Source organism: Lactuca serriola, chromosome 6 (genome assembly GCF_051521515.1).
Source record: "Lactuca serriola cultivar US96UC23 chromosome 6, Lser_US96UC23_V15, whole genome shotgun sequence".
Taxonomy (NCBI): Eukaryota; Viridiplantae; Streptophyta; class Magnoliopsida; order Asterales; family Asteraceae; genus Lactuca; species Lactuca serriola.
In genome coordinates, this window is record NC_136413.1 from 181,540,124 (window position 1) to 181,684,302 (window position 144,179).

Below are 144,179 nucleotides of genomic sequence, written 5' to 3' on the forward strand. Positions count from 1 at the left end.
TATTTGATCCCCAATGTTTTGAAATAGGTTTCAAAACTTGCCCTCAAGTTTTGGAATTTAAATTGTGATTAAAAGTTTAATTTTGGTGTATATTTAAATTCTAAACCTAATGTTTTGAAATGTTTCAAAACTTGCCCTCAAGTTTTGGAATTTAAAAGTTGATTAAAAGTTTAATTTAGGAATGTTAAATTCTAAAACCCTAGTATTGTTTTGAAAAGTTCAAATCACACCCTTATGGTTTTATTAATTAATTAAGGTGTATAATTAAAAGAGGTTTAATAAATCCATAAAAGTTTTGGTTTACAATTTAAATGAATTAAAAGTATAATTGTTAAATTTGACAACCTAGTATTTTAAAAGTGTAAAATACACCCTATACTATATATAACATTAAAAGTCTAACATTATATATGTATGAGTAAAGTCAGTATTACCGTTAGTAGGCCTCATTCACGAAGCTGGTCTATAAGGGGTGTTTAAGGAAATTGCCTATAAAATGGCGATTGAATGGGTATCCACTCTTACCCACCGCACTCTTGACTAGTGGAGGGTCGTTAGCCGAACGGGTAGGATAGGAAAAAACCTCCATTATAAGTATAATGAAGTACAAAAGTAACTAAATGTTTTATAAATTCTCAATCTTAGTTACTTAGGCAAAAGTGAATTGATGCAATTCCATGAAATTACACTTTGTGCCCTTGCGAAGACATTAGTGGAGCGTGTGTGGTTTACCGGCACACTAAATGGTTCTAAACAAAGGTGGCAAAGGGTGACTCAATGTTTGTCATAGTTCGGTGGAGCGTGTGTGGTTTACCGGCACATCGAATAGGTGACCGTAACATGTGAGGGCACCATGTAAGTTTGATGGTTATTCATACCTGCTTTGTGCTCCTCGGCATCCCAGTCACAAACAAGAGGGGCATATCGAGATTTAAACATGCCATTGAAATGTTCAATGAATCTCAAAGGATCTAGGAATTTTCATATATTTAAAACTTAAATTTCTTTTTCGTTTTTCGTGGTGGAAATTAGTGAATCGTCATTTAGTTACCTTCAAATATTCTGCAACTAGATTACAACATCCCTTTTCTAGGTTGTACCGTATTGTGTTGGGTCCTAGCCTTAGTATCTCATTTGGGTGATTTACTAAGGACTCAATCAATCAACTAACTTGAATTCGTTTTCTCCCGTTTTGTAGATGTCAAAGTTCGACAACTATGGTCTTCCCAAATCCCGTGGAACAAGCTTTCCACATGAAGATGATATTCCACGATTTGATCGAGGAACAAGAAATCATGCTTCACTTCCTCCACCTCCTCCAATTATTCTCCCTAACCCACAAGTTCGACGGCTTGAAAAGTTCAAGCTCACTCAAGCCCTTTTGGCAAGTAAACGTGAAGAAGGAAAGTCGGTGTGTGCACACGTCCTAGGGATGAAGTCACACATTGATAGGTTAAGAATGTTGGGATCCGTTGTCTGTGAGGAGATGGTTGTTGATTGGGTTCTTCAGTCACTTCCTAACTTGTATAGTGAGTTCGTAAGAGAGTACTATATGATGAACTGCAACGTGACCCTTATAGATCTCACCTATATGCTTTTTGCTGCTGAATCAGCAATGGTTTGGCGCAATAGAAAAGCAAAGTTGATTGGTGAATCTGCCTTCAAGACCTCTATGGATATAGAAAATGGCAACGAAAGACATGCTATGATCGAAAAGTTTGATCATAAGAGAAAGGCAATGTCTGAAGTAGTTCCATGTCCTATTCCAAAAGAGTCAATTTGCTTTTATTGCCAAGAGAAGGGGCATTGGAGACGAAGCTGCCCTATTTACCTAAGAGATCTAAGAGATGGGAGAGTCAAAACGTATGGCTCTGCTTTAGGTAAAATCCATGGACTAACTCTTTTAAGCTCCTTTTCTAGATTCTTAATACATAATGTGATAAGATTACAATTGATGTTTTGTAGGATCGAAGAAAAGAGAGGAAGCTTAAGGGAAGAAGTGAGCAGAATCTAACCGTGAAGAAATGGATTTCGATCGCATTACTTGAAGATTAGATTTTTTGAGCTACTACTTAGAGTTAGAATTAGATTGCTAAGAAATATGTATTAGCATAGTTTTTCAATGAATTGCATTGTAAGGACAAATTTTTTCCGCAATAAAATAAATTTTGATTTTATATTATTTATTTATCCTTGCAATGGCATATATGAAAAATTGATGTTTGAATGTTTCTATTATTAGCAATAATGAATTTGATTCTTAATTATATTATTTGTGGAAATGTCGAGAATTTACCAAATAGGGAGAGTTTCTCATCGCCCAAGTTTCAATTGGACAGAAACTTGGAATCATGCAACTTGGTTGCACGATGAATGAGAAATTTCATATTTGGAAATAAGACTAATTCATTGACAAAGTGTCAAGTGAAGGACTAAGAGGTCGAGTACACAAAGTTGTGTGTTGATCAAGTCCACCACAAAAGTAACAAAGACATTCGTCATGATTTACTAAAGGTTTAGTAAATATGATTATACTTATAAGATTAAGTGTAATTTTGAATTGGTTGAAAATGTTTAACTCATTAGCAGAACGAATAAGAAGAATCAAGTAGGCAGAATGATAAAAGTTTCTCCATTCTAAGAAGAAGGGAGAGTACCTTTTATGCTTTATGATAGGTCTTAATGATTAAGAACCATATCTCAATTGATCCTCTAAGTGAGTCTTAGTACAATTGTATGTCTAAGAAGAGGAATCAAGAATTGAAGAAATGGTTAAATCAAGAAGTCAATCATACTTCGTTCCAAAACAAATCTTATAGTTAAGATTGTGACATTGAGTAATAAGTATTAAGAAGGTTTATAACATTCATCAAATGTGGAAAGTTGTGATGTCTTGGATAAGACAAAGACCAACTAGGACCAATTTATGAAGTGTTTTGATAAAAACTACACTAACTCTTGAATATTTGTTTGTCAAGAAATGTTTATTGACAAGAGAATCTTATATGTCAAGGAGTCAGTGGGAGTCTTAATGGTCTTGAAAGGTTTCAAGAAAAAATCAAAATAAACCTTATCAATCATCACTAGCACACGAGTTGAGGTTTACAACCTATCGTGTTGACACTATTTTGTTTCTGTGCCGTTCCAATTAAGTTAATTATGCATGTGAGCCCTATGAGTTCTCATTTAAATGCATAAAAGGAAAGGACCTTGATCAATGAAAAGTACATTGATAGGAAAAGGTGAGCTACTTAACTACTTGGAAAACATGGTGGGCAGCTGTGCTAACATAAGGCAAGAAATCAAGATTAATGAAGTTCGGTCCATATGAGTTTGAATTTGTCGCAAACTTTGGTTTTGACAAATTCACATGGATAGGAACACATACACCATTAAAATCTAAGTGTCATAAGATTCCCTCCTTCATTAAAGTGACTGTGAGGAAATGCTTTCACTAAGAAAGGTTTTAAGAAGATAGTGATTGAGAAATTGAAATTCTCGAATTCGATTATGGTTATAGTATCCCTTTCCATGATTCGAATTGTGAGATTTGGCAATTAGTCTTAATTGTTTAAGACACATATGAGCTATCTTGGATAAAGGTGTATGAGATTAAGAAGCCTTGATAAAGGATTATCAAAGCATTAAGTATTAGAAACATGAACTTAAGAAATTCAACAAGTATTGTTTTTCTGGAAGTTAAGCTGGTTTCTGAATACATGTCAAAGCTAGTGGGAGCATAAGTGTTATGTTTTATAATAATAATCATGATAGTAGGAGCATAAATGTTATGATTGTATGATTATTATGGAAAGTATTGCAAGTTAGCAATATTAATTATAGAAAACAAGAGTTATACTTTGCAGAGTCACAATAGTTGAAAAGTTGTTTTGCTATAATTAAGGGAGAGAATATTATGCTTCATCTCAAATCTAAAGGATTAGGTTGTGGAATGTTAATATTTTAGTCAAGGAAACATAGTGTGTTCACAAATTTCGATTATGATTACGGCATTCCTCTTCATAGTTCGAATTTTGAGAACGTAGCACATAAAATATTATGGCAGAAGATTGATAAAGTATCAAATCTTTATGTAAGACGTTATGCATCGTGTCCCATACGCTTCGGGTATAGGATCGATTGCAAATGCTATAATATTTGACCATTCTAAAATTTTCCAAATGTCTAGCGCATTTAGAGGGAAAAAGGACAAGAATCGGTTTTAACTAAGATAATTAAACAACTATCAAAGGACAATCCAAAGTTCGCCTAGGATTGGTCGTTTGTGAGTAGTTGGAAGTATAGTATTCGATGGACCATATCGACATTATTATGAATAGAAAAGATTCTATTAGGAATAAGTTGTCATATGGAAAATATGGAAACGTGTCCATATTGGGAATTGAATATTGAAAATCTTTGTCTAGATTAGAAATTTTATGCAAAAGGATGTTCAAAGAAATGTACTTTGAGTGAGAGACATCACATCTAAGGAATTGTCTTGTAACAATCTCCGATAGAGGACTTTTTAATATCGTTGGCAATAGTCTTTGTGACTTTTTGTGCTATGACATTACAAAAGGATCATTGCATAAAATGTTAGAATCTAGCATATTCCATAAGTGGCAAGAATTTGATATTCTTTCACTTATGAAAAAGGATTTGGAGTTGTGAAATGAGTATGGTTGGAAATGTGTTCATTTGATCTATTTCACAAAGTAAGAACCATAGGTAAACATTGTGTGCATGCTAAGAGCATGGGACAAGTGTAATAATTCAAGTAAAAAGTTGATTACCCGAAACAACAAATAATGAGTAATCGATATGGTGATAAATAAAAGGTGTTTTATTTATGCTCAAAGGTTTGAGGCCATATGGGATTAGTATTATTCTTGTGTTTCACTTTGCATCTTTTGACTTCTTGAATAATTTAATTGGTTTAGAACAGTCAAATTATTCGAACGGGACACAGTTGTTCACATGTTGGAAGTAGGTATGAATAAAGACTGTCATGAATTGGTGTGTGGATTTTCTAAAGTGTATTAGACATAAGCAAATGTTTGCTGCAACGTTCATGAGTGCTTATGAATATGATTTGAGCATTGGATTAAACCCACGCTCACTTGGATCACTCCATGAATTGTATCACGAGTGATTGGTGAGACGATAACATCTTATATTCTTGAAACCGAGATGTGTGAGTTGTATCTTGCAAATCGGTTGCACATTGATAATATGTAAACGCACCAGTAACTTGGTGTTATAAAACATATTGTTGTGTGTGATTCGGTGAGTAAGTGCAAGCGAACATTGAATCAAAGTTTATCCGTTCCTTTTATCCAAAGTAGGATAAAAGCGATATCTTTGGGCCCCTCGATGATTTAGTGATGACAAACGTAAATGCTCGGCCGGGCTAGGGCTAATTTGATTTGTTCAGTTAGTCAGTCGTCATAAATCGGAAGTCGAGAAATAGTACATAAAGAATGATTTGAAATCATGTCTTATACGATATCTAGAATGGAGGAATATATGATCCCTTATCTAAAGGACACGCGTATCTGATAGGATCAGAGTTGACAGCGGCTTTGGAAAGCTACGATTTTAGATCAGGATCTGAAGTCATACGCATAATAGTTATTAGACTTATCCAAGTGGGAGATTGTTGGATTAGTGTCTAAGTCCATAACTATTTTGGTATGTACTTGACCCGATGGTGCATGGTCCTTTTGGGTTGCCTTCACCAAAGCAACTTGATAGGATGAATTATGGAGAGAAAGGATTAAATATGATTTATTAATATATTATGGGAATAATATATTAAAGGAGAAATCATATTGTTTAATTAATATTAGTCAAGAATTAATAAGAATTAAGTTTGTGACTAAAAGAGATTAATTAAACTTAAGGGACTGGATTTGTAATTATAAGATAATTGCAATTGGGCTATGGATTGCCTTATATTAAGGAGTGGACGAATTCTATGGGGAAACCCATTAGAAATCGTCCAAGGCCTTAAGGAAAGGAGTCCATGGGTTGCTTAGGGCTTAAGCATCCAAATTAGGGTTTCCTTATTTGATAACCCAAATAGCCTCAGTATATATAGTACCCTTATGCTTCAAAAACGTGGACAAGCTTCCTTCTAGGGTTTCAACACAGTTTTGAGAGCCTCCTTCTCTTCTCTTCTTCATCCTCTTGCTCTTGGTGTTTGTGAACCATTAGAGGAGTGACATTTGTGACTCTAAGCTTTCTAAAGTCAATACAAGAAGGAATTGGGATTGTTATTGCTACATAACAATCAAGGTAATATCTTAAACCCATTCTTATGTTAATATGATTACTTGTATGCTAGAATTAGGGTTTATAGTCTTGGATAAATTGCATGTACAATAGAGAAACCTAGATCCAAGCATTAGGGTTTGTATGAGCACATAGGATGTTCTTATGGCCACAAACCATCATTATCATGGGGTTTAAACCTCAGATCTGGACCTTGTGAGGTCCCTAGAGCCCAAAGGTCCCAACTTTATTCATCCACATGTGGGCTATTGTGCTTAACACCTTGTAAGAGCATGTTTTGGTATATTGGAGCAAAAATTACCATACATGAACATTAAGATCGAAGCTTTACGTGACAACCGAGTCTGGAGATGAAAGATCTAGTGTTTGGAGTGGTAGATCTGTTTTGAATCGCCTAAATAAGGAATGAGTTTGAATGGACTCGCCGTGTCGATGTGCCGACTCGACGAGTCGGTGAGGGTTTGTCCCAATGAGCTTGATCATGCGATAACTCGGAAAGTTGGGGGTTACTCGACAAGCTGAGCTGGACCTTCATGAGACTTCTATGGAAAACGTGTGTACTCGAAGAGCCACAATGGTACACTCGGTGAGTCGGGTCAAACATGGGTTGTTGGCTTAAGTTTGACTTCTGTTGACTTTAGGGTTGGGGCAAACATGAGTAATGGAGATCATGGAGGGGTAAAATGGTCTTTTATCCACTCCAAGAGTTAGAGAGAGAAAGAATAGCCTTCGAGTATTAGATTCGTGAAAAGAGTATTAATTAGAGATATTCATCCTTTGTGTTAGGCGGAGGTTAGTTCGAGATTTGAGTACGAGGTTATTTGCTTGCTTGCTGGCGAAGTGAGTCTTCTCAGTATACTTATCGTGAGTCGTATCTTTATGTGACTGAGATTTCTTATGTTTTTATATTGAGTACTAAGATATTCTGCATTATGTCTATATGATTTATGCTGTGTATTATTCTCTGCTTACTGAGTTAGGACCGGAGGGTCCGCCCGAGTTATGGGACCAGAGGGTCCCGCTGAGACACATTAACTGGAGGGTATTACTGTGTTATAGCCTCGACTGGCTAATGAGGCGTGTGTGGTATTTTGGGGAACTCACTAAGCTTCGTGCTTATCGTGTTATGTGTAATGTGTTTCAGATTTTTCTCAGGATCACGGGAAGGCACCGGCTTGATTGTACACACGAGTGAACGAGTTATGTTTTGAGGATCCTTGATTTTAATCAAACAATTATGGAGTTGCGAGTTGTAAATTAAATAAATGAGATTTTTGTGAAATGTGTTATAAGAATTATGTGATTTTAAATGAAAATTGTGTTTGAAAATTTTTGGTGTTACAAGTTGGTATCAGAGCCTTGGTTTGAGGGATTCGGATACACCTTCGGGTATGTCTGGAATCAAACTGGGGATTTGAGAAGAATCTTCAAAAGTAATGATTTTTCTAAAACGAGAAAGAGTTTCTAAGAGAAACGAAGAAGGAGAAATGTGTACAATCAGCCAGAGCCCGAACGGTGATTTCCCAAAATACCCTTACTTATTTGTGTTATGAGTTATTATTGAGATGTTAGTGATGCATGCTAGGAGATAAGCTAGGTGTTTCAGATTTAAGGCTAGAGTTGCCTGATTTGTGATGCCTTAGCCTAGGAATTTTCTATCTGTGATGTGCTTTGAGTATGGGCGAAGTAAGAGTATCCGGCAAGAATATTTCAGAGATAGAGTTTTGAGTAGAGGAGTAATCTAGGAAAGATACCTAGATGAGCATTGGAGGAGCTTACTGAGAGAGTAGTTAGATACCCGCGTGGGGTATAGTTGCTTGAGTTCGGTGACACCTTTTGAGTGTGAGTAGAGCAAATAGATTTGTAACCTAGAGCGGTTTTACGTGTTGGTGGAGATTATTCGATGCATGAATGCTGCTTGCTTTGTGATTTGTGGAACTCTCGATGATGGGAGTCAACTACTAAGTGAACATGACGATATTCAGGAGGTAGATGGCTGGCATCATAAGGCGTTCTTTAGCAGCTGATGGCAGAGAAGTGTCAGAACATAGGAAGAGCCTAGGGAGTGGCCTTAGTCAGATGAGTACGCTGATAGAGGAGAGTATTCGCTGGGGAGCGACCAGGTTTAACGGGATTAGTGATCGAGAAGGTTGACCAGCTACTTCGAAAATCTGGGACGATCCGTGTGGAAAGTATGGGTAGATGTGGTAGGTAGTATGGGCCCATACCACTGAAAGCAGAGGACCCGTACTCGAAACAGGGAGAATTCCAAAGGTTCTAAGTAGCAAATTGAGAAGAGATAACATGGTTCAGGTACCATGATTCGTGGCAGATTGAGAGGAGATAACATGGTTCGGGAACCATGATTCGTAGCAGATTGAGAGGTGATAACATGGTTCGGGAACCATGATTCATAGCAGATTGATAGGAGATAACATGGTTTGGGTACCATGATTCGTGGCAGATTGAGAGGAAATAACATGGTTCGGGTACCATGATTCGTAGCAGATTTAGAGGACATAACTGTTGGAATAGTGTCTAAGGCTATAACTATATTAGGCAAGTATTTGACCCGATTGTGCATGGTCCTTTTGGGTTGCCTTCACCATAGCAACTTGACAAGATGATTTATTATGAGAGAATAAATATTATTAATATATTATGAGAATAATATAAGGAATAATAATATTGTTATTTGATTAATATAAGTCATAAAATTAATTAGAATTAATTTGGTGACTTAAAGAGATTAATTAAATAAGAGGGTATAAACTGTCAATTGTTTGATAGTTACACTTTGGGCTGTAAATCCTTCATGGATAGGGTTGGACGATTTCTAGGGTTTGGGATAAGCCACAAATCGTCCAAGGGCTTATCTTGGAAAGGATTACTTTGAGTAAAAGTTATCCAATTAGGGTTTAAGGGTGAAACCCTAGGAGCCTTACAAGTATAAATAGACCCTTGGGGCAAGGGAAATCGGCACCTCTGCTAAAGCAAAGAAACCCTGGCCGATTTCTTCCCTCTCCTCTCTCTCAAATCATCCTCTTGCTAGTTGGTGTTTGTAAGCCATTAGAGGAGTGACATTTGTGACTCTAAAGCTCCAAGAACAAGAAGAATCAAACAAGTGTTTCAAGGTAAGCTTCTAACTCTGATTTTATATTATTCTTATACTCTATTAGCTATTAGAAGTCTTGGATCCAATGCATGTTTAATTAGAGAAACCTAGATCCAAGCATTAGGGTTTGTATGTGCACATAGGAATGTTCATATGGCCAAAACCCATCAATAACATGGTTCGGGTACCATGATTCGTAGCAGATTGAGAGGAGATAACCTGGTTCAGGTACAATGATTCATAGCAGATTGAGAGGAGATAACATGGTTTGAGTACCATGATTCGTAACAGATCGAGAGGTGATCACATGGTTTGAGTACCATGATTCGTGGTTGTTAGTGCTTCTGGTTTTCCTAGTTATCCCACAGTGTTTATTAGACTGAGATCATATGTGATAGAGTGTGGGGCCCGAGGGACCTATCGAACGAGTTTCAATGGAGCATACCTTGAGAAGGAAATCGAGTTAGTTTCCGATAGATTTTTTTAGTGAGATGCCAGTTGGAGTCGCATGACTTAGGGATGAGTAGAGATGATGCCTATTAGGGGATCGCGGTCTGAGTTGAGCAATCGACCGGTAGATGAGACATCACCTTCTGTGACAAGAGTTGTGTTGTCCTCGTTTCTGGGAGAAGCGAAGGAGATAACGAGTTTCCGGTTTCAAAGTTTATAGGTAAACTCCGTGGGGTAGCATAGAGTTGCAACCTTTTCGCCAGAGTATTTAGGTAGTATGTTTGCTGCGAGGTATTTTCATACCATGAGATAGTCATGAGTAGGACTAAGATGGAAGAGAACAAGGAGGTGCCTTATTGAGGGAGGCATACTTTTAGCAGCAGTTCCAAGTGATCAAGAGGAGTATATCGGGGCGGTGGTCCTCGTTGTCTACATTGTGTATCGACTATGAGAGTGAGGTCTCTTGCTTTTATGATGATTCCCACGGTGGGAGGCCGGTCGAGGAATTAATGACGAGGAGTGTGATAGTTTATTATTTTGAGATTGAGAGTCGGGTCTATTCGAAACAGTTGGGGTATCCGGTGGTGTGTCGGTCTGAGGCTTCGAGATGACTAGAGGCAGTCACGTTGGGAAGATTTCGAGATTTTTGTCTGAGTTGCGGGATATTTGGAGTTGGTTGGTTTCCATTGGGAAGATCATTGAGTGATTACGTGGTAAGTTCTAAGAGTCAAGTGTGATGTACCTGGTAAAACAATTTGGAGTAGATTGTTGGTATGCCAATTGGTAATGGTTCGAACCCTGAGTGGGGGAGAACTGAGTATCCTATTGGGAGGATCAGCGATCCATTCAAGTACGAGTAGAGAACTAGTTAAGAGTCGTCGGAGTCGGACTATCTAAGGGTGTATCTGTGCTGAGAAAAGTGCCTTTCCTTCGAGAATTTACATCATGGAGTGGTGGTGCATAATCTGGGTTGGTGTAAGCACCTATCTAGGTTGAGCTGCGGAGCATGAGTTGGTGAACTCAGTGTAGTGATGTCTTGATGATGAGATTATGGGGTGTTAAGAGAGCAAGTGGATCCGGGTGGGAGTAGTCTCTTGGGATTATCAGGAGAAACCATGGAGTGAGCCCATGGTGAGTCAGTGGGAAAGGGTATCGTGGTACTACGGGATCCATAGTATTCGCTAGTCATCGAGAGAGTTTCGTGATACTACGGGGAACCATAGTACTCACTAGTCAGCGAGAGAGTGTCGTGATACTACGGGGGAGCTGTAGTATTCACTAGTTAATGGGAGAGTGTTGTGATACTGCAGGGAGCCGTAGTACTCACTAGTTAGTGAGGGGGTGGCGTAAGCCTACGGGAGGAACCGTAGCACTCAGTAGTTGATAAGAGTGAATACTGTTCTGCAGGGAGATGTAGTATTCACTAATCACAGTATGACGCAAAGGAGTTCTTAGGCTTAGGTAGCCTTACCACTTGAGTCTTCTGGAACCTGGTTGCCGCACCAGGGGCGAGACTGGGGTCTCCGTGTCGGACGAGGATTGTTGTATCCCGGGTTGAGGAGGGATTATCGTAATCGGAAGGAATTGGAGAGATGGTGTGTGCATAAGTTCATGAATCGCGGATATGGGTTGAGTATCAGATTGGAAATGAGTGGCTCCAATTCTGCTGTGAAATCAGACTCTCGAGTTGAATTTGGGACAATTCGTGTATTGAGCAGGCGAGATGAGGTTCCAGATTCACAGATGGGTTCCATTTTGTAGGGTATTGTGTGTCATCTTATGTCTTAGACCTAAGTGGGTCGGTTCGTCTGTATGGGAAGGACCACGAGACGTATGGAACTAATGAGTAGTAGACGACAGAGGTTGAGGGTGAGATGATTTCAGTTGGGGTTGTAGTATTCGCTTGGGGTAAAGTGAACTTCATGATTTGTATGTCACACTGGACCGAGATAGTTAGTGTGAGAAGGAATTCTATGAGACGTTTTGAGGTATGCAACGGGTAACCTTTGGAGGTTCAATTGTTTGGTCGGGAGTTGACCTGGTGCTCAGTATTGAAAGGGATATTTGAGAAGGGAGCTGGGGCTTATGATTGTTAAATGTCAGAGGATACTTCTGATCAAGCATGATCATTTTCATGTGTCTGAGGACAGGATGTTGAGAGTTCATTGTTCAGATGGGTTTTGATTGCAGTAAAGTGGATGGGTCCCTGTTGTGATGTGACCCTTTCATTCCTTGGAGTATGATCTAAATCGTTTAGTATGTCTGGTATGAGTGATTGGTAGCTAATTTTTAGGCATTGACTTGTTTCTATCAGACACAACAAGAGAATCAGAGGGGCAGTAAGTTATCAGGGTTTGTTATTCGAGGGACGAATAACATGGTGATATCTTGAGAGGGCGGTCTGACAGTAAGACATGCCACTAGAGTCTCCAGGTTCTAGAGAGATGACTGGGTATCATAGCGGCAAAGGGGTCTGTCCTTCTCCGGGTTTGGGAGTTCCTGTTTGGATTTAGGTGTCTATGGAGGAAGATAGTTGTGTGGTATGAGATCCTTTCGGTGGTGCTTTTCGGGTTATTGGGTTCGATCTATATGTTGTTAAGGAGCGACTTCAAGGGCAAAATCTAATTTAAGTGGGGGAGAATTGTAACATCCGGACTCCCAGGTATATTATTGTGTGTTTAATTATTGAGATTTATTGAGTGACTCGACAAGTTGTGCGTCCAACTCGTCGAGTAAAATCAAGTTTACCAGGTGGAATTAATGAATGGACTCGACGAGTCAGAGAGCCGACTCGCCGAGTTGGTGTTGTGTTGTGAAACCCTAATTTCCCTGGGTTGGGTCCTATATAAAGGAACTTATGCCCCCATTTCTGTCTCACCGGCTGCCTAACCTTCCTGTGTAAAACCCTAAACGTGTGTAGTGAGCTAAAAGAGTCTTATAAGCTAAACTTGGAGTAACCTAGTGCATCTTTTGAAGAGAAGAGGAGATTATCCAACAAGGAAGCAAGAGAATCGGTTGGATCTAGAGTATCTTCATGCTAGGGCTTCAATGGGAGGTAAAAGTTTGCACCTTTCTCGTTTATTTGCCTAGATCTCATTATATTGGAATATTAGGGTTTCTTCCACCTTTTGTTGGGACTTCGAGCATATAGAGTTATCATGGGGTTTAAACCTCATATCTGGACCTTGTGAGGTCCCTGGAGTCCAAAGGTCCCAACTTTATTCATCTACATGAGGGCTATTGGGCTTAACACTTGTGAGAGCATGTTTTGGTATATTAGAGCAAAAATTACCATACATGAACGTAAAGATCGAAGCTTTACGTGATAACCGAGTCTTGAGATGCTAGATCTAGTGTTTGGAGTGGTAGATCTGTTTTGAATCGTTTGAATAAGGAATGAGTTTGAATGGACTCGCCGAGTCGATGATCCGACTCGACGAGTCAGTGAGGGTTTGTCCCAATGACCTTGATCATGCGATAACTCGGCGAGTTGGGGGTCAACTCGACGAGCTGAGCTAGACCTTCATGAGACTTCTGAGGAAAAGTGTGGACTCAACGAGTCACATGGGTGCACTCGGCGAGTCGGGTCAAACATGGGCTATTGACTTGAGTTTGACTTTTGTTGACTTTAGGGTTGGGACAAACATGAGTAATGTAGATCATGGATGGGTAAAATGGTCTTTTATCCACTTCAAGAGTTAGAGAGAGAAATAATAGCCTTCGGGTATTAGAGTCTTGAAAAGAGTATTAATTAGAGATATTCATCCTTTGTGTTAGGCGGAGGTTAGTTCGATATTCGAGTACGAGGTTATTTGCTTGCTTGCTTGCGAAGTGAGTCTTCTCGCTATACTTACCATGAGTGGTATCTTTGTGTGACTGAGATGTCTTATGTTTTTATATTGAGTACTGAGATATCCTGCATTATGTCTATGTGATTTATAATGTGTATTATTTTGTGCTTACTGAGTTAGGACCGGAGGGTCCACCCGAGTTATGGGACCGGAGGGTCCCACTAAGACACATTAACCAGAGGGTCTTACTGTGTTATAGCCTCGAGTGGCTAATGAGTTGTGTGTGGTATTTTGGGGAACTCACTAAGCTTTGTGCTTACCGTGTTATGTGTTATGTGTTTTAGGTTTCTCTCGGGATCACGGGAAGGCACCGGCTTGATTGTACACACCAGTGAAAGAGTTATGTTTTGAGGATCCTGGATTTTAATCAAACAATTATGGAGTTGCGAGTTGTAAATTATATAAATGAGATTTTTGTGAAATGTGTTATGTGAATTATGTGATTTTAAAGGAAAATTTTGTTTGAAAATTTTCGGTGTTACATATAATTTCATGTTATTTTTAACTATTATTATATTTATTGTATTTAGTAATTTCCTTTCAAATATTTTAAAAAACATACGTTGGATTTTCATATATTACTTTAGTTTTTAAACTTTACACTATATTTTTATGTTTGTTTGATACTAGACCTTCAAATAAGTCTTCAATTTATGATTACGTTTATAACTAACAACATATTTAAGTTAATAAATTAAATATATTATATGGAAATATGAAGAGTTAGGAGTTTTAAAATGATGTGGTAAAAGAAAAATTGTTCCCTAAATTATTTAAATTATCAACCACTATTTGTAATGTAACATAATTTAATTTACAACTTTATGTTGTATTAATTATTATTATTATAAATTAACTTAAAATCAACTTAATTGACTTTTCGTTATTATAAAAAATAGTTTTTGGACATCTTTTAGGTAATTCGACTTTAGATTTAAGATTTTTATATTTATCGTGTTTAATATTTTCCTTTTAACTATTTTAAAAAAAATACGTTGGATTTTTAAAACTTTATTTGATATTTTAGTTTAGGTTTTAATTTTTACACTACGTTTTTAAGTGTATTTAATATATTAATTTAAGTTCTGTATTGAACACTATATTGAAGTCAAAAAATTTAGTATATTATATTGATAATTCAAGAAGTCTTTCATTTATGATAATGTTTAAGACTAACAACATATTTAAGTTATTAAATTAAATAAATTAGATGGAAATATGAAGAGTTGAGAGTTTCAAATTGATGTGGTGAAAGGTAAAATGTTTCCTTAATAGTATAGTACTAGACGAATTTACACGCTTTGTGCGGCGCAGGTTAAAAATATATTGTTAGAATATTGAAAAATATATATTTTATAATGGTTATGTTATTAAAATTAACTTTGACATAATATGATTACACTATTATATATATATATATATATATATATATATATATATATATATATATATATAATTATATATAAAATCTCGACTATTTTGAATAATAATATTCATTAACATCAACCCACCTTTCTCATTAATAGAATTAAATATAATTATCTATTTAGTATTATTTTTAACAATTGTTATAATTGATTAATTTATATTTTTACTTTTGAAATTATTTTCTGATTTTATTATTGATGTTCATTTAAAATACATTTATTTGTAGCTAACATTATGTAAAATTTAATTTGATGTAATTATCATTTAAAATTATTGTTCATTAATTTTAAACCACTTATTATTATTAAGTTAAAGAAGACTTTTAAGAAACACTTAATATTATTATTTAAATATGAAATATATACTAAATAATAAAATGATAAGATTGACAATTTGTATTTCAAAAGAGACTTGCATGGATAATATGACATATCCATGATTTTTATAGTTTGATTTTATTATTTATAACTATTGTTCGTTAATTTTAAAGCCATTTATTATTATGAATAAGTAAAAAAAAAAACTTTAAAAAAACACTATTATTATACTTAAAATGTTAAACATATACTAAAATATAAAGTGATAAGATAAACACTTTGTATTTTAAAAAAGACTTACATGGATAATATGGATAATATGACATATCCATGATTTTTAATTAATTATTGCTTTGAAGCAACACAAATATACATAAATATATACAATATTTAATTAAATATTATCTATATCAAATTCCATAACATATGATCGATAACATGAATCTAATCTAATTTACATTAAAATTTCAACCACAACATACAATGATTGTCTTACAATAATACTTAAGCCAAGAAAAATAAAATAAAAAAAGAATTAGTATATAAAAAACTTACAAATTAAAAACTTTAACATAATAACATGACTCAAAACATGGTCCAAAGCCCTCAAACCAACACAAAAACCTATAACTTATTTCTTTGTGAATTTTGTATGTGATTGGTATTTGTGTCTACTCAAAAAGATTGGCTTTTTATAGTAGACTATCCATTAACTATAAAATAATAATTATTACATTTAGTCTATATAAAATTATAATTAATTTGAACAATAGATAAAATAATGTTTATTAAAATTAAATCATTTAATGGTCTACTTATATTTTAGGTGTGTATAATATTAGTTATATTTGTCAACAATTTTAATTTACTACTATTATGATTTATTAATTTTAAAAAAAAAAATTGACGGTGTTTTAATTTCATCATGATGATTATTTAAATTATCAACAATTGTTTGTAATCTAACATAGTTTAATTTCTATGTTTATATTATTTTTAACTATTGTCATTATAAATTAATTTAAAAACAACTTAATTGAATTTTATTTATTATAAAATATAGTTTTCAGACACCTTTTAGTTAATGCGATTCATAGATTTAGGTTCTTTTATATTTATTATATTAAATGTTTTCCTTTTAACTATTTTTAAAACATTATTTGATATTTTACTTTAGGTTTCAAATTTTACACTAAATTTTTAAGCTTATTTGATATATTAATGTAGATTATTTATTTAACAATATATTGAAGCTAACAAATTAAATATATCATATTGATAAGTCATGAAGTCTTCCATTTATGATAATGTTTCCAACTAAAAACATATTTAAGTTAATAAATTAAGTATATTATATGGAAATATGAAGAGTTTGGAGTATCAAATGAATGTGGTGAAAGAAAAAATGTTTCTTTTATAATATAGTACTAGGCGAATACCCATGCATTGCACAGAATACAACAATATATTTGAAATTCTTTTACAAATATATGTTTTTTAAATATATCAATGACATTATTATTGGATTTTATATAATAAATCTTATAATAAGTTGATATAAACATTGTTTATTTTGAATTATATGATAATGTATATATCTTTTAAAACTGTATAATCCTAAGTGTCTTAATGACGTCTACCTGCGGGTTACTTATGAATAAAATTAAATATAATATATGATTTAATGATATTTATAGTTGTTGTTATGATTAATTAATTTTAAAAAATATATTTGCTAAAGATTTTAATTTCTATGATTGTAATTATTTAAAACATCAAACATTATTTTTATTTTTAAAGACAACAATATAATTTTTGTATATAATTTTATTTTTAACTATTATTGTTGTAAGTTATATAAAATAACGTATTTCAAAACTCTTAATTATTTTAATTTGGTTTCAGAAATTTAATGTTTTTAAAATTTATTTGATGAATATTTTTAGTTTCTATGATTGTAGTTATTTAAAACAAAAAACATTGTTTTTGTTTTTAAAGAAAATATTATAGTTTTTTTATATAATATTACTTTGAACTATTCGTATTGTAAGTTATTTTTAAGCTATTTATTTGAAAATTGTTAATGATTATAAAAAATAGTTTCATAGTTTTTTTTTCTTTTTGTTAATTTAGGATTACAATTTAGGTTTAACACTATAATTTATAATCTTTAACTATTTATAAAATAGTCTCTCGATTTTTTTCAAGTTTAACTGAAATTTGATTTAAGTTAATTGTTTAATATTATATTAAAATTAATAATTTAGCTATTTTGCATCAACTCATACATTATACAAATTTTGTGACTTTAAAATGATAATTGCTCACATACGACAACATATTTAAATTAATAAGTTAACTATAATAAGTTAAAACGTTAAAGTCATAGTTTTGTAAATAGAAATATAATATGAGATTTTAATATTGTAGTTTAGTCAATCGTTTGAATGACTTCTACCCGCGAGTTACAAATAAATAAAATTAAATATAATATGTGGTTTAGTGTTACTTATAGTTGTTTTTATTGTTAATGTTTTTTTTTTAAATTTATTTGCTTAATGTTTTAATTTCTATTATTATTATTTTTTACAACATCAAACATTGTTTTTTTATTTTAAAAGTAACAATATAATAATTTATATAAAGTTATTTTTAACTATTTTCATTGTAATTTATTTTAAGTTACTTATTTGAAAACTTTTAACAATTATAAAAATATCTTTAGGAAATATTTTAGTTAAATTGATATTACAATTTAGTTTTTGCATTTATCACTACAATTTATCACTTTAACTATTTACAAAATATTCTTTGGTTTTTTAAGTGAAACTGAAATTTATATTTAAGTTGATACTGTAATATTATATTTAAATTAATAATTTAAGTATTTTGTCCAAATTGTTCAAAAGTTGTAGTCTTAAATTGATAATGGTTTACGTACAACAACATTTTAAATCTAATAAATTAAGTATAATATATTAAAAGTTAAAGACATAACTTTATAAGCAGAAGTAAAGATATTATTTTAAAATTGAAATTTAGTTTATTTATGATTACAGATTAGGTTTGATATTTATTTAACTTTATTAACCAACTTATAATCATTATTAGAAAGACACTATAATTTATCACTTTTAACTATTTACAAAATATTTTTTGGGTTGTTTAAGTTAAACTAAAATTTATATTTAAGTTGACCTTATAATATTATATTTAAATTAATAATTTAAGTATTTTATACAAATTGTTCCATAATTGTATCTTTTAAATGATAATGGTTTACATCCAATACTATATTAAAACTAATAAATTAAGTATAATATCTTAAAAGTTAAAAAAAAAAAACACAACTTTATAAGTAGAAGTAAATATATTATTTTAATATTGAAATTTAGTTTATATATGATTACACTTTAGGTTTGATATTTCTTTAATATTATTAAGCAACTTATAATTATTATTAGAAAGAAATTGAAAAGTCATGGGAGTTTCAAATGAATGTGGTGAAAGGAAAAATGCATGGGAGTTTCAAATGAATATGGTGAAAAGAAAATGCTTCCTTTATAATATAGTATGATATGATATGATATGATATGATATGATGGGATGAGATTAGGAGATTAAAATTAATACATACAATGGTATATTAATATATATAATGGCATGCAACCTATAGTATTTACGATAAATATAACTATTAATACTCAAATTTCTAGAAATAATCAAATTAGTATATATCTAACATTGAATATATTGTTCATACGTGAAAGGCTTTTGTTTCTTGCATATCTCAATTTTACATAATAATGACGTTATGAAACATACATTTATTTTGTATTTTTGTCTGTCATTGTTCCTAAATAAACTAAACATGTAATTTCAAATACTAATATGTTGGAATTATCATTAATACATATAATCACAAAATTAAGTTGCCCATTAACTAATGAAATTTCAACTTTCTCACCTAAAGATGCTCAAGTTATATTATCTTTTAATTGCAATTTATCAAACAGATTGGAACATGACAAATAATAACAAATCATCTAAAAGACATTTTCTAGTGATACAATTTATTACTATTTTTTTTAAAAAAACATACATTAGTATTTGATATTATAGCCTTTTAATCATATATAATACTAATTATTCATAAAACTCATAAAAATTATTGGCTAGCATTTACAGGTTTCAACTGCTTGTGAATTGATAACTATAAAGTAAGGTTAACTTACTATATTGGTGAATACACTTCTTTATCATGATTTTCTCATTTGATCATCCAATTATGTTTTATAGCATAAAACCTTTTCCCTTTGCTATCTATTGTCAAGATGCTCTATACAGTTTTGAATATACCTGCTACAATTGACAAATCCCCAAAAAAGACCATTATACCCTTGGTTCTTCTTATTGCACCAGATCATCTCACCTATATTGTTCTTCCTTCCAAGAAAACTAAAAGCCATCAATTTATGACAAAGGCTAAAGATACTACAATTATAGTTCAACACCGAAACAAACAAATAATTCATCAAGAACTATAACGTCTTTTTTTGTCCTAGTCATGGAGGTTCTCAGTCCATAAAGGTGTTTCCTTTATTGGTTGGCAACTTGTGTTTGGTGCAACACCTGCATTTTGGTGCATTGTTCTTTCTTTCCTTGGTCTTTCGTTCCATCATATTCCTAATAACTTATCAAATGACAATGAATTAACCGCAAATCACCTTTTTAGAAAAAGTAAGTTCCTTCCCGGGTAAAGTCCTCTTAAATGGATTACTAGTTCCTTCCTTCCCAATCAATGCTAACTCTATCTTCCTCTCTTGTAATTTAGGAGATTTCCCCAGCCCATAAAGAACTGTAGTTACATAAAACTCTCAAAAGATTAAAAAAAAAAAGAAAAAAAAGAAAGAGATATGACTTCAAGTAAGAAAGTGAAAGTTCAATCCTCACCGCCAAAAAGAAGACAACAACAATCCGTACTACTTCTCTCAGTAAATAACCTAATATGTAATCTCTCAAATAATTATGTCTCAAAAAAATCTTAGTTGAGTTCCTTTTGGATCATCTCAATTTACTCATTTCACATCAAAAAGAAATAAATATTACAATCATCTGGGTTGTTAAAGGAATTGGGTATTGAATACATCAACACCGGCTATTAAAAAAATATTGAATAGGGAGTGTAAACATTAAGGATTTATAAAAGAAACGAGCCCGGATGTCAACAAAATTAGGTATTGGATCAACAATTCGAGATAAAGACAACCCAAAAATCTCTTTCTTAATGTATAACTATGAAATTTTTGATGAACTTAACGATGCATTTTCTTTTCAACTTTACATCCTTCCAAAGAAGCCAAAATACAAAATGCATAATCGATGGCCAAAGGAAGAATCATATATAAAAACCTTAAACTTACACCAATGTAGACATGAAATTTTCATTTGCAACTCCGCTTGAACCTTCGAGGAAGTTTTTTTTTTAATTTCTTGATTTGAACTCATGATGTAATAATCGAACATGTGAGAAATAATATAAACAATAATGAATACACAATAGATCATAAAAATGAAATAATCCTCAAGCCTAAAAAGCATAAATGTTAGCCCTAGAAAGATCAATTTTCAGTACTGATATTGGATGAAAAAAATCATAAAATAAACTTCACTTACGGGAATGAGAAAGTTGGGCACATCGGTTTTTAGATAACTTAACAAGATTTCGAAAATAATCTTGTTATCGGTGTAACATCAAGAACATTAAAAATCAAAATCCATAAAATTTGAAATCTCACCGATGTTAGTGATATAGAGAACAAAAAGGTGTTTTTACAGATTTGTCCTCAAGGCGCTCGACGAGATGCTTTATGGTTTCAGGTGAAATGGATGATAAATCCATAGACGTTGCATCTCAAATTATTGCAACCACTTGTTTGCGTATACTTCCATGAGCATCCAAAAACCGGTCACTTAGAGAACTAACATGTTCAACCAAATCAATATATAGTGTTAAATGTGAAACATAGAAAATCAGTTAGAAAATGATAACATATGTAAGATCTATCTCCATCTCAGAAACTGAGTTTGTAAATACGATTGGAGAACAAAACATATGAATACAACTCAAAATCATTTAGGAAAGAAATATTGCATCAAAATCTACTTGCAAAATCAAAACCCTTCTTGGTGACCTAATATCGTTATGAAATTCAATTTTTTTTATGTCATTGAGTCTGATTCTCAAAAAATAAACTCAAAATAATGAAAAATACAAAGATGGAGAGAAAGGCGGGGAAGTAAAGAGGAGAAACAGAAAATCATATCAAGATATGTATTTCATTTATTAATATTCAATCAAAAAACCTAAATAAGCCCACCTACAAATGTCAAGATGGGGGAGACGGTGCCATGACTTCAAGAAAAGAAGAATAATGATTACCATAAACCATTGATTGGATCGATGATTCAAATGGGACAATTATTGAATGAGATGTTTATGACAGAAGCCTTAGTCCGCCGATTTCAGTTTTACATAGGATTACATTCCTGATTTGCAAAGAAAAAATCATTGTGATTTCAAAAGAGATTAAATGGAATTCAAGAAATGTTGAATCCAAAAAATCAGGTATCGGAATATGAAATAGGGTAAACAATTAGGAAGAAAATCAAGAACCGAGGATATGCATAACACTAATTTATTGATTAATAAATGATAAGTGACAAAATTCTTTTTATTGATTAGGGGATATCAACTAAATTAATACTTTGAAGCATTAATTATTGAGTTTATAGACATTTAGTTTGACCTACTCAACCTAGAGTCAATTAGCATCAATACTAGGTTAGATTTTCTTTATGGCTTGGTAGTGTTTATATAGTATTATGGTTTGGTGTTGTTTATATACGACATCAACATTTGGTTAGTTTTTACGATAACAAAATACATTCATGTTTTGGTGCGTTCTCAAACACACCTAAAGTTTAGACCAATATGTCAACATAATATAAAGCATGCATATAAAAGTATTCATGATATATTGATATCTATAGAGTTTAATGATTGTTACATAATTATTCCAGTTTTCATATAATTTTATTAATTTTCTCTTATAATGTCTTGAACTCCATAAAATTTCAATAAAAACAATGATTTTTTAAACCTTTTATTTGCTAATCATTTTATAATGAAAAAGTTTCATATTCCCTGTTAGGTGTGTCAAACCCAACAAATAATAGGAGTACAATATACTCCAAATACACTGCTTTAATGCACTAAAAAGTAGTACAAGGCAAGCAGGGTCAAACCACAGAGACACGGGACAAAAGTCTATACCTTTTTGCACAAGGTACTTTAGTCACAAATGGGGGTTTTGTTTGCAAAATTCATATAATAAAATAACAATCTACTTTAAAAACATGCACAAAATAAAATAGATTTGTAAACAAGTTGTAAAAGTGTTTCCAGTTCTAGTTCTCAATGTTGTTGTTTAACTTGATTGACTTGATGTAATTTATGATTGCTATTCTAAGTTGGTACTGAAAGATATTAACACGCTCTAATACCTCTCGCTTGCCAAATTATCTAACCAAAACACGCTCTTTGACTAGACCTAGCTTTACTAATTCAACCTAAACACGCTCTTAGATTGTATTGAAAAACTGCATTAAGTTTTGTACAAGCTTCCCAACAATGTTCATTTCTTCTCATACGCTTGGAAGTGTGAAAACATGTGATATATGTTTTACAATAAGAAAACTTATTGCTTGTTACCAATTATTAACTTAATAGAACGATTAGGTGCCCTAAAAGTTAATTAATTGCACAAAAAATCAATTCATGAAAGTGGCCAATCAAACACAAATCAAATTTAAGGGTTCTAGTTTAAACAAAAACATAATCACTATAATAGAATCACAAATCAAACATCAAATCATATGCTTCAAGTCAAGCAATCAACATGTTTTGAACAAGAACTAGAAACTAGGGTTTCTTAGCCACACATGGCTAAGAACAAATCATACAAGAATAAAGATAGAATTGGAATGTTTAATCCTTACAAAAATGAAATCCAAATGTTTGCAATGATTAAGTCTTCTCAAAAGCTCCAAGAATTCTCCTAAAATTGCCCTAGATCGCCATAAACTGCTCCTAAAACTGTTCTCTCTTCAAATGACGTTCTTCTGTTCTTTCAATTAAAGTTCACGTGCATACCATGAGGCCATGCGTTTTTGGCATGGCCATGCCTTTTGCCCATGTGTTTTTGGCATGGCCCATGCTTTTTGCTAAAATTCCAAAAAGTCTTCACTATTGACTCCATCTTCAATCTAGCTTCACCACGAGTCATGTTGCTCAAATATGAGATGATAAAGGACAAACACAGTCCGTGTCAGTGTGACATGAACCGCATTTCAAACGCAGTCCTTTGCTATGATGATAATGCAACAATGAATTGGGTTATGTCTTCATGCTTTCCTCCATGGAATGACCGATTCATCTTCTCTGCATGCTCCAAAGCTCCAAGAATCTAAGCTCCATGCATCCATACATCCAAGCTCCACGTTCCATGCTCCATAATGCCTGCAAAATAAATCAAAAATAGTGAAGTACCAGGCATTCTTAAGGAAATATGCAATTGCCCTAATAATCAACTAAATGTAAGAATTATGAAGTAGAATGCTATAAAAAGACGGAAATAAACATGCAAAATAGGTGCGTAAAATGCACCTATCAAACCTCCCAAGCTTAGACCTTTCTTGTCCTCAAGAAAGAACAAAATTGAGAATTTACCTAGAGATGACGATAGGTGACTAAAAAGAAACTAAGATGAAAAGAGTGGAAGGAACGAAAAGGACTAAATGGAATTAAGAGTGCATGCATGCAATAAAAGAAGAACTAATGAAAATAACATATGTACAAAAAGATTTTTTTTCAAGCATTAATGCAATAAACAAAACAAAACGAACATATTCAATCCAATTAACCTCATTATGTCATTAAGTTGAAGGTATACCTATCGGGCCTTGAGATAACTTGACATTAACCCCATAGAGATATATAACATGTAAAACAAGGTTTTTAGCCATTCCCTAACACAACTCAACAAAATCAAAAGTTACAGTACTTGTTCACTTTTACAGGTATTGGGTTAGCACATGGAACAAATTATGGTCTTACTCTCGTGAAAACATGTGATGAAAAATATGCTCATTTTCATTTTTCAAATCATGACAATGACCGACTCCAGCTATTTGTTGACTAACAACAATCTTTTTCTAAAAAATATTTTCTAAAAATTCCCTAATATTTACCCAGATTGGTTACATGTTTCAAACCACTTACACTAGTCAAAGTAGTTGACACTCAGTCCCAATGTTTACAGCCAAACATTTTTTTCAAGCACATTATTCGATTAAACTATAAACATAAATACATACAAACTATCTAATTGTATTTCTCTACAAATAAAGCTCATGACTTTCTTTGAAATCCATGTAACGGGCTTCCAACCAACACATCCAAATCAGATGACCTTAGTGTGCTAGATTTAAAGGGATCCCTTGGGTTTACTTGCCCGAACCTCAAAGGCCACATATTAGCTTTATTTGTTATTATTAAGTTCATGACTTTCTATGGAACCCGTGTAGCGAACTTTCAACCCAATCAGTCCCAAACAAGTTTGTTTTAGGCAATTAGGTGTAGAACACCCCTCGGGGTTTACTTATTTGAGTCCCAAAGGTCACAGATTAACTTAATAAAAAAATTATTTTTTTTTATTTTTGTTTGCTAGGTTTATTTCCATATATTTTCGTCTTGACTCTTTTAGGGGGACAGATGTAAACGCGCAAAGACCCGTAAGTATAGTTGGAAACAATGTCCCCAAGCAGGGTATTTAGAAGGGAATAGGTAGAAAAAACTTTTTAGAGCGCTGGAGAATTCGAGTCACTGAAATTTTATATTCATTTTATGGCTCTTTTGAATTTGAAGTTTGGATATGAGTGAGCACTTACTACTCATAAGATCGGTCGTGTGTTCCAAGGGCTAACCTATACCTGTCCTTATGCTTCGGTGTTGATAACCTTATCATTTTTTGTTTTGCACGAGTAGCTTCGGGAGACGTGTTCGTGTGAGATTAGTTTGCTTCAAGATTTTTAATGAAAAATGAACAAGTTCTAATCTCAAGCCACGACTAATTTACCACTTCAACTTATTCAAGAAGATTATGTTTCTTTAGATTGAATGTTTTTTTTGTTTTTTTGTTTTTTTTTTTTTTGTGCTGTATGCTTTGAAATGAATGCATGAAAAAATGAAAATAAGAAAACCATTTTTTTGGATTTTTTTGATGAAATGCATGTGGAAACTAGAGGCTAATGTACAAAGACCCCTCCCCAAGCTTAAGATTAAGCATCGTCCGCGATGCTCGGAGAGGGTAGGGCAACCTACTTACCATGAATGTATAGCTATATAGAGCATATGAACGAATTCTCAACAATTCTAGTCAAATAATCTTAGGATTCATGCATCAAACTTGAGATATGGAAGGAATGTACCATTCAAATGCTTGAATTTGTAATGTGTGCTTGACTTTTTTTTCACTTCATCTTCAACCTCAAGAAAAGTTGAGCTCTTCAATGGTGGAATGCACAAACGGAGGTAAAAGCTTCCCTTCTTCTTTACAAAATACTTCCCTAAGCTTGCTCTTGAAACCCTACAAAAGAATTTTGAAACCTAATACAAGAATCAAGTCAAAATTTACAAAGAAAAAAAACTAGGGTTTTATGCAAGATTCGATTTTGTACACTTTCATGGAGGGAATTCTACCTAGATGAAGAAGAAGATGGAGTTAGGAACTTAAAACAACAAACCTTTGAGCTTTAATGTTGGATTGATTGATGAAAGTCAAAAGTTTATGAGTGTTTAGGAGGAGAGAGTGCACGGTCATGAGTTGTGAGGAGGAAGAATGACACAAAACACATGGTCCAAGCCAGGCCGTGTGTTTTCAGTCCAACCCATGCGTTTTTAACATAGCCACTGAGTTTTTGCATTAGGCCGTGAGTTTCAGCCCATGCGTTTTTGTCCTTGCCCGTGCATTTTTTAGCATGGCCCATGCGGAATTTTTTTTTTCTTTTGAAATCCTCGTCGTCACACATGGTCAAAAAATTAGGCCATGTGTTTTTGAGTCTTGCCCATGCCAATTTCACATGTCCATGCTTTTCTTTTCTGTTAACCTCAAAAATTCACGTTTTTTTTTTACTGTTAAGCTCACACAAACGTTTTTTTTTCAACACATGACTCCCTCTCAATCTTTTAGATAGTTTTTTTTGGAACTCTAAAAAGACTAAAAAAACATTGCAACACAATAAAATAAAGTAAATAAAAGAAGAATGGAAAGAAAATACTCCCCGAGTTGCCTCTCGATTAGCCGCCCTTGTTTCAAGTCTTTGGCTCGACTTGGCCTTTGGAATATGTTATTCTTTGAATATTGGGGCTTTCCAACTCAGAAAACTTCTTACTACTTCCTCAAATTGGACACTTATCTTGTATCTGACTTTCTTTTTGCTTAGGAACCATACTGGACTTAGACCCTTGATGACAACAATCATCCAACTGAGCCCTTTCATGTACTTGTCCAGTAAAGTAATCGACTCTTCTTTCTTTGATACGGTGGTTGAGTTGATGACTGATTGGGTGTCGTCCTTCTCAGGATATGTATCCTTTAAATGGTCCAACAAATTTATCGTTTCCGACTCCCGTGGTTGGTCTACCAGTGAAAGGAGTTTCTCATTGGTAGTGAGTAGCTCAACCTCTCTTTCGTCAACCTCCAACACCTCCTCTATAGCTTCCATGACAACCTTATCAATTTCTACTTCTTCTTTGACAAAATTCTCCACTTCTACTTCCCCCTCCTCTTCCCCGTCTTCAAATTGCAATCTTGGGTCATCAAAAAAATTTCCATCATTCAAGGTCATGGCAAAAATAGTATGCATTGGGTGGTTTGCGATGGTAATTTGCCTTGATTTTCCAATATACTCACAGATTGAGCAAGTTGTGCAATTTTTTGCTCTAAGCTTTTGAGGCTAGCTTTGGTTGTCTCCTGGGAGATTTGGGTAGTAGTGGCAATACTTTTCACAATGTCTTCCAAGGACATGCTCGGAATTTTAACTTGTTGGGGAGGAGCAGAATATGGTGGTTGGAACTGTGGAATTGGTTGTTATTGGTCGTTTGCCCAAGCTTGGTATGGGTTTTGGCATTGGTTGTTTCCCCAAGCTTGGTTGTTATCCCACCATTGATCATGTTGAGGTTTATCATAACTCCATTGATTTGGCCAGTAGTAGCTTCCCCTTTCTTGCACTTCCTCCCATTCCCTTTGTAAATATGGACACATGTTGGTGTCATGTCCATTTTGAGTGCAAAAATCACAAGGAATAGGTGTGGGCTGCATACTTTGGTCATTTCCAATCATCATAACAATATGGGCTAGCTCAGAGATTTGGTCTTTAATGTAAGGAGTGTTCATCTCCAAGCCACACTTTTTGTTATTTTTTTTTTGTTATTTTTGTTTTTTTTTTTTTGTTATTTTTTTTATAGAGATGTACCTGCTCACAAAAATCTTGGTATAAACAATTAGTAACACCGTGTCCCCGGCAACGGCGCCAATTTGTTAGGTGTGTCAAACCCAGTAAATAACAGGAGTATAATATACTCCAAATACACTGCTTTAATGCACTAAAAAGTAGTACAAGGCAAGCAGGGTCGAATCATAGAGACACGGGACAAAAGTCTATACCTTTTTTCACAAGGTACTTTAGTCACAAATGGGGGTTTTGTTTGCAAAATTCATATAATAAAATAACAATCTACTTTATTAACATGCACAAAATAAAATAGATTTGTAAACAAGTTGTAAAAGTGTTTCCAGTTCTAGTTCTCAATGTTGTTGTTTAACTTGATTGACTTGATGTAATTTATGATTGCTATTCTAAGTTGGTACTGAAAGATATTAACTTGCCAAATTATCTAACCAAAACACGCTCTTTGACTAGACCTAGCTTTACCAAAACACGCTCTTAGATTGTATTGAAAAACTGCATTAAGTTTTGTACAAGCTTCCCAACAATGTTCATTTCTTCTCATACGCTCGGAAGTGTGAAAACATGTGATATATGTTTTACAATAAGAAAACTTATTGCTTGTTACCAATTATTAACTTAATAGAATGATTAGGTGCCCTAAAAGTTAATTAACTGCACAAAAAATCAATTCATGAAAGTGACCAATCAAACACAAATCAAATTTAAGGGTTCTAGTTTAAACAAAAACATAATCACTATAATAGAATCACAAATCAAACATCAAATCATATGCTTCAAGTCAAGCAATCAACATGTTTTGAACAAGAACTAGAAACTAGGGTTTCTTAGCCACACATGGCTAAGAACAAATCATACAAGAATAAAGATGGAATTGGAATGTTTAATCCTTACAAAAATGAAATCCAAATGTTTGCAATGATTAAGTCTTCTCAAAAGCTCCAAAAATTCTCCCAAAATTGCCCTAGATCGCCAGAAACTGCTCCCAAAACCGTTCTCTCTTCAAATGATGTTCTTCTGCTCTTTTAATTAAAGTTAACGTGCATACCATGAGGCCATGCTTTTTTGGCATGGCCATGCCTTTTGCCCATGTGTTTTTGGCATGGCCATTTGTCTTGACCATGTGTTTTTGGCATGGCCCATGCTTTTTGCTAAAATTCCAAAAAGTCTTCACTGTTGACTCCATTTTCAATCTAGTTTCACCACGAGTCATGTTGCTCAAATATGAGATGATAAAGGACAAACACGATCCGTGTCAGTGTGACAAGAACCGCATTTCAAACGCAGTCCTTTGCTATGATGATAATGCAACAATGACTCGGGTTATGTCTTCATGCTTTCCTCCATGGAATGACCGGTTCATCTTCTCTGCATGCTCCAAAGCTCCAAGAATCTAAGCTCCATGCATCCATGCTTCCAAGCTCCACGTTCCATGCTCCATAATGCCTGCAAAATAAATCAAAAATAGTGAAGTACCAGACATTCTTAAGGAAATATGCAATTACCCTAATAATCAACTAAATGCAAGAATTATGAAGTAGAATGTTATAAAAAGACGGAAATAAACGTGCAAAATAGGTGCGTAAAATGCACCTATCATTCCCTGTTGTAATATTTAATATTTATTGAATGCTATTAGTGCTATCCTACCATACATACTTATAAAGATAACATTTTTTTCTTGAATCTCATGCATTTGAAACCCCCTTTTTTAACTTCCTCAAACCACATTCATTTGAAACATCTTTTTTTAACTAATGCAACTCAAAAGTTTTCTTAATTATGATTTAACACTCAAAAGTTTTATAACTTATATTATGTTTAATTACATTTAGTGAAAAATTTACTATAAAAGGCCAATCTTTTGGGAATACATGCATACAAATTATATACAAATTTCAGAAAGAAAACAAACTTAAAAGTTTTTGTGTTGGGTTGAGGTCTTATGACCACTTTTGGAGATATGTTATTATATTAGCGTTTTTAATTTGTAAGTTTGTTATACTAATTCGTTTTTTGGATTATTGTAACACAGTCGTTGTATATTGTGGTTTAATCGTTAACATATTAATCGTATGTTCTTGTAACATACACGTTTTGAAATCGTGTTTTAAGTAAATAATATTATGAAATATTATGTGAATTTGAATGTTGAGTTCTAACAGATAGTTTTTACTAGAATTGAAGTAAAACTATGCTTAGAGTCATTCAGAAAGTATTGGAAGTCTTATGAGATTCCAATTAAAAGCCAAATAATGAAATATAGCGAAAATATAAAATTTGGAATAAGTAAAATTTTATTATTGAAAGTTATAGATAATCTTGTTAGAAACATTTAGGCGAAAACCTCATCGAAATCCGAGTTATAACGAAGAAGTTATGACTAAACGAAGATCCGTGATAAATCCGGAAAATACTTTGTCGCGTAAAAATTTAGTTTTCGATAAACTAATTTTTAGCCTTAGTGATGTAAATGAAAGTTGTAGAACTCGTGAAAATAATCAACTTTCATATAAAGACTGTTTGAATCTGACTTCGTATGAGGAAGTTATGATTTTTCGAAGTTTCAGCTTAGCAGTAGACAGCTAAAAACTCGAATTTTAGATCGAGTGATTTTTAGCCGACACAACCAAACGAGAATTGAAGGTCTCGTCATTAGTAGTGCAACGGTAAAAAGTCTGACGAAAACGGACGTCGGATGAAGAAGTTATGAATTTTTAACGAATTTTCCTGTCCCGGTCTGTTAAAAATAATAATATTAAAATTAAAGTCAAAATTAACCGACGAAGTCTAAAAGAAAGTTGTAGAGCATAATTCTAGTTTCGCGTGCGTATAAAGAACGTAAAAAACGGAGCTCGTATGTGAAAGTTATGGATTTTAGAAGTTTTTGCACATTTTTCGAGAAAATTCGCATGAATAGTGAAATGCCACGTCACTCTCGCTCGGAGTTGGCCACGTATCCGAAGCTGCTGTGTGGCAATGCCCGAGAAGCGACGCGTGTCGCACAGGAGTCCGAAGTCGTCACGTGGTTCTCGCATGCCTGCCTCGTGCCCTACTCGCGTGTCGCATGCTGATTCGACCGAGGGTGCGGTCCAATGGCTATCCGACGCGCCTCGCATTGATCACCCTCGCATGCGCAACCCACGTGCGAGCCACCTGCTGTCCGAGCCGAAGACCCAGCCGATGACGCGCCTGAAGCTGATGACTCCTCGCATCCGAGCCTCGCTGGAGCCCTGCGAAGCTGCCATCTGGTCCGAACCTCACAGCCACCTGTCTCCTTCCCTTTGCTTCGGATCCGAAGCTCAGCCCTATGTAAGGGGTGCGAGCCCTCTCGGCTAGTTTTAGAAATTTGGCATTTTCACCCCCTCTTTCAATATTTTTACGATCCCGACATCCCCCAAAGCCCCGGTACTGATTCTAAAGCCCGAAACACGCCCCGAGACTCCCGAGAATCCCGAAAAATTTAACTTTTCGGTTTCGAAGCTCTACCTTCGCAGAGCCCGGTTTTCAACGACGAAAGTCATATTTAGAGCCGAAGTACTGCCCAAATTAATATTTTAGCCCCCGGTTAATTACGGTGAGTTGAATATATAGAAATAATGGTATGTTATGTGTTATATGTGCTACGTGCTTTTCAGTGTTATTATTCCGGGTTATTTTCCCGAGTTATTTTTTACTGCTATTTTATATAGCAAAGAAATACCTTTGACCATGTGATCAGTGAAAGGACTTAGATTCACATTGGTACTGGTATGTAGCCTCTGGCCATGTGGAACATGTCTCCGTAAGAGAATGAATTCTATTCTATGGTAGTGGCAGAAGGTTAGACAGGACTATAAGCCTGAAATCTACCGAAATGTTAATCCGAAGTTGTATATCTTCTGTGCCGTTTGGGCCAAAGTTTATTTGATGTATATCAAGCATGGAAATTGTTATGTCTCATTGATTGTACATCTTTAAATCAAATCAATGATTGATATGGAATGTTTGTCACATGATTCACATATGCCCTTGTTGTTCCTTGTTCCTCTTTGCTTCTGCCCTATTAAAGTATATATATATATATATATATATATATATATATATATATATATATATATATATATATATATATATGGCATAACGTTATATTGTATCTATTATTGAACTCACTAAGCGTGTCCGCTTACCCTCTCGATGTTTAACAAATTGTAGGAGATAGACATCCAGTATAGTTATATACTGGTAGAAGATTTTTGAATAGTTTGAAACTATTGTATCGATAGAAGCTTATGAATAGTTTGAAACTATTGTATTTTGCACTCCCATATGTATAAAACTATAGAATCTTGGGAAGTTATGTAATATATAACACTTTAAAATAGTTGGTTGTATCCAGTAGTTTGTAATCTCTTTATCAATGTAAAATATTTTTTTTATGAATATTCAAGTAGCATGTTTTGGAGTAACTATATTGTCGAGTATGAAAGTTTGGGTCTTTCATAAATACGAAAGTTAGGGTCTTTCAGTTATATAGGGTGATGTCGAAAATATTTAATTAAATATTTTAAATATGTTTTTTTTTGTTTTGCAATTGTACCGTTTCAAAAAGATAATTAATTAAAACTCATACATATGTTATATTTTCCGTCTCTTTCTTTCTCTCTCTCTCTCTCTCTCTCTCTCTCTCTATATATATATATATATATATATATATATATATATATATATATATATATATATATATATATATATAAGTTTAGGTTCTATGGACAAAAAAAACCCTAAAAAAACCTTAGAAATCATAAAAATGCATAAAAAATACTTAGAGATCACAAATTTTTTTATATATTTTTTTATCAAAAAATCGCAGGTTTTTAAATAAATTTGCTGATTTTTTTTTGATTTTCTTAATTTTGATTTTTGATTTTTTTTTCAGCGAATTTATTTAAAACCTGCGATTTTTTTATAAAAAACTTTTGTAATGTCTGAGTATTTTTTTTATGTATTTTTAAGGTTTTTTTGTTTTCCAAATAACCATTCCCTATATATATATATATATATATATATATATATATATATATATATATATATATATATATATATATAGACACACACACACATATATATATATATAATAATAATAATAATAATAATAATAATAGAGGTCAAAACACTTTAACAAAACTTCATTTAAAATCTAATATTTCAAATGCTTTTTAATAATGATTTTTAAAATTTCAACATGTGTTACTTAATTGATTGATTAATAAAAATATTAATGTTTTGAAGCTCCTAACTCTTAAACTTATATTATTTAATTTGTTAGTTAACCAAAATATTTTTCCTACATAAAGATAACATTTTTATGTTTGGTTACTCATATTTGTTTATGTAATTATAAAAACAATGTGAACATAGAATGACTACATCAATTATTCAATTTCACATAGAAATCGATACCACTAAAGAGGTATGTTGTCTTTAACCGATGGTAGGAGATCCACATACCCTTTTTAATTATTTATATTGATGTTTAGTAATATCTATTTTATATTTCTATTCACCTTAATTTTTTAGGTACAAATTAAGGAAGAAGATTTTCGGCGTACCAACATAAAGTCAAACGTACGCCTTGCAAAATATGTAATTAAAATTAAATATCATATTACTAATCGATTTATTTTAAAACTCTTGATGACATTTATGTATATTAATATATTTTGTATGACTTTATTTTTAATTTCAATGTTTAATATTTGAACGTTCATATATGAAACCTTGGATGTTTTGGTGTAATATAAATAGTGTAATACAAAGTTTATTAGTTCATTATTGTTATTAATAGCTCATTCAAAACAACTTATTTCTTATTCTATCCAAAAATATTATCGGACATAAGAAAAGTAAATTATATTAATATTATACAAAAACTTATAATATATATTGATTGGATATTATAAAAATAATAGTAAACTTTATAAGGTATTCTGGTGCAACACGCGAGACGCCTAGTTATGTTATAATTGAATGTTAACCGGTAATTCCATACAATTTAATAATTATATTACACTATTCGCTATATATAATCATCCATGTACAGATGTACTTTGTTGTAAAACTGCCAGCCATCCCTCCCTAGTCTTTTAATGCAAAATCACCTAAATTTCATAAACTGAAACTTAGATTGAACTGTAATACGGAGTAGTTTTTGTTTTTTGTTCTTCTTTTCAACTTTCATCGTCAATAATTAGTATTTAATGATTTTTTTATTAATAATATACTTTGGTAATAATATGCAATACAAAAAAAAAAAAAAATAAAATAAAAAAAACCTTAAAAAAGGTGTGACCGAACTCGATTCTTTTGACTTGTATATAAAAAGGTATATATTCGACATATTAATATCATTTTAAAATGTATTCATTTAAAAGAGCTGATCTAAAATACATTGATATGACAATATGCAACCAAACAAAACAATATAAAAATTTGATGAATATTTAATCTTTAGGATGAGTATGATAATTGGAAGGTGTGAAGGAGTTGTAAAGGGGCCCATTTATTGGATAATCTTGCAAACTATGATATAAAACATTGAGGCGTGGAAGTAACCTAATGGTTTTTATATCAATATTAATTATTAAACATATTTCATGAATAAGTGAAGTTTGAATTTTCTAAAACATGACAAAAAAAAAACATTTAGAATATAAAATATTGCTTAGTGAAAATGGAAATTGAGTAATAATTTGTATGGTTATAATTTTAATTCTATAAAATTATAATCGTTGATTTAGATAAATATATGATCTTATAATCTGTATTAATTTTATTTTAAATTTTATTATAATGTTATTAATTTAATATAATTACAATGAAAAATTTAAAATGGATAATCAATAGGTTGACAAGTGACATAACATTAATTAGGAGACCTAAGAGGATGACACATGGTAAAAATAGAATAAACCTTTTCTTTTATTATTATTATTATTATTATTATTATTATTATTATTATATATATATATATATATATATATATATATATATATATAAAAGGAAAGGTTATTAAGAGTGGCAATGTATATGAATAAGCATATACATATGCAACCATGATAGTGGCAACCATGATGTATATGAATAAGCACATATATATATATATATATATATATATATATATATATATATATATATATATATATATGAATAAGCATATACATATGCAACCATGATAGTGGCAATGTTATTAAGAGTAATGTAGGAGAAGGGTTTAATAGGTCAAAAGCAGTAGCAACAACGAGGATGAAGAAGGTTAAAAATGGAACAACACTTGGATTTCATATATTTTTTTTATTTTTTTGTAAATCTTCAGAAATATTCCTTAAATTTCATAATTAATATTTGAAAAAAGAATTTTTCAAAATAAATGCATTTTAATGCATATTTTTAGTGAGTACCTTGAATGGAATGTAGACTATGTTTACTATGGTTGTTGGATAGGAATTTCTGTTTTTTTCTAATTCAACTTTGAAATAGAAGATAATAGTGTGTGTATGTTCCGTTGAAACCGAAGAACTTGAATTTTAATTGGTCAACTTGGCTTCTAATTTCTCAAGGGTGAATGATGAATCAATACAAATTTTGCAAACCATGTTTTAGAACATATATTATTGACAAAAATACTATTGACTATACTTTTTTTACATGATTTTGTAGATAGTAGATGTACATTAAAATCAAAGACAAAGAGAAAGTTACAAATTTGGTTTCTGTGGTGTACCTATTTTTTTTCAAGTTTTTATGGTTAAAATGGTCATTTTAAAAGACAAAATGATCTTGATCATTATAAAATAATAGCACTTGAATTTCATTAGATTAAAGACAAATACCACAAAACCAGTCATAAATAAATAACAGTTGATTCATCGAGATTCTGCACATATTTTATTTGTTAGAATGGATCATGTTTGTATGATATTTATTTGTTTGTTAATTCAGTGATGTAACAAGATAGACTTTTTATTATTTTTTCATTTTTTCCAAATTTAATTGAATAAAAAAATAGTGACCTACCATTTTCTTGATACACAAAATACTTGTATCATAATCTAAAATGACAAAGGAAACGACAACATTTACTCTGTTCTCGAAGTATCTTTTAATTTCCAGTAAGCAAAAGCTCATTCAAGATCTGATTGAAGGTAAAATTTCTTGGGATAAAACCTCTATCCACCATTTCTATCAACAGTTTCCCTGCCACCATTAAATCATTTGATATCTTCCTCACAAACATTGAACTGATCAGAATATTGTATGTATCCAAATTGGGAAAATATTCGCCACTACCTATTCTTTCAAAAACTTCCAAACCCATTTCAATTTCACCTTCATCACAGTAATACCCAACGATCACATTGAAAATTTGAACATTTGGTTCACATTCATCCTATTTCATTCTATCCAGATACTTCATTGCCTTTTCCATCTTTCCAACGTGACACAATCCTCTGATGAGTACACTGTATGTTGTTGATTTAGGTGAATTACCCTTCTTCAACATCTCCTCGAACACTACAATGGAGTTTTATATAGTGTATTTCATGCATAGAACTTGAATGAACGTGGTGTAAGTGGCAACAAAGGGAAGCATCCTTGTTTCAAGCATTTCATCAAATACCTGGCGTGCCTTTTGGATCTCACCTGAAACTCCAAAGCCATGGACCATTGTTTTGTAGGTAACAACATCTATCACACATTTTTTCCATTTTATCTCCACGAAGAACTGACAATTGTGAGCATTTCGGGTGCATTTTCACTATACACGATGACTTTGAAAGTTTTTTCATCAAGGGCCAATGAGCATCCAAAAGGTTGAATTAGTTTACCATTTTGAATGTGGTGGTAGGTAGTGGTTACCTTGTTAGAAAGAGGACGTTTGCCGCTAGACACGGTGCTGGTGACAGACAAAAGTTGAGTAGTCAAATGAGTCGTCGGATTCTTCAAAATCAGCATGGAACTTCGCATCTAATGTTTTTTGATGAATGATTCTTGCACTGTTCTTTGATCTTGTGGAACTGGTGGAAAGATTGATCATTTGTCCTTGAGGTAGACAGTGTTATCAGATCTGTGTATAGAACAGAGGAATTAATATCAAGTCACATGGCTTTTGGCCATGAAATAAAAATCACTAAGATGAAATATAAGTGTATTTTTCTTGAAATAACAAAGAAATGAATACAATGCATATTTATAACAACACTCCACCGCCTATAGTCAATATGACATGGTGTGAGTGAAGCCAATGTGAGTGAAGTGAACCATTTTTTTTGAGCTTACAAGATCTGGTTCTTCAAAAATGTTTATTTTATTTTATTTTTATTCTTTTTTTTATGGTATGCATCTTGTAGATGCACAGTTCGTTGTTTCACTCCTTAAAACAGAGTTCACTTTTGATTAAGAAGCTGCACAATAATATTGTGCACCATTATATATTGAATATAAGAAAATAGTATATTAGAAATTATGCATTTTCAAATTCATTAATCCAATTATATTCTTTATTTTATCTCAGTTTCCTTAAATCAAGGGATTACAATACCATAACAATTATCGGTTACAAGAATCGAACACCAATCTTGCTTTCTTAATCGCATCCCTCTTTTATCTAACTACTGAAAATCTTCAATTGAAACCTTAAATTTGATTTTCGGCACCATTTTTCTTTGATAAAAAATTTGAATGAAATGCTTCTCAGCAACAACTGTTTGATGGAGGTAGATTGTAGGGTGGTTCTAGTTAAGCGACGACGATAGCCAAGTAGATAGTGATGTAGAGGATCGATGTTGGTTGATATAACACTAGTGGCCGACAACCAAAATGGGGAGGATTCTGTGAGAGGATGACGGGGCACCGCTAATCTGTCTCTATCATGTCACTCCTTAACCTGATGAAGTTCAATACTCTACTCTGGCGACCGGTAGCGTCGGAATAAGGTATCTCAAAGCATTATTTTCTCAACTTCTTCTTCTTTCTCAGCCACGAAATTGACTCTACTTCTTATCTATTGTCAACGAAGACAACAAGGTACCTTAAATTGGTTGCCCTAATTTCAGTTTCTATAATGTTATGTCGTGAATTTGAAGACATATGTGATTTTGGATGATTTTTCCGTAGCTCCTATTTCTTTTTTAATTTGAGATGATTTCTTTGTAAAAAAATTTATGGATCATATCTCCCCCTTCGGTTCGTATATCTTCATTGGCCACCAATTACTTATTCTTTTTGATTGATTTTAATCAGATCCTTAATCTTATTAAATAGAAAAAGTATTGTCTTTAACTTGTTGGTATTGGTATCAAATCATTTTATGGTGAATATTTGTTGTTTTGGTTGTTTAGATAAATGGAAACAATATGCTCTCTTAACATTTTCGATTTCAAAGGGGAAGAAAAGGAGAGGTTGGTCATCATCTCTCTACATATTTGATGTATCTGCAATGTTTCTAACATTTAACATCTTTTTTTTCTTTCAGATGCATGGAGTTTGAAAAGGCAGAACAATAACTCCAAGTTACACCCGAACTACACAAAATATGTATTGAATATTGTTCATCCATGAGCATATATGTTCATAGATAAACATATGTTCATAGATGAATACATGTTCATGGATGCACATTATATGTTCATAACTAATTTTGGGGATTTTGAAAACAATTTTCATCAATAAACATATATTCACAATTGAATACGTATTGAATTTTAAGTAATATAGTCATTTTACATCATACATATTTCTCTATTTTAATCTTCTTATAGATAAATAAGTCATGAAGAAAGTACATTTTAAATTAAAAAGGCAAGAGGAGTTTTGTGGAACTTTCTCGGTTGAAAGCTAGATTCATTCATGAACATAGACACATCTAAGTTTTTGTACAAATATTTAGTTATGAACATGTATGAACATATGTGTGACATCCCCAAAATTACGGCCAGAAAAGACCGGTTTCATTTATGCTTTTAAAATAGTTTCAGAGTAAATCCATTGATTTAAAAGAGTTGCGGAATTTGTTCCCGAAACAAAATATGATAAAATAAAGTTTATCAAAGCATTTCATCAAGAGATGCATTTTCATCAAAAGATCTTGATAAGTCATCCAACTTATGCTCTCGTGCCACTACCTGTAATACAACAAAACAAAGTGGGTCAGACTTGGGAGCCTGGTGAGCATATAGAGTTTTCAACCCACAATAAATAATTATATTTACTTTCACCAACCAACAATAACCTGATTATCCATTCCCGTTATCTTCACTTTACGTCCCTAAAACAACATCTATTATAAGGGACCTAATCTAGGAATTTTATCGGGATGGACTTTACCGCGAGGGGTTTCCTCAGCAATAAAAGTCCTAAGGCAACCATGAGGGGGATAGAGTACACCGGTGAACACATCGTTCACAAAACCTACAGGTTATGAGCCTGCTAGCGTTCCACGGGACTGTCTAGAAAGAGTCTGTGGTCGGTATCCATACTCCGCTGAATAACTAGATCAACAACAACAACATCGAGACCTCTCATCTGTTTATCACATATCAACTATCTACCCATATTCTACCCAGCATATTAGTAGATAAAAATATATATTTTTATACATAGTTTAAAACCTGTATAGCATTCTCATTCAATACATATTGCAAACAACAGATGAGACACATACACATAACATGTATTTCATAGAGAATAAATCATATTTATGAGATAGAGGAAACTGAACATACATTCACACATATAACAACAAAATATACACATAACACGTATTTCATATAAAATACTTCATAATTATGCATTAGAAGAAAGTAACTACATACTCACTTGATCAGAAGATGATCGGACAACACTACGGCTTGTAGAATAGTATTCTTCGGTAGATCTGGAAGATCTTCACAAAAATTGGCTTCTCGCGGGCAGAGTTTCGGCTTGGGAATTGCACTTCTCGGGATCTTCGGGCTTCGGGACTTGCTTCGGGGCTCGGGATTAATACCAGGGCTTTGGGATATTTCTTGCACGAAAAACGAGGTAAAACGGGAGAGAGAGAGAGAGAAGAGAAAATGAGCAGAGGAATCGGCTTCCCTCGCAAGGTATTTATAGGGCTGAACCCTCGCATTACGTTGGGCGTAATGCTTAGCTACGCAGGGTGTAGTGTGGATCAGATAGGTGACTCCTTCGGATATACATCCGAATTAAAGATTATATATATATATATATATATATATATATATATATATATATATATATATATATATATATATATATATATAATTATTTATAAAACTTCAGAAATTCATATCTTCCTCATACGAACTCTGTTTTCGACGTTCTTTATATCCACGCGTAGATGAGACTAAGCTCTACAACTTTTATTTAGACTCCGTCAGCTGATTTGGACTTTATTTTTATTATATTATTTTTAGTAGGCCGGGACAGGAAAACTTCGTTATAAATTCATAACTTCTTTATTTGACGTCCATTTTCGTCTATCTTTTTAACATTGCACCACTATCAATGAGTTCTTCGATTCTCGTTTAGATTGTTTCGACCAACAATCACTCGATCTCAAATTCGAGTTTCGGGCTGCATACTGCTAAGCTGAAACTTAGAAAAATCATAACTTCCTCATACGAAGTCAGATTTGGGCATTCTTTTTATGCACGCTCTCCGTTTAACGAACTCTACGACTTTCGTTTAGATCATTAAGGCTAGATATCGCTCTAACGTAAATTATTTTTACGTCATTCTGCGTCGTGCCGGTTCTGTTGCGAAATTTCGACAGATCATAACTTCTTCGTTATAACTCGGATTCCGACATTCTTTATATATTCGGAAACCTCGTTTCAACTACTAAAACATTATCCATATATATCGGCTTTATCTAATATTTCATTTCGACACTTATTTTCATACTTAATTCAATTAAGTCACACAATTAAGCACAAACATATAATACTCAAATAATACACTTCTATTATTTCAAAACAGGTTACAAAGGTTAATCTAGACTATTACATCAACATTAATGACAAGCCCAGAAACATAGACGTTACAATTTGAAAATAAACACATTTGAGTTCTTGTATAAATGTTTAGTTATGGTTATAATTTTAATACATGTTCACCTATGAACATATATAAACATGATTAATTTTTCAAAGTTTTTTTAACAGAGGTTCATTTTGAATAAATGTTCATTGAATAAATCTTATGAATATTAATAGTAATAAGAATTTTTTGATGTTTGAAGTTTAAATTTTTCATTCCGATTTTATTGGGATTAATTTTAAATAATGTTATAATTTAGGAACATAATTAATAATTTATTATTTCCCATTTTAAAATAAAATAGTCCTATGGTTCTATTAATGAAGTTGGTTCTATGTTGAACTCATCCATATATATATATATATATATATATATATATATATATATATATATATATATATAGAGAGAGAGAGAGAGAGAGAGAGAGAGAGAGAGAGTAGCCGTTTAGGTGCGAATAGTTTTTTCAAAAACTAGTTTATAGAGGTGAGATTAGTTTTTTTGCGCAAACAAAAACCCTACACACATAGTTGACATTTTACATAAAAGTCCAACCTATTTGTTTAAAAATGAAATAATGCTAAATGTAATAATTGGCAATACACTTTAGTTTAATTTGGATGTATAGCATCCTACTTTCACATAGAGATACACAATTGTAACCGTCCAAAAATAACCGTACATCTTTTTTGTAACCATTTTTTAAACCGGTTCAACTGAAATCGAACTAACAATTAAATATAAGCTTTTCTTTTTAAATTGATTTTTTTTCTCGGGTTTTTGTTGATTTTTATAAGTAAACTAACTGGACCAATTTTTAAACTTAAAAAAATGTTCTTTTTTTTTTTAAAAAAAAAATAAAATTTCACTTCTAAGAAATCGAAAAACTGAACCGATTATAACTAAAACTAGTTTAAAAAATGGTTTTTTTAAATGAAAGCGAAAACCTGTGTTTGTGAACCTCTACTTTCACACACACATTATAATTCTATGTGGCCAAAAGAAATAGTAGCATTTCTAAAAATGTATATTAAATTACAAGAACCTAACTTGTAAATGTAATTCAACTATCGGCAAATTTTCACTTGTTGCAAAAAAAAAAAAAACCAAATAGTTTTTTCTTCATATTCATTTAGGATTTCTATATTTCAGTCAATTGCTTGTGAATGGACTTATCCAGAACATCACAATAGTTGTAGCAAAACATGGGAAAATTGCCTTTAATTTTTTTTTTCTTATAATGACAATTTAAAGTGTATTATTGTTGTATATATAGTGCCACATATTGACAAAAATGAAAATATATTACTATTCCACACAAAGTAAAGATAAAAGTACATTTCTATCAGGTTTATACACGATTAACATATCAAGACTATATTTATTTTAACTTGATACTTAATCAAGATTAATACATCGGGGTTTTAAATGATTTTAAGAGTACATGATTGAACTTAAACGTTAGAAAAACTTTATTAAGAGGTCCAATGTTGATCTTGTTGTTGTCTTCCATATTTTCATTATAGCGGATCATGCAACATCAAACCAAATGTATTTAAAATCATATAAAACTTAATCAAAATAAAATCATATTTTCAGTCATATAAAGCATACTACAAATAAGAAAAAGTTTACAGCTAAAATCTATAACTTTTCTTAGCAAGATACTTGTATTTTTTATATAGTTTAAAACATATTATTTGGGTAAATTCATAAAATAAAATTTTGATTTTGTATATTTACTCATATATTTTTTAATAAGCTCAATAGGTTAAGTAATATACCTAGACAGATATACTTGAATATTTCTTTTTTTACTTAATTGGGATAGACCGATTTAAAGTGTTGAGACAAAAAAAAAACTTGGCTTAATGGAATCAGACACCCATCCAATACCTTGTTTGCATTTTTTTTTCCCTCCAACTATTCTCATTGTGACAATGGATATTTAAAACATTCAACCTGTTTCCTCTCGTTGTTGAAGACACTTCATAGAGTAATAACACAATAAAGTAAATTAAACGCAAGGATACAGTAGCAGAGTCGGTCACCTAGTGAAATGATCAATGGATACATTATATTTAGAGCTTCATCTACCAATATAATTTATAATTGTAAAAAAGTATCATAGCACCAAAATTTTTAAGCATAATAGTGCTTCCAACTACTTCAATGGTGTTGTCATGACAACCCAAGAAGATCCCAGTAAGCACTTCTTCATTTGACTCTCTTCATACTGAAATGCTCAACTTAGAGGCTCTATAAGAAGTTTTTGACAATTTTGACTCACACATTCCTTGTCTGAAATTTCACACATTCCTTGTGTAAAAATTTCAGGTTACAAGCAACAAAGCGAGTTTTCCATGTTTGAACAACCTGCATCGAGCCTGGCAATGCACTATTCCATTACCAAATATCTATATTTTTTTTGGAATCCCAATGAAACTAATGACAATTTATTTCATTTTAGCAATATCAACAACTACTTATCTTTTAAAAATCTCATCAGAACTTTTCACTCTTGATAAAAAGGAGAGACAAGCACATTCATGCTCCATGCAAGAACATGGAAAAATCTCTTGAAATCATCTTGGAAAGCATTTTTCCATATTATAGTATAATAAATTGGCCAAAATATCGCTCTTGAAACATTTTTCTCTAGGAAGTATAAGCAATAGAGTAAGTATAAGATTACCAAAATACCCGTCTTAGAGCTTTTCTAACCAAAAGGAACATCTTGTATTAAGGTACGTACCAAATTAAAGTGTGGATGGTCATTGATTTTGAACCTAATCTCACTCCTGCTGCAGGGTACCCAAAAAAAGCAATCAAACTGACATAAATAGGTTTTAATTTTTTGGTTATGGGTTCAACCATATTGGTGTTAGGTCTTCTTATAGTTTTTCCTTTATGTTGTTTATTTATTTATTTATTTTTTTCTTTTATGGTTTTTTGGGTTGCATAAATAAAAAGATAGAAATATGATACATTACCTAGTTTAAACAAAATACATGAAAGCATAAAGAAGATATTTTTTGAACATTGAATGTACTTTCCATTTCTTCTTTGTAATAACAATGTACTAACCTCCTCAAATCATCTTCATTGCATTTTTTTATAGGTTCCAAAGCACCAAATTATAACACTAACAATATTTTTATAAAATCCAAAGATTATAAAGACCATAAAAACTCTGGGGAAAACACAATAATGATGAATGATGCTTACAACTTATTGTGTGCATTTAACCCTAAAATTGTATAAAATCACACATCTCATCAACCTGGGCCCCTAGAGTAGAAAACATTACCCTTAGAACCCCATTTTTACATAGCTTAAAATTCCAAAAGACTCCATACAAAATTTCCTTTCTGCATAAATTAAATCAAATTGTGTCTTTACAGAATCTTATTGTTGTAGGGATTAATCAAAAATAAAAGAAAGAAAAGGTTACTACATGACACCAATTTCAATCTATACAACCAAAATAGAAACAATTGAAAAAACCTTACCCAGAACATCACGTTATGTAAATGGTTGTTTGTTGAACATTAAACACCCATTCTTGGTCCCTGCACTATTTGGTTTTGAACATTAAAGTGTTTTGGCCTCAAAGCAATACCTCATTTGCAAATTCCTAGCTATCAGTGTTGACTCTATTAAATAATACGCCTCTTCCCATCAATCCATGGTAATCAACTAATGACCTTTATAAATTTCATTCAAATTACCTAAAAAGATAATAATAACAAAATATTAATAATTTTATAACATGAGGACACTACTTACCATCCCTCATCACCAAACTTCTACCACTCATGTTTATACCACTATGTAGTCATTTTGCATTGAAGACCACCATCAGACTTCACTGAACCAAAATAAAAAATGAAAACAAGCACAAAGTTAGAGTTAAACACATACAAACACAAAGATACACAAAATTGGATAGTTTATCAAACATAAAGTAAAAACATACACATATACATAGTTGAAGAGGCGGTTTAGACCGAAAAGACAAAGATGAGTGAAAAAAGAAAAAGTAACGGATAGCGATTATAATTCTTTAGATTGCATTTTATGGTTCGTTGTTGGAGAGTGCAGTTCCCTACCATTCCAAGCATCACCACTTCTATAAGAAGCTAAAAAAATCAAATTTGTTTGAAATCAAATCACATATAGGTCAAAAATGTTACCTGAAAGTGAAAATGAAAACTCTTCTAACAAAGTACTACTAAATGTCAATGAGAGATGCAGACGTTATGAGTTTAGGATTTTTAAAAACAGGATGAATAATAGCGATTGGGAGAGAAATAAAAAGTCACAATCCATCAACCATGGTTATATATGGTGTACTTGAGAGGGAAATAATAATTTGAGAAGCCACATCAAAGAATTCTTGCCCTTCCCCTATTTTAGAGAGAGACTACAGATGATGGGCTGAAGAATTAAGAGGAGGCTGATGAAATTTGAAATGGGTGTGTAACGTCCCATTGATAATGACATAAAAATTCCGTTTATCAAATAAATAAATCGTTAATACATATCATTTTCATAAAACCATGGTAATCAAGATTTAGCAAAAATTATCAAATCAGAGTAAATCACAGAATGCGAAAACATATGGTGTGTGCCCTGCAACCATCCCGAGCTCTTCCATTTGAAAACCGAAATAGCTGAAAGATAAACTGAAAACCGTAAGCACAAAGCTTAGTGAGTTCCCCAAGATACCTCATACCATACATGACTTATCACATAACAGGCCTCGCCCACACTAACGGGACTGCCCACACTCGCATAAGGGGTCCCGCCCACTAAACATATAACCATATAATCATATTAAATTAAAACACATGCGAAAATCACAAAGATAGTGGCTTACTGCACAATCATCGGGCCCCGCCCACATACAAATCATATGTGTATAACCCGATACTAGCATACAAAATAACCATTGGGCCCCGCCCAGTAAGCATATAAACACATACACATGCAAGAGTCACACAGACATCTAGCACTCTACATAGCAAACCATGGGCCGACAATGGTGCTTTCAACCCACTAAACATAGTGAGGAAACTCACCTCGCACTGTCGAATCATTCAGATAATTCATGGTTGTTGGCTTGACAGATCCCCGTGCTATCAATCACAAGTTAAACATCCATCAATAATCGGATCCGACCCACACTAAGTGTCCAAACCAGGGTTAAAGACCTTCTTACCCTTTTCATATCTTGGCCCAAAACCAATGACGCATTCAACAATCTAAAAGCCCAATTCCAAATAAACACATGGGGCCAAAATATCCCATGGTCAACCCTGGTCAAAGTCAAGGTCAACAGTCCATGTTGACCAAACACGCCGTGTTGACTTGCAAACATGTCGTGTTCTTCCATCATCAAGATAATCGGGAAAACCCCTGCTAACACGCTGTGTTTGCCCAAGTTTTCACAGCTTAATACATTAAGCTACTATCTCCGATTCCAAGAGCTCCAAAGCTTATATCTGGACCAAAATGAGACTTAGAAGGGTAAAGTTTCCATCTTTACCCATAGGGGACTACCAAAAGGTCCAAAAACCTAACCCATAAAGCTTGATTATGCAATGGCTTAACTAATAAGCACTTGGTCCTTGAAGACATAACCCCAAAACATAGATCTGACTTCCTTAAGATGGAAAACCACGTAAAGTTGCCAAATTTACATTTATGCATGCCTAAATGAAGCTCTTAAGCTTAAAAGGGACTTAATAATTGACTTAATGCATACATGACACCTAAAATCTCATAAAGCTTGCACCTTTGTGCTCAAAGGGACCAAAACAAACTCAGATCTGGAATAATAAGCCCTTAAAACATCTTCACTCTCTCCTCAACCCAAAAAGAGGACCAAAAGCACAACAAGGAACAAAAGAAGAGATCTAAACATATACAAGACAAGATGCAAACTTGATAACTCAGAAAGCTTCCTCACAAGATGATGATTCTGGATCTAAAGTCTTTTCCCCAAACAAAGCGACTTCAAGATATCCTCTTCCTTCACAAAGACCAACAATGAGCACCAAGAACTTCTTACTAGCTCAAGAACACCAACAAGAGACTTAAAGATCAATTTAGGGTTTTAGTTTCAGTGGAGGCTAGTAAGGTGACCGGCCCTTAGGGCTTAAAGAGATTATAAAGGGTGCAACATCCTAAAAATTAGGGTTCCTTCCCAGCTTCTAACACGTCGTGTTTAGACACCAACACGCCGTGTTGACCTTAATAAGAACCACACTTTTCCTCAACTAGACACGTTTTGTTGGTTTCTCCAACATGTTGTGTCCAGTCCTCCAAAATGGGATTCATTACTTATAATTGCTCCTTAAGATTCCAGGTGTTACAGGGTGTTAGGGAATTTAGAGAGACTCTTGAGAAGAGCTCAATACAAATTTTAAATGAATGAGGGGAGATGAAACAAAGATTGACAAGATATATGAAACTATTGGAAACGTTCAGAGCCGGTTTTGTGGTGGTGTCAACTAATACGACAAAAACGATTAGCTCACCTATGATACTTGTACTCACATTTCACACATTCATCTATGTAATTAACATTTTCAATCAATAAAATCATCAAGTCAGGTGATCATTGTCACCTACCAAGGTTTTATGCCGCAGATCCTAGCAAGGATCAAGGGTTTTCCTTGTAAAACACTTGTGTCGCTTTGATCATCATTGTGTACTTGTTTATTCTAAACATCACAACCTCTCATACAGTTTGGTTGAGCTTCACTTGTGTAATTTTTAACCAAAAATAAAACTACATCCATTCTCCATTTCATGAACAGCTAATGGGAGATGATAAGATGTAAAGGTTCTGCTAGTTGATAAAGGATGTTACTATGCCTTTGACATGCATCACATCTTTGTGTGTGTAAGAAGGAATATTTCTTCATCATTGGCTAGTAGTACCCTGTTGTTAACACTCTGGGGCATAAGGAACTGCCCCTAACATGATTACCATATATTGTTTATAGGGATCCTCATTTCTGTCGGGATCCTGAGGGAAGATCCTAGGTTGGTCAATGCATATGAATCAACCTTTTCTTCTCTGGGGACTTCACTTAGGCTAAAACCTTCAAATTGGGAGGCTAATTTGTTGAGGATATGGAGGTATAGTGCTAGTATTTCTCCTTTTATTGCATAGGATCCGTTAAAAAGATTAGTTAATAATAAAGAATAAAAAAAATACCCGAAGATCCTTGATTTGAAGATCCCATGAGCAGTACTTCGTATTAAACCTTGTTGTTAGTTGCTTCGAATTCACAACTGACTGCCTAGGGTAGGATGTCCCCTTGTGGCGATTTTTGTATGATCCTAAGGCCGATTCCTTTTTGTTTGGACTCCCAGTCTATAACGAATCCATCTTCCCATGATTTCTTCTTTTTGGAATTCCTTGCTTTCTAATTCTACTTCAGGTTGTAGAACATCACTGAAATTAACCACAAAGTCTGCTAGTGCTTATGATTTTATTGTTGATCTTGGTTCATATTTGATGTCATATGTGCCTAGCTTCACATACCACTTTTCCATCCTTCCCAACTCTTTGTTTTTCTCATAACATTCTTAATGGGGTAATTAGTTCTTACATATATAGTATGTGTTTCAAATTTAGTGACTTAATTTCATGGAAGCGGTTACCAATGCAAGTATCGGTTTTTCAAGGTGGGAGTACCTGGTCTCAGGATCCCAAGGCTTTTACTTACATAGTAGATGGGATGTTGGTCCCCGTTAAGATCCTTGGCTAACACTACACTTACATCATTAGAGGATACTGAAAGGTAGAGAAGGAGAGGTTCCCTATCTAATGGTTTTACCAACAAAGCTGTTAAACTTAAATAATTTTTAAGTTCCTAAAAATCATTTTCGTGCTCTTCGGTACATTCAAACATTTTGTTCTTCTTCAAGATGTCATCGAAAGGTTTATACCTCTCTGAGTATCTTGAGATGAATCTGTTTAGGGTTGCTACTCTTCCTGTTAGCCTTTGAATATACTTTGTCGAGGATGGGGATCTTAAATCAATGATGGCCTTTATTTTATACATACTTGATTCTCTTCCTTTTTTAGTTACCATGTATCCAAGGAACTTGCCAGCTCTAATTCCAAAATGACATTTGGAAGGATTCCGCTTCATATTGTATTCGTCCAATATGTTGAAAGCTTCTTCAAGATCCTTGCGTTGATCTTCAGCTTTCTTTGACTTGACTACCATGTCATCGATTTAGACTTACATAGTGTCCCCCAGTTTTTCCTTAAAAATCCAATTAACTAGCCTTTAGTATGTTGCACCTACATTTTAAGACCAAAGGGCATATTAGTATAGCAATATACACCTATTGGGGGTAATGAATCCATTAACCTCTTGGTCATATGGTTCCATTTGAATTTTTTCGAACCCTGTTGATGCATCCATGAATGTTAATAAATCAAGGCCAACCGTAGCATCTATTAAGGAATCCATGTGTAGAAGGGGAAAGGATCCTTAAGGTAAGCCTTGTTAAGATTTGTATAGCCCACACATACTCTCCATTTGCTATTCTTCTTCTGTACGATGACCACGTTGGCCAACCACCTTGGGAACTTGACCTCCTTGATCTTCCATGTCTTAAGAAGTCTTTCCACTTCTTCTTGGATGATCTGATTCCTCTCGGGTGCAAACTTCCTTCCTTTTTCATGTATAGGTCTGAAAGAAGGATCAACGTTAAGTTTGTTAGTTTTAATATTTTTGTTTATACCTTTCATGTCTTGATATTTCCATGCAAAGGTTTTCCTTCTTTCTTGTAGAAGCTTTATTATGTCTTCTTCTTTGTTTTCTGGCATTGAGGATCCTATGAGTACTTTCATATCGGGATCCTTAAGGTCTAGGGGCACTTCTTTTTTATCTTGTTCTTCGGATTATAGTACATGTTGTTCCATTTTCTTTAATTTAATGCCTGTCGTGTGACTATGGAAGTCTTCATCAAGGTCTTGTAGCATTCCTTGGATTCTTGTTGATCACATGTGATCTTCACTGCCCACTTTGAGTGGGCATTTTCACACATTAATGGTATATTGATGGGACTGCCTTCATGTCATGGATGCACGGTCTACCAAATATAACATTATAGGAGGATAATGTATCAACTACACAAAACTGTTGTATAGAGTTTACCCCCTCTATGTACATAGGTTGCTTTATTTTGTCGACTGTGTGTTTTCTTTCACCACTAAATCCTATTAGCACTAAGGATCTTTTGACTATTTCTTACTCTGGGATGTTCATTCTTTTTAAAGCATTCATGAGTATAATGTTGACTAAGGTTCCTCCATCGACAAGGATCCTTTTGACAAAATGGTTGGCGATATAGAGAGTGATCACCAATCCATTGTGGTGGGGATCCTAGATGTCTGTTTTATCTATTTCGTCAAAGGTAATCACCTTCTCATTCTTGATTGACGTGTTCTTCCACGGTCTTTCTTCTTTTTCTGTTTTTGACACTTTGGCATGCCTTTTTGCTGCAGAATAAGAGGTACTACGAATGGCAGAACCTCCAGAGATACCATTGATTACATTGGCATTTATAGGAGGGGATCCTAGTTTTTCTAGTATCTTAGGAGTATCCTAATCCATTTCTTTGGATCTTTCTTTTCTTCTCCAAAGGGTCTATTTGAGATATCCCTTTCCTAGGAGGTAACATATCTCCTTCTTGAGGGATTTTCAATATTCTGTAACTTGACCAAAGTATTTGTGGTATGCACACCACTTTGACTTATCTTTCCATTCGGTGGACTTCTCTCCCTTTCTTGGTCATCTTGCTTTGTCACCAAGATCCTGCATAGAAAATATTAAACCTGAAACATCCATAGAAATGAAACAGTGGTGATTTTGGGAAATTATTCTTCCTCTTCTTCATCTTCAAGGGCATTAACCCTATAATGATTAGGTTTGCAATATGGTTTCTAATTATAGGATCTTTGGGCCGAGGAGTCGGCCTTCCTATTGGGGTTATCGTACGAGTTTGGTGGGTTGCTCCTCTTTTGGATCTCCTTGTCTTCTTCGAGCCTTATAAATGTTAGTACTCTATTCCTTACTTCATCCATTCTTTTGTAGGGAGTAATTACAAGGTCTTTGTAGAAAGGATAGTCCTTACTTAATCCCATTTTGAAGGCTTCTACAACAATTTACATATCAATGTTCGGGACACTTAGGGCCTCCCTACCAAACCTGTTCACAAAATCCCTAAGGGATCCCTTCGGATCCTGAGCTACCCAGTCAAGATCACTAGTGATATTTTCGAATGTTTTGCTACAAGAAAATTGATTGTTAAAAAGATTAACTATGTGAGAAAATGAAGTAATAGAGTAAGGAGGAACGTTAAGAAGGAATTTTAAGGTTGATCTTGTAAGGTTCGAATCGAAACCCTTGCATAGACAAGCTTCCTTCAAATGTGTGGGCATGGGGATGATCTGCATTCTTTCCCTGTATGCCACATGTTCTTCAGGATTAGTAGTTCCATTATAAGGCTTCATCTTGGTAGTTTGTAAGTGCTTTTGGGACTTCAGTAGCAGCTATCCCAGAAGCAAACCTTGAGATCCTGTGGCTCGTGGGGGATACTTATGGTATCGGTTGGACCACTTCGGGCACACTTGAGATCATCTTCCTTAACTACTAAAGTTCCCTGGCCATGACTGGGCTCATTGCTACATCAAGGTCCATAGAGTTAGTATTAAAAGATTTATTATTCACGAAGTTACCATGATGCTTATTATTGGGAGTGATTATGGTTTTTTCGGGATCCTGGATCATATGGGCCCGCTCGTTTGGAGCTGCACCCCAAGTGGGAGCAGGTGGTTGTGTTTAGGATCCTATCTCCCAACGGTTTCTATAGGATCCTATGTTGTCAAATTTTAGGATCTTGGGCTACAAGATTGTGGGTGTTGCTTCTTAGGGATTCTGTATCTCCGCCCCTATTCTCTTCATTTCTTTCAACACATTCTTGTTGTCTTCCTGCTACTAAGTAGCTTATCTTTCGAGTCTCTTCATTATAGAAAAGAGCTCATTGTTGGAAATCACTACAGGAGGATACTGAAATCCTTGGGTAGTGTTCGGAGAGGTGTTTTTCTTTGGTGCCTTAGGGGTCTTTTTAGGAGCTCCACCCGGAGGTGGTGGAAGGTTTTTAGAGGAAATGAGAAGAATATAGGAAGAGGATAAGGTTGTTTGGGTAGACTATTGGGGTCAAACATTTGTAGTGTGGTGTCGAAAGTAATCAAAGTCTGTAAGGTGTTGAAAGCATTATTATTTCGACACTCTATCTATTTAACAAGGCATGTTAGTTTCGACACTATAATGTTTAGTCCTTGTTATTTATTGTGTGAGACTATTGTACCCTAAATATGGTAAGTACATAGATTAGAGTAACAATCGAACACAACTTGAATCTCACTTGTACTCTCATTTTCTCTTGTACTCATTCATACTTAATCGATCCAAACAAATCTTGTTTAGATCATGTGTCAATTTACAGCTTTTATTGTTTCATACATGTTTTAAATCAATCTCTAACTCTCATCAGTTAGTATCAGAGCATGATTCTCTCAATTGATTTAAGTTTCTCATAAATTTTCATTTTTTAATCGCTCTTTCCGATTCAAAATCTTCCGCAAACTAAATTAGGAAACTGGTGTCAGTTGGTTGTATTGAATTGATTATGCACTATGTGTGTTAGATCGATTGATTTCTGATCAATCTACAATTGATTTCTTTCCTAGATTTTCATTTGAATCACTAATTCTCTTTCTTTGAAATTCGTACAGCAATGGATAATTTCAGTTTGAATAGAATGTCTAATTTCTATCACTTGCTCAGATCATGAACAAAGACTCCGATGTTGATTCTGGAATATTATGAACAATGAGTTGATAGGATGGATTTCTATCTGAATGGGATTGATGAAGATATGATGAGATCCATCAAAAGAGGAGAATATTGTCAGGCGATGTTAGTCGATGTTGGTACTTCTGCAAGTTCTGAAGACATGATCACAAGAGGATCTAGGATGAACGAAATGATAAGAATTGTATGCGTGAATTTTGTGGCGCTCTTCCACTAGTAGTCTACAATTATGTTCGTGTTGAGTATTTTACTGTTGCGTCTTTTGGGCCTTTTGCTTAGTGTTTTGTGTATCTAGGTTGGGCCTGTCCACCCATGTATAATGATTAGGGTTTTACTATTTAAGGCGCATGCATGCATCGTGTATTGTTTAATCGTGTCATTGTAAACCCTACACACCTCTACAGTAGCACTTCTTTATCGAGCTCTTATGAGGTTGTGATTTATAATCATTCGACACATTCTTGATTCATATTTTGTTTTTGATTGCTTTTACTTGTTTGAATCTAATCGATCATTAGAGTTTTCAGCTCATCAATTGGTATCAGAGCAGGAGACTGTGTAATCTATACACATCTCTTCTGTTGAAAGAGTTTTTAGGGTTTCCGCAATTATTGGATCTGGTTCAGCCGTCGTCAATATTATCGACACTGATCTTTGATCTTGATATTACCCAAAAACCATTTAGTTTACACATCTGATTCATACAGGTTTTATTGATCTCTAAACTTGACAGACAATTCTCACGTTAACTCAATAAATCTTTCAAGCAACATTGGATCTACAACCAGAATTCCCATTCTTTTTCCCAATGATTATGAAGTGTGGGCGTTGCATTTTGAAGACTACGTACTTGGGCTTGAAGACAATGGCTATTTGATTTGGGAAGCCATTATTGTCTAGATGTTTACTCATACAGGAACAAGAAGAGAAATCAAAACTCAAGTAGAATATAACAAGCTTCTTCTTGATGTTAAAGACATATCATAAGACGAGAAGGATAGGCTGATAAAAAACGTCAAACTGATGAGATTCATTAGGTTTGCTTTACCACCAGACATTTTTCGTTTGGTTAGTTCATACGACACAACAAAAGCCATTTGGGATAGGCTTAAAGAACTGTATTCAACTGATGCTGATCTTGAGCATTCCACTCAGACTTTACTGCTTTCAGAGTTTGGAGCGTTTGTACAAAAGCCAAAAGAGATTTTGGATCAAACTTTCTATCACTATAATCATATTCTCAGTAGGATGATGAAGCACAAGACTGAACGTGAACTAATTGAGAAAAAGGTCACGTTCATGAACGGGCTGAGATCTGAATGGAAGGTTGTCATTTCGACTGTAAAAGTGCATGAACAGTTTAAGAACTACACGTTGGCAAAGCTAGTTGGAATACTAAGGTCACATGAAGATGAAGTGATGAAAGAAGAGAAGATAGTTTCTGGGATGGGGTCACTAGCCCTTTTTGCGAAGGGTAAAAAGGTTGTAGACGGTGATCATTCAGAGTTTGATCTCTCTGATTGTGAAATTTCTAAGGAGTAATTCGCTTTAATGGTATCTAATCCAAAGAGATATGCAAAGAGGAACTTTGGTCATAACAAGAACCAAAGCTGACAGGGTAGTTACAACTTTGAAAAGGTAAAGGAGGAGAGTGCGAATAACTCTCAGAAAGAATAAGCGAAGAAGGATAAAAAGCTTATGGGGGACTCTGGATATGATTGTAATTACTGTGATGGCAAAAGCCATCTGGCCAAGGAGTGCATGCTGAGAAGATTAAATGAGAAGAAGGCGGGAGAGGATGATGAAGATTATTATCTACGTAAGATGGAAGAGATCAAAAAGAAGAAGAACGTTCATAACACCATGCCTGCTTTGATTGTGCAGGAAAACGAAGCTGAAGATGAGTTTGGCAGAGTCGAGGTCTGGTCGACTGACTCTGAAGATGAAGAGGTTCGCAGACCTACTCATGGAAGGAGCTTCGTAGCGAAGGATGAAGGTTTGCAGCTCCATGGAAGGTGTTTGATGGTTACAAGTGAGGTGTCAGAGATGAGAGGCTATGCAACAGATGGTGGGCGTGGCGTCGATAGCTGTTTCGCTGCGAAACCTATTCCTGAGCAAATAAGCGAGTGCGAGCAGGTGATCAACAAGGTAAACTCCATTCTCGAATCTTTGAATATAACTGTGTCTAGATATGAAACTGAATTGAAAGACTTAAAATACACATTTTCAAGTTTTAGTGATATCTTAAAACAAACTCGCTTAACAAACTCTAACTTAATCGATCAACTCGGTAGGGTTTCATCAAAGAGTGAAGAGAGACGCATGTGGATTGAAAAGTTGGAGTCTGATTTATCTAAGTCTAGGGATGAGTCTATTTATTTGCAGATAGATAATTTATGTCTTTTAAAATAGCGTAATATTTTCAGTTTGATTGCCAAAAGACTTTATTTTAATATTACTTAGTTGCATTTAAATTTTGAGATTGGAAAGAAAATTCGCAAGATGATTTTGCCCTTTCTTGAGTTGAAAGAGGATGAAATTAACTCAAAGTGTTATAGGTGCGAATCCATCGTCTAATCAGACGAAAGTTCAAATGCATACAGAGTAGCATTGGACAAAATTGAATCTTTCATAAAGTCCAAAGATCACAACAACATGCTTAAACAACTTTTAGATGAAAAGGACAAAGAGCAAATTAAATCTAAAACTGTACAGAAGTTTGACCCATTAAAAACCAAGTTAAATTCAGAAAATAAACTTGATGTTGAAAACGTTTCAGAATTCGACGATGAAAGTGATATGAGTGAAATCTCTGTGGAGGATGAGGTTGATTGCTCTAAGTTTGTTAAAAACGAACATGTACTTGAGAACATCCTAATTTCTTAAAATTCAGTTGAGTTTGCACATGTTTCTGAAAACAAATCTAAAGTTTTAAAATCCAAAGCAACCGTTTTCCCAAAAGTTCAAAATATTCCTAACCAAGTTGTTACAACTAAAGGACTGAACAAAAATCAAATAGTTGAATTAACATCCATGGTCGATGATGATAACAAATATGGCTGTGATAAGTTCTTTTGGTATGCTCTAATCGACAATGTAGACGAAACCAAAGGTCTATCTGAAATGACCTCTTGGAAAACGAAGAGCCGATACGTAGCAAAACCCCTAAAAAGAGTCAATTTAAGCTATGAAAAGGGTAGTACAATTGGGACTAAGAACGTTCCAAGTGACACATCGTCAGTTCGGACCGAAACCCCTACCAAAAAACCAAAACCTAGGGCTAGTATTCACAAATTCTCTGAGCAGTTCGTAGCTCAAAAATGCCAAAGGAATGCAGGATACAAAAAAAATCTCAAGGAAAGTAAGTAGTTCTGGCAGTTTAAGAATCCCAACTTCGTTCATAGAGAAAAAGTGAATCCAAATGTGAAAGTCTCTTCTTTTGCGAAACCTAAGAATTTTCAACAAAATCATGCTCTATAGGTCTCGAATAAAAAAGTTTTTCAAAAACCATATTTTCCAAATCGTGCGAAACTTGAGCAGAAAACCAAATCTCACTTCTCTCCTAATAAGAATGTTTCACATTCTACCAAGACTTCACATGATGTCAAAGGCAAAGGAAAGATAGTTTCGGAGCCTAAAATTCCTCTTAAAAGATCCTAAGCTAATCCTAAGACAGTTGAGAAAAAGATTGTTAAACAACAAATCCAAAATAAATAAAATAATCTATCCTCCATGGATAAGAACTCAAAAGACAATAGGATTATTGTTTCTCAAATCACAAAGAAAGATAAGACAACCTTAATAAAACGAACTTATCTGGTTGATCCTTCTATTTCTTTTCTTGGGAAAAACTCACGAGGGCCCAAACAACTTTGGGTTCCTAAATCCACTTAACTTTCACAGGTAATACGTGACGAGTAGTTTGACTCTGAATGGTACATCGACATTGGCTGCTCGCATCACTTGACAGGTAGGAAGGAGGAACTGTGAGAGTTCAGAGTAGTAAAGGATGGAGGTAGTGTGAAATTCGGCAACAATTCACTTGGTGAAATCAAAGGTTATTGGATGATAACCAACATAGAGTTTTCAATTCGCAAGGTCGCGTACGTGGAAGGACTGCAACACAACCTCATTAGTGCTTCGCAGTTGGTGGTGGGGACAAGACTGAAAGTTTCATTTGACGACAAAGGATCAGAGATAATCGAAAAGAAGTCCAAAACTGTGCTCCTGAAATCAAAACGCAAAGGCGGCATGTATCCGTTGAATCTGAATCCCATCAAAGGGAAGCCGACAATTTGCTTACTTACGAAAGCTTCCACTGATGATAGCTGGGTATGGCACACGAGATTCTCGCATCTCAATTTTAACGATATCAACAAGCTTGTTCTTGGTGATCATGTGTGAGGATTACCACTCCTGAAATTTGACAAAGAACATCTTTGTGAAGCCTGTAAAATGGGAAAACAGTGCAGGAAGAGTCATCCAATGATTGTGAGCACGAAAGTCATTGAACCACTTGAACTCTTGCATATAGACCTTTGTGGTCCTTCTGCAATTGAAAGCATTGGTGGTAATAGATATATTCTCGTAATTGTTGATGATTTTTCCAGATTCACTTGGGTGCATTTTCTTAAACAGAAATCAGAAGCCACTCCTAAGCTCAAGGACTTCATAAAGCAGATAGAGCTTCAACTGCGAAAGCTGGTTCATAACGTTTGTAGTGACAACGGTCTGGAATTTAAAAACCTAGCGTTTGAAGAATTCATGACTGTGAAAGGAGTAACTCACAATTTTTTAGCTCGTTATACTCCTCAACAAAATTGTGTAGTCGAAAGACGAAACCATTCATTGTGCGAATCTGCGAGAACCATGCTGTCATTCACAAGTCTGCCATGTCACTTCTGGGCGGATGCGATTTGAACTACTTGCTTTACCCAAACCTGATCCATCCTCAATAAGCAATTCTCTATCACCCAATATGAAATTATAAACAATCAAAAACCTAATTTCAAGTTTTTCTATGTTTTTAGTTCCTGGTGCTTTATCTTCAACTCATAGGAACAATGGAACAAAGGAACAAATTTGATGTGAAAGTTGACGAAGGTATCTTCCTGGGGTGTTCTTTAATTTCCAAAGCATACCGCATTCTCAACAAAAGATCCAAAAGGATTGAAGAAACCTACTATGTTATGTTCGATGATAATTACATGAAGAAGTTTCAAAAGAATGACAGTCCAACACATGAGATCTTTCCTAAATCGAATCCTGCTACCATCCCACTCTCCAACCTTTACGAGGAGTTCGGATGAGCCATAAAAGGAAATCTCCTCAGAGTCCTAAGCAAACAACAACAAGGAAGACGAATTGATGAATATCGTTGACGACGCTGCAAAAGATATGGAACAGGAAAGCACCACTACGAAAGATCTTGAAGTTCTAGTTCAACCTAAAAATACGAATGTTACATCGTAGGGGGAGGGTTCTACTTCAACCTCCTCATCTGATACACCTGCTCAGGAGGATAACAAAACCCCTGAATTCATCTTAGAGCCACCTTTCCAGGGGGAGAATCCGAATTCAGAAGATGATATTCATACATCATTCGAGGGGGAGAATGGAAATGCGAATGATGATTCGGATGTACAATTAGAGTTTGATGAAGTGAATGCAGAATTGGATCCAACATATGATCCCAGTTACCCTCCATTGGCTAAATGGACCAAAGGTCATCCGGAAACTCAAGTCATAGGAGATTCGTCTTCAGGTGTTTTTACGAGAGCTCAACAAAAGGCGAAGCAAACTGCACTATTCTCTAAAGTGGAATTTTGCATGTTCAATTTGTTTATCTCCAAAATTGAACCTAAAAATGTTCAAATTGCTCTTGATCGCTCTGATTGGGTACAAGAAATGTAGAAGGAGCTTTATGAATTCGAACGAAACAAGGTCTGGAGACTTATTTCCACTCCAAAGGATGCATCCGTTGCTGGTCTTAAATGGGTATTTTGCAACAAGATGGATAAGGAAGGCAATGTGATAAGAAATAAGGCACGACTCATAGTAAAGGGATATTGTCAGTAAGAAGGCATCGACTATGAATAAACCTTGACACCCATTGTAAGGTAAGAATTTGTTCGCATCTTTCTGGCATACGCAACACACAAGAACTTTGAAGTGTATCAGATGGATGTCTAGTGTGCATTCCTAAATGGGGAACTCTAAGAAACAGTTTATGTGGAACAACCAGCAGGGTTCATAAATGAAAAGTATCCGAACCACTGTTACATTGTAGACAAGGCAGTTTATAGTCTTAAGCAAGCTCCAAGGGCCTGGTGCGAAACTCTAACTTGTTTTCTAATACAGGCTAAATTTAAGCACGGATCAGTCGACCCAACCTTCTTTTGCAAGAAAGATTGGTGACCATTTGATAATCGTCCAAATATATGTTGATGACATCATCTTCGGATCAACTAACCCCAACTTAACAACTGAGTTCCGAAAGTTGATGGAAACGAAATTTGAGATGAGCTCCATGGGTCCGATTAACTTTTTTTAGGCTTGAATATAAGACATATTCCAGAAGGGATCTTTATCAATCAGGAGGCTTATATAAAGACTTTACTCTCCAAGTTTGGAATGGTGGGAGATTCAAAAGTGAAGGTTCCAATGGCATTTAGAACGAAACTAACACCATCTTTAGATAAACCAGCTGCTGATATGACTCTTTATTGTTAGATGATAGGGTCATTGATGTATCTAACTACTAGTCATCCATATATCATGTTTTCTGTTTGCTATTGTGCTAGGTTTCAAGCTAATCCTTGTGAACCTCACATGACAGCTGTTAAGAACATCTTTAGTTATCTCAAGAGAACATCCTCATTGGGAATATGGTACCCCTCTGGTTTGGGTTTCTTTGTGCAAGAATTTTCGGATGCTGATCTTGGAGGTTGCGAGCTGGATAGAAAAAGTACAACGGGAGGATGCCAATTTATTGATGGCAAACTTGTGAGTTGGCAATCTAAAAAGCAAACTTGTGTCTCCCTATCGATTGTTGAAGCAGAGTACATAGTCGCTGCATCTTGCACTTCACAAGTTATTTGGATTCAGAGTCAACTTCGTGACTATGGCACCAACATGAAACGAATTCCCTTATATTGCGATTTTGAAAGCTCCATTCACATTTGTCACAACCTAGTGCAACATTCAAAGATGAAACACATCGCACTGAGGTATTACTTCATCAAAGATCATGTGGAAGATGGAAATGTCGAGATAAACTTTGTTAGATCCACTAATTAGTTAGCCGACATCTTCACGAAAGCCTTATCTAAAAAATCATTCAATCGCATTCTTCGAAGCTTAGGAATGATTAAGGCTGAATCTGTTCCGAAACCACTTTAGTAGTCATAAGTTTCGATTGGCATACGAATTGGTGCGAATGCTCGCAGTGACTCGCAGTCATCTTTTGTCCTATGAATTGGTGTTAATGCTCTTAGTGACTCGCAATCATCTTTCTGTCCTCCGAATCGGTGAGAACGCTCGCAGTAACTCGCAACCAACTGTTCACACTGTGAATTGGTGTGAATGCTTGCAGTGTCTCGTAGTTCACTGTTCATTCGTGGTTTGGAACTATTCGTATCCTTTGTACATTTTCTTTATTTCTTTTTGTTTTTAGTTATTTTCATAAATATCAAAAATCCAAAAATATTTTATTTCTTTCTGTTTTTATTTTTTTTTCAGAAAAAAAATACAAAAATATTTTCTTTATCTTTATCATAAAATTATAAAATACCAAAAATATTAGCTAATTGAGCAGGTTTTAAGGCAAACATCCTGGTGATCTCAATTACAATGACGGAGCAAGTATAAATTCCGAAACTTTGCACTAGTTCAGTGTCTCTAGAAACATGTTGTTGCATGTCGACTAAAGCCTCAAAAACTTTCTATGTAGAAGCCTTAATGATTCGATAACATCAATCGTTTCTTCCCAATAAGGCTATTTATTCACATAAGTCAAGAGCTACCTAACTCTTCTCACATCGAGTTAAGAGTTACCTGCTTTGTCACTTTCGCATAGCAGAGGTGCATTCTTTATTTAAAACCACCTCATACCATTTATCTATCAACTTTTGCATTCACAAATATAATCGTTGAGACTCTCAAAAGTTACCACTGAGGTTTATGGTTACAACCAATTTTGTGTTCATGATCTTAAATTCGTAATAACTACGAATTGAGTGAAACCCAAAATCCAACACAAGCATACGCATTGATGGTGAACAATATACATGTTCTAGATATTTCACCTTGGAATTAACGAATGTCCACTTTCGTGGTAAGTCCCAGGAAATCTCTTTTTCTTTTTGTGTGATCTTAATGAGACGTTATAGACCTAAGACGTTTCTTCCCAATACATCCAGTTTTTATTTTTTCTTGACATTTCTATACTTATCCTGGCCAGTTAAAATAATTCCAAAGCATACTTGTTTTTATGGCTACACCGGTCAAACAAGTACTTCATCAAACGTTCGGACTTATATCAAGTTTCATAGTTTGGTTGAAGATCAAACCACACTTAAAGCCTAATCAAAAGATGCCTTTCATAGTTTCTGTAACGCCCGTAGATCAGGGCTGGTCAATTTAGAGACGATAAGCGTCAAAAATGACTTTTTGATAGAATATTATTTAGGATGAATAATCCTAACTAAGTTGTAGTATATGTTACAAGGTTTCCATGGATATAAAGAACGCCAAAATCCGAGTTATAACGAAGAAGTTATGACTTGTTGAAGTTTCGCGACAGAACCGGCACAACGCTGAATGACGTAAAAAGTGAATTTACGTTAGAGTGATATTTAGCCTTAGGGATCTAAACGAGAATCGAAGATCTCGTTGTTAGTAGTGAAACGGCGAAAAGTTAGGCAAGAACGGACGTCAAACGAAGAAGTTATGAATTTATAACGAAATTTTCTGTCCCGGCCTATTAAAAATAAATAATAAAAGTAAAATTCAAAATTAGCCGACGGAGTCTAAACGAAAGTCGTAGAGCGTAGTCTCACCTACGCGTGGATATAAAGAACGTCGAAAACGGAGTTCGTATGAAGAAGATATGAATTTTCGAAGTTTATTAAATAATTAATAATTAAATTTAATTATTAAATCCGGCATTATCCGAAAGAAGTCATCGGACTCATCCGAAGTACGCCCAGCGTACAGCGAAGCATGACACGCCTCGCACTCGAGTTCTTCGGATACGTAAGCAATGACGATTTCGGACAAGTACGCCCCGCGTACTCCGAGGCTCCAGCCTCCTATAAATAGGATGCGAGGGCAGCCAGCTTATTTGCTCTTTTTCTCTCTTCTCTCTCCCGTTTTGCATCGTTTTGCGTGCCCGAGGTGTCCCGAAGCCCCGGTCTCAATCTCGAGTACCGAAGCAAGATCCGAAGCCCCAAGAATCCCGAAGAGCGTGATTCCCAAGCCGAAGCTCTGCCCGCGAGAAGTTCAATTTTTGTGAAGATCTTCTAGATCTGCGGAGATATACTACTTCTGCAAGCCGTAGTGCTGTCGGATCATCTTCTGATCATGTGAGTGTATACTACCTTTCATAAACACGATAATAATACAAGTATGGTTTGAGTGTATTAAGTATATTGTTGTTTACATGTGTGAGGGTGTAGTTACTTTCTTCTAACACCTAAATATGAAGTATTTGCTATGAAATACGTGCTACGTGTTTATGCATTATTTGTCTATTTGAGATGGGCGTGGAGTTGATGTTTTATACAAGTGTTAAATGATTTAAACTGTGTAAGTATTTATATCTACGAAAATGTTGGGTAGATTTTGGGTAGATGGGATAGTTGGTGACTATGGAGTTAGTGCCTATTGTATAAACCTTGGCGACAATGTGACTTCGTGCCTATTTGATGAACCTTGGCGACTATGGAGTTAGCGCTTGTTGAGTAAACCTTGGCGACTATGGAGTTAGCGCTTGTTGAGTAAACCTTGGCGACTATGGAGTTAGCGCTTGTTAAGTGAACCTTGGTGACTATGGAGTTAGCGCCTGATAACTATGGATTTAGTACTTGATAAATAAACTTTGGCAGCAATGGAATTCGTGCCAATTCCTTACGAATAAATGAATGAAGGATAGTTGGCTCTTAGGGTGAAACCTTAAGAAGATAATGGGGATGGGTAATTGGGTTGATTGTTTGCTGATTACATATAATAATCATATTATTGTGGGTTGAAAACCCTATATGCTCACCAGGCTCCCAAGCCTGACCCACTCAGTTTTCTTTTCATTACAGGTAATGGCACAAGGGTATAAGTTGGCGGACTTGACGAGAGATTTTGGATTATAGATCAGTAGTTATAAATAACTATTGTAAGATTTATTTTATATTGTTTATTCTTTTGGTCTGTATCGAACATGACATCCCAAGGTTTTATTATTTAATGAAAATACATTCTCTTTGAGAAATGTTTGGATAAATGGTTATCATATTTTCGTTTTTGGGAACAAATTCCGCAACTGTTTTCTTTAAACGATTACTCTGATTTTAAAAACAAAGCATAAACAAATCGGTCTTTTCTGGCCGTGAAATTGGGGATGTCACAGTTGGTATCAGAGCATTAGTTTAAGCGAACTAGGAATATGGATTTATTTCTAGACTTAAACTTAGAATGCTAAACAATGATTGTGACTTGAGTGTGTCCATTATATTTTAGGTAGTACACCTAAATTGACACAGGCACTAGTTTATTTTAGGAAAATTGCCTAAAATACTATTATGTGCTAATTGTTATATGTTTGCCATATATGATGTTAATTGTTCGGATTTATTGTCTGTTGCCGACCGGATCTGGAAACCTTATGTGTTTAGGATTCTAAGCGTGCGTCTACGATATTAGAACTAGCATGTAAACGTTTCGGAGTGATAAGGATGATTTGAATATCTATCGTGAATAAGGATCTAATTTCACCTTATTCGGTGTATAGATCAAAAATGGTGAGAACGAGGAGTAGAGTTGGAAATGCTGATGAAAACAGGAATCAAATACCAGTGATTGAACAAATACCTGTTGTAGCAGCAGCGCCTGAACCAATGACAATGGCCGGAGTTCAAGTGATGATCCAGGCAATGTTGAATAATCAGATGGAAGAAACCAGGCGTCTGATCAGGCAGAATCGCGAAGAATTGTCAATTCAAGTTGAAGAGCCCAAAGTAAATGGAGGGCAGTCTGAAGGAGGAAACTACAGTGGGACCGTTGGTCAAGCCAACCCACCAATAGTTCGCCAAAACAACCAGGATGGAGGAAATGGCGGACGTGGATGCAAGTACAAGGATTTCATGGCATCCAAACCACCATGTCTTTCTGGGAGCCCAACACCGGTGCAAGTCATGGACTGGATCTCCGAAATGGAGACAATGTTTGAAAGTTGCGAGTGTAGCAACAGACAGAAGACCGCTCTTGCAATCCCTCTGTTAAAATCTGGAGTACTGAGCTGGTGGAAGTTACTGGCCGGTTCGATGCCCAAGGGGGAAGCTAGCAAGATGTCTTGGGAAGAGTTCGTGGTGCAACTGAAAATGCAATACTGCTCTGAGCAAGATCTTCTGGAAATCAACAATGAGTTCCAGAATCTGAAGAAAGGAAAATTGAGCGTCACTGAATACGCTACGAGCTTTACGGAGAAGATGAAGCTTATTCCATACCTAATTCCAACTGAACTTTCCAAGGTCAACAAGTTTGCCAATGGATTACCAGCGGACTTTGGTCCGATAGTCAAGCAAGCAACCACTCTAAAAGCCGCCATCTGGGCAGCCAAGAATGTTGAGAGCCAAATAAAAGAAAAGGGTCTGGAAAGAGCTAAACTTGGAGAGAAAAGGAAGCGTGAAGGATCTTCAATACTCGACAAAGAAAGCAAATTCTCGAAATCTGGGGGAAGAGATGAAGCTAAGTGGTGTGAGAAGTGTAAGAAGAAACACTTCGGGAAATGTAGCGAGGAGATGACTTGCTACAAATGTGGGAAGACAGGGCACTACGCCAACAAGTGCGCACCCATTAAGAAGGTGTGTTATAGGTGTAACGAAGAAGGGCATATTTCTAAAGACTGCCCAAATAAAGACACACCTCCACAGCCAAGGGCATTCAACATGTTCCTCAACGAAGCAGAAAAGGATGGGAGGATTAAAAGATGAAAGCTTCATATTAATATATAAAGTCTGTATCAGGAAGCATAGCCTGTTAGAGGCATAGTATAGGGTGAACTTGAACTTTTGTGTAATAGTTTCAAGAATTAATATAAACCCTGGTTTTATTATTTGATGTGTTGAATGATTATATGATTTATGTATGGTGACTTGGTTAACTGCGAGACAATGCTTGGGACGAGTATGAGTAGGTGTGAATGGTAGTAGAGATCTATACTACCGGAAGCACAGGACTCGCACTTGGATCAAGGAAAGTCGCAAGGTTACCAAGAAGCTAGAAATTGTTTCCGTTTTATTCAAGCATGTCATTACCATTGTTTCGGTAATGACTAGTAGGATGATGGTTATTCCGACCCTAGTGGTCATATTAAATTGAGTCCGACTACGATGAGAGGTCATCAGGACACAACCCATCGGTTAGTTACAATAGATAAACGAATGTATTTATCTTAAGAAGAAGAAGGAGTCCACAATAAGGATTTATTTTGTAACTTGAAGGTTACGATTTAAAGTCCAACATAACAAGAAGAGAAGATGCAGGATTGAGCATCAAGGTTATTACTTCGGATGGAGAGATAACTTATGGAGTCAGTATACGAATCCTATTTCATTGATGATTCCGGGACCTAATCATCCTAAGGGGGAGATAATTGTAACGTCCGTAGATCAGGGCTGGTCAATTTAGAGACGATAAGCGTCAAAAATAAATTTTTGATAGAAGATTATTTAGGATGAATAATCCTAACTAAGTTGTAGTATATGTTACAAGGTTTCCGTGCATATAAAGAACGCCAAAATCCGAGTTATAATGAAGAAGTTATGACTTGTTGAAGTTTCGCGACAGAACCGACACAACGCTGAATGACGTAAAAAGTGAATTTACGTTAGAGTGATATTTAGCCTTAGGGATCTAAACGAGAATCGAAGATCTCGTTGTTAGTAGCGAAACGACAAAAAGTTAGGCAAGAACGGACGTCAAACGAAGAAGTTATGAATTTATAACGAAATTTTCTGTCCCGGCCTATTAAAAATAAATAATAAAAGTAAAATTCAAAATTAGCCGACGGAGTCTAAACGAAAGACGTAGAACGTAGTCTCACCTACGCGTGGATATAAAGAACGTCGAAAACGGAGTTCGTATGAAGAAGATATGAATTTTCGAAGTTTATTAAATAATTAATAATTAAATTTAATTATTAAATCCGGCATTATCCGAAGAGGAGTCATCAGACTCATCCGAAGTACGCCCAGCGTACGAGCGTACGCCCCGCGTACAGCGAAGCATGACACGCCTCACACTCGAGTTCTTTGGATACGTAAGCAATGACGATTTCGGACAAGTACGCCCCGCGTACTCCGAGGCTCCAGCCTCCTATAAATAGGATGCGAGGGCAGCCGACTTATTTGCTCTTTTTCTCTCTTCTCTCTCCCGTTTTGCATCGTTTTGCGTGCCCAAAGTGTCCCGAAGCCCCGGTCTCAATCCCGAGTCCCGAAGCAAGATCCGAAGCCCCGAGAATCCCGAAGAGCGTGATTCCCGAGCCGAAGCTCTGCCCGCGAGAAGTTCAATTTTTGTGAAGATCTTCCAGATCTGCGGAGATATACTACTTCTGCAAGCCGTAGTGCTGTCGGATCATCTTCTGATCATGTGAGTGTATACTACCTTTCATAAACACGATAATAATACATGTATGGTTTGAGTGTATTAAGTATATTGTTGTTTATATGTGTGAGGGTGTAGTTACTTTCTTCTAACACCTAAATATGAAGTATTTGCTATGCAATACGTGCTATGTGTTTATGCATTATTTGTATATTTGAGATGGGCGTGGAGTTGATGTTTTATACAAGTGTTAAATGATTTAAACTGTGTAAGTATTTATATCTACGAAAATGGTGGGTAGATTTTGGGTAGATGGGATAGTTGGTGACTATGGAGTTAGCGCCTATTGTATAAACCTTGGCGACGATGTGACTTCGTGCCTATTTGATGAACCTTGGCGACTATGGAGTTAGCGCTTGTTGAGTAAACCTTGGCGACTATGGAGTTAGCGCTTGTTGAGTAAACCTTGGCGACTATGGACTTAGCGCTTGTTAAGTGAACCTTGGTGACTATGGAGTTAGCGCCTGATAACTATGGATTTAGTACTTGATAAATAAACTTTGGCAGCAATGGAATTCGTGCCAATTCCTTACGAATAAATGAATGAAGGATAGTTGGTTCTTAGGGTGAAACCCTAAGAAGATAATGGAGATGGGTAATTGGGTTGATTGTTTGCTGATTACATATAATAATTATATTATTGTGGGTTGAAAACCCTATATGCTCACCAGGCTCCCAAGCCTGACCCACTCAGTTTTCTTTTCATTACAGGTAATGGCACAAGGGTATAAGTTGGCGGACTTGACGAGAGATTTTGGATTATAGATCAGTAGTTATAAATAACTATTGTAAGATTTATTTTATATTGTTTATGCTTTTGGTTTGTATCGAACATGACATCCCAAGGTTTTATTATTTAATGAAAATACATTCTCTTTGAGAAATGTTTGGATAAATGGTTATCATATTTTCGTTTTTGGGAACAAATTCCGCAACTGTTTTCTTTAAACGATTACTATGATTTTAAAAACAAAGCATAAACAAATCGGTCTTTTCTGGCCGTGAAATTGGGGATGTCACAGTTGGTATCAGAGCATTAGTTTAAGCGAACTAGGAATATGGATTTATTTCTAGACTTAAACTTAGAATGCTCAACAATGATTATGAGTTGAGTGTGTCCATTATATTTTAGGTAGTACACCTAAATTGACACAGGCACTAGTTTATTTTAGGAAAATTGCCTAAAATACTATTATGTGCTAATGTTTATATGTTTGCCATATATGATGTTAATTGTTCGGATTTATGGTCTGTTGCCGACCGGATCTGGAAACCTTATGTGTTTAGGATTCTAAGCGTGCGTCTACGATATTAGAACTAGCATGTAAACGTTTCGGAGTGATAAGGATGATTTGAATATCTATCGTGAATAAGGATCTAATTTCACCTTATTCGGTGTATAGATAAAAAATGGTGAGAACGAGGAGTGGAGTTGGAAATGCTGATGAAAACAGGAATCAAATACCAGTGATTGAACAAATACCTGTTGTAGCAGCAGCGCCTGAACCAATGACAATGGCCGAAGTTCAAGTGATGATCCATGCAATGTTGAATAATCAGATGGAAGAAACCAGGCGTCTGATCAGGCAGAATCGCGAAGAATTGTCAATTCAAGTTGAAGAGCCCGAAGTAAATGGAGGGCAGTCTGAAGGAGGAAACTACAGTGGGACCGTTAGTCAAGCCAACCCACCAATAGTTCGCCAAAACAACCAGGATGGAGGAAATGGCGGACGTGGATGCAAGTACAAGGATTTCATGGCATCCAAACCACCATGTCTTTTTGGGAGCCCAACACCGGTGCAAGTCATGGACTGGATCTCCGAAATGGAGACAATGTTTGAAAGTTGCGAGTGTAGCAACAGACAGAAGACCGCTCTTGCAATCCCTCTGTTAAAATCTGGAGTACTGAGCTGGTGGAAGTTACTGGCCGGTTCGATGCCCAAGGGGGAAGCTAGCAAGATGTCTTGGGAAGAGTTCGTGGTGCAACTGAAAATGCAATACTGCTCTGAGCAAGATCTTCTGGAAATCAACAATGAGTTCCAGAATCTGAAGAAAGGAAAATTGAGCGTCACTGAATATGCTACGAGCTTTACGAAGAAGATGAAGCTTATTCCATACCTAATTCCAACTGAACTTTCCAAGGTCAACAAGTTTGCCAATGGATTACCAGCGGACTTTGGTCCGATAGTCAAGCAAGCAACCACTCTAAAAGCCGCCATCTGGGCAGCCAAGAATGTTGAGAGCCAAATAAAAGAAAAGGGTCTGGAAAGAGCTAAACTTGGAGAGAAAAGGAAGCGTGAAGGATCTTCAATACTCGACAAAGAAAGCAAATTCTCGAAATCTGGGGGAAGAGATGAAGCTAAGTGGTGTGAGAAGTGTAAGAAGAAACACTTCGGGAAATGTAGCGAGGAGATGACTTGCTACAAATGTGGGAAGACAGGGCACTACGCCAACAAGTGCGCACCCATTAAGAAGGTGTGCTATAGGTGTAACGAAGAAGGGCATATTTCTAAAGACTGCCCAAATAAAGACACACCTCCACAGCCAAGGGCATTCAACATGTTCCTCAACGAAGCAGAAAAGGATGGGAGGATTAAAAGATGAAAGCTTCATATTAATATATAAAGTCTGTATCAGGAAGCATAGCCTGTTAGAGGCATAGTATAGGGTGAAATTGAACTTTTGTGTAATAGTTTCAAGAATTAATATAAACCCTGGTTTTATTATCTGATGTGTTGAATGATTATATGATTTATGTATGGTGACTTGGTTAACTGCGAGACAATGCTTGGGACGAGTATGAGTAGGTATGAATGGTAGTAGAGATCTATACTACCGGAAGCACACGACTCGCACTTGGATCAAGGAAAGTCGCAAGGTTACCAAGAAGCTAGAAATTGTTTCCGTTTTATTCAAGCATGTCATTACCATTGTTTCGGTAATGACTAGTAGGATGATGGTTATTCCGACCCTAGTGGTCATATTAAATTGAGTCCGACTACGATGAGAGGTCATCAGGACACAACCCATCGGTTAGTTACAATAGATAAACGAATGTATTTATCTTAAGAAGAAGAAGGAGTCCACAATAAGGATTTATTTTGTAACTTGAAGGTTACGATTTAAAGTCCAACATAACAAGAAGAGAAGATGCAGGATTGAGCATCAAGGTTATTACTTAGGATGGAGAGATAACTTATGGAGTCAGTATACGAATCCTATTTCATTGATGATTCCGGGACCTAATCATCCTAAGGGGGAGATAATTGTAACGTCCGTAGATCAGGGCTGGTCAATTTAGAGACAATAAGCGTCAAAAATAAATTTTTGATAGAAGATTATTTAGGATGAATAATCCTAACTAAGTTGTAGTATATGTTACAAGGTTTCCGTGCATATAAAGAACGCCAAAATCCGAGTTATAATGAAGAAGTTATGACTTGTTGAAGTTTCGCGACAGAACCGACACAACGCTGAATGACGTAAAAAGTGAATTTACGTTAGAGTGATATTTAGCCTTAGGGATCTAAACGAGAATCGAAGATCTCGTTGTTAGTAGCGAAACGACAAAAAGTTAGGCAAGAACGGACGTCAAACGAAGAAGTTATGAATTTATAACGAAATTTTCTGTCCCGGCCTATTAAAAATAAATAATAAAAGTAAAATTCAAAATTAGCCGACGGAGTCTAAACGAAAGACGTAGAACGTAGTCTCACCTACGCGTGGATATAAAGAACGTCGAAAACGGAGTTCGTATGAAGAAGATATGAATTTTCGAAGTTTATTAAATAATTAATAATTAAATTTAATTATTAAATCCGACATTATCCGAAGAGGAGTCATCAGACTCATCCGAAGTACGCCCAGCGTACGAGCGTACGCCCCGCGTACAGCGAAGCATGACACGCCTCACACTCGAGTTCTTTGGATACGTAAGCAATGACGATTTCGGACAAGTACGCCCCGCGTACTCCGAGGCTCCAGCCTCCTATAAATAGGATGCGAGGGCAGCCGACTTATTTGCTCTTTTTCTCTCTTCTCTCTCCCGTTTTGCATCGTTTTGCGTGCCCAAAGTGTCCCGAAGCCCCGGTCTCAATCCCGAGTCCCGAAGCAAGATCCGAAGCCCCGAGAATCCCGAAGAGCGTGATTCCCGAGCCGAAGCTCTGCCCGCGAGAAGTTCAATTTTTGTGAAGATCTTCCAGATCTGCGGAGATATACTACTTCTGCAAGCCGTAGTGCTGTCGGATCATCTTCTGATCATGTGAGTGTATACTACCTTTCATAAACACGATAATAATACATGTATGGTTTGAGTGTATTAAGTATATTGTTGTTTATATGTGTGAGGGTGTAGTTACTTTCTTCTAACACCTAAATATGAAGTATTTGCTATGCAATACGTGCTATGTGTTTATGCATTATTTGTATATTTGAGATGGGCGTGGAGTTGATGTTTTATACAAGTGTTAAATGATTTAAACTGTGTAAGTATTTATATCTACGAAAATGTTGGGTAGATTTTGGGTAGATGGGATAGTTGGTGACTATGGAGTTAGCGCCTATTGTATAAACCTTGGCGACGATGTGACTTCGTGCCTATTTGATGAACCTTGGCGACTATGGAGTTAGCGCTTGTTGAGTAAACCTTGGCGACTATGGAGTTAGCGCTTGTTGAGTAAACCTTGGCGACTATGGACTTAGCGCTTGTTAAGTGAACCTTGGTGACTATGGAGTTAGCGCCTGATAACTATGGATTTAGTACTTGATAAATAAACTTTGGCAGCAATGGAATTCGTGCCAATTCCTTACGAATAAATGAATGAAGGATAGTTGGTTCTTAGGGTGAAACCCTAAGAAGATAATGGAGATGGGTAATTGGGTTGATTGTTTGCTGATTACATATAATAATTATATTATTGTGGGTTGAAAACCCTATATGCTCACCAGGCTCCCAAGCCTGACCCACTCAGTTTTCTTTTCATTACAGGTAATGGCACAAGGGTATAAGTTGGCGGAATTTATGAGAGATTTTGGATTATAGATCAGTAGTTATAAATAACTATTGTAAGATTTATTTTATATTGTTTATGCTTTTGGTTTGTATCGAACATGACATCCCAAGGTTTTATTATTTAATGAAAATACATTCTCTTTGAGAAATGTTTGGATAAATGGATATCATATTTTCGTTTTTGGGAACAAATTCCGCAACAGTTTTCTTTAAACGATTACTCTGATTTTAAAAACAAAGCATAAACAAATCGGTCTTTTCTGGCCGTGAAATTGGGGATGTCACAGTTGGTATCAGAGCATTAGTTTAAGCGAACTAGGAATATGGATTTATTTCTAGACTTAAACTTAGAATGCTAAACAATGATTGTGACTTGAGTGTGTCCATTATATTTTAGGTAGTACACCTATATTGAAACAGGCACTAGTTTATTTTAGGAAAATTGCCTAAAATACTATTATGTGCTAATTGTTATATGTTTGCCATATATGATGTTAATTGTTCGGATTTATGGTCTGTTGCCGACCGGATCTGGAAACCTTATGTGTTTAGGATTCTAAGCGTGCGTCTACGATATTAGAACTTGCATGTAAACGTTTCGGAGTGATAAGGATAATTTGAATATCTATCGTGAATAAGGATCTAATTTCACCTTATTCGGTGTATAGATCAAAAATGGTGAGAACGAGGAGTGGAGTTGGAAATGCTGATGAAAACAGGAATCAAGTACCAGTGATTGAACAAATACCTGTTGTAGCAGCAGCGCCTGAACCAATGACAATGGCTGGAGTTTAATTGATGATCCAGGCAATGTTGAATAATCAGATGGAAGAAACCAGGCGTCTGATCAGGCAGAATCGCGAAGAATTGTCAATTCAAGTTGAAGAGCCCGAAGTAAATGGAGGGCAATCTGAAGGAGGAAACTACAGTGGGACCGTTGGTCAAGCCAACCCACCAATAGTTCGCCAAAACAACCAGGATGGAGGAAATGGCGGATGTGGATGCAAGTACAAGGATTTCATGGCATCCAAAACACCATGTCTTTCTTGGAGGCCAACACCGGTGCAAGTCATGGACTGGATCTCCGAAATAGAGACAATGTTTGAAAGTTGCGAGTGTAGCAACAGACAGATGACCGCTCTTGCAATCCCTCTGTTAAAATCTGGAGTACTGAGCTGGTGGAAGTTACTGGCCGGTTCGATGCCCAAGGGGGAAGCTAGCAAGATGTCTTGGGAAGAGTTCGTGGTGCAACTGAAAATGCAATACTGCTCTGAGCAAGATCTTCTGGAAATCAACAATGAGTTCCAGAATCTGAAGAAAGGAAAATTGAGCGTCACTGAATACGCTACGAGCTTTACGGAGAAGATGAAGCTTATTCCATACCTAATTCCAACTGAACTTTCCAAGGTCAACAAGTTTGCCAATGGATTACCAGCGGACTTTGGTCCGATAGTCAAGCAAGCAACCACTCTAAAAGCCGCCATCTGGGCAGCCAAGAATGTTGAGAGCCAAATAAAAGAAAAGGGTCTGGAAAGAGCTAAACTTGGAGAGAAAAGGAAGCGTGAAGGATCTTCACTACTCGACAAAGAAAGCAAATTCTCGAAATCTGGGGGAAGAGATGAAGCTAAGTGGTGTGAGAAGTGTAAGAAGAAACACTTCGGGAAATGTAGCGAGGAGATGACTTGCTACAAATGTGGGAAGACAGGGCACTACGCCAACAAGTGCGCACCCATTAAGAAGGTGTGCTATAGGTGTAACGAAGAAGGGCATATTTCTAAAGACTGCCCAAATAAAGACACACCTCCACAGCCAAGGGCATTCAACATGTTCCTCAACGAAGCAGAAAAGGATGGGAGGATTAAAAGATGAAAGCTTCATATTAATATATAAAGTCTGTATCAGGAAGCATAGCCTGTTAGAGGCATAGTATAGGGTGAAATTGAACTTTTGTGTAATAGTTTCAAGAATTAATATAAACCCTGGTTTTATTATCTGATGTGTTGAATGATTATATGATTTATGTATGGTGACTTGGTTAACTGCGAGACAATGCTTGGGACGAGTATGAGTAGGTATGAATGGTAGTAGAGATCTATACTACCGGAAGCACACGACTCGCACTTGGATCAAGGAAAGTCGCAAGGTTACCAAGAAGCTAGAAATTGTTTCCGTTTTATTCAAGCATGTCATTACCATTGTTTCGGTAATGACTAGTAGGATGATGGTTATTCCGACCCTAGTGGTCATATTAAATTGAGTCCGACTACGATGAGAGGTCATCAGGACACAACCCATCGGTTAGTTACAATAGATAAACGAATGTATTTATCTTAAGAAGAAGAAGGAGTCCACAATAAGGATTTATTTTGTAACTTGAAGGTTACGATTTAAAGTCCAACATAACAAGAAGAGAAGATGCAGGATTGAGCATCAAGGTTATTACTTAGGATGGAGAGATAACTTATGGAGTCAGTATACGAATCCTATTTTGTTGATGATTCCGGGACCTAATCATCCTAAAGGGGAGATAATTGTAACGCCCGTAGATCAGGGCTGGTCAATTTAGAGACGATGAGCGTCAAAAATGACTTTTTGATAGAAGATTATTTAGGATGAATAATCCTAACTAAGTTGTAGTATATGTTACAAGGTTTCCGTGCATATAAAGAACGCCAAAATACGAGTTATAATGAAGAAGTTATGACTTGTTGAAGTTTCGCGACAGAACCGGCACAACGCTGAATGACGTAAAAAGTGAATTTACGTTAGAGTGATATTTAGCCTTAGGGATCTAAACGAGAATCGAAGATCTCGTTGTTAGTAGTCAAAATTAGCCGACGGAGTCTAAACGAAAGACGTAGAACGTAGTCTCACCTACGCGTGGATATAAAGAACGTCGAAAACGGAGTTCGTATGAAGAAGATATGAATTTTCGAAGTTTATTAAATAATTAATAATTAAATTTAATTATTAAATCCGACATTATCCGAAGAGAAGTCATCAGACTCATCCGAAGTACGCCCAGCGTACGAGCGTACGCCCCGCATACAACGAAGCATGAGACGCCTCGCACTCGAGTTCTTCAGATACGTAAGCAATGACGATTTTGGACAAGTACGCCCCACGTACTCCGAGGCTCCAGCCTCCTATAAATAGGATGCGAGGGCAGTCGGCTTATTTGCTCTTTTTCTCTCTTCTCTCTCCCGTTTTGCATCGTTTTGCGTGCCCGAAGTGTCCCGAAGCCCCGGTCTCAATCCCGAGTCCCGAAGCCGAAGCTCTGCCCGCGAGAAGTTCAATTTTTGTGAAGATCTTCCAGATCTGCGGAGATATACTACTTCTGCAAGCCGTAGTGCTGTCAGATCATCTTCTGATCATGTGAGTGTATACTACCTTTCATAAACATGATAATAATACAAGTATGGTTTGACTGTATTAAGTATATTGTTGTTTATATGTGTGAGGGTGTAGTTACTTTCTTCTAACACCTAAATATGAAGTATTTGCTATGAAATACGTGCTATGTGTTTATGCATTATTTGTCTATTTGAGATGGGCGTGGAGTTGATGTTTTATACAAGTGTTAAATGATTTAAACTGTGTAAGTATTTATATCTACGAAAATGTTGGGTAGATTTTGGGTAGATGGGATAGTTGGTGACTATGGAGTTAGCGCCTATTGTATAAACCTTGGCGACGATGTGACTTCGTGCCTATTTGATGAACCTTGGCGACTATGGAGTTAGCGCTTGTTGAGTAAACCTTGGCGACAATGGAGTTAGCGCTTGTTGAGTAAACCTTGGCGACTATGGAGTTAGCGCCATTTAAGTGAACCTTGGTGACTATGGAGTTAGCGCCTGATAACTATGGATTTAGTACTTGATAAATAAACTTTGGCAGCAATGGAATTCGTGCCAATTCCTTACGAATAAATGAATGAAGGATAGTTGGTTCTTAGGGTGAAACCTTAAGAAGATAATGGGGATGGGTAATTGGGTTGATTGTTTGCTGATTACATATAATAATTATATTATTGTGGGTTGAAAACCCTATATGCTCACCAGGCTCCCAAGCCTGACCCACTCAGTTTTCTTTTCATTACAGGTAATGGCACAAGGGTATAAGTTGGCGGACTTGACGAGAGATTTTGGATTATAGATCAGTAGTTATAAATAACTATTGTAAGATTTATTTTATATTGTTTATGCCTTTGGTCTGTATCGAACATGACATCCCAAGGTTTTATTATTTAATGAAAATACATTCTCTTTGAGAAATGTTTGGATAAATGGTTATCATATTTTCGTTTTTGGGAACAAATTCCGCAACAGTTTTCTTTAAACGATTACTCTGATTTTAAAAACAAAGCATAAAAAAATCGGTCTTTTCTGGCCGTGAAATTGGGGATGTCACAGTTTCTCAACAAACTTGTGATCGTAATTCAACGGGAAACCACACAGACACTTTAGAGTCTCTCTTGACACCAAAGGAAGAGATCGTTGTCTGGGATCCACTGCTTTGTGTCTTTATAAGACATCACTAATATCCCACAAAATTTTGATTTATTTCTTTATCTTTAGCAAACTCTCGCATGAAGATCCTTGTGATATTCCAAAGTTTGGTTCATGACACTAATATTTCCTTTTAGTTTCGCAGACACATTAATGACCACCCGTTGCGAAAGTTCATAAATGAATCATGTAACGCCCGGTTCCTGCTACGTATTTAAATAATAATTTGTCATATTTGTTAAGGGACTCTGTTGGATTAGTGTCTAAGTCCATAACTATTTTGGTATGTACTTGACCCGATGGTGCATGGTCCTTTTGGGTTGCCTTCACCAAAGCAACTTGATAGGATGAATTATGGAGAGAAAGGATTAAATATGATTTATTAATATATTATGAGAATAATATATTAAAGGAGAAATCATATTGTTTAATTAATATTAGTCAAGAATTAATTAGTAATTAGTTTTGTGACTAAAAGGGATTAATTAAACTTAAGGGACTGGAATTGTAATTATAAGATAATTGCAATTTGGGCCATGGATTGCCTTATATTAAGGAGTGGACAAATTCTATGGGAAAGCCCATGAGGAAATCGTCCAAGGCCTTAAGGAAAGGAATCTATGGGTTGCTTAGGGCTTAAGAATCCAATTTAGGGTTTCCTTGTTAGATAACCCTAATAGCCTTCTATATATATATATATAGATCCCTTATGACCTAAAAACGTGGCTAAGCATCCTTCTAGGGTTTCACACGTTTTAGGGTAGCCTCCTTCTCTTCTCTTCTCCTCTTCATCCTCTTGCTCTTGGTGTTTGTGAACTATTAGAAGAGTGACATTTGTGACTCTAAGCTTTCTAAAGTCAATACAAGAAGGAATTGTGATTGTTATTGCTACATAACAATCAAGGTAATATCTTAAACCCATTCTTATGTTAATATGATTACTTGTATGCTAGAATTAGGGTTTATAGTCTTGGATAAATTGCATGTACAATAAAGAAACCTAGATCCAAGCATTAGGGTTTGTATGAGCACATAGGATGTTCTTATGACCAAAACCCATCAGTGGTATCAGAGCCTAGATTGGTTTCTATTGTGTTGATGCATTGTATGATTGAAAATTTTGATTTTTGTGTTTCTGGAGGCTGGAATCGTCGAGTCCATGCTGACTCGATGAGTCCACGCCTGACTCGGCGAGTCGGCTGGTCAGATGGAGGGAAAACCGGGATTTCTTGCTGTTTTTGCTTAAGGATAGTTGCCTTATGATATTAGATCAATATAAATCCGATTTTATGATATATTTGACTATATTTTTGATCTAATTGAAGATATTTATCAATTAATAAAATATTTGTTTCCTTATGTGATAATTGATTAATTATTTTGATTAAATTGGTAAATTGTTTTGCAAGAAATCATTAAATAAATCAAATATGGATAATTATGTGATTAAATGTTAATTTAGATTATTTGTTATTTGATTCTTGTGCTTTGAAAAGTTTTCATATTTTCCTCTTTAGGTTTTATAGTTTAAATTTGAACCCAAAAGTTTTGTTGTTTTGAAATTTAAATAGTTAAAACCCTCATGTTTTGAAAAAGGTTTCAAAACTTGTCCTCAAGTTTTGGAATTTAAATTTTGATTAAAAGTTTAATTTTGATGTATATTTAAATTCTAAACCCTAAGTTTTTGAAATGTTTCAAAACTTGCCCTCAAGTTTTGGAATTTAAAAGTTGATTAAAAGTTTAATTTAGGAATGTTAAATTCTAAAACCCTAGTATTGTTTTTGAAAAGTTCAAATCACACCCTGATGGTTTTATTAATTAATTAAGGTGTATAATTAAAAGAGGTTTAATAAATCCATAAAAGTTTTGGTTTACAATTTAATTGAATTAAAAGTATAATCGTTAAATTTGACCACCTAGTATTTTAAAAGTGTAAAATACACCCTATACTATATATAACATTAAAAGTCTAACATTATATATATGTATGAGTAAAAGTCAGTCTTACCGTTAGCAGGCTTCATTCACGAAGCTGGTCTATAAGGGGTGTTTAAGGAAATTGTCTATAAAATGGCGATTGAATGGGTATCCACTCTTACCCACCGAAATCTTGACTGGTGGAGGGTCGTTAGCCGAACAGGTAGGATAGGACAAAACCTATCATTATAAGTATAATAAAGTACAAAAGTAACTAAATGTTTTACAAATTCCCAATCTTAGTTAATTAGGCAAAAGTGAATTGATGCAATTCCATGAAATTACACTTTATGCCCTGGCGAAGACGTTAGTGGGGCGTGTGTGGTTCACCGGCACACTAAATGGTTCTAAGCAAAGGTAGCAAAGGGTGACTCAATATTTGTCATAGTTCGGTGGAGCGTGTGTGGTTTACCAGCACATCGAATAGGTGACCGTAACATGTGAGGGCACCATGTCAGTTTGCATGGTTATTCACACCCGCTTTGTGATCCTCGGCATCCCAGTCACAAACAAGTGGGGCATATCGAAATTTAAACATGCCAATGAAATGTTCAATGAATCTCATAGGATCTAGGAGTTTTCATAGATTTAAAACTTAAATTTCTTTTCGTTTTTCATGGTGGAAATTAGTGAATCGTCATTCACTTACCTTCAAATATTCTGCAACTAGATTACGGCATCCCTTTTCTAGGTTGTAGCGTATTGTGTTAGGTCCTAGCCTTAGTATCTCATTTGGGTGATTTACTAAGGACTCAATCAATCAACTAACTTGAATTCGATTTCTCCCGTTTTGTAGATGTCAAAGTACGACAACTATGGTCTTCCCAAATCCCGTGGAACAAGCATTCCACATGAAGATGATATTCCACGATTCGATCGAGGAACAAGAGATCATGCTTCATTTCCTCCACCTCCTCCAATTATTCTCCCTAACCCACAAGTTCGAAGGCTTGAAAAGTTAAAGCTCACTCAAGCCCTTTTGGCAAGTAAACATGAAGAAGGAAAGTCGGTGTGTGCACACGTCCTAGGGATGAAATCACACATTGATAGGTTAAGAATGTTGGGATCCGTTGTCTGTGAGGTCACTTCCTAACTCGTATAGTGAGTTCGTAAGAGAGTACTATATGATGAATTGCGACGTGACCCTTATAGATCTCACCTATATGCTTATTGCTGCTGAATCAGCAATGGTTTGGCGCAATTGAAAAGCAAAGTTGATTGGTGAATCTGCCTTCAAGACCTCTATGGATATAGACAATGGCAACAAAAAACATGCTATGATCGAAAAGTTTGATCATAAGAGAAATGCAATGTCTGAAGTAGTTCCATGTCCTATTCTAAAAGAGTCAATTTGCTTTTATTGCCAAGAGAAGGGGCATTGAAGACGAAGCTGCCTTATATACCTAAGAGATCTAAGAGATGGGAGAGTCAAAACGTATGGCTCTGCTTTAGGTAAAATCCATTGACTAACTCTTTTAAGCTTCTATTCTAGATTCTTAATACATAATGTGATAAGATTACAATGGATGTTTTGTAGGATCGAAGAAAAGAGAGGAAGCTTAAGGGAAGAAGTAAGTAGAATCTAACCGTGAAGAAATGGATTTCGATCGCATCACTTGAAGATTAGATTCTTGAGCTACTACTTATAGTTAGAATTAGATTGCTAAGAAATATGTATTAGCATAATTTTTCAATGAATTGCATTGCGAGGACAAATTTTTCCGCAATAAAATAAATTTTGATTTTATATTATTTATTAATCCTTGCAATGGCATATATGAAAAATTGATGTTTGAATGTTTCTATTATTAGCAATAATGGATTTGATTCTTAGTTATGGAAATGTCGAAAATTTACCAAATAAGGAGAGTTTCTCATCGCCCAAGTTTCAATTGGACAGAAACTTGGAATCACGCAACTTGGTTGCATGATGAATGAGAAATTTCATATCTGGAAATTAGACTAATTCGTTGACAAAGTGTCAAGTGAAGGGCTAGGAGATTGAGTACACAAAGTTGCGTATTGATCAAATCCACCATAAGAGTAACCAAGATATTCGTCATGATTTAATAAAGGTTTAGTAAATATGATTATACTTATAAGATTAAGTGTAATTCTGAATTGGTTGAAAATGTTTAACTCAATAGCAGAACGAATAAGAAGCATCAAGTAGGCAGAAAGATAAAAGTTTCTCCATTCTAAGAAGAAGGGAAAGTAGCTTATGCTTTATGATAGGTCTTAATGATTAAGAACCATATCTCAATTGATCCTCTAAGTGAGTCTTAGTACAATTGTATGTCTAAGAAGAGGAATCAAGAATTGAAGAAATGGTTAAATCAAGAAGTCAATCATACTTCGTTCCAAAACAAGTCTTAGGGTTATGATTGCGAAATTGAGTGATAAGTATAAAGAAGGTTTATAACATTCATCAAATGTGGAAAGTTGTGATGTCTTGGATAAGACAAAGACCAACTAGGACCAATTTATGAAGTGTTTTGATAAAAACTACACTAACTCTTGAATATTTGTTTGTCAAGAAATGTTTATTGACAAGAGAATCTTATATGTCAAGGAGTCAGTGATAGTCTTAATGGTCTTGAAAGGTTTCAAGAACAAATCAAAATAAACCTTATCTATCATCACTAGCACACGAGTTGAGGTTTACAACCTATCGTGTTGACATTATTTTGTTTCTGTGCCATTCCAATTGAGTTAATTATGCATGTGAGTTCTATGAGTTCTCATTTGAATGCATAAAAGGCAAGGACCTTGATCAATGGAAAGTACATTGATAGGAAAGGGTGAGCTGCTTAACTACTTGGAAGACATGGTGGGCAACTGTGTTACCATAAGGCAAGAAGTCAAGATTAAGAAAGTTCGGTCCATATGAGTTTGAATTTGTCGTAAACTTTGGTTTTGACAAATTCACATGGATATGAACACATACACCATTAAAATCTAAGTGTCATAAGATTCTCTCCTTCATGAAAATGACTGTGAGGAAATGCTTTCACTAAGAAAGTTTTTAAGACGATAGTGATTGTGAAATTGTATTCTTGAATTCGATTATGGCTACGGTATCGGTTTCCATGATTCGAATTGTGAGACTTTGCAATTAGTCTAAAATTGTTTAGACACACATATGAGCTATCTAAGGCAAAGGTGTATAAGTTTAAGAAGCTTAGATAAAGGATTATCAAAGCATTAGGTATTAGAAACATGAACTTAAGAAATTCAATAAGTATTGATTTTCTAGAAGTTAAGCTGGTTTCTGAATACATGTCAAAGCTAGTGGGAGCATAAGTGTTATGTTTATAACAATTATCGTGATAGCGGGAGCATAAATGTTATGATTGCATGATTATTATGGAAAATATTGCAAGTTAGCAATATTAATTATAGAAAACAAAAATTATATTTTGCAAAGTCGTAATAGTTGAAAAGTTGTTTTGCTATAATTAAGGGACATAATATTATGCTTCATTTCAAATCTAAAGGCTTAGGTTGTGGAATGTTAATAATTTAGTCAAGGAAACATAGTGTGTTCACAAATTTCGATTATGATTATGACATTCCTCTTCGTAGTTTGAATTTTGAGAATGTAGCACATAAAATATTATGGCAGAAGATTGATAAAGTATCAAATCTGTATGTAAGACGTTATGCATCGTGTCCCATACGCTTCGGGTATAGGATCGATTGCAAATGCTATAATATTTGACCATTCTAAAATTTTCCAAATGTCTAGCGCATTTAGAGGGAAGAAGGACAAGAATCGGTTTTGACTAAAATAATTAAACAACTATCAAAGGACAATCCAAAGTTAGCCGAGTATTGGTCGCTTGTGAGTAGTTGGAAGTATAGTATTGGATGGACAATATCGACATTATTATGAATAGATAAGATTCTATTAAGAATGAGTTGTCATATGGAAAATATGGAAACGTGTCCATATTGGGAATTGAATATTGAAAATCTATGTCTAGATTAGAAACTTTTTCGCAAAAGGATGTTCAAAGGAATGTACTTTGAGTGAGAGACATCATATCTAAGGAATTGTATTGTAACAATCTCCGATAGAGGACTTTGTAATATCGTTGGCAATAGTCTTTGTGACTTTTTATGCTGTGACATTACGAAAAGGATCATTGCATAAAATGTTAGAATCTAACATATTCTATAAGTGGCAAGAATTTGATATTCTTTCACTTATGAAAAAGGATTTGGAGTTATGAAATGAGTATGATTGGAAATGTATTCATTTGATCTATTTCACAAAGTAAGAACCATAGGTAAACATTGTGTGCATGATAAGAGCATGGGACAAGTGTAATAATTCAAGTAAGAAGTTGATTACCTGAAACAACAAATAATGAGTAATCGATATGGTGATAAATAAAAGGTGTTTTATTTATGCTCAAAGGTTTGAGGCCATATGGGATTAGTATTATTCTTGTGTTTCACTTTGCATGTTTTGACTTCCTGAATAATTTAATTGGTTTAGAACAGTCAAATTATTCGAACGGGCCATAGTCGTTCATATGTTGGAAGTAGGTATGAATAAAGACTGTCATGAATTGGTGTGTGGATTGTCTTAAGAGTATTAGACATAAGCAAATGTTTGCTGCAACGTTAATGAGTGTTTGTGAATATGATTTGAGCATTGGATTAAACCCACGCTCACTTGGATCACTTCATGAATTGTATCACAAGTGATTGGTGAGACGATAACATCTTATATTCTTGAAACCGAGATGTGTGAGTTGTATCTTGCAAATTGGTTGCACATTGATAATATGTAAACGCACCAATAACTTGGTGTTATAAAACATATTGTTGTGTGTGATTCGGTGAGTAAGTGCAAGCGAGCATTGAATCAAAGTTTATCCATTCCTTTTATTCAAAGTAGGATAAAAGCGATATCTTTGGGCCCCTCGATGATTTAGTGATGACAAATGTAAATGCTCGGCCAGGCTAGGACTAATTTGATTTGTTCAATTAGTCAGTCGTCATAAATCGGAAGTCGAGAAATGGTACAGAGAGATGGATTAGAATTCATGTCTTATACGATATCTAGAATGGAGGAATATATGATCCCTTATCTAAAGGACACGTGTATCTGATATGATCAGAGTTGACAGTGGCTTTAGAAAGCTATGATTGCAGATCAGGATCTGAAGTCATACGCAGAATAGTTATTAGACTTATCCAAGTGGGAGACTGTTGGATTAGTGTCTAATTCCATAACTATTTTGGTATGTACTTGACCCGATGGTGCATGGTCCTTTTGGGTTGCCTTCACCAAAGCAACTTGATAGGATGAATTATCGAGAGAAAGGATTAAATATGATTTATTTATAAGAATAATATATTAAAGGAGAAATCATATTGTTTAATTAATATTAGTCAAGAATTAATTAGTAATTAGTTTTGTGACTAAAAGAGATTAATTAAACTTAAGGGACTGGAATTGTAATTATAAGATAATTGCAATTTCGGCCATGGATTGCCTTATATTAAGGAGTGGACGAATTCTATGGGAAAGCCAATGAGGAAATCGTCCAAGGCCTTAAGGAAAGGAATCTATGGGTTGCTTAGGGCTTAAGCATCCAATTTAGGGTTTCCTTGTTAGATAACCCTAATAGCCTCCTATATATATAGATCCCTTATGACCCAAAAACGTGGCTAAGCATCCTTCTAGGGTTTCACACGTTTTAGGGCAGCCTCCTTCTCTTCTCTTCTCCTCTTCATCCTCTTGCTCTTGGTGTTTGTGAACCATTAGAGGAGTGACATTTGTGACTCTAAGCTTTCTAAACTCAATACAAGAAGGAATTGTGATTGTTATTGCTACATAACAATCAAGGTAATATCTTAAACCCATTCTTATGTTAATATGATTACTTGTATGCTAGAATTAGGGTTTATAGTCTTGGATAAATTGCATGTACAATAGAGAAACCTAGATCCAAGAATTAGAGTTTGTATGAGCACATAGGATGTTCTTATGACCAAAACCCATCAGAATCGACGAGTTGGAGGCCCCAAACTCGTCGAATAGGAATTGGATATGTTGTTCGCGGGATTTGAAGCCTACTCGACTAGTCGAGGACTCTCGACTCGATGTGTAGGTCTGCCAGAGTGAAACCTTAATTTTCAAGGTTTACACCCTTTTTAAAGCCCTTAACACCCCCATTGTGGCCTCCTTCATCACCTCCCTTAGTTCAAAAAACCCTAATTCGAAACCCTAACCCATTTTGAGTTTTCTTGAGCCATTGTTGTGTACTTTTGGTGATTTTGAAGCTTGAGAAGAAAGAAGAAGCTTGGGGGTTCAAGAGGAAGCAAGTGGATCCATATTTTGTGCTCCATTTCCAGCTCATTTGAGGTATCAAGTTTATACCTTGTCCATTCATCTATTAGATATCTTTTTTGAGTAGTTTAGGGCTTTAAGGAGCCACTTTTGGAACCATTCAAGGATGCAAGCATGTTTTGGGGTATTGACTTTAGATCAAGAGCCTTTGAGGGACTCCATGGCATAAAGGTGCCAACTTTATGGCCATGGCAGTCCCATGCATCATAGGAACCACTTTTTAGGGAGATTTGTGTTAAATAGCCCATTAATGAATGTAAAGTTTGAAACTTTACGTGTTATATCGTCCATAGGAGGCCTAATCTACGTTTTGGATGCATTAACCCCGACTAAAGTCGACTATATGGATTTAGGCTTTGGGGAACTCGACGATTCGTTCTTAGGACTCGGTGAGTTGGGTCGTGGTTCCCCAACCTTTACTGTTGCTGAGCAAAATTGTTGAGTCTAGAAGATGACTCAGCAAGTTGGACATGTTTAAGGACTGGAAGATCAAAGAACTCGATGAGTCCGAGGATGGACTCGGCAAGTTGATGAGCAAATGTCCTAAGTTATATGAAGGAGAACTCGACAAGTCCAAGGACAGACTGAACGTGTTCACACAGAAAGTCCCGATTTTGTCCTAAGGAGAAACTCGGTGAGTTAAAGGGTAACTCGACGAGTTAGATCGCGAGTTCGAGATTCCCTAAGTCGTGGAACTCGACGAGTTGACGGACCAACTCGGCGAGTTGAGTCAACCAAGATGTTGACTTGGACCAGAAGGTTAACTTTGACCAGAGTGTTGACCTTTGACTTGACCATTAACCAGAGTTGACCCTTAAAGGGGTTATAAGTTTGAAAGAGTAATTAAAAGAGATGTTATGTGTAGGAGTTTGAGGAGAGTTGATCCCAACACTGAGGATAGTTTAGCTACTTCATGAAATTAAGGTGAGTTACCTTCTAGTAGAAGTGAGTCTAAGGCACCACGGCTGGCCCACTAGTAAGAGTTATAGTAGAGATAATTGTCTTTGTGATAGTTATCTGGTATGTCGCTATCTGTTATGATTATATGCAAGTATGCTATGATGTTATGTGATATGTGATAAGAGGGGTAGGGTAGGCCCCAATATCGGTCGATAGGGCCGAAGGGGTATGTGTTGGGTCTATTGTGTTGTGTCTTGGGCTTGGTTATTAGTCCAATTTTGTCACTGGTTTGGGCTTGTCCAGCCGTGTGTTTTGTTTTAGGATTTAGTATATAAGTTGCATGCATGCAATCTTATCATTAACGTTTTCATTATTATTTTATTGATTGTATTGTAAAACCCTAGCTCACCTCTACAGTGGAAGTTCTTGATCGAGCTCTGCTGAGGTGTGACTATATTGGAATCATTAATCTCTATTTTGATTCACCTAGTGTTTACATTGTTTGATTAGTCGTTTTCTATTAACCTGTTGAAGATCGAAAACGATCTAAAGAGTTTTTCAACTCATTAATTGGTATCAGAGCAGGAGACTGTGTAATCTATACGCATCTCTTCTATCGAAGAAGGTTTCAGGGTTTTCCGCTAATATTGATCTATGTTAGAAGCCGTCATCTTGTTGTTGATGAAGTTCTTGTATTTCGATTTTACCCTAACTTTGTTTACAATTCTGATCTTGAACAGGTTTTTCGCAATATCATCATGTCACACGACGATTCCAACACAAACCATATCAATATCTCCAACAACATTGGATCCACCACTAGGATTCCCATTCTATATACTCAGGATTACGAAGTATGGACGCATCACTTTGAAGACTATGTGATCGGTTCTGAAGACAATGGGTATTTAATTTGGGAAGCGATCACCATAGGTCCGTTCGCTCACTCTGGCACAAACCAAATCATAAAGACTCAAAAGGAGTACTATTGAGAGAAAACTTGAGACACACTTGAACAAACGTTAGAACAAGTATAGCTGTGGAATTAGTTAATCTCAAAGGATCTAAAAGATCAACAATAATAAGTTAATATGTTAGATGGTTAGATAGTTAGTTGTGGAAATGTAAAGAAACATAAATGACAGCAGGTGATATATCAAGTAAACACATAAGTTGATTCATAACATGGAATGCATTCAAACCAAGTTAGTGAGTGAGATGAATGTTAGTGATAAAATCACGAATGACTTGCTCCAAAGAGAAGTATTAATCAGTTGTGTTCGAGAGGATTTAAGAGAGTAAGAAAGATATGAGATGCGTAAGGATAACTTGAAGATAATTAAGATCTAGAGATGAGTAAAGAGAGATCTGTATTGATTGACAAGTGATTCATTCTCTAAGAGTAGCCATGAAAGGCATACTGGACAATAGAGAGTATTATAAGAAATAGATAAAAATAGACTAAGTACAGAAAGAAAGACTGCGATAGCTTTAGATGACTTCGAATGTGATCGCTGAAGAAGCTTGACTGTGGAGAGGTGTAGACTGCGGTAGGCAAAATTAAGAGGGTCACTTCATGTATCAACAATTTCCCCTTAAGTGACCTCTAAATTTCTTCATTTATCAAGTTTAAGGAACTTGATCAGGATCCACCAAAACTTGTTGACATTTTCCAACCAAATGATCCTTCTTAAAATCTCGAACTTGACTTTGGCAGTTGTATGTTTCGATTTTTCCGCTGTGGTTCGATAGATTTCAAGTTGTTTCTTCATGAGGCGGTTCATGGAGGCCATGGAGATGAAGTACTTGACTTGATCAGTCTTCCTTTTGAAGATGAATCCAAGTTCAGGAAAGTTTGTAGCACCAATGGATCTTTCCTCATAGCCTTAGGTTGGCATCGATGCGGGATCAAGAGGAGGTTGATCAATATTTTTGGCAATTATTGGGTGGATGTCCGCATCGATCTTTGCGAAGTCACAAACAGTTTCTTTCAGATAAGTATTTGCCCTTTCAAGTGCTATCTTTATCTTCGGATGCTTTTCACACTTATTCTGGAACGCCTTTGCTATCAGGAAGACTTCTTTTGGGTTCATGCAGGGGAAGTCAGCTTAGGTGCGGACATAGTCCTGATTCCTTCTAGTGAGTGTGTATTGCACAGATTCAGCCTTCATAAACTTGCGAGGTTTGAAGTTCTTGACTGCTGAATGTTTGTCGTTGGACCAGATCTTCTCAATGGGAGAGGCATACTTGGTATAAAATCGGTTAAGTCGCTCAAACTCCATTGGCAGTCTCTTGTGATCAGGAAGGTTGCGGTCAAATTGCTCAAATACTGTGAAGTATTTAGCATTTGGTGAGATAGGGACATCCCAGTATCCATCCGAAGGAGGTTCAACATACGTGAGGTATGGTTTGTAGTCGTCATCAAGAAGTCTGCGGTGGGGATTGACCCAGGAGTTTATTAAGGATTCATTCATCACAGTGTCAAAACCGCACTCTCTCCAAATGAGCTCTGCCAATTTAGCTGCTTTCCAGTCAGCTTTCTTCTGCTTAGTTACAGGGGAGTCATTTGAGCTTGGAGAGGACATGTGATCTGCTAGATTCTTGAAGTATAGGGGAGTTTCATGTCTTTCAGGGGAAGGAATGATTTTGTGTTGCGGTGGTGGAGAGTGATGTTGCGGTGAGGGTTACGGTGAAGGGATTTTCTGAGAAGCGCTGTTGGAATGATGTTCTTCTTTATAGTCTTCTTCTAGATGGACTTCTTCTTCACTTCCCCCTCTTGAGGAGTTCAGACCCGGGGCCTCCTCAAGCCATTGTTTGAGGCCATTGACTTTAGCACATACTTCCTGGAAATGGGCTTTGAGAACCCCAGCCATTTGCTGATTGTCAGGAATAGTGGTGTTGAAGAGCAATCGATGAATCTCCTTTGTTAGTTGGAGAATTTCGGAGCCATGGAAGTTTGATGTTAATGAACTTTGGAGTTTGTTGATGGTTGTGTGGAGAACTGAGATAGTGGAATCATATGCAGTGTGAGTCTCAGCTATCAGTTTCTGGGACAGCATAGATTGATCCGCAATGGCTGCCTGCAAGTTGTCCTTTATTGCAGATACTTCAGATATAAGGCGCTCTGTAGCAGCCATAAATTCCTTATGATCTGCTTGACGGTTGTTATCAAGGGACATTATCCCCATTTCAACCTTGAGAGAAATTCTCTCAGCAGCCAATCTTTCCCTTGCTTCCTGTCGTTCAATCCTTTCGATCAAGGACTGTGACATAGGATTGTCTTCAGACTGCGGTTGAGTAGACTTGACTGCAGCCAGAATTTGGTCAACCTTGGATTGAAGATTGAGGAATTCTTTTCTTGAGACGACCATATTTTTCTTCTTTTTCTTCTCCTTTAGCTTGGAGGTTGAGTGCTAAGAGCCACTCGATTCCTCTTCTTCAACGTACATCATGAGGTCATCATCCGAAGGACATGGCTGATTGACCTCTCGAAGATCAACATCGTCAAAACCGAAGGTGGGAGCTGAACTTACTTCGATTTCGGTGCCTGCATCTTGGGAGTCTTTGGCAGTTGGAGATGTAGGAGGCTTTGAGGGAGTTTGATCAGTAGCCGCCTCTTAAGGCTTGCGGATGGTATCAACCATGTTGTCCATCAGGGCATGGACCTTGCAGAAGGTAGCTACGATATTGGCATTGTTTATTGTGTCTGCCCAATACTTAGCCACATATTGAATTTCTTGTTGTTTCTGCTGAAGCTGCTTTGTTTGTCTTGCTTTTCTTGCTTGGAATGCCCTTCGGAAAGAGGCATATTTCTTGGCTTTGGCTTCATTGGATGGCTGATACTTACTCCATGAGTCATTCAGGTCTGTGTCATCAATTCCTTGAAAGCACACCGAGGTGTCCCTCGGGTTCACGGATCCTTGCACATTTGTGCTCACCGTGCCTAAACCACCTGCTACTGATGTAAGCTGAATAGGATTTACGGTTGGGATGGTGTTTGAAGTGTTTGGGTGACAGACAAAAGAATGGAGTGCAACTCCTCAGGAGAAAATAAATGAAAACGGGAAGCCCTGGAGACCTTAGGGCGGGAGCCTGAGTCATCCTCTTGGGATTGACCTAGGGGAGTCTCCACGTTGTGGTGAATCAGACGCACTGCTTGCGCCTGAGTGGTATAGAATGGTTGTTTCAAATGGATGTGCGGCCATCCCAAGGACTACCGGAGCCTGTTGAGAGGCTGAGGTATCAGTACGGTCATGCGTATGGCTAGTGGGATTGGATTTGCGTTTCTTGAGGATTGCAATAGGTTGATCATCCTCATCAGAGTCACTGCTGGAAAGACGTCTGATTGGCTCGACTATAGTTATTACTGGTGGAGTTTTTCTTTTCTTGGAGGGATTGGATGGCTTGGAAGCATCCTTTTTAGGAGTTCCTTGTTTCTTGGTATTGCAGGGGCCTTGTCGAGCAGAGACTAGCTGCTTGCATCTTTGGGATAAGGAAATGTTGGAAAGAGTTGTGGAAGATGGGACTACGGTACTAGCGGGATCAAGAACTGCAGAATGGGTTGGAGGAGGCGGGGTAGGAAGGTATGGGGCAATACCTTCCGTGGCCTCAATATGATCTGAGACATCAGCAATCTCAAGACCAAAGGTAGAAAGAATGTGAGCTGGTAGTCTTCTTATTGGTCAAAAAACAGTCTGATCAAATGAGGGATTGTACCTTTTAAGATCCTTGGTGATAAAGAAGTTAATGTCATTGCCCATGCTGATTCCTGCATCCGCATGGAGGTCGGAGATGCAGAGAGACCAAAACCTTGGAAAGGTGAGTTCGATAGGGTTCTCTCGTGGGCTTTCTTTTGGAATGTACTGCAGGAAATCATCCCATAGGATCTGACTGTAGTTGACGTCATGACCTGTGAAGATGCTCCATACCAACTCTAGGAGCTTGAGTACCATGTTGTCTGTGCCTTCGGTTCTACCGGATAGACTGCGGATGATGAAGTGAAAGATGAATTGCCAGACCGCAGGCAATTGGTTTTTCTTGAATTCCCCAATTCATTTGATTTTCTTCTAGTATCCCATTTGGTAAAGCGCAGACAATATATCCACCATTGATGGAGTAAAAACCTTGATGGATGGATGAACAAGGAGGTTTATTGCAGTGAGAAATTTCTCCTTGGTCAAGATGACAAGAGAATCGTTAACTAGATTGAGATGCACTTCCTGAAGATTATCGAGTGGTTGATAGGCTAAAAAGCACACTTGAATAGGGTTGAAAGAGGAACAACGTCTGTGAATGAATCAAAGGGTCCAAACAGTGGGTGATTGGACAAGAACTTGATTACTAGTTTTGTGGGGGCATTGTAGAAAGAGTGTTCTTCTAACACGGCTCTGAAGTTGCTTGATGTAATTGTTGGTGTGAGATGTCTTGATGCAGAGTCTGAACCGGTGGGGTTCACTGATCCTGATGCCTTGGAAGGTTTCTTGGATACACTGGATTTCACCATTGTTGAGTTTTCGAAGAAGCTTTGAAGAAAGGAAAGTATAATGCAAGAGAAAGATTTATGGTTTAGAAAGCGTAAACTTTTCTTTGTGGAGAAGAAAGGGGTTTTATAGTGGCTTATGGAAGCGGGAAACGTTTTGCCCTAAGTGAATTTGGGTAGAAACATTTAGGGGTTTATTTTGAATTAAGAGCATTAATCTCAGCCACAGATTAAGAAAAGAGGGATTAAATATGAATTTTGGGGTTTACCAAAAAAAGGTTTGCATTTAATGAAACGTCAGATTTGTGACCACGTATGGTGAACGTGTGGTGAGGGTGAGATCAATCCGTTGGGTAAAGGGAAGTTGTAACGGATTTGATGTTTTAGGGTAATAGGAAGAGACATATTAAAAAGGATTTGATTTGGAAAATCTTTCTTTTTGTCATCATACCTAAAATAGGTCTGACACGAGGTTTATTCAAAAGAATGAGACAGATGCACAAAGAATGTTTTTCTTTAATGTTTTCTCAATTTAATGAAGGATCAATAAATAGCACAACATGTATTTTTTTTTTGTTTTTCAAAAGAATGTAACAATCTGAAAATCAATTAAAGTGACTGCGGATAGATACTTCATTGCGGATGGATCATATGCCGTCGGATGGATGATTACGGTAGATGAACTGAGATGAACACTTGAACAAAGATTAGTAATAACAAACAATAAGAACCATTGAAGTATAATTATGATATATGGTTGCGGTACAAAGAATATACCAAAACCATTTAACATAAATAACTTCAACTAGAACCGCAACAGAGACCAAGGATGGTCTGCGGTACGTATTAATTCAAAAACAATTGTGGGTCCAGATTCATCATTCCTAACATTTGTAAGAAAGTGTTGAGTTTTTTAGAATCAAGTGCCTTTGTAAATACATCAGCAATCTCTTCATGAGTATGGACAAAAAATAGTTCAATGTTACCTTTCAGGATGTGGTCTTTGATGAAGTGATACCGTAGTTAAATATGCTTGGTCTTGGAGTGCTGAATAGGATTGTGAGAAATCTCTATGGCACTTTCAGAGTCACAATATATTGGTATCCGCATCATTCTGTATCCGTAGTCTAGTAGTTGTGTTTTCATCCATAAGACTTGTGAACAACAGCTGGCTGCGGCCACATATTCAGCTTCTGCGGTAGAGAATGATACACAGTTTTGTTTCCTTGAGGACCAACTGACTAGTCTTCCACCCAGAAATTGACATCCACCTGAGGTGCTTTTGCGATCAAGTTTGCATCCGGCATGATCCGCATCTGTAAATGCTTGAAGACTGAAATCATTTCCTTCGGGGTACCATAATCCAAGAGATTTGCTTCTTTTTAAGTACCGTAGGATTTATTTGGTTGTGTTCATATGAGACACTTTTAGGTCTGCGTGGTACCTTGGGCATACACCCGTTGCAAAGACTATATCCGGTCGGCTAGCAGTGAGGTACATCAGAGAGCAAATAATACCTCTATAAGACTTGTGATCAATAGATTCACCTGAGGGATCAGCATATATCTTATAACTGAAGACCATGGGGACCTTAGCTGAAGAACAATTATCCATTGAATATTTCTTCAATAGTTCTGAGGTGTATTTTTCTTGATGAATGAATATCCCTTGAGGGACTTGTTTCACTTGAAGTCCTAGAAATAAATTAATCTCCCTATTCATGCTCATTTGGAACTTGTTGGTCATGAGCTTAACAAATTCATCCACCATCTTTTGATCAGTTGAGCCAAAAATGATATCATCCACATATATTCGTACAAGCATTAGATGATCACCATTTGCTTTTTGAAATAAAGTGGGATCAATCACTCCTCGTTTGTAACCTGAAGAGACAAGAAATTCAGATAGAGTCTCATACCTTGCTCTAGGGGCTTGTTTTAGACCATAGACTGCATTTTCAAGTTTGTAGCAGTGGTCTGGGAATTCAATGCTTTCGAAACCCGGAGGTTGCTGAAGATAAACCTCTTCTTTTAATTCCCCATTGAGAAAAGCACTTTTCACATCCATTTGATGAACTTTGATGTTTTTGTGTGTTGCGTATGCTAAGAAGATCCGGATGGCTTCCATTCGTGCTACCGGAGCATACGTTTTGTCATATTCAATGCCTTCAAGTTGACTATATCACTTGTCAACTAGTCTTGCCTTGTTTCTAACGACTGCACCAGATTCATCTAACTTTTTCTTGAACACCCATCTTGTGCCAACAATGGTGTGGCCTTGCGGTTTTGGAATGAGTTGCCATACCTTGTTCCCTTTGAATTCTTCTAGTTCTTCATGCATTGCGGAAATCCAGTTTGGTTCAAGTAACACTTCTTTGATCGATCGAGGTTCGACTAAGAACAAGAACGCGGCGTAGTGGCAGTGTTCGGATAAGTCCTTGGAAGATCGAGTCTGGATTCCTGCGGATGGGTTGCCAATAATTTGACCTGGTGGGTGGTCTCTCGTCCATAAATGTAGACGAGGTATCAGATGATCAGTAGGTGCGGTGGAGGGAATGTCTTCAATATCAGAAGAATTTGCAGTTGGAGAAGGATGTCCCCCTAGATTTGAGAACATCCTGCTGAAGTGTCTTGAACTAGGAAGGCAGAATTAGATTTATCTTGGGTAGATGAAGAAGGTTCCCCATGGAGTATAGAAGGAGTTCGTCTTGAACCTGCGAAGGTTCCCCCTGGATTGCGGATTGGAGTGTGATAACCCTTGAGTCTGTTCTTGTGTCAATGTGTTCTACATTTTCATCATCCGAATCCGAAGAAACGTTTGATGGTTGAAATTTTCTATGAATTGGAGCTTCATCTTCTGGTACTCGAACCTCGATGGTTGTTGTGTGGTCCGGAGTGGAGTTTTCCCCCTCAACCGGCAAGGTGGAAGTATTTAGCGATACTTCTTCGGACGCTGTTGGACCAAATACATCTGCATGTTGTTGCTGAGCTTCTAGAGACACGAGAACTTCGGATAACTTGGTTGTATCAACAGGATCAAAGAGATCATCATAGTTTATTTCAACTAGATTTAATGGACCCGAAGAGGCAGGAATATCACTTTCTAGAATTGCGGTGGTTTTAGTTGACAGAGCGGAGTTACGGATGTGATAGTCATCAAAATTTACATCGAAGCTTTCAAAAATCAACCTTGTGCGTCTAATGAGAACTCGATAGGCAACTTTGTTAGTGGAGTAGCCAAGGAAGATGCCTTCATCAGACTTTGGTGCGAATTTATTGGGGTGATCTCCATTGTTTATTAGGAAGCATCTACACCCAAAGATATGAAAGAATCGAACATTTGGCTTGCGGTTGTTAAGACCTTCATATGGTGTTTTGTTGAGACGTTTGCACACAATGCTTTGATTTTGAACAAAACAGTATGTGGCCACTGCTTCGGCCCAGAAGTAGAGAGGAAGATTTGCAAAATTGAGCATAGATTTGGCAGCTTCTACTAGAGTGCGTGTCCTTCGTTCTATTACGCCATTTTGTTGCGGTGTGTAAGGAGCTAAGAAGTTGTGTGTAATCCCTTTGGAGACCAAGAAACTATTTAGAAGATGATTAGTAAACTCGGTTCCATTGTCACTTTCGATACGTCTGAATGGTAGCTTGATCTGAAGTTCGATTTCCTTGATGAAATTGATCAACACCTGCGGTGTTTCTAACTTGTGTCGAAGAAAGAAGACCCATGTCAAACGTGTGAAGTCATCCACAATAACCAGTATGTATTTTTTGTGATGATGACTGGCTACGGTAGATGGACTGCAGTGATCAATATGAAAAAGTTCCAATGGTTCAGAGATTAAGGAATCAATCACCGTGGGTGACTTTCCTTGAATTGCTTTCCACATTCATTGTTGAACTTGAGGATTGGAAGACCCCTGACTAGTTCTCCGGTGACCAAGTTGTTAATGTATCTAAAGTTAAGATGAGTGAGCTTGCGGTGCCATAGCCAACTGACTTCAGATACAGCTTTGGATAGAAAGCATAACCGCGGATTGCCTATGATCAAAGATACATCCAGAGGGTACATAGTACCTTCAGATCTGGACTTGATCAGACAAGTGCTTCTGTCGCTTGTCATTATTTAGCAATATTGGTCATCAAATTCAACACGATGTCCTTCTTTACATAGTTGACCAACACTGATGAGATTGTGTTTAAGGCCTTCTACATAAGCAACCTTTTGAATAGAGAAGTTTCCCGTAGTGAGAACACTGTAACCTCGGATTATCCCATTAGCATTGTTCCCAAAAGTGACATTTCCACCGTTGCAAATTGGCCTGAAATCTTGATGGTATTCTAACCATCCCGTCATGTGCAAGGAGCAGGCACTATCGATTAACCATTCTTCTTCTTGTTCCTCCTTGCACAAGGCCTGAAAATTACACGGTAGTTTAGGCATCTAAACTAGTTTGGAGCCTGGGACAATATATGAGCTTCTAATTGATGCATGAAAAGAGGTTGCAGAGACTGGTTTCGTGTCAACTTTTAATCCTAGTCCTGGGTGTTTATGAGTTTTTGGAGCGTAGTGCCTTTTTGAAAAGTTATGAGGTTTTTGAAAAGGATCAGTTTTGACATGAGAAAACTTTTTCTGACAACTACATTGACATTGACTAGCTAAAATTTTGTCTTTTGTTTTGGCTCTTTGTTTGGTCAGCGGTCGGAAGGGTGTGGATGATTTGTGACTGGTCCGAGGTTGGTAAGATTTGACACGTGAACTGTTGGATTTAGAAAAAAATTGTTTTGAAGAAGATGTTGCACGTGTAGACACTTTGGACCTATTCTTGGGATTTGGTAAAATGGCTTTCCATTTGATGAAACTTTGATGTGATTTTAAAAGTGTTGGAGTGGGTAAGATACCCTTCCATTTTGGATCATCTGAGGAATATATTTTAAAACCATTGTTTTGAAAAGGCCTTTATTTCTTTTGGGTTTTGTCAAATGAGTTAGGAACGGATATTGAAACTGCACATTCCTTTTTGCATGGTTTCTTGATGGGAGAGTTTATTGAAAAATAGTGAGCAAAAACAAACTTTTCTGGACTCTTAGATTTTGGAAATCTGATATGTCTTTTGTTTTTAGAAAAGATTTGTCGATTTGTGCCTCGAGATCGAATATCCTCTTTGAAAGCCTTTTTTGCTAAAGTTTTTGGAGATCCGCAGTCATTAGTGTTTAACTGCGGTTTCCTGGAAGCCTTTGAAAATCTTTTACACCGAGGGCTTGACTCATCAGAAGTTGAAAATTCAGGATTTTGAGAACATTGACCTACTTCAAAGTTTTCTATGGGTAGTTCATGATGAATTGGTTGAAGAGTCACTGAACCTTTGATTATGGACTTAGGTAAGTGTTGGGTCGTGTTTTGTATTAAGTGTTGCGTCTATTGGGCTCGTTAGCTAGTCCGTTTTTGTATCTCCGGTATGGGCCTGTCCATCCGTGAGTATAGTAGGGTTTATTATAAATATAGGTGCTTGCATGCATCTTAGGTTAACGATAGATTAGAGCATTATTCAGAAGTTTTAATTATCGTTCTTGTAACCCTAAATCCTCTACAACGGAAGTTCTTAGTCGAGCTCTGCTGAGGATTGTTTGAATTACTCATTCGACACATTGTGATTTAATCTTGTCTTGTTTATTGTTTTATGTTCTTCGCACTACCTGTTACAAAGATCTAATCGATCTTCAAGTTTATTTAATAACTTATCAATTGGCATCAGAGCAGGAGGCTGTGTAATTCATACACTTCTTTTCTGTGAAAAAGGTTGCGATTAGGGTTATTCCGCATTTACTAATATTTATTGAGCCGTCATCCCATAATTGACGTAACTTAACATTTATTTGTGTTGCCCTAATTTAATATATTACAAGTCTGATCTTTTAAACAGGTTATTCGATCAAGCATTGACGTGTCACAATCCAATCCCATCAACATCTCAAACAGCATTGGATCAACGACAAAGATTCCCATTCTTTACACCCAGGATTACGAGGTCTGGGCACATCACTTTGAAGATTATGTCATCGGATCTGACGACAATGGATATCTCATCTGGGAAGCAATCGTATCTGGACCATTCGCTCATTCAGCAACTTCAAGAATTATTAAAACTCAGAAGGAGTATAATGATCTTTTGAAAGACGTTAAAGATATTGCTCAAGACGAAAAAGATAAATTTCAGTGCAATATTAAAGCATTGAGACTAATCAGATTCGCTCTTCAATCTGACACTTTCAGGCTAGTGAGTTCATGTAGCACTGCCAAAGAAATATGGGATAGGCTGCGAGAGTTATATTCTACGGACGAAGATCTCGAGCATTCCATTCAAACCTTGCTTTTGTCCGAACTTGGTGAATTCAAGCAGAGTCCTGAAGAAACTGTAACTCAGACGTTCGATCGCTTCAATCATCTTCTTAGCAAGATGATTAAACATGATATTGAAAGGAAGTTGATTGAACAAAAGGTTACATTTTTAAACGGTCTCAGATCTGAGTGGAGAGCGGTTGTGTCCACTGTTAAAGCGCATGAGCAATTCAAATCTTACTCTTTGGCGAAACTGGTAGGGATTTTGAAATCTCAAGAAAAGATTGTGTTACAGGAGAAAAATGTGGTTTCAAGCTTGGGATCATTGGCCCTTCTGTCCAAAAGCAAAGTTGTGATGGAAGATGAAGACCTCAACCTAGAGGATTATGACCTTACCTCTGAAGACTATGCAATGATGGTCTCAAACCCAAAGAGGTTCATCAAGAAAAGATTCCCTACAAATAAGAACCGAAATTGGCAGGGAAGTTACAGTTCTGAAAAGGTTAGGGAAGAACCGAAAGCAGAAGAACCAAAGAAGGAACCGAAAGCTGAAGGAGATTCGGGTGTGAGCTGCTATTATTGTGGAGGAAAGAACCACTATGCCAAAGATTGTGTTCTCAAGAAAATGGCAGAAAAGGATGAGGAAAAAGACGAAGAAACTGTGCTGTTGAAAAAGCTGGAAGAGATCAAAAGAAAGAAATCCACTGCTAACCCCTCTATGAATGCTTTAATTGTGCAGGGTTCGATAGCGGATGATGAGTTCGGTGGCGTGGAGGTCTGGTCAACCGATTCTGAGGACGATGAAGTCAGGAAGCCATCTCATGGAAAGGCCTATGTTGCAAAAGGTGAAGGGAGCGGTGGAAAGTGTTTAATGGTGTCAGACGTGTCTTAGATGAGGGGAAACAACACAGATGGTGGGAATGAAGACACAAAGGAGCGAGAGGACTTATGCTTCACAGCAAAACCTCTCAGCGTGCAGTTTAACGAGCTTGATGAATTAATCAAGAAGGTACAATCAGTTTTTGTTTCATTCAAAGTCCCACAAAGTTCATATGAAAAGGAATTAAAAAATGTTAATTCAAGAATCTCTCATCTAGACAGCAGTTTAACTCAAACACGAGTCACCAATTCTAACTTAACTGACCAAATAAGCAGGGTATCTTCAAAGAGTGAGGATCGAAGGATGTGGATCGAGCTAAAGGAGTCGGAGTTAATCAAATCCAAGGATGAAAACATTTATTTACAAAGAGACAATTTAAAACTTTTAAAACAGAGAAATGGCTTTTGTTTAATTGCTAAGCGTCTTTACACTAATATCACTCAACTTCATTTAAACTGTGAAATAGGGCAGAAAATTCATCGCATGATTTTGCCCTTCCTTGAGTTTAAGGAGGATGAAATTGACGCTGAAGCATATAACTGTGAAAGTGTTGTTTCGTCTGAGGATGTTAATCCGACATATATGTATGGTCTAGACAAAATCGAATCTTTCATAAAGTCCAAGGACCATAAAGACATGCTGAAAAATATTTTGGATGAAAATGATAAACTAAAACTAAGAACCGAAACCATACTAAAGTTTGACTCATTGAATGCCAACCTGAGCTCAGAAAATTCAATTGATGTTGAAAATGCATCTGAGCTCAATGAGGACGATGATATAAGTGAAATTTCTGTTGAAGACACAGTTGACTGTTCAGAGTTTGTCAAGAGCGAACCCAAAAACCACAAAAATCTTATTTCAGAAAATTCTGTGGAGTTTGCTCGTCTGTCCCAACAAAAGTCCCCGATCCTTGAAGAAAAAGCTGTTGTATACCAAAAAGTGAGAACAACTCCAAATCAGGTGTATAAAGTCACAGGCGTAACAGAACATCAGACAGCCGAACTCACAGCTATTGTAAACGAAGATAATGCTGATGGTTGTGATGAGTTCTTCAGGTCTGCTCCTATTGACAATGCTGACGAAACAGTTGGTCTGTCAGAAAGGACTTCATGGAAAACCAAAGGCAGATATGTGCCAGAGCCTTTGAACAAGCCTGATAGCTTCAACGTGCCAAGTACTAGTGGTACAAAAGATGTTCCTGAAGAAAAAGGAGTTTCTGCAAAAGAAGTCACTCCTTCAAGCGACACATCATCAGTTCAAAGTGAATCAGCTAACAGAAAGCAAAAACAAAAAGCGAATATCCATCGTCAGCCGAAGCAGGTGAGAAATCAGAAACAAAAAACGAATCAGAGATACAAGAAGAATCTCTCTGAAAGAAAACAGTTCTGGCAATCTCAAAATGCCCATTTCTCTTATCATGACAGAAATTTAAAGTCAGAGAAAAACACTGTTAGGTCACAAGAAAGTCATAACAACCGAAGAGAAAGGTTCGGTTCAGAAAACACTATCTACCGAAAGCAGAGGTTCGGTTCCGAGAGCAAAAGAGACCAAAGATCTAGGTTCGGTCCCACTAATGATCAAAAACAAAAGGGTCACTTAGAATCTCAAGCCAAGAAATCATCTCAGTCTAACTTCTCTCGTTCTTCTTCTTCTTCTAATTCTTCTAATTCCTCTCAACCTCTTTCTAAATTCAACTTTGTTCGCACTCAAAAACCTAAATCATCAACAGATATGAAAGGAAAATCAAAGTTTTCATCAGTTGAAACAAATCAAAATAATCCCAGAGTCCAAATACCTAAACCAGAATCCAAACCGAAAGAAACAAATAACAATAAAATTAAGGTTTTCACCATTAAAAAGAAAGATGAAACAACGTTAATAAAAAGAACATATCTTGTTGACATCTCTCTAACTATTCCTGTTCTAGTGAAAGGCTCACGTGGACCCAAGAAACTTTGGGTTCCTAAATCTGCTTAATTTTTGCAGGTTATTAGTGACGAGCAGTTTGACGAAGAATGGTACATTGACAGTGGCTGATCACGTCACATGACAGGAAGGAAGGAAGAACTGAAGGAGTTTAGGTCTCTTTCAAACGGTGGAAATGTCAAGTTCGGGAACAACTCCTTCGGCACCATAAAAGGCTATGGAATGATTACAAATGGTGATTTTACGATTAGGAAGGTTGCATACGTTGAAGGACTACAACACAACCTCATCAGTGTATCTCAGCTTGTTGGAGGTACCGGTCTCAAGGTTTCATTCGATGATGAGGGTTCGGAAATAATTGAGAAGAAAACGAAAAGAGTAATTCTCAAATCGGAGTGCAAAGGCGAAATGTTTCCCTTGAACCTGAAACCCATCAAAGGGAATCCAGCTATCTGCCTATTATCCAAAGCACAATCTAACGAAAGCTGGTTGTGGCACCGAAGGCTCTCTCATCTCAACTTCAAGGATATCAACAAACTTGTCACAGGTGGTCATGTTCGAGGTCTTCCATTGCTCAAATTCGATCGAGAACATTTATGTGCTGCGTGTGAAATGGGGACGCAGAGTCGTCAAAGTCACCCATCGATTGTAAACACTAAAGTTGTTGAAACATTAGAGTTAATTCACATTGACTTGTGTGGTCCATCATCTATCGAAAGCATTGGCGGTAGCAAGTATATTCTTGTCATCGTTGATGATTTCTCGCGTTTTACATGGGTGTTCTTTCTGAAGCACAAATCTGAAGCGACTCTCAAGCTGAAGACGTTTATCAAGCAGATTGAAGTACAGTTAAAGAAAGTCGTTCGCAACATCAGGAGCGATAATGGTCTAGAGTTCAAAAATAAAGAATTCGAAGAATTCTTAGCCGACAAAGGAACCAGTCATAACTTCTCAGCTCCCTACACTCCTCAACAAAACGGGATTGTCGAAAGACGAAACCGATCTTTGTGTGAGGCGGCCTGAAGCATGCTAAGTTTTGCTTCTTTACCTTTATATTTTTGGGCTGATGCTATTGCTGCTGCTTGTTTTACGCAGAAGAGGTCATATCTCAATAAGCGATTCACTCTCACTCCTTATGAGATCATCAACAACAGGAAGCCAAATGTCAAATTTTTCCATGTATTCGGCTCACGGTGCTTCATCTTCAATTCTAAAGAACATCGTAACAAGTTCGATGTCAAAGCCGATGAAGGGATATTTATGGGCTATTCTCTCACTTCTAAAGCCTACAGGGTATTAAACAAGCGCTCGAGGAAAATAGAAGAAACCTATTATGTGACTTTTGATGATAGCTATGTCAAAAAGCTTAAGGCCAAAGAAGACACAGTTGGAGAAATCTTTTCTCACACAGGCCAAGTCACAGCCTCGATTGCAAACCTATTTGAGAAGTTCGTCGAGTTATTTGATGAACCAGAGAAGGCAACTCTCTCAGAAGCGAGTGCAACAGACAACAAAGTAGATCATCTGAAGCAACTCATCGAAGATACTGCAAAGAGAATGAATGAAGGAGGATCAAGTTCTGACGACCCTCCACAGCACGATACTTCAGTTGAGGGGGAGGGCACATCTTCGTCATCACAGGCGAGCTCACATGTTGAGGGGGAGAACTATTCTCCAGCTGCTCCCGAAAGCTCATCTGCACCCGAAAGTCCAGTGGTACCCGAAAGCTCAACACCGCATGAAACTCCTATAGCTCCAGAAACTCAAGACACACCTGAAAGCTTATCTGTCGAGGGGGAAAATGCAGATATGTCTTACGACTATGACAATCAATCTGAACTAGAAGAGATGGTAAACGCTGAATTGGATCCATCTTATGATCCAAATTACCCTCCTCTTGTTAAATGGACCAGAGATCATCCTGTTTCTCAGGTTATCGGTAATGTCTCTGAAAAGGTCCTGACCCGATCACAACTAAAGGCAAAACAATCTTCCTTATTTTCAAAAGTAGAATTCTGTATGTTTAACTCCTTCGTCTCAAAAGTTGAACCAAAGACAGTTAACACTGCTCTTGATCACTCCGATTGGGTTTAAGCTATGCAAGATGAACTAAATGAATTCGAAAGGAATAAAGTTTGGCGTCTCATTCCAACTCCTCAAGATGCTTCAGTTGTTGGTCTCAAATGGGTCTTCAGAAATAAGATGGACAAGGAAGGCAACGTGATACGAAACAAAGCCTGTCTGGTAGTGAAAGGATACAGTCAGGAGGAAGGAATCGACTATGAAGAAACTTTCGCTCCTATTGCTAGGCTGGAATCAGTTAGAATATTTCTTGCCTATGCTGCACACAAAAACTTTCAGGTCTACCAAATGGATGTCAAGTGCGCATTTCTAAATGGAGAACTTGAAGAAAACGTGTACATGGAGCAACCTCCTGGATTTTTCAATGAAAGGTACCCCAATCACTGTTACATTTTGGACAAAGCCATATATGGACTGAAACAAGCTCCGAGGGCCTGGTATGAAACGCTAACCAAGTTTTTAAAGATGTCCAAATTCAAACAAGGTTCGGTTGACCCAACCTTCTTTCGTAAGAAGGAAGGTAACCACCTTATGATCGTTCAAATTTATGTCGATGATATCATCTTTGGCTCAACGAATCCTAGCTTAACGGCTGAATTCAGAAAGCTGATGGAGACTAAATTTGAAATGAGCTCAATGGGTCCAATTAACTTTTTCCTTGGTTTAAATATTAGACAGGGACCTGAAGGCATCTTTATTAATCAGGAAGCTTACACGAAGACTCTCCTTGCAAAATTTGGCATGATGGGAGATTCAAAGGTTAAAGTTCTAATGGCATTCGACACCAAGCTTACTCCATCATTGGATAAGCCAGCAGTTGATATTATGCTATATCGCCAGATGATCGGTTCACTTATGTATCTTACTGCTAGCAGGCCTGATATCATGTTCTCTGTTTGTTACTGTGCTAGATTTCAGGCGAATCCACGTGAACCTCATATGCTTGCAGTGAAGAACATACTTCGTTATCTCAAGCGAACTACCTCTTTAGGCTTATGGTATCCATCCAACTCAGGCTTCTTCGTTCAAGCCTACTCAGATGCAGACCTTGGAGGTTGTGGACTAGACAGAAAAAGCACCACGGGAGGCTGCCAATTCCTAGACGGGAAGTTGGTTAGTTGGCAATCAAAGAAACAGACATGTGTATCTCTGTCTACCGCTGAAGCAGAAAATATAGCAGTTGCCTCCTGTACCTCTCAAGTGATTTGGATCCAAATTCAACTCCGGGATTATGGACTTAATATGAAAAAGATCCCACTATATTGCGACTCAGAAAGTGCAATTAGGATCTATCATAACCCAGTGCAACACTCGAAGACTAAGCACATAGCACTGAGGTATCACTTCATTAAAGATCATGTGGAAGATGGGAACGTCGAAATTCATTTTGTTCGAACCACTGATCAACTGGCTGACATCTTCACCAAAGCTCTTCCTGAAGCATCGTTCAACAAAATTCTACAAGGGCTAGGTATGATGGAATCGGAGTCAGTACTAAACATTACCTCTCAAACTCATAAGTGAGAAGCGAAATAGACCGAACGTTCAGGTTCGGGTCTTGTACTAATGTACCGAAATGAACCGAACGCTCGGGTTCGGTTGAATAATCTGCTTTTCGCTCATCAGTCAAAGGTAGTTTTCTTGGTTGTAGATCTTATGTATAATTGCTCCAATTGCATTTATTTTATTATCAAAGTTATTCTTTTTTTAAAACCTATTTTCTTTGACAACCGAAATATACCGAACGCTCGGGTTCGGTTCCAAAATTCTTCTTACTCGAAATAGACCGAACGCTCGGGTTCGGTTCCAAAGTTTTTTTTTTACAACCGAAATAAACCGAACGCTCGGGTTCGGTTCCAAATTTTTTTTTTCATCTTGTGTCTTATTTTTTATTTCATCTTTTATTTAAAATTCCAAAAATATTTTTTATAAATTCAAAAAATCCAAAAATATTTTGTTCTTTATTTTCTTTTTGGCTTTAATTTTATGTGTGTGTTCGTTTATGGGGAAATTATTAAATTAGCTAAGTGTCCCTAGAAGCATGTTGCTGTATGTGTCCAAAGCCTCACCTGATTCTAAATAATCAGCCTTACTGACTTGGTATAAACAAACCTTGTCTTCCCAATTAGGCTTCCTTATTTATTTTAATCATGAGCTACCTAACTCTCTTCTCACATGAGATAAGAGTTTTCTGCTTGGTCCTATTTTTCGCAGCAGAGGTACTTTGATTTCTTACACCATCTACATTTCATTTCTCCATCACACTCGTTTCACATACGTAACCCTTGAGACTCTCAGAAATTACCACTGAGGTTGATGGTTACACAATAACTGTGTTCATGATCTTAGTTTCGTGCCACTACGCGCTAAGTGAAACCCAAAATTCAATACCCAATACGAATTGACGGTGAACAATTAATTTGCTCTAGTTTTCACCATTGAATTGACGGATGTATCTTAATGCTATCTCAAGTTTTTTCTTTTGTGTGATTCCTATGAAACTGTTACAACCCATAACATTTCTTCCCTTGGGATCCGGTTTTAATTTTTTTTTGAGATTTTATATTCCCAGCCAGTTTAAATTATTCCCAACCTACTTGTTCAACAGACTACACCGGTCTCACAAGTACTTCGTTCACTTTCTATCTTATATCAAGATTAGGAATGTTGAATCGAAGCGAAAGCCACCCTAATAAGCCTAGTTAAAAGAAGCCTTTCAACACTTCTTAATAAGTGTTTGATCGTTATTCAACGGGAAACCACACAAACACTTTAAGGTCTCTCTTGACTTTGAAGGAAGAGATTCGTGCCCGGGATCATTTGTTTCGTGTCTTTATTGACATCACATTTTTCCCAAAAATTATTGCTTTATTTCTTTTCTTTTACACCCTTAGCACGAAAATCTTTGTTTTTCCAAAATTCAGGTTTTATTAATTACAAGGCATTTCACTTGGATTGGTAGTCGATTAAAGGTTGTGGTTGATTTTAATCCACGTGGCGGTATTTTTCAAAAGATGCCGTTACAATTTAAAGGGATAAGATGAAGACATGCTGACTCAGGCGGGAGTCTAATCGATTTGATTTCAAACGGCGCAAAAGGGAAAGCGTGCGAATTGGAACCGTGTCATCTCCAAATGGCGCAGAAAGGGCGCGTGTGAATCTGAAACGGTTCATATCCAAACGACACTTGATGGGAGGCGTGTTATTTGGGATCTGACACTCTCTCTCATGCGTGATCATCGGCTACCCCAACTGTCACGCATCAGTCAACTCCGGAAAACTCTTTGATTTTCAGTTGAAGATTTGGGAAGATCTTTCTCTCTCTTAAATCCCCAGTATAAAAGGCCACATAATCCTTCATTTACCTCTTTACCGCAATTAAAATTCCCAGAGAGCAAAAATTCCTTAATACTTTCATGTTCATCATCTTCTCAACTCTCTTCAAGCAATGGCATATTCATCTTCTGTTCACGCAACATCCCACATACTGCCCATTCGCCCACAACAAAGCATAATCATCGATTTATCCCCTCATGTTTACGACGCCTTCATGTTCCCCATTACCGAGTGTTTGAAGTTTTCGCCGATTGCTCCTGCACTTACAAGAGCTGAATCCGTTCCGATGGAGTTCTTGTCGCAGATCTTTGCGGCTGCTCACTACGACAAGGTCGTTGACAGAATCTTCTTTGATATTTTTCAGCACAAGGCCTCGATTTCAAAGCAAAGATTTTGCTCGTTGTTAGGGTTTGAACCTGATTCCTCGAGGGTTAACCCTGAAACGATTCCAATGGGGCATTTGTTCAACATGTTTTACAACATGGGTTATACGGAGGTGCTTACTTCAGTCGCGAAGTTCAAGAAGTCGTGCCTACCGCCACAGTGGAACGGGATGTTCATTGTTCTATTCAAAGGGTTATCTGAAAGAAGCGCTGGATTTGATGGTGCCAGTCGGTTATTTTTGTCAATAATGTATGGTTTCTACAATGGCATCAACATGGATTATGGGTCTGTTTTGTGGCAACAACTCATCCAGAGTCTCTCCTCTACATCCAGGCATTCTAAAATTTCTTACGCTAGGTTCTGGACTTTGGTCATGAAATGGGTGATGGACAAGTACCACGTCCCCATTGTCGCTGGTGCTCCAATGTCTTCGATTGGTACATTCCATACCATGAAGATCATTGTCTCGGACGCTTCCAAGTTTCCATTCAACAGTTCAATTCTGGAAACTATGTATGGAGATGTTCCTGCTGATAGCCGGATTATCCAGACGTACAAAGGATTCAAGCGTTCTGGTCCGAGGGATCTCACTCCGGAGATGTTAAAGTCTATTCATGACGCCGACAAGCCTGCTCCAAGAGGCAAGAAGGCTGATAAAGGGAAACAGGTGGCGAAAGGGGCTAAAGGCCCTTCTCCAAAGAAGAGGAAACCAACCAAGGCTGCTCAGTCTCCGCAGCCAAAGCGCTGAAAAACTCAGCCCAAGCGAAAGCTGATCATCGCTTCCTCCTCAAGCGAGTCTGAGGGTGAGAGTTCGGATTCTGACGATTCTCCACGAGGCAACACTCCACCCAGATCTCCTACCCCAGAGGTTCATGTCTCTACTTCTCCCATTAATTCTCCACCTAGAACCATTCCTATTTCTATTCCCCCCATAACTTCCACTACTTCAATACCACCCACTTCCATCCCCATACCAACACCAATATTCACCAAAGCAACCACAACATCCACTGCAGATGTTAGAGCCAACGTATCTGATACGGGGGTTCATACTGATGCACCCGAAACCACAAAACCACCCCAGCTTCACCACCACCACCTTCTCCTGGTCATGCTTCAGAGAATGAAGAACCTTTCCTTGGCGAGGAAAATATGACGTTTGACTTGGTCTACTATAGTCCGTTTCAAATACAGAGTGATGACGATGACGATGCTCCTGTTACAAAACGACATCTCAAGGAGCTCCATGACAAAGTTGATTTGCTCATTGCCTCCTCTTCCACTTCTCTAAGGCTTAGCAAGATTCCATTGCTTCTGCAACCTCCGCCATCGACGCCTCAACAAAAGCCTGTCAGGCTGCGAACGGAAAAGTCGATAAACTATTTTCTGATGCCTCTGTCCTGTTACAGTCTTTACAGGAGAGTGCAAATACTGCAAAGACTACGCTGGAACCAATTGTTCAATAGTTGACAATGTCTGTCTCAACAAAGTTGAAGTCCTTCGCTTCATTTCGTCAAACGCTTTCCAACAACAACTCAACCTTTCGCACAACCATAGACGAGCGTCTCTCGAAGCTCCAAGAAGATTTGGCTGCTGAGAACTCTCTTATAGATGTTCTTGCCATGAAGACCACTGCTTTGAAGGTCAAGAGTGTTCAACTCTCCCATTCTCAACAGGAGATTGACTCTCTTCGGTCCGAAAGGGAGGTGATAAAGACGTGTGTTTCGGATGTCCACTCAGCCATCTCAAACATCCTCGAAGCACATGATCCTATCCTTAACTATTCTGTGAGGCGTACCCTTGCAGAGAAGCTCGCTCCCGCCCTTTCCCTGTTAAGCAAAATCAAATGGCTACTTGATTTCGTGCCCATTCCGAAACAAGGGGGAGAGAAGGAGTCTGTATCCCAACCACCTCATTCCTCAAAGGCAACTCACACTACCGAACCTCCTCCAGTAGGCCAAGCCTCCGGTTCGGGTGTGAAAGACAAAGGTAAAAATATTGCTGAGGAAGAAGAGGAAGAAGACAAAGAAACAATTGCCGACTTGTTGAAACGTAGGAGTCGACGCAATGAGGCTGAGGTCAGTGCTCGTGTGGCAAAAGAGGCTGAAGAAGCTGAACAAAAACAGAAGGAAGCCCACGACCTTCTTGAGAGTAGGAAAACTCTTTTTCCTGCTTGGAACCTCGAGAGGATGATAAAAGAAGCCATCGACACACCGAGTATCTTGTGGCTGGAACCTGTAATTTCTTTTGATTGTTCCAATACTGTCGACTCTCAGTTTGACATGCCACTGACCCGAAAGGCGTTCATCTTTCATGCCTTCTCCAACGTTGCAGAGTTCCCTCATCCTCATCCATAGGTTGATCGGGACTTAATCGATTTCTATCTGAAGGCTGCTCAACCTCAGTATCAGACTTGGAGCGCTCAGAAGATTATCAACGTTCGGGTCTTGAAGCCGTACAGTGAAGGGAACTTCATTAACATTCGGTTCAAGGTACTTCGGGGATCTGCGAAAACTGAACATGCCATTTCCCTTGCAGATCTTCCAAACCTCAATCCCCATGATTGGATTATCTTGCACAACATCCTTCTCACCAACGAAGGTGAATATGGTCCGATCATCGACCATCTCAAGAGGATGCTGGTGTGCTACATCATGGAAGTTGCGCTGATGGATCAGGAGATAGCAAGCGTATTTAAGAAGAAACCAAAAATATCTCCTGTTGGCTCGGCCAGTGATCTGAACCAAATGCAGATGGGTAGAATTGACTCAAGAAGGAATTCAGTCATGTTCACCAAAAACGAAGGACAGAAATGTCTTTTTGCCTTGGCTGACAAACATATGTACACTACTGCCTGCTTAGAGCATGTTTTGGGGATCATCCACAGATGCAAGCAAAACTCAGCGGATTATGTCAAGTACTTCGATGACATGATACAATGGTACATTCGGTTCAGACAGACTATTCTCGCTCTTATCACACGTTTGTTTGATACTGTAAAGAAGACACCCGCTGCTGGCCCAAGCAAGAAGAAGAAGTAGTCTCGCTCCAATTTGACGCAAAGGGGGAGATTGTTGGGTCGTGTTTTGTATTAAGTGTTGCGTCTATTGGGCTCGTTAGCTAGTCCGTTTTTGTATCTCCGGTATGGGCCTGTCCATCCGTGAGTATAGTAGGGTTTATTATAAATATAGGTGCTTGCATGCATCTTAGGTTAACGATAGTAACGATAGATCAGAGCATTATTCAGAAGTTTTAATTATCGTTCTTGTAACCCTAAATCCTCTACAGCAGAAGTTCTTAGTCGAGCTCTGCTGAGAATTGTTTGAATTACTCATTCGACACATTGTGATTCAATCTTGTCTTGTTTATTGTTTTATGTTCTTCGCACTACCTGTTACAAAGATCTAATCGATCTTCAAGTTTATTTAATAACTTATCAGTAAGGAAGACTTAGCTACCGTAGCGTAAGTCTGGGTTGTGACTGGGATGGGATTTTTCTGAGAATCATTACAACAGTGAGAGGAACTGCGGCCTGAGGACAAGGGTGGAAAGTCCTGTGAGACTTTGGGACTTTCTATAATAATTTCTTCCTCAACAATAGATGAGGTCTGAGAATTTGGACTGATTGTGCCACAGATAAGAGGTTGATCACTTGTGTGATCCGAAGCCTCAGGTATAATTTCCTCAATGACACAATTATTACTTAGATTATGAATTCTACCTAAGTGTGTTCTTATATCTTCGGGAAAAGTCTTGTCATTCACTAAAAAATGAAATTCTCGGTCCGGAGGGACATAAAGTCGGTATTTATTAAACCGGACTGGGGAATCCTCTGAGGTAGGATATCCATTGGACCAACCCAAATTTTATGTATTATCCACAGTTCCACTATTAACTAAATTTTCAATAGCTTCACTTTCAATGAACAAATTTTCTATTAAAAGATTTAAACGTACAATCTATCTATGAGCTAAATCTCTATGATTCAAAGCTATTTCTAGTTGGGTTTCACTCAATATTCTTGCATCTTTTTCTAACTCTAAATCTCTTTCTAACATGGCCATTTTGAGTCTTTTGTTGTCCAGTCGTCCTCTCACATGAAACATCTCTTGGGATGCTATGCTCTTCTTATCTAAGGCTTTGTTGTAGTCTGTAAGGACGACAACACATGTTTCATTAAGATTGCCTATGAAAGGTTGACAGTCATGCATGTTATAGTTTAGAGTTCAGATCATGAGTTTTACCTAATCGACGATACTTAGAGTTCCATCCTTTTCCATGTAGCAGTAGTTCCTTTCCAGCTTCGTTGAGCCGTCATCATCAGCAGTCGCTAGCATGCAGATCTTGCTTTTCCCTTTGATGTTGCTGATGTTTTCTTCTTCATCTCCGGATGACCAAACTTGATGGTCTCTTTTAACATGATCCACATATGCCCTAGCCTTTTCCTTTTCCTCCAGTTCTCGAGCCATTCTAAGGTAGAATGTCGTGTCCTTTACTACATTGGCTTTACAATCCTTTGCGAAATGATTCTCTTTGTTGCATTTGTGGCATATTACAACATCACTTTTGTCTTCTGCAGGGGTACCGGAGTCAGGGGTTTGAATGAACTGCGGTGTCTCCTTTGGTTGAGTGTTTTGAGATTGCGGTTGTGGGTGTGAACTTTTAGGATAATGAGGGTGATTGTTTTGTGGATTGAAGCTACGATTGAAAGGTGGTTTGTTGAATTGTTGATTTTTGCGAAAATAGTGAGGTGGTAGTCGGTTGAACTGTTTACTAACTAGAGCAATAGCCTTCTGAAATTATTCTTCATCATCATACTCTGAGTCAGCTTTGTATGACTGCGGTGTAGTGTCATACAATGGAGAGTAAGACTGGTTGTGAGGAGCTTGTCGTACAAGAGTAAGTGGTCCTCCGAGGTCAGCACAATCTTTGAGTACGGTGGATTCTTGTGCTTGAAATTCCCCATATAGCTTGTAAAGAGACAGGGAATGAATCTTTCTATCTCCTTGAACTGTCATCTTAGCAGTAGTCCAATGTCTTCCTACCCGTTGAGAAATTGAAGGTTTGTTTCATGGTTACTGCGAATGGTGCCAGCATTTGATAACTTAGTAACTATTAGATTGAACCTTTTGAAGGAGTCCTCTAAACTTTCACCAGCATGAGCTTTGAAATTGTTGAATTCATTGAGTGTAGTTGTGAGCTTCTTATCTTGAGCTTGTTCTGAACCTTCATACAAGTTCTTGAGAACATCCTAGATCTCTTTTGCTGATTTACAGTTTATGATAATGTCGAAGTTGTCAGGAGCAACTCCACAAGAGATTTCATAAAAAGAAACAGTATCATTTTCCATTTTATCAAGATCATCCTTGGTGGGACGGTTCAAGACTGGCTGTCCTCCTCCTAGTCTGGCTGTAGCGCCATTAGTTTGAACAGGTGTAAGAACAGGGACATGTGGTCCTTCTTCAACAGATCACCATACATATCTACCAAGTCTCCTTAAGTATCTTTCCATTCTTTGAGACCAGTGATGGTATTCATTTGCAACCAGTATTAGGGCTCGATTTGAACCACCAAGACTGTTGGAAACGTTTAGAGAAAGTGCTTGTGCCATTTTGTTTTTTTTGTTTAAAAAAATGAGCTTCAGTGGTATAGAAGGCCCTTTGAAAAATCAGAGTTCCATTTTTCAAAAAGCAACCACAATGGCTCTCATACCAATTGTTGAGAGAAAAACTTGAGACACACTTGAACAAACGTTAGAACAAGTATATCTGCGGAATTAGTTAATCTAAAAGGATCTAAAAGCTCAACAATAATAAGTTAATATGTTAGATGGTTAGATAGTTAGTTGCGGAAATGTAAAGAAACATGAATGACAGCAGGTGATATATCAAGTAAACAGATAAGTTGATTCATAACATGGAATGCATTCAAACCAAGTTAGTGAGTGAGATCAATCTTAGTGATAAAGTCACAAATGACTTGCTCCGAAGAGAAGTATTAATCAGTTTTGTTCGAGAGGATTTAAGAGAGTAAGAAAGATATGAGATGCGTAAGGATAACTTGAAGATAATTAAGATCTAGAGATGAGTAAAGAGAGAGCTGTATTGATTGATCAGGCGTGAGCTCTATTTATTGAGACTTAAGAAATACAAGTGATTCATTCTCTAAGAGTAGCCATACAAGGCATACTGGACAATAGAGAGTATTACAAGAAATAGATAAAAATAGACTAAGTACAGAAAGAAAGACTGCGGTAGCTTTAGATGAATTCGGATGTGATCGCTGAAGAAGCTTGATTGCGGAGAGTTGTAGACTGCGGTAGGCAAAATTAAGAGGGTCACTTCATGTGTCAACAAGTACAACCAACTTATGGTTGATGTTAAAGATGTTCCTCAAGATGAAAAGGATAGGTTTGTATGCAATATTAAAGCACTTAGAATAATCATATTTTCCCTACAGTCTGACACCATTCGGTTGGTTAGTTCATGCACGACGGCGAAAGAGGTTTGGGACAGGTTGAAAGAGTTGTATTCTACCGATGAGGATCTTGAGCATTCGATCCAGAATCCATTGGTCTCAGATTTTGGAGACTTCAAGCAGAAACCTGAAGAGAAGCTTATTCAAGCCTTTGATCGCTTTAATCATCTTCTTAGCAAAATGATAAAGCATGGCATAGAGAGGAAAGTTATTGAGTAGAAGCTCACTTTCATGAATGGCCTAAGATCCAAATGGATGGATGTAGTGTCTACTGTAAAGGCCCATGAACAATTCAAGGCTTACTCTTTGGCGAATCTAGTGGGGATACTAAAGTCACATGAAGGTGCAGTTACTAAAGAAACGAATGTGGTTTCTAGCATGGGTTCTTTGGCCCTAATTTCCAAAGGAAAGAATGCAGTTGAAGAATAAGAAGATTTAGATCTTTCTGAATTTGATCTAACCAATGAAGACTATGATTTGTTGGTTTAAAACCCAAAGAAGTTCATTCGCAGATGGTTTCCTACCAATAAGAACTGAAAATGGCAAGGAAACTACGGTTCAGAGAAGGCAAAGGAGGAACCGAAGATCACTCCCCAACAAGAAGAACCGAAGAAGGAGAGCAAGATGTCAAGTGACTCAGGATTTAATTGTCACTTTTGTGGAGGCAAAAAACACCTTGCTAAGGACTGTGAAGATGACATATAAGAATGAGAGTGAAGACGATGAAGCATACTACCTGCAAAAGCTAGAAGAGATTAAGAAAAAGAAAGCTGCTCCAAATAACATTGTGAATGTTCTTATTGTGCGAGAAGTGAGAAAGCCTACACATGGCAGGCCTTTCTTGGAGAAAGAAGATGAGTATGCTGCGGAAGGAAAGTGTTTGATGGTGACAGCTGGAGTGTCACAGATGAGGGGTTACACCACTGATGGGGGTAAAGATGAAGTGAAGGAACGAGAAGTCCGGTCCTTCGCTACCAAGCCTATTGGTGAGCAGATCAATGAGTGCGACCAGTTGATCAAGAATGTAAAATCTATTCTCGAATCATTAAAAATCCCTATCACAAACTATGAAAAAGAATTGAATGGATTAAAATCTATATTTTCTAGTTTATGTGGTATTTTAACCCAAAATTGCCTCACAAATTCTAACCTAACTGATCAACTCAGTAGGGTGTCTTTGAAGAGTGAGGAGAGGCGAATGTGGATTGAGTAAAAGGTGAAAGAGTTATTTAGAATTAAGGATGAGACAATTTATTTGCAAAGGGATAAAATGAAGCTTTTAAAACATAGAAATGTTTTTTTTAATTTCTAAATGTTTATATTCCAATATCACTCAGTTGCATCTGGATTGTGAAATAGGTAGGAAAATTCATAGTATGATTCTTCCTTTCCTTGAATTAAAGGAGGACGAAATTGATGCTGATGTTTATGACTGTGAAGTTGTTGTCTCATCTGATGAAGTTTCTCCTGGCTATAAAATTGGTCTCGACAAAATTGAATCTTTTATCCAGTCCAAAGACCACAAGGACATGCTTAAGAATTTATTGGACGAAAATGATAAATTGAAAATTAAAACCATAACTATGCAGAAATTCGACTCGTTGAATGCCAAGTTGAGTTCGGAAACAAAAATTAATGTTGAAAATACTTCTGAATTTGATGAGGATGATTATATGAGTGAAATATCTGTAGAAGATGAGGTAGACTGTTCTAAATTTGTCAAGAGCGAACCCAAACTTACCAAAAATTTCATTTCTGAAAACTCGGTTGAATTCACTCGTTTGTCCCAAAATAAGTCCAAAGTTATGAAAGAAAAGGCTATGGTGTATCAGAAGGTCCAAACCACGCCAAATCAAGTTTATGCAGTTACCGGCGTTACACAGAAGCAAACAGCCGAACTCATATCATTAGTGAACGAAGATAATGTTGAAGGATGTGAAGAATTTTTCTGGTCGACACCAATAGACAATGATGATGAAACGATCGGTCTATCTGAGAAAACATCATGGAGGGTTAAAGGAAGATATGTGGCAGAACCACTCAACAAGCCTACACATTTTGATATGCCAACAACCAGTGGTACCAAAAAGATTCCAAGTGAATCAGTTAAGGTGACAAGCGAAACCTCCTCGCTAAAGAGCGAAACTCATGATGAAAAATCGAAACTGAAGGTCAATGTCCATAAAACTCCCAAACAGGTGTCTGAAAAGAAACATCAATGTAACAGGAGATGCAAGAAGAATCTCACTAAAAGGAAACAGTTTTGGCAGTCCCAAAACCCAAATTACATTCGATCAGACAAGAGTTCAACCGCTAAGGATAAAGGAGTGTCAAAGAATCAATCTACTTCTTGTACTCAATGTTATTCATGTAGCCAAGCAAACTGAAAGGGAAGTTTCAGTCCCCAAAATATAAGCGAAAGAAACCGAAAGAGTGGTTTCGGTTCTTAACTCAACAACCGAAGGGGCAGTTTCGGTTCCTCATCCACAAGCGAAAGGACCCGAAAGTAGGGTTTCGCTTCTAAAACACATTCCACTCACTCAAAGCACAATCCTAAAGAAGATGTGAAGGGAAAAGGGAAGATCGTCTCAAGAGACGAAAAGAAGATGAATACTAACCTATGGAAACAAATCCAAAAGTTAGAAAACAATAAATATCCAATTCCTAAACCTAAGGTTAAAGCGTCAAAAGATAATAAAATCAAAGTTTTTACAATCAAAAGAAAAGATGAAACAACCCTAATAAAACGAACTTACTTGGTTGATTCTTCTATTGCTATACCCTATTCAGTAAAAGGCTCACAAGGACCAGAGAAACTTTGGGTTCCTAAATCTGCTTGATTTTTGCAGGTTATGTGTGACGAGCAGTTCGACGACAAATGGTACATTGATAGTGGCTTCTCACGTCACATGACAGGGAGAAAGGAAGAGCTTCAGGAGTTTCGAGCTCTTGCGGATGGTGGTTGTATCAAATATGGCAACAACTCATTTGGCAGAATAAAAGGCTATGGAATGATCACAAATGGTGAATTCTCGATCAGAAAAGTAGCATACGTAGAGGGATTACAACACAATCTCATCAGTGTTTCACAACTGGTGGTGGGAACTGGACTGAAGGTTTTGTTCGATGATGAAGGGTCTGAAATCGTAGAGAGGAAGACCAAAACAGTTCTATTAAAATCCAAAAGAAAAGGCGAGATGTACCCTCTGAACCTCAATCCCATTCGAGGGAATCCAGCTGTGTGTCTGCTAACGAAAGCACACTCAGACGAAAGTTGGTTATGGTACTGAAGGCTCTCGCACCTCAACTTCAAAGAGATCAACAAGCTAGTTCTTGGTGATCATGTGTGAGGACTTCCAGTACTCAAGTTTGATAATGAACATCTATGCGCTGCATGTGAAATGGGAAAGCAAAGTAGGAAAAGTCATCCAACACATGTCAACATGAAGATCATCGAACCGCTTGAGCTTCTGCATATGGATTTATGTGGACCTTCGGCTACTGAAAGCATTGGTGGTAACAAATACATACTAGTGATAGTAGATGAATTTTCTCGTTTCACCTAGGTGTTCTTTCTTAAACAGAAATCAGAGGCTACACAAAAGCTCAAGGTTTTTGTCAAGCAAATAGAGCTTCAACTAGGAAAGCTGGTAAGAAATATTCGAAGTGACAATGGGCTGGAGTTCAAAAACAATGAATTTGAAGACTTTCTTGTTGAAAATTGAGTATCTCACAACTTTTCTGCTCCCTACACTCCACAACAAAATGGTGTTGTTGAAAGGCGAAATTGCTTGTTGTGTGAAGCAGCCCGAACCATGCTTTGTTTCGCCTCATTGCCTTTATATTTCTGGGCTGATGCTATTGCTGTTGCTTGCTACACAATGAACAGATATCTTTTCAACAAGCATTTTTCTATTACTCCATATGAGATCTTGAACAATCTTAAGCCAAATGTCAAGTTCTTCCATGTGTTCGGTTCCAGATGCTTTATGTTTAATTCAAAGGAGCACCGAAACAAGTTTGATGTTAAAGCTGACGAAGGGATTTTTCTTGGCTACTCATTAAACTCCAACTCATATAGTGTTCTGAAGAAATGTTCAAAGAAAATAGAAGAAAGCTATTATGTCACCTTCGATGACAACTACATCAAGAAGCTTCAAACAACCGAAGGTTCAATGGAGGAAATCTTTCCAACGTCTTGTCAAGTCACTGTTTCCATTTCGAATTTAATTGAGAAATACATGTTATTATTCGATTAACCAGAGAAAGCCATTCCTTCTGAAGCAAAGGAAGCTGACAATAAGATTGATACCTTGAAGAAAATCATTGATTTTGCAGCGAAGGATATGGAAAAAGAACAACCGGGAACTACCGAACAGCCTAGTCAAATCGAACCTCCAAAAGAAAGTTCTACATTTTAGGGGGAGGGTTCATCTTCATCCGATAACCCTGAATTACCATTCCAGGGGAGAACCCATCAACTACCATATCAACCAAACGTCCAATTGAGGGGGAGAATTCAATGCTTGAAGCCGAAACTGTCTCATCATTTGAGGGGGAGAACGCAAATACAAATGATGATGATACTTAGTCAGAATTCAAAGAAGAAGTAAATGCTGAATTGGATCCCTCCTATGATCCAAATTACCCTCCTCTCACCCAATGGAAAAAAGATCATCCAAAAACCCAAATCATTGGTGATTCAGCAGAAAGAGTTCTTACTCATTCTCAACTGAAAGCGAAGCAAACTGTATTATTCTCTCAAGTGGAGTTTTGCATGTTTAATTCGTTGTCTCCAAAATTAAACTGAAGACTGTCAACATTGCACTCGATCACTCTGATTAGGTACAGGAAATGCAAGACGAACTCAACGAGTTTGAGCGAAAGAAGGTAGGGAGACTGATTCCTACACCAAAGGATGCATCTGTAGTTGGACTAGAATGGGTATTTCGAAACAAAATGGACAAAGAAGGGAATGTAATTCATAACAAGTCAAGGCTGGTTGTGAAGGGATATTGTCAAGAAGAAGGGATAGACTACGAAGAGACCTTCGCTCCAGTAGCAAGGTTAGAATCAGTAAGAATCTTTATGGCTTATGCTGCTCACAAGAACTTTGAAGTATATCAAATGGACGTCAAGTGTGCATTTTTAAATGGAGAATTAGAAGAAATGGTGTATGTAGAGCAACCACCAGGTTTTGTGAACGAGTAGTATCCAGATCATTGCTACATGCTGGACAAGGCAGTTTATTTTCTGAAGCAAGCACCAAGAGCATGGTATGAAACATTAACTCGATTTATAAAAATGTCAAATTTTAAACAAGGTTCGGTTGACCCAACCTTCTTTCGTAAGAAAGAGGGTGACCACCTTATGATTGTTCAAATTTATGTCGATGATATCATCTTCGGTTCCACGAATCCTGGCTTAACAGTAGAATTCAGGAAGTTGATGGAGACTAAGTTTGAAATGAGCTCAATGGGTCTAATTAAATTTTTCCTCGGCTTAAATATTAGTCAGGGACTCGATGGCATTTTTATTAATCAAGAGGCTTACACGAAGACCATGCTTTCCAAGTTTGGAATGATGGGAGACTCAAAAGTGAAGGTTCCTATGGCATTTGGCACGAAGTTAACACCTTCTCTGGACAAACTGGCTGGTGACATTATCCTCTATCGTCAAATTATAAGGTCCTTGATGTATCTAACAGCAAGTCGACCAGACATAATGTTTTATGTTTGTTATTATGCCAGGTTTCAAGCTAATCCACGTGAACCTCACCTGTTGGATGTGAAGAATATCTTTCGATATTTGAAGCGAACCTCTTCTCTCGATCTATGGTACCTAGCAAAATCCAAGTTCTTTGTTCAGGCATTCTCTGATGCTGATCTAGGAGGATTTGGACTGGACCGAAAGAGCACTACTGGAGGATGCCAGTTCCTTGATGGAAAATTTGTCAGCTGGCAATCGAAGAAACAAACATGTGTGTCTCTTCCTACAGCCAAAACAGAGTATATAGCTGCAACATCATGTATATCATATGCCATTTGAATACAAAGTCAACTTCGAGACTATGGCCTGAACATGAAGAAAATTCCATTATATTGTGACTCTGAAAGTGCAATAAGGATATGTCACAACCCAGTGCAACACTCCAAAACGAAACACATTGAGATATCATTTTATTAAGGATCACGTGGAAGACGGTAATGTCGAAGTACAGTTTGTAAGAACCACTGATCAATTAGCTGACATCTTTACAAAAGCCTTGCCTGAATCAAGCTTTAATAAAATCTTACGAGGCTTAGGAACGATGGAAGCTAAATCCGTACCGAAATCACTTTCGCCTCATTAAAAGTTGGAAGCAAAATAGAGCGAACGCTCGGTCTATTTTGGGTCCTGAGTTTTCGAGAACCGAAATGAACCGACCACTCGGTCCATTTCACCTCATATACAATGGTGACATTTCGGTTGTATCTTTTGTGCACTTTATTGTATCTTAATTTATTTTATGTTTTTCTCTTACTTTTCATAAAATCCAAAAATATTTACTTTTCTGTTTTTAATTCTTTTTAGAAAATTCATAATATCCAAAAATATTTTCTTTTCTGTTTTTATTTCTTTTTCAGAAAAATCACTACAAAACTAAAAAAAAATTGTCTTTTATGTTCCGTAAGAAAATAACAAAAGATCAAAAACAATTTTGTTTGTTAAGTCGTATTCTTAGTCAAGGTTATGGACTACTTCTGATGATGGAGCTGGGGTAGGTATTATTCTTAATGTTTGTACTAGCTAAGTGTCCCTAGAAACATGCTGTTGTATGTAGACTGAAGCCTCCAAGACTGTGAGTGAAGCCTTAATGATTCGATCGACACCAATCATTTCTTCCCAATTAGGCTGCTAAATTCACTCAAGTCATGAGCTACCTTACTCTTCTCATATTGACTTAAGAGTATTCTGCTTTGTTATTCTCAAATAGCAGAGGTACTTACGATTCCTTAACCACCTTATCTTATTTCTCCATCTCGTTTCGCTCCACAATTGTAACCCTTGAGACTCTCAACAATTACCACTAAGGTTTATGGTTACACAACATTTGTGTTGATGATCTTAGATACGTTCACCACGTGCTAAGTGAAACCCAAAATCCAACACTTTAAATGAATTGACGGTGAACACGTACATGTTCAGGCTATTACTTGTTATCTCAAGAAATCTCTTTTTTATTTTTGCGTGATCCTTATGAAATTGTCTAACACCAAGACATTTCTTCCCATAAGATCCAGTTTCATTTTTGTTTTTGAGATTTCTTATTAACACCCAGTCACAACATAATTTATCAAACCTACTTGTTCAAGAGGCCACATCGGTCTCACAAGTACTTCTTCCACTTTCGGTCTTATGTCAAGTACCTATGTATGGATTGAAGTGAAAGCCACTCTAATAGCTTTATGTAAAAAGATGCCTTTCAATGTCTCTTTACAGGCATTTGATCATAATTCAACGGGAAACCAAACAAGCACTTTGAAGTCTCTCTTAACTTTGATGGTAGAGATTCTTTCCTAGGATCCACTGTTTTATGTCTTCCTAGACATCACATATATCTCAAAAATTATTTGCTTTATTACTTTATCTTTGACACTATCTTGCATGAAAATCTTTGATTTTCCAAAGTCTGGTTCGGTTTCTAATAAGCTATTTTCAGAAATATAGCTTCGGTTCATTATGATGGAATGGAGTCTTTCAAAAGCAAAAGGATGAGTCAGCATGAATTTGAAGGGTCTAGAATCTGGAACGATAAGGATGAGATGAACATGGAAAGGCACATGAATTTGAAATGATAGTTGATGTCACGCCTGTCTCCACCTTTTTCGGTGTAACAGTTGTCCAATCACGATTTTCTAGGCATTGATTGAGATATTTTTGCCTGTGATATGATTGCAATTTGTTTCTCTTTCCTGATTGATAGTATAAAGGGTTTTCTCAAATTACCTTTACCCTTTTTACTTCTGTCATACTTTTCAAAGACGAATACCGGCGATTCTTCCTCCACCGTTCATCATCTTATTCATCGAGCTTCAACAATGGCAGAATCTTCTTCAGTCCAAGAAACTTATGCTCGATCAACTCTTCTCTCTATCAAGTCAAATTAGAACCTTCTAATTGATCTCACACCATTTGCATATGATCCATATATGCTTAATGTGGAGGAATGTCTCAAGTACTCTCCACTCGTTATCGCATTGACAAAGGTTGAATTAGTCCCATTGTCTTTTCTCTCTCAGGTGTACTCTACTACAACATACAACAAGACAAAAGAGAGGGGTTTCCTTGACATTCTCGATCAAAAGACGTCGATTTCCAAGAATTGGTTTTACTCACTGCTAGGGCTTTCTTATGAAGCCTCCATGGTCAACCCTGTCTCCATCACCACTACTTAGCTCTTTTCAATGTTCTACAATATAGGGTATATGGAACTCCTCACGACAGTGACTAAATTCAATAAGTCTTGCCTTCCTCCTCAGTGGAATGGCCTCTTCACTCTACTGTTTAAAGGCCTTTCTGAGAGGGTTGTTGGTTCAGATGGGGCTTCAAGGTTTTCATGACCTTTCTCTATGGTCTTTTCACTAGAATCAACATGGATTATGGATCTGTTCTTTGGATTCAATTGGTGAAAAGTCTCTCCTCTGCTTCGCGTCATTCCGAAATCTCATGTAGAAGGTTTTGGACTATCGTTACTCACTGGGCTATGGAAAAGTTTGACGTCCCTATTATGGCAGACTCATTACTTTCTTCGATCGCTACTTTTCATAAGACTAAGATCATAGTCACCTATCCTTTCAAGTCTCCCTTCAACAGGTCTATTCCAGCCTCTATGTATGCTTTTGTGCCTGATGCAAGCAAACTGTTTCACGAATACAAGAACCTTCTATCTTCTGGGTCAAGGGAGTTAACTCCGGAGATGATCAATTCCATAGAGGAAGCTGATGAACCAACAAAAAGGGGCGAAAAGCCTGATTTGAAAAAGAAGGAAAAGGAGGGTCAAGTGTCCAAGGTGACTACTCCAAAGAAGCGAAAGTCTGAGAAGGCAGCTCCCTCACAACTGAAGAAGAAAAAGGTTAAGAAAATGGCCAAGAAACCACGACGTGTTTCCACCAGTGATTCAGACTATACTCCCTCAGATCAGCAACCGAACACTCCAACAAGCAAAAGCGAAAGTTCTGACTCAGAAGATGAAGGTTCAGTTCGTGGTGATACACCTCCAATTTCGTCTATGCATGAGGTACCACTTCGCTCCAACCCACCTTCACCTCCACCTATCTTAATCCCAATATCCATAATTCCAATCCCACCTGTTATCACCTCCCAACCCACAACAACTATTCCCATTCCTACTCTAATATTCTCTGAAGCAACCACTGTCACTACTACCCACACTACCGAACCTGAGGTTCGTGCCAACGTATCTGATACGGGGGTTCGTACCTCAGTGGCTGAAACCCATGTTTTCTCAAAACCTCTCTCTCCTACACTATCAACAGAAACAACCATAGTTCTTGGGGGTGAGGAAGTCGAATTTGACTCTTACTATTATAGTCCTTATAGGGTGCAAAGCGATGATGATGATGATGATGCCCCTGCCACCAAGCTGCATCTCAAGGAGCTGAATGAAAATCTAGACAAGCTTATGGCCTCCTCATTTACTCAGGATTCTTTTTCTGAGTCTGCTATGAAAGGCATGATGGCCACCTGGGTTCAGGAACACGAAGCTTCAATCACCAACGCCACCTCAACTATTGCTGCTTCAACCAAAGTCTGCATCGAAGCGACCGAAAAAGTCGATATACTAATTCATAATGATAATCTTTTTCTTGAGTCTTTACAGGGTGCTGTAGAGCAAAATGCCAACCAATTCAATGCCTCGATTCATACCCTAACTCAATCTCTTCAACAAGAGAAAGAGCATTTTGAGGCGTTTGGAAAGAACCTAATCTCTGATCATGTCAAGCATCAAGTATCTGTCTCTGAGCGTTTGGATAAACTTCAGGCAGATCTTGCCTTGGAAAGCAGAGTGATAGATGAACTTGCTCTAAAAACCACTCAACTCAAAACCCAGACTCGGAAGCTCAATCAAGCGAAAAAGGAACTTGAAACACTACGTTCGAAGTGGTCTGTGGTAAAAAGCTGAGTTGGTGACGTACACTCGATTCTTCTTCATCTTCTCGAAGCCCATGATTTAGTTCTTCTGATCTCAGTTCGACGTTATTTGGCTGAGAAGTTGAGGCCTACTCTTGATATTCTAAGTTGAATTCAGGGTGTTCTGGAGTCCGTTGTCCCTCCGCAACAAGGGGGAGAAAAAAAGAAGCCTTCATCTCAACCACCGAAACCTCAACAACTGAAACCACAACAACCGAAGGTAGTTACTGAACCGAAGGGGAAAGAAGCTTCGGGTTCTGGTATACAAGATAAAGGAAAAGGCATTGTTGTTGATGATGAGGAGGAGGAGGACGAGGTTGATGATATAGAAGAAACGGCACCTAAATCAAGTTCTCAAAAAGTCAAGCCCACCGTTCAAGAGATTAAAGAAAGAGTTAACGAAGCGATTAATCAGGAGAATTAAGAGAGAGAAGCGAATCTGTTTAAACAAATGAAATTGAAGTTTCCTTTGTGGTCGTTGGTGATGGGTTTTAGCCATAAGAACTTTCCTATGTGGGCATGCAAAACCCTAATGCTTGGATCTAGGATTTCTAATTAAACATGCTTTAAATCCAAGACTTATAATGACTAATTAGGTATAATAACAATACAAAATCAGATCTAGAAGTTTACCTTTGAATCTCTTGTTTGATCTTGTTGTCTTGGAGCTCTAGAGTCACAATTGTCACTCCTCTAATGGCTTACAAACACCAACTAACAAGGAGGATGATTTGAGAGAGAGAGAGGAGAGGGAAGATTCGGCCAGGGTTTTCTTTCTCTAGAAGAGGTGTCGAATCCCCTTGCTCTAGGGGTCTGTTTATACTTGTAGACTCCTTAGGGTTTCACCTTTAAACCCTAGTTGGATAATCTTTCCTTAAAGCAATCCAAATCCTTACCATAGATAAGCCTTGGACGATTTGAGGCTATCCCTAGCCCTAGAATCCGTCCATCCTCTATCCAATAAGGATTTACAGTCTAAAGTGTAACTATCAAACAATTGACAGTTTATACCCTCTTATTTAATTAATCTCTTTAAGTCACCAAATTAATTCCAATTAATTTATGACTTATATTAATCAAATAACAATATTATTATTCCTTATATTATTCACATTATATATTAATAATATTTATTCTCTCATAATAAATCATCCTATCAAGTTGCTATGGTGAAGGCAACCCAAAAGGACCATGCACAATAGGGTCAAATACTTGCCTAATATAGTTGCAGCCTTAGACACTATTCCAACAGTCTCCCACTTGGATAAGTCTAGTAAATATATGCACAAGTACAATCCGATTTGCAATCATAGCTCTCAAAGACGTTGTCAAACTCTGATCTAATCAATCTTGTCCTTTAGATAAGGGATCGTACAGTCCTCTGTTAGATATCATGCTGACAATTCTATGGAATGATTAGTCAAGCATTTAGGTTTCTCGATCTCCGATTTATTCGACATAGAACTTAATCAAACACATCAATTCAGTTCTGACCGGGCCCGGCACATAAGTCAAATCAAATTATCGAGCGGCCGAGATATCGCTTTTACCCTCTTGGAATAAAAGTTACAGATAAACTTCGACTTATATGCATTTACTTATTCATTAACCAACTATACACAACAATGCGTTTTATAACATCGAGTTACTGATGCGTTTTCGCATTATCAATGTACAATCAATTAACAAATAACAAACCATATATCTAGGTTTTAAGACTATATGATATTATTGTCTTGCGATCACCCTTTTATATCATATTCCATAAGGTGATTCCAGCAGGCACGGGTTTGTTCCAATGCTCAAAACTAGTTCATAAGCACTCATGAACGTTGCAACAACCCTTTGCTATGTCTAATACCATCTACACACCAATTCATGACAATCTTCTTTCATATCTACTTCCAACATATGAACAATTGTGGACAATTTGAATAATTCAATTATTCTCAATAAACTCAATTATTCTGGAAGTCAAAACATGCAAAAATGAAACAATAGTTAAATAATTAACATAAGATAGTAACATTACTCGTAAATAAAACTCCTTTATTTAATCATCAAATGTTAATTACATTTATCTATTACACGTTTCTAATACTATCTAATCTATGCTAATATCATCCTTCAGCCCAATACTGCTAGCATGCTGCAAGTGCTTAACCCTACTCAGTCCCTTCGTAAGCGGATCTGCTGGGTTATCTTCTGATGATATCCTCTTCACTACGAGTTTTCCTTCTTCTACACGATGTCTAATAAAATGATATTTTCTGTCGATGTGTCGTGATCTATCATGATCTCTTGGTTCCTTGGTCAAGGCAACCGCTCCTTCATTATCACAGAAAATCTCCATGGGCTCCTTTATGGCAGGTACAACTCCAAGATCACTGATGAAGTTCTTCAGCCATATTGCCTCCTTCGACGCTTCGCTCGCTGCAATGTACTCTAATTCACACGTTGAATCAGCTACGGTTTCCTGCTTGGAACTTTTCCAAGTCACTGCTCCTCCATTCAGAGTAAAGACCCAGCCCGACTGCGAACGATAGTTGTCCCTGTCGGTCTGAAAGCTGGCGTCACTATACCCTCGCACCTTCAAGTCATCACTCCCTCCGAGAACTAAGAACCATTCCTTCGTCCTCCGAAGGTACTTAAGGATATTCTTCACCGCAATCCAATGGGCTCTGCCAGGATTCCCTTGATATCTACTAACCATGCTCAAAGCAAAGGCTACATTAGGGCGAGTACAAGTCATAGGGTACATGATTGAGCCAACTGCGAAAGCGTATGGTACTCGGCTCATTTCAGCTATTTCAGCTTCGGTACTCGGACTTTGAGTCTTACTCAACTTGGCATTACTTTGTATCGGTAATTCTCCCTTCTTCGAGTTTTCCATACTAAAACGTTTTAGTACCTTCTCTAAGTAAGTGTTCTGACTAAGTCCTATTAGTCTCTTACTTCTTTCTCTCACTATCCTTATTCCCAAAATATAGCGAAGCACTTCCCGAGCCAGGACTTAACCTCCTGCAGAGTCGGGATATCGTTTCCTATGAGTAATATGTCGTCGACATACAGAACGAGGAAGCTTACTATACTCCCACTGGCTTTGACATATACACACGATTCATCTTCGCTTCGTACAAATCCAAACTCTTTGACTTTCTCATCGAAGCAAAGATTCCATCTGTGAGATGCTTGCTTAAGTCCATAAATGGATTTTTCAAGCTTACACACTCTATTCGGATGCTTCGGATCCACAAACCCCTCTGGCTGAGCCATGTAAACATCCTCAGCCAACTTCCCATTAAGGAAAGCGGTCTTGACATCCATTTGCCAAATCTCATAATCATGAAATGCGGCAATCGCTAGCATCACTCTAATAGATTTTATCTTCACAACTGGTGAGAAGGTCTCATCATAGTCAACTCTGGGAGTTTGAGTAAAGCCCTTCGCGACCAATCGCGCTTTATATGTGTGTAGTTTTCTATCCACGTCGGTCTTCTTCTTGAAGATCCATTTGCACCCAACGGTCTTACGTCCGGGTACATTATCAACCAAATTCCATACTTGGTTATCATACATGGATTGGATCTCGCTATCCATTGCCTCTTTCCATTTCGCAGACTCCGGGCATGCCATGGCTTCCTTATAGCTATTAGGTTCATCAAGGTTTATTAGTGTACCATCACTAATATACGTGTCCCCTTCGGTAGCAATATGAAAACCATAAAACTGGGGTTGAACTCTAACTCTTTCGGAATGTCTAAGAGGTAAGGACTCGTCAATCGGTTCAACCGGAGTTTCCTCCTCGGGTTGAGTGTCAGCGGTAGAGGTTCCTTCATCTATCGACTCTTGAATCTCTTCAAGCTCGATTTTCCTCCCACTGTCTCCTTGGCTTATGAGTTCTCGCTCTCGGAAAACTCCTCTCCTCGCAACGAAGACAACATTGTCCTTCGGTCTATAGAAGAGGTATCCAAAGGATTTCTGTGGGTAGCTGATGAAAATACATTGCTCACTACGAGGTTCGAGCTTGTCGTGAGTATCTCGTCTTACGAAAGCCTCGCAACCCCAATCCTTGATATGTGCCAATGAGGGAGCTTTCCATGTCCACATCTCGTGAGGTGTTTTGGCAACCTTCTTAGTAGGGACTCGGTTAAGGATATGGGCGACAGTCTCTAAGGCATACCCCCAAAAAGAGATAGGTAGTGAAGCACGACTCATCATAGAGCGAACCATATCCAATAAGGTTCGATTACGCCTTTCTGCCACACCATTCAACTGCGGTGTCCTAGGAGGCGTCAATTGTGAAACTATTCCTCACTCCTTGAGATAATCGTGGAATTCAAGACTTAGGTACTCTCCTCCTCGATCGGATCGAAGCATCTTGTTTTCCTACCCAATTGATTCTCCACTTCATTCTTGAACTCTTTGAACTTTTCAAAAGTTTTTGACTTTTGCTTGATTATGTAGATATACCCATATCTACTATAGTCATCGGTAAAAGTCACATAGAAGCGGTTCCCATCCTTCGTGGTTGATCTAAACGGTCCACATACATCGGTATGTATTAGGTCCAATAGACCCTCACCCCTTTCACACGTACTTGTGAAGGGTGACTTAGTCATCTTTCCAAGTAAACAAGACTCGCATGTGTCATCTTCCCTAAGGTCGAATGACTCCAACACTCCATCCTTTTGGAGTTGGGCTATGCATTTCTTGTTGACATTTCCAAGGCGACAATGCCACAAGGATGCCTTATCCATACTATTGGAAGAATCTATGTTTAAAACATCATTTCTTAAGTTATCAACAATCATAACAGTTTCATAAATTCCATTACACGGTATTGCTTCAAAATAAAAGACACCATTTAGATAAGCTAAAATAGAACCATTCTCATTATTAAAAGAAAATCTAAAACCTTGTCTAAACAAACCATGAAATGAAATGATGTTTCTAGCCATTTCTGGCGAATAGCAACAATTGTTCAAATCTAAACTTAAACCATTCCTAAGTACTAAAGAATACACTCCAATCTTGGTCACATGCGACGATCTTCTGTACCCCATGATTAGATTTATTCTTCCAGCCTCCACATCCCTATTTCTTCTTAGTCCCTGCACATTAGAGCAAATGTAGTAACCACAACCAGTATCAATAACCCAAGAAATAGCATGAGATGAATCGTTAAATTTAATTGTGTATATACCTGCAAAAGACGGCTTGATCTTTCCTTCCTTGATGGCTTGCAGGTACTCTGGACAGCTTTTCTTCCAATGTCCTATCTTGTGGCAGTGGTGGCACTCTGCCTCCTTTGGGTTAGGGAAGGGCTTAGCGGGATCAAATTTGGTCCCACTAGAAGAGGCACCATCTTGGGCTTTAACCTTACGATAGTTCTTAGACGAAGCCTTCCTCTTCTTTCCCTTTCCTTTTCCAACAGCCAAGACAGGAGCAGCGGGTGGATTAGGAGTTGGTGCAGCAGACTTGTCCTTGAAGTTGCTCTCAGCGACCCTCAAGAGACCTTGGAGTTTGCTTAGGGTGACCTCTTCTTTGTTCATGTGGTAGGTCATCCTAAATTGATTATAGCTCGGAGGCAAAGAGTGAATCACCATGTCGATCGCCAAGTCTTCCCCAAAGTCAACTTTCAACTTGCGAAGACGGTCGACATACCTTTGCATCTTTTGCAGGTGCACGGTAAGAGACTCTCCATGACCCATTTTAGCGGAAATCATGTTAGTGAAAATCTCATAACGCTCTTGTCTCGCGTTTTGGTGGTATCTCTCCAATAAGTCTTGATGCATCTCGTACGGGTACATGTCCTCATAGGACTTTTGGAATTCGGAGTTCATAGTGGCTATCATGATGCAATGTACCTTCGTTGCATCGCACTCATGAGTTTCAAAAGCGGTCATTTCAGCCGGAGTAGCGATTTCAGGGTTAATCTTCTCGAGCTTCTCATCGAGGACATACTCCTTATCCTCATAGCGAGCAATGGTGCGAATGTATCTTATCCATTCGCTAAAGTTCGTCCCATCGAAAGTGACCTTTTGACAATGGCTCATCAATGTGAAAGAACTAGCAGCAACGTTGTTTGTGTTCGACATCTACAAATAGAAAGGACAAAGAGAGATTAGAATATGAATCCCTAATTATCACCCAATAAGAAAAATTAGGGCTAGGATCCAACAACAATATTTACATATTAGAAAAGGGATGCCGTAATCCAACATGCAAATAATATGAAGGTAAGTGAATGACGATTCACTAATTCTCCACCATAAAAACATAACTTTAAGTCCTAAATGTATTGATAATTCCTAGGTTTGGATGAGATTCATTGAAACTATTCAATGGCATGTTTAAATCTCGATATGCCCCTCTTGTTTGTGACTGGGATACCGAGGATCACAAAGCGGGTGTGAATTACCATGCAAATTCACATGGTGCCTTCATTGTAACGATCACCTATTCGATGTGCCGGTAAACCACACACGCTCCATCGAACTATGATAAACAATGAATCACCCTTTGCCACCTTTGTTTGGAACCAATTAGTGTGCCGGTAAACCACACACGCTCCACTAACTTCTTAGCAAGGGTGCAAAGTGTAATTTCATGGGATTGCATCAATTCACTTCTCCTAAAGTAACTAAGATTGGGAATTTTAAAAACATGTAGTTACTTTATATTTCTTATTATACTTTTAATGAGAGGATGAGGTTGCCCTATCCTACCTGTTCGGCTAACGACCCTCCACCGATCAAGCAAGCGGTGGATGTGAGTGTACACCCATTAAGCGCCATTTTATAGGCTGCAACCTTATACCCACGTTATAGATCGGCTTTGTGAATGAGGCCTACTAATGGTAAGACTAGCTTTTTAGTTTTATATATATATATATATATATATATATATATATATATATATATATTAATCTTGTAATATTATATTAGTATAGGGTTGTATTTTAAACTTTTTAAAAATCTGGAGTTTGAAATTCAAATTGTCTAAATTAAAACTTTTAATCACAAAACATAAATTTCAAAACTTGAGGACAAGTTTTAAACATTTAAAACATGGAGGATGATATGGGCATATTTAGTCATATAATCCATGCATTATCTTAATACTTTATGTTAATTTTATCTCAAATAATGAACCAAAGGTGCTTAGTTAGCTTAAATATTTCATTTTCAACAACAAATACATGCTCGGATGGAAAAGGAAGCGGAACTAGCGATTGGAGGCTTGGATCTTGCATTTTGAAGAAAGAAGGATGTTGCTGGACAGCTTGACCCCTTGTCAGTGTTTTGGCCATATCTCACGAACCGTAACTCCGATTGACAAGATTCAAAATGTTTTGAAAGGTAGCACAATTTCGGACGACTTTTGTGTTTTGAGAAAATGCTGATTCGAAACGTACTCGGCGAGTAGGGTCGATGAATCGGCAAGTTGTATCGAACTTCCGCGATTCTGGACGCGCTGACTTGCCGTACACGGGTTTTAAGTGATGTACTCGGCGATTAGGTCACTGGACTCGCTGAGTAGCCTCTGTTTTGTGAAAATCTATATAAAGGGACTTTCAGAACGATACCCTGGCATATAGGTGAACCCTTGAAGGCCAATTGTCGACTAAAGGTGTTGCTGGAGCGTGGGAAGCAAGGGAATCAACCCTACATTCAAATTTAAGGAGAATCAAGGCAAAATCAAGTTTACTCTTTACCTAATCTCTTGTTTGAACTATGTTTTTACCAATTGATTTCATTTTTGAGCTTGTTTCTGCTGTAATCATGAGCTAAAACTCATAACTTCTGTTTAGGTAGATGAATTTGTGAACATGGATTGATTATTTGATTAGGATTAATTTTAATTGGTGATTATGTTTTATTAAGCTTGTTAAAGAACCTTATGTGTTAACAATAACTATTCTTCTATTAATAAATTAGTAATTAAGTTGTATGAACATCTCTTAGTTATTAATTTCATATGATTTATTGTGACCACATAGTTGTATGTCTAGGAATAACGAACGTGAAACTAGAATTAACTAGAAGATAGGTAAGTTAATGTGTGAGCTTGTTTGATGAACATCAGCAAGAGGTTAATTGAAGGGCCAATTAATTAACCATTACAAGTCTTATTTAACCCGAATCAATAACTAGGAAATTCGTTAATTTAGACAACTGGCCACTGCTTGAGTTAATTTGTTTCCTAAGGATTAGTAATAGCAAACGTGACACTAATCATCTTAGTTGGTAGCCAATGAAGAATTAATCCGATACATTGAAATCATCCATGGGAACAAATGAGTCGAACCTAAACAAAAGTCCTTTTTATTATTGAATTTAGTTGATTTTTATTTGCTTAACTCTTAGTTTCTTAGTTTAAGTTTTAGTTAATTGTTTAAGTTTCTAGTCTTGCAAAACTAGAGAAAACCCATTTTCTATTACTTGTTTTATTTAGATAATATTAGCATTTATTTTAATTTGTTTACCGTTCCCTGTGTTCGATACCCTACTTGCTTGAACTATATTACTAATCGATAGGTACACCGCCTTTCGTGTGTTTATTTTGTGTCTAATTTAGTAGGATTAGAACTAGTTTGTTTCACACACATCAGAGGATCAAATAACAAGTAATTTTAATTAACAATTAATTCCATAATTATCCATATTTGATTTATTCAAGATTTCTTGCAAGATAATTACCAATTTAATCAAAATAATTAATTAATTATCATATAAGGAAATTAAATATTTTATTAGTTGATAAATATCTTTAATTAGATCAAGATTATAGTCATATATATCAAAAAATCGGATTAGGGTTGATCTAATATGATTAAGGCAAGTTTCCATAAGATAATTATCAAAAAATCCCGAATCTGGCCTTTCCTGACGCTTGGACTCGCCGAGTGCACCAAGGGACTCGCCGAGTCAAGCCAACTCGCCGAGTCCACAATGGGACTCGCCGAGTCCATGACCTAGAAACATAAAAATGAATTTTTCAAGCAAGATTCAAACAAACAAGCAACAATTTAATAGAAAACAAGCTAGCTCTGATACCACGTATGGGTTTTAGCCATAAGAACTTTCCTATGTGCGCATGCAAAACCTTAATGCTTGGAGCTAGGCTTTTTAATTAAACATGCTTTGAATCCAAGACTTCTAATGACTAATTAGGTATAATAACAATACAAAATCAAATCTAGAAGTTTACCTTTGAATCTCTTGTTTGATCTTGTTGTCTTGGAGCTCTAGAGTCACAATTGTCACTCCTCTAATGGCTTACAAACACCAACTAGCAAGGAGGATGATTTGAGAGAGAGATGAGAGAGAAGATTCGGCCAGGGTTTTCTTTCGCTGGAAGAGGTGTCGAATCCCCTTGCTCTAGGGGTCTATTTATACTTGTAGACTCCTTAGGGTTTCACCTTTAAACCCTAGTTGGATAATCTTTCCTTAAAGCAATCCAAATCCTTACCATAGATAAGCCTTGGACGATTTGAGGCTATCCCTAGCCCTAGAATCCGTCCATCCTCTATCCAATAAGGATTTACAGTCTAAAGTGTAACTATCAAACAATTGACAGTTTATACCCTCTTATTTAATTAATCTCTTTAAGTCACCAAATTAATTCCAATTAATTTATGACTTATATTAATCAAATAACAATATTATTATTCCTTATATTATTCTCATAATATATTAATAATATTTATTCTCTCATAATAAATCATCCTATCAAGTTGCTATGGTGAAGGCAACCCAAAAGGACCATGCACAATTGGGTCAAATACTTGCCTAATATAGTTGTAGCCTTAGACACTATTCCAACAATTGGAAAGGCTTCAGAAGGAGCTAATTGAAGCTCCAAGCTCACATTGGCTAGAGCCTGTTCTTTCATTTGATGTTCAGAATTCTAAATATTCTCAATTCGATATGCTAATCACTCGTAAGGCTTTCATCTTTCATTGCTTTGAGTCTATAATGGCGATTCCTTCTCTTGACCCGAAGGTTGATCAATACTTGCTCGAGTACTATCATGAGTTCTCTCAACCACAGTACCTGACTTGGAGTAGCAAGAAGATCACAACAGTTAAAGTACTGAGACCTACTCCAAAAGGGAAGTTCATTAATATCAAGATCAAAGTGACCCGAGGATCAAACGTATGTTGGTGTGTTACATTCATGAAGTAGCAAAGATGGATCCGGAGATTGCCACTGCTCTACAAAAGAAGCGCCAATCGGGAAGGCAGATGACATTAAGCTGATGGTGAAGGGTAAAATAGACCCACAGTTTTCAGACTGTTATGTTTCTTAGACACGATGGTCAAAGGTGTCTATTTACTCTTGCTAATAAACACATGTTCTCTAATTCCTGCTTGGAGCACATTCTTGAGATTATCCATGGGTGTGATCAAAACAGTGAGGCAGACAAGTAGTTGTTTTCAGATATGCTTCGGTGGTATCTGGTTTTTACACAGACTCTACTTGCCATCATACCAAGGTTGTTCAAGGTTGTGAAGCGAACTCCTCAACCTCCACCGAAGTGAAGTCTCGCCCCAATTGACGCAAAGGGGGAGATTATTGGGTCTATTGTGTTGCGGCTTGGGCTCGGTTATTAGTCCAGTTTTGTCACAGGTTTGGGCTTGTCCAGCCGTGTGTTTTGTTTTAGGGTTTAGTATATAAGTTGCATGCATGCAATCTTATCATTAACGCTTTCATTATTATTTTACTGATTGTATTGTAAAACCCTAGCTCACCTCTATAATGGAAGTTCTTGATCGAGCTCTACTGAGGTGTGACTATATTGGAATCATTAAGCTCTATTTTGATTCAACTCGTGTTTACATTGTTTGATTAGTCATTTTCTGTTAACCTGTTGAAGATCTAAAACTATTTAAAGAGTTTTTCAACTCATCAGTATGCCAGCACCCAGATAAGCTAGGCAGTATATGATTATATGTTTATGCACTAGGATGTTATGTGGTAGAGTAGGGGGTGAAATAGTCCCTGATACTGGTCGAAAGGACCGAAGGGGTAGGCCAGCAACCTGATATGCTAGACAAGGTACTGGTCGAAAGGACCGAAGGGGTATGCCAGCACCATGATATGCTAGGCTAGGTACCGGTCGATGAGACTAAAGGGGTAGGCCAGCACCCTGCCATGCTAGGCAGTTACCGGTTGAAAGAGACCGAAGGGGTAGTCCAGTACCTGGATAAGTTAGACAGCATGTATGTTATATGGTATGATGGGGTAACTCACTAAGCTTTGTGCTTATGGTTTTTAGTTTTTGTTTCCGGTCCTTCTTCTTAGAAGGGAAAGGAGTCAGCACAGTAGCAGCGCATCACACACATGATTTTCGGCACATGAGATTCTTGGGATTTGTACTCTGATACTATTACTATTTGATGATATGGTTTTGAGACATGTGATCTATGGCTTTTATGAAATGGTGTAACTTGATGACGTTTTTCTATAAATTGTTTTATGAATCGTTATATTAAAAATGAAATTTTTGGTCTGTATTTTTGGGATGTTACAAGTTGGTATCAGAACCTTGGTTTGAGGGATTCGGACACACCTTCGGGTGTGTCTGCACTCAAATCGAGAGTTTGAAAGATTTTTACAACAAAATATTTTTTCTAAAATTTAAAATAAAGAGTTTCGAGAAAGAACAAGGTGTGTGTAGTGCGTGCAATCGGCTGAGCTCAAGTAAGTTTTCCCCAAGATACCCATACATGTTATGGTATGATATGATATGATTATGAGAACTGCATGCTAGATTGGGGCTGAGGATCTAGGAAGGATTCCTTATATGCCTATTATATGTGTATGAGAACTACATGCTTGATTAGGGCTAAGGATCTAGGAAGATGCCATATGTGCTTGCTATATGCGCTTATTGAATTTTATGATAGAACTGATTACTCAGTGATAAGATGAGCTGAATAGGATATGCTTGGTTTTATTACTCAATGCTCGAATGTTGCCTGCTTTATGATTTTAGTCATTCTAGTTATCTTTAACTAACTAGTAAACGAATACATTAAGTTACATATTGCGACGATTAAATAATTTCATAAGGTTAGGTCTAGCCCTATTTCACAACTCTTGTTTGTCACAACTAGGAAATTTTGATGCCTTGTAACTACAACAATTATGTTAACTATAAACCAACAATGTGAAAGCATGTACGATGCTTATTCAATAACAACAAAACTTCCATCAAACGCTTTATAAGAGCACATCAAATAGTCAACAAAAGTTGGAAGCCCTAAAAATCCCGGGTTAAGTCGATTTTGGACTAGGATTTCGTTATTGGACCTACTGGACCAATAAGCATCCAATTTAATTATCTTGAACATCGAACTCTCAAATGGGCCCTAATTGGACCCATATACATGAAACTTAATATTTTGGGCCTTATAAGCCTAAAATAAACTAGGTTAGCTTTAATCGGCCTTATTGGGTCACAACCAATTTAATTTAGCCCTAATAGGTCATAAAAATCATGCTTTGATTTTTATTGGGCCAAAAATCATCTAAGTAAAGCACAAGATGGGCCTAAGGGAAAAAGCCCAATTTTCTTCCTTTTCCCCTCTCCATTCTCGGCCCAACAACCCAAAGGAGGAAGGGCTGACTTTTCATTTGCCACCTCACTAATATTTGATGGGTTTCCATGCAAAAGATCCCATGCTTCCAAGTAACCATATTATCAACCATCTCTCTTCTCCTCTCTCTCTTTTTTCTCTCGGACGAAACAACACAAACACACACACACACACACATTTCACTCAAACTCTCTCTTAAAGAAACTCTCTCCATCCTTCATAAAAATTTCGAGATTTAGAGCTTGATAAGGAGATTCTTCCACAAAAATCATCATCCAAGGTAAGTTTATGTTTAGATCTATGATCTAGCTACTTCATTTCATCAAAAATCTCTTCTAAATCTATTCAAACTTGTGATCTTGCATCTTAGAAGCCTCTAAATTCGAGATCTTCCAAGAAGACTTCCTAGGATCGAAACTTTCTTCATTTCTCTCTTCAAAACCGAAATAACAACTCAAGGTGAGCTTCATACCCCTCTCTTTTCGGTTTTCATGTGTTTTATGGGGGAGAATACAAGAAAATGTGTAGATCTATGTGTATGTGTATGTTATGTGTGATTTTATGCATGTATGTGTATTTTTATGTGTTTTTGTGATAAACATGTAACTAAAAAGGGGTGATACTCGAGATCTATGATATGAGAAAGGAAACAAACATAATCTAAGTTATTGTACACTAAACAAGTCAAGAATAATAACTTATGAGATTATGATAAACATATTTCAACTTAAAACCCATTTTTGGGCTTAAAATGTCAACTATTCAAAACTAGGGTTAAAAATGGCCAAGTCACGGTTTCTTAAGGGCTAAAAGAGTCAAAACAGTCTCCATAATTGTTTTTCTGAATAATAAAATTTTCAAAGGACTTGAAATGTAAATTTTTAGCTTAATGGGCTAATTTTGGGCTTCTTGGCCCAATAAGCCCAAAATTGCGAAAAATGACAATTTAAGGGGCTGAAATGAAACGTTCTTCAAAACAGAGGATAAATAGCGTAATAAAACTATTTCAAGTGTCAAAAATGGTTTTCACTACCAAAAAGGATCAAAAATGTAAAGTTTTTGGATTTTGAGCCAAAACTGTAACAGTTGCGAAAAATAGGGTTTTAACCGAGAAAGACCATTCTGGAAGGGCTGAATCTGTTAATAAAATAAATTTTAGGTTAAAACTATATTTTCAACAAATTTATGATGCTAAAGTGTCAAGAAAATGTTTTAAGGACTAAAAATGAAATTATTTTATATAAAGGACTAAAATTGTTATTTTTATAAAAAGAAAGGTAGTGAAAAGGTCAAACTTCTACTTTTAAACAAATTAATTCATTAAGTCGAAATACAAAACCATGACTACCGACAAACGGAAAATGAATACATGTTTAAATCCAAATATCGTGATACACGAATCGATCGGTCTCGAATCGATACAAAATAACAAACGTTAAATCAAACCCTTTAATAGATACGCGATAGCTACGATGAGAAAACTTACAAACTTTGGGCTTGAGAGTTTCAAATCATGCCTGTTGGATCTTGCAAGTCCATCAAAATGATCTCTGGGCCCAAAGGGATAACGCTAATATGTTATTGGGCCTCCTATGACCCAATTCCGTGTAAAAGGACATTCAATAGCTTTTATGTGCTATTAGGCCCTAGTGGCCCATTAGTAAGGCTAGTAAGGTCAAACTAATCAAATGCGGGTTGGACCATCGTGTCTTTCGCATCCCTGATATCCTAAGGTACTTACGATAGTAGCAGGACATAGTGCTCCTCTTCTCTTCGTTTGCTAAGGCTTATGAGAAATCAAAGTAGACGAAATTAGGACAATATTCAAGGTGGAGTAATCAATATTCATTCGATATGACGATACAAAAACTAGTAATCACGAATACCTTTCGACATCGGAAAACATCGGGTTTTCCGGGGAATTCAATACTACTCGCTCGAAATTTATATAACTATAATACAAAATACCCTTCATATATATGTTTTTGAAATCATTCATGCATCAACTTATGGATCTTCACACTTTGATAAACAAAAGTCTTTCCAGAAAATATCGGATTTTCTAGGTTTTACAAACTACACAAATCATTTTATCACAACATTGCTTATGAACTCACCAACATTTCATATGTTGACGTTTTTCCAAAATGACTTGTATTCTCAGGTAACGGGTAAGCGGAAGGGTAATATGAAGTAATGTTAGGATGTTATGTTGTTGAAAACACTCAAACAATTTATGTTATGAATGTGCAATGTTAAAACAATGTACTTGCTGTGAACAATTCCAGTTGTAATATATTGATGCATGGTGATGTTTATGTTATGATTCATGTATATTCATTATGATGATATTCAATTAATGTCACGCGAGCCCTCGGACGTTTCTGCCGTCTGGTTCAGGGGTGTGACATTGTTTGAGTCCAACTGTTGTAGGGTAGGACCTCTCATTCGAAGAATTATCTGGTCTTAGTGATATGTAATGATATTCGTGAGCTAGTTAGGTAAAGGTAGCAGGGATTTCTTAGGCAGCTAATAGTGGAGAGTAGGTCGGCGAGTTACCCCTAGGGTAAGCCTAGGATGAGATTAGTGCAACGAAAAGTCGTAGTAGAAGGGACTTGGTGAAGTCAAGGCACTCCTTGAGGAAAGTACGGATAGATGTGGAATGTAGTATGGGCCCGTACTACTGAAAGAAGAGGATCCATACTCGAGTTAAGGAGGGACGAGATTGAACCACGGAACTTGTAGAATGTGTGAGACCTATTGAGGTTATGTATGAACCTGATGATTATGTTTTTTGTTTCAGAATGGTGGTGACACGTCACAGAGTAGGATGTTCAGGGTCTAGGCCAGGATCAGATTCAAGTTTGGGTGCAGGTTCCGAGCAAGTTGATGACAGACTACGTGAGTTCATCGTGTCTTAGATCACGAGAGGCATCCTTGAGGTGACCCCGGTAATTTTCAGGTCGATCAAGGAAGGGATCATCGAGCTGATGGAGGAGCGTCTCAGGGCGTTCAAGAGTGACATGGCATCTAGCTGGTCAGGAACATGCACACTCTCCTTGAAGGATTTCGGGGGATGTAGTGCACCATACTTCTATGTGGTGAAGGACCCCATTGTGGCCAGGAGGTGGATCACAGACATCGAGTCTGCTCAGTTGACGAGCTTCTGCCCTGAGTGGTCGAAGGTCTGGTATGCCGCAGGTTGTTTGAGAGACCGAGCTCTTAGTGGGAGGCGGGCAATGATTCTTTGGGAGCCCCAGCCATTGAGGCTATGACCTGGTCGTACTTTGTGACCAAGTTTAGGGCTGAGTTTGCACCAGCTGTGGAGATTCAACAGCTGGCCAGGGAGTTTCTTGACATCAGACAGATGACTGATTTCGTGGCGGAGATTACCTCCAAGTTCAGGGGAAAGGGCCTTACCAGTACCTTAATACACGGGGGATGAGGAGATGAGGAGCCAATACTATGATATGTTGAGAGCTAACATCCGAAACATTTCAGCTACTCAACATACCCAACTTGAGAGGACATGATATCCAGAGCAAGAGAGAGGGAGATTGAAATTGAACACATCCAGAAGAGGAAGCCGGAGGCTGGGCAGATTACTGGGGTTTCGAGGAAGAAACCCAAGGGATATGACACTAGGTTGAAGGGACGGCAGGGTCGGAGCCGTTGTGGGAAATGCAGAAAGACTCATGAGGGAGTTTGTAGACTGGGATCATCGGGCTGCTATAAGTGCGGCAAGCTTGGGCACTTCGGTAGGGATTGTACTGCCCCTACTCCCACCCTTCAGACGTCTGACCTGATTTGCTTCCATTGCAATAAGAAGTGCCATAAAAAGGCTAACTGCCCAAGGTTGACATCAGGAGTGCCAGTGACAGCGCTAGCTCCCGTGACCCTGCAGATCACGGATGGCCGACAGGGCAAGACAAATGCCCTAGTGGTGAGGAGCTGAGCCTTCTAGCTGACCACCGAGGAGGCGTGCGTCACACCGGATGTGATGACGGATATGTTTTGTTCTCCATAACTCTTGTTATATGTCATTTATGATATTTATGTGCTATGTTTTGTGTATTGTTTAGGATCGTTCCATGTGAACAATATCCCAGTTCAGTTGTTATTCGATTCGGGGGCTACCCGGTCATTTGTATCCCTTGCACTTAGCAAGAGGTTTTCTGAGTCTTTAGGAATGTTGAACTGTCCTCTAGAGGTTGAGATTGCTGATGACCGATCTGTCCGGGCATCAGAGGTTTTCAGAGGTTGCATCTTGAGGTTGTATGACGAGCGATACCTAGTGGATTTGTTTCCCATTCCGTTACGTGGGAAAAAGGTTATCATAGGCATGGATTGGATGAGCCCTAATGGGGCGGTGATCGACTATGTGCAACATTTGGTACGTGTTAGTACCTCGAGTGGGGGAGAGCTGGTTATTCAGGGCGAGAGGTCGTAGCACGGACCAGCTATGTGTTCAGCAGCGAGGGCTAGGCGCTACCTTCAACAAGGTTGCGCAGGGTATGTCGCCTACGTTATGGATACCCGGGAGCCGGGTAAGGCGAATGTGAGTGATGTACCAGTGGTGCTAGAGTAACCAGACGTATTTCCAGAGGAGCTGCCTGAGATACCTCTGAAGAGACAAGTGGAGTTCATGATCCACCTAGTCCCAGGTGTGACTCTGATAGCGAAGGAACCATATCGGTTGGCTCCTTAGGAGATGCATGAGTTGTCTACACAGCTGCAGGAGCTGTTAGACAAGGGATTCATTAGGCCGAGCAGTTTGCCTTGGGGAGCCCCGATCCTGTTTGTGAAGAAAAAGGACGGGTCGCATAGGATGTGTATAGACTACCAGGAGCTGAACAAGGTAACGGTGAAGATTCGTTACCCACTTCCGAGGATTGATGATATCTTTGACCAACTACATGGGGCATCTTGGTTTTCCAAGATAGATCTGCATTCAGGCTACCATCAGATGAGGTTCAGAGATGAGGATGTGCAGAAGACTGTTTTCCGAACTCGCTATGGCCACTACGAGTTCGTGGTGATGCCCTTTCGGCTCACCAATGCTCCTACCGCGTTCATGGACCTCATGAACCACATGTGCACGAGGAGCACTTGCGAGAGGTTTTGGATACCCTGAGGAGGGAGAGCTTGTATGCCAAGTTCTCCAAGTGTGAGTTCTTGCGTGAGGTGCAGTTTCTAGGGCACCTTGTCAACCATAATGGGATTTTGGTTGACACGACCAGAGTAGAGGCCGTGATGAGATGGGAGATTCCGAAGTCTCCATTTGAGATTCGGAGTTTCCTTGGGTTGGCAAGCTATTACCAAAGGTTCATTCAGGACTTCTCCAAGATAGCAGTACCCTTGACCCGACTGACGAAAAAGGTCGTTGTCTTTCGCTAGGGCCTAAGTAGCAGACAACGTTTGAGACTTTGGGACAGAGATTGTGTGAGGCACCGATCTTACCCTGCTAGTGGACGTAGAGGATTTTGTGGTGTATTGTGACGCGTCTATCTCAGGTTTGGGCGCGATATTGATGTAGAGGGGGCACATCATCGCTTACGCCTCGAGGCAGCAGAAGCCTCATGAGGCGAACTACCCAATGCATGATCTGGAGTTAGGGGCGGTTGTTTTCACCCTCAAGATTTTGCGACATTACCTCTATGGGTTCTATTTTACCACATACACGAATCACAAGAGTTTGAGGTACCTCATGGATCAGCCGAATCTGAAAATGAGGCAGCATCGATGGCAGGATGTGGTGAAGGATTACGACTGTGAAATCCTTTACTACTCGTGGAAGGCCAACGTTGTGACCGATGTGCTCAACCGCAAGGCAACCCTGATCAGAGACATTTGCTTGAAGATGACGGTCGTAACTCCAATTTTGGAGCGGATCCGAGAGGCGCAAGTTGAGGGTATATAGGAGGAGCGCCGGAAGTACGAGCGGATCATAGGCCAGGTGGCCTCGTTTGACTATGATAGCCATGGGTTGTTGACCCTGCATAGGAGGGTTTGGGTTCCGTACTGGGGTGGAGTACGGCAGACTTTGATGGATGAGGCCCACAAGTCCATATTTTCCATCCATCTCGGGGAAACGAAGACGTATAGAGATCTTCTCCCTTACTATTGGTGGCCCTGCATGAAGCAGGATGTAGCCTGGTACGTCGAGAGATGCGTGATCTGCAGGAAGGTCAAGGTGGAGCACCAGAGACCACACGGCAAGACGCAACCGTTGGATATCCCTATGTGGAAGTAGGAGGACATTATTATGGATTTCATCACGAAGCTTCCCAGGACCGTACGGGGAATGGATTCGATTTGGGTCATCGTGGATCGATTTACCAAGAGTTCCCATTTCATTCCAATCTAGGAAAGCATGTCGGCCAAGAAGCTGGCTGACATCTACATCAGATAGGTAGTAGCTTGACACGGAGTGCCAATTTCCGTGATTTCAGTTAGAGATGTATAATTCACTTCCAGATTCTGGAAGAAGTTTCACGACGAGTTGGGTACTCGTCTGCACTTTAGCACAGTTATTCATCCGCATATGGATGGTCAGAGCGAGCGGACCATCCAGACTCTGGAGGATATGCTGCGGGCGTGTGTCCTAGACTTTGGTGGTAGCTGGGATACCTACCTTCCCTTGGCAGAATTTTCCTACAATAATAGCTACCACATGAGTATCGACGTCCTCCCTTTGAGATGTTGTATGGGAGGAAGTGCAGTACCCCGATATGCTGGGGTGAGGTTGTACATAGGGTTATGAGGAGTACCGAGGTGGTACTCAAGACGACACAGAGGATACAATAGGTCAGTTGTAGGCTTCAAACTACTCAGAGTCGGCAGAAGAGCTACGCCGACAGACGCAGATCGCACCTGGAGTTCCAAGTCGGAGATAGGGTTCTCCTGAAGGTGTCACCTTGGAAAGGTGTCATCCGGTTCAAAAAATGGGGCAAGCTGGGCCCCAGGTACATTGGTCCTTTCAGGTTTACAGCTCGGGTGGGTAAGGTGGTGTATAGGCTGGATCTGAAAGCCGAGCTTAGTCAGATCCACAATACCTTTCATGTCTCCCAGCTACGGAAGTTCCTGGTAGACGTCTCTGCGGTGGTGCCTCTAGAGGATATTCGGGTGGATGACAGCCTGAACTAAATTGAGTGACCAGTGGCCATCCTTGACAGGAAGAAAAAGGACCTGAGGAACAAGAAGGTCGATTTAGTGAAGGTGCAGCGGAAGCACCACAAGGGCTCAGAATGGACTTGGGAGTCGGAGGACGAGATGAGGGAGCACCACCCTGAGCTTTTTCCAGAGGCAACATCAGACTTCGAGGACAAAGTCTAAAACAGGTGGGGGAGATTTGTAACGCCCAGTTCCTCATATGTATTTAAATAAAAAAAATTCATATTTGATAAGGGGCTCGACGAGTTGGAGGCCCCAAACTCACCGAGTAGGAATTGTATATGTTGGATGCGGGACTTGAAGCCTACTCGACGAGTCGAGGAGCCTCGACTCGACAAGTAGGTCTGCCAGAGTGAAACCCTAATTTTCAGGATTTACACCTTATTTAAAGGACTTAACACCCCCATTGTGGGCTCCCTCACCACTCCTTTAGTTCAGAAAACCCTAATTCGAAACCCTAACCCATTTTGAGTGTTCTTGAGCCACTGTTGTGTACTTTTGGTGACTTTGAAGCTTGAGAAGAAAGAAGAAGCTTGGGTGTTAAAGAGGAAGAAAGTGGATCCATAGTTTGTGCTCCATTTCCAACTTATTTGAGGTATCAAGTTTATACCTTGTCCATTCATCTATTAGATCTCTTTTTGGAGTACTTTAGTGCTTTAAGGAGCCATTTTTGGAACCATTCATGGATGCAAGCATGTTTTGGGGTATCGACTTCAGATCCAGAGCCTTTGAGGGACTCCATGGCATAAAGGTGCCAACTTTATTGCCGTGGGAGTTCCATGCATCATAAGAACCACTTTTAAGGGTGATTTGTGCTAAATAGCCCATGCATGAATGTAAAGTTTGAAACTTTACGTGTTATATCATCCCTAGGAGGCCAAATCTACATATTGGACGCATTAAGCCCGACTAAATTCGACTGTATGGATTTAGAGTTTGGGGAACTCGATGATTAGTTCATAGGACTCGGCGAGTTGGTCATGGTTCCCCAACCTTTACTATTACTGAACAAACTTGTTGAGTCTAGAAGATGACTTAGCAAGTTGGACGTGTTTAAAGACTCGAAGATCAAAGAACTCGAAGAGTCCGAGGATGGACTCGGTGAGTTGATGAGCAAATGTCCCGACTTATATGAAGGAGAACTCGACGAGTCCAAGGACAGCCTCGACGAGTTCAAAAAAAAGTCCCAATTATGTCATAAGGAGAAACTCGGTGAGTTAAAGGGTAACTCGAGGAGTTAGATCGCGAGTTCGAGATTCCATAAGTCATGGAACTCGATGAGTTGACGGACCAACTCGGCTAGTTGAGTCAACCATGATGTTGAATTGGACCAGAAGGTTGACTTTGACCAGAGTGTTGACCTTTGACTTGACCATTGACCAGAGTTGACCCTTAAAGGGCTTATAAGTTTGAAAGAGTAATTAAAAGAGATGTTATGTGTAGGAGTTTGAGGAGAGTTGATCCTAGCACCAAGGATAGTTTAGCTACTTCACAAAATTGAGGTGAGTTATCTTCTAGTAGAAGTGGGTCTAAGGCACCACGGCCGGCCCACTAGTAAGAGTTATAGTAGAGATAATTGTCTTTGTGATAATTATCTGGTATGTTGCTATCTGTTATGAT